The following is a 144,179-nucleotide window of genomic DNA, read 5'->3' as shown; positions in this document are numbered from 1 at the left end:
TTATGATGGGCTGTCAGCTTCAAAGACTCGCAGAGTGATTCAGGTACCGCCATGAAAGAAAGAGAAAATCTCTCTATCATTTAGTTTGCCTGGAAACTAGACCATGAAATGCTGGATTATTAAAAGAAGCCTCTTGAACGTCTTAATCTTTTTTCTTTAAGTCAAAAAACGAAATAATTGTGAGGAGATAAAGTGGCAGACATGAATGGCAGATATTTTACCTTTGTGGTAAAAAATAGACTAGTTCTTATTTTACCAGATGAGTGTGAGCAAATTTAGTTTTTTCTGTAGATTTAAAACCGTGTTTGAATTTATAATGCGTCACTAAAGAGCATCACTGTGGCTCAGTAGTTACAAATGGTGCTTAGAGCAGCAGGGATCCGCACTCATTGGTTTCCTGCAGCTGTCCCAGTTTCCTGCTACAGTTCCCATTCAAGCATGTTATAGGTGGACTGGAGAGTGCAGATTGTCCTTAAATGTGAACGTGAGAGCAAGTGACCGTCTATCTATGCGAGTCCATCTGTGAACTGGCAACTTGTCAAGCGTATTTTCCTTCCTGCCTTCTGCACAATCTATGCTGGGACAGGTTCCAGCACCGTGTGACCCAGAGCAGGATTAAGTGAATAAGACAACAGATGCATGAAGAGACATCAATAAACAATTTGTGTATTTGTCAGAATTACCATCCAAAGCTTTTCATTCGATGTCCAGCGAAAACAATCCAGCAACAGACAGTTGGCTCCTGCAAAAGGTAAATACAGGCTTTGGCTACTTTTCTTTGTCCTGGTCTTGGTCTGTCTCTCTTGCTTTTGCTCTTTCTCATCTCATCTCTTCTCTTCTCTCTCTCTGGCCGGATTTTTATCTTGTGGCAGGTGGCTCGCTCTATGCAAAATCACTAATATTTATTCTGCATCTTTTGTCAAAAGGCACAGTTTCTTTAAACTCCAATAAGTGGCAATACAACAAGATTCATAGGTAAAGTTAAAATAGAAATATGCTTTTTCATTTTCTATTTCTATGCTTTTTCTGTTTATACGTTTTTTGTTTTTTATGTATAGAATCTGCAAGGTGAAAAGGCCTAAAGTCCACAGTGAAAGGAGCTTGTCAACCCCCCCAATATGTATGAGGAATAATTAAAATGATGAACATGAATATGAGATTAATCTGGTTCCTTTCAGTGTTATAGGGAGTTTTATATACTGTCAGATATAGTATAATATTTATTTTCCCCAAGCAACGTTTCTTGATTCACGGACTGCAGTCGAATATCTTGCCTCCTCTCTGCCTTGCGGCTTTTAGGTCATCAGTAGCACTGCATCAAATAAGTATTTACATAGCGTTGAAGTCTATCTCCTTCACTGTTGTAATCTAAAGCATTTACCCTGCATCTGAACTGACTGGGAACAGCAGGTGTGATGGTAAATGGCAGCTTGGAGAAACGTGTCTCCAGCCTGCATGGATATCACTTCCTCCAGACAAAGTAATAACTCTTATTATCGCCCTTTTTAGGGACTCGTTGGGCCTGGAACTAAGTTGTTCTCGAATTGCAGGGGGAAAATGGAAAACACATGGTTAGATAATTGTGGTTAAAGGGATATTGAGCTGTTGCCGAAAAGGTATATAAAGCAAATTGTGATACAGAACGACAAGTTTGATTGTGCAGTGGAATTTTTACTCTGTTAGAAAGTGTCGGATGATAGTTTAGATATGAGAAGCATTGGTACGCTGTTTCTTTATAAAATCCTGCTTGATGCTCTTTCCTCTTACTGCCACCCACTAGCACACAAACAAACACCAAAAAGGATCCAAATTCTTAAGTTTTTATGTGTTTGCTGAATTATGTATTGAGAACACACTCTCGGGGATAGATGTACAGTCTTACTAATGGTATTAGCTTTTGCTGGGTAAAGCATGTTTACACACGCTCAGAAAAGAGAAACGCAAACACATAAACACAGACAGAGACTCAGACACACACACACTCACACACATAGATAAGTGCCTGAGCATGCCCACAGATACACTCCGAGACATCATACACATCCAGAGTAATACAACTTGCCTCCATACTAAAAGATTCAAAAGTTTCTTCCCTTGTGAAAACATTTCGTACTCGGGTAAAGAAAATGTGAAGCTCAAACATGCACTGGCCAGCTAGTTTCAACTCTTACTTTGCTTCAAACAAATACTATTTACTGCCTTTTAAAAGGCATAAACATGCAAATAAATCTCAAAGGTCATCAATATAATGCCTTTGAATAATTATTTATTGATATCTTTAGTCTGCTGGTAAACCCTCAGGCTTCTCTCTGATGATAGCAACATTCAGCGAGATCAGCCTGTTTGAGTGATCACCGAGCATCAAGGATTACGGTCAGGCATCCATCTATTGACCTGTCTGTTCGGGACAACTGAGCCTTCAGCGGGACAACCCAGACAAATTGCTCCTAATGCTATAGCTCGTTTTTCTTTTCAATGGGAAAAAAACATAATCTCCTCAATAACCTCATAATGGAACATAATTTTACAGTAAGCCCCAGACATGGACCCACCAGGGCATAATAATCTGTATTGTAAGGAAGTCGTGAAACTTTAAAATAATCCTCACGGCTCCCTTGCAAGCAGACAATAAGAAACTTGCACAAGACTGGAGTATCACTTCTTCAGTGGTATCTCAGTGGTCTAAGTGTGCTGTGAATGTCGGGGGTCCAAAGAGACTCTTAAAATCCGAATAACACGGGCTGGCTGAAATGTCACCAATATTAAATTGAATTGAATTAATGTAAAAGGATGCATGATAGGGATCATTCTGAATTTAGGTCAGGTTTTGGGCATTAAGCCTCTTTTATTGAGGGGGCAATGAGTGGGGGAGACATGCAGCAAAGTGCCGGGTCGGGGGATCGAACCTGCGGAAGCTCCAGGACGTCTCGGGGGACCTTCCAGGAAAAATATTCACAAACAGCATTTGAAATGTTTGATTTATTTTTCTACTTAGGATCATACTCTGATCAACCACATGATTTAATGTTGTGGCTGATCAGTGTGAGATGACGTCACCCGACCTTTTCCTGGCCTCCTGCCTGTCTTTGAGTTTGTTCTCTAAATCACTCTCCATCTCATCTCAGATTTGCTTTGTTAATGTTCTGCTGTGGTGCTGCTCTCCCCTCTTTGTTTCTCTCTGCACTATCCAGTGACTCACATGTTAGAACAGCAGGATGAGTTTCATTAAGCCTTTTTTCTTTCTGTGTGGCGTTTGCATATTCTCTCCATGTGAATGCACTAATGCATCCTGGGTTTCGCTCCAGCAACACAAACCCTGGACTGTGTAACCTCTTTAGAAAATGGATGGACACAGGATGCCTCTGCTTCTTTCTCTCTGCTCTTTTGGTCTTCTGCAACAACATGCAACACTTCCAGCTCTGCTGAGCCTGGACCCTCATTTGTCTCCTTAATGACCACTGAGGTGCCATGTTGAGTCATAGTGATGACATATTAACGTTTATTCCACTGTCCAATTTAAACCCTGGCGAGAGCATGTGGCCCATAATTTTTTCTTCCATTCAACCACTGCAGGTCGCCTCCTATTCATACTTTCCATACTAAAATACCGTTGAAAGTCAGTCCTGCTCTATATGTGTGCATGCTCTCAAAGAAAAAAACTCTGCACAAACCGCAATTTAATGCCAATATCATTATTTTAAAATTATCATTGGTCTAGAACTGTAACTATAGCAACCAGTTCAGAATCTGAGTAACTGTATTAGTGCTTGTGAAATATATATATATATCTGGAAACCCAGCCAAATCTGTGTCTGAGGAAGGTTTGGAATTGGCCAGATTCTGTATTTTTTCCATTATTCAGGGTACATATTGGTCATATTGTTCCATAATCTATCATTTTACAGACATTGACATATTGTGTCAGTACCCCAAATATATGCCAGCCCAATCAATAGATTCCAAAGATAATGTGCCCTGCTGTAATTAGATTTTTTTTTCTACTTTTTATTTATGTTCGGACCACTTTATCAAATTATGACGATGTCAACTGTCCATAGTTAAAAACATCTGCGAGCAAACTGCCAAATCAATCCCATCTCCTTGTAGGAGGAGATGCTGCAGTAGTTCCAGCTGCTGTGTCATTCTGCCACATGTTGTGTTTATCACCAACCACACTGAGGACGTATATAAAATAAACATCTATCCACTTCATCATGTCACCTCTAGGGAAATTCCACAAATTGCAAACATTCCACAGTTCATGCCATCATTGCTTATCTGGTGTCACCGGTGTTTCTTTTTTCTATTTGATAATTAGCGGGAAGTAAAACTGCACAAGGATTCATTGAAAAAATAAAGGAAGAGGAGAAAGGTTCACTTGAGAAAAATGGAGCATGTGTGTTTTTGTGTTGGTTTGTTAAACTGTTTAATATATTCCTAATCTCCCCCATTAATGCTTCTACGACTTCCTGCTGTATTCAGAAACTATGCTAAGCAGCCAATATTCAATGGAGGAACATTTCAATTCCTAGTGTAACTCCAGCAATGGAGGAGCTCAATCCATTCCCACCAGAGCAGCCAGTTCAGCCTCATCCAATGATTTATTTTTTTGTTTCTATTTTTACAAACCTGCAAATAATAATATAATAATAATATTGAAATATTGTCATGATAAAGAATACATTCTGTGTTTTGTCATCATAATAAGAGGTGATGTGATCGCGGGTTGACTCCTCTGTGTAGCTCTGCAACTTTATACCTGTTAAAAAAATAATAATAATGAAAAATCTTGAAGACGATGTGAGCGTCAAGGTCACAGTCACCCAAACTGTGTAAAAGCACTTTGATTCCTCGGAGCTATAAAAACAAACGGGTGTTATAGACCCCCAAAAAAACAACCAATATCAGTATCAGATTGGATCATGTACTGTATGACAGACTCAAGGGTATGTCCTTTCCCAGATTTGCAATTCTGCAAAACCCCCTTAAATCTCTCAGGGGCTCAGCCAACAAAGTTTGTAAGGTTACAAAGCAGATCTGCCAAGATGGTTGGGAAAGTTCCCCCGTCTCCAGTGGGCTGAGGCTCTTTTCACACAGAAATGTTGACTAGACTCTAAAACATAGATAAGTTGGGCTTTAAGATGAAGATTCACTGGAGTCGGATTTTGAAACATCTTTGAACAGCTGCCGCGGTTGTGTCATTTTGAGCGGGGATGTATTCCCTCATAACACAGCCTCAGTTGTCTTTAGTGCTTCATATGCAGCGCTCGGCATCTCACTCTGTTTATACATAAGAGTGATTTAGAGACACTAGATACACTTAAGCCTATAGTATCATAATAATAATAATAATAATAATAATAATAATAATAATGGATATGATAGTGATAATCATAATAATGATGATGATAAAAATGTTAGTGATAATAATGATGATTATAATAATAATACCTATATTAATAATGAGTAATAGGACAATAATACTAAAAAATTTAAATAATAATAATAATAATCTGTGTAGTTGCCTCTTGAACTGAATGGTTTGTCCAGTTCCAGTTCAGTCGAGTATCAGACACATTCCTACCACTGCAGTGCTTGGAAAACCTGGCAGTTAAATCTTAATTGCCGAGCAGAAGTACAATCTGCAGTCGTGTGCACAGTGCGTGCATCTGTATTGCAACATGAGTGCTCATTTAACAGAAGTTTGGGAAGCCGGGCTCTCATCTGAGTTAGCAAGTACATATGCCTCTGACAGCACCAGTGATTATGACTGCACCAGCTTAATTCACTGAGCATCCAACGAGAAATTACAAGCTTCACCGGGTTATGTAGTGCAAGTGTCTGTGTGTGTTTTTATGTATTGTTTACACATTGCTGAATTTGCGCTACTCGCATCATCTGTCTCGGAGAATTTACGATATGAAAATGTCACATCTGTTTTTAATGGTGCACAGCTGCATGCTCACATATCAGTAATCCGGGGACACGCTGGGATTTGTACTGATAATATATATCTTTGCAAAGATTAAACCGCTACGTGTGCATGTGGCGGTGTGTGTTGTGTGTGTATCCATGTGCGCACACTGGAGTTACTACAGTTCTGAGCCTGTGCCTCCTCTTTGTTTCTGCGGCATAATGGGCTTTGTAAGATAAAACCCAAGAGACATAACAATACTTCTGAGCTCGGGGATTGTGAAGCCGTCCCTTTGGCTCCGAGCTTCAGCTATGATTGGAAAAACCAGCGAAACCTGGATTTACCGGCAAATGATATTAATCGCTGCTGTGGTCCTCTTCACTTCATCATCTCCTCTTCTTTCAATCACTTTGCTCTCAGTTTCTAAGCTTTTTACTCTGTACCTCACAATTCACTCCTGCAATGACACTCAATGTCAAAATAGGTTTGCCCTCTGAAATACTTTTTCTTTATCGGATCAGAAAAAGGGATTTGAACAGAATTCGCCTGTGCACACAAAAAATGCAACAAAAAAAAAATACAAATAATATTTAACAAAGAAATACAATAATAAATACAATTCTCCTGCTCAAATCAAATTATGACTTTTATTAACTGTGATGCAATCGGGCTAAAATAAATGTGGCTTTGTTTAAGTATAATATCTGAGTAAAAAATATATTAATAAATAAAGCACTCTTATATAAATATGCAGAGTTAATAAATTGTTGATAAATTCATGAAACAATTGTTTTTAAATTTGTGAACTTGCTAAAATTACCAGCTAGCATTAGGCTAACTTGTCAGCCATGTCCAAAAAAAATACTTAAAGTAACAGAAATCAGTTTTTGGTTTGAGAGAAACTTCCTCACAGACCGTTTGAAACGCAAAACAAGTTTTTATTTATCAGCTTCGGCTCCTCATGTCTAGAAGCCTGTCGAGTAATCGGCCACCAGCTAGACAGCAGTTGGCTGCAGCCTTCAAGCAGCTGTTAGCTCAGCTCCTTCAAAGATAAATCAAAGACAGCAGCCAGTGCCAACAGGAATAAGAGAGCAGTCGACCACTGCCTACGTTCTTCTCTAACCTAATGCTGTGTTGGTTTGAGTTGTGTCAAAATCACCTTGGTTATATGGTTGATGAAACTAGCTGTTGGTGGGGGATCGTGATGGTGATGGCAGCTGATCATAATTACAACAACACTGCTTGATATGCAATATGTCTCCTCACATATTCTACCATTACTGACAGTTACTCCTCTATTTCAAATGTCATTGCTGCTCCCTTCATCTCTCTCAGATATTTTCTTATGTATAAATACTTTAAACATTGACTTTCTGAACTGACAGGGACTCACTCTAAAAAATGTCGCTTCTAATCAATGTTTGAAATATTGTAATTTAATAATAATCTAGATCTCATGGAGAGAGAGATCCCTCATATGTGGCTCTCTGAGGTGTCTACATCTCTTTTGTGTTGCTGTGTTTGAATTAAACAAAGCTAACTTTACATTACACAATAACATCACGTACAGTGGGGCAAAGAATTGCTGCTATTTCAGGAAAGAAAATTACATTTACTCCACATGACTCTTTATACTCCTATTCATTTTTTTTTGAAAATACATATAAATATATCAAATGAAATCCATCTCAAACTACCAGTGGTATAATTGATGATTTTGACAGTGGCATGTATCAGGCTCTAGGGGTAATTGCTGTGATATGGGAGACGTTGCTCCCTTGAAGACATGGGAATAGATAGCATAATTCTTTTTTTGTGAGGGATGCTCTGTTTATTAGAGATATATCAAGTGAGATGGGGTATTGTACTGAACCTCTGCAGTACCTGCGTTTATTTATTGCCAGAGGTTGATGGCAGTAGAAGGCCTGTAATAGAACTGATAAAGCTGACAATTACGCCCGGAGCTCCTTTAGCCGGTATCGATAAGGACATTTGGCCCCTACAGCATAAACTGTCTGGGCTTCATTTCTCACGACAGGTCATAGTTTAGCAGCGGCCACAATCTCGCGGCAGCTGATTTTACACCTCGCGAGTCACTTTCTCAGTTTGTTTATCCAGCCGGTTGGGATATTGTGGAGGCGGGGACGGGAGGTGAGATTACAATCCAGCCCTCAAGTCCATTAGCTGCCGAGTTTGTGTTTACATCTTTGTGTGTCAAGCCTAATAGGAATTCAGCCGTATACAGGCTGTCCAGCAATCTCCCTCTGAATCCAACGTTCTATCGCCGCTAATTGTTTGGGCATTGTCCGAGTTTTGCTTAGTCACTTCTGTCAAGTTTACAAAGACTGCCATGGCTGCCATTTTCACCCTGTCCATCACACTCTCCCAGTTTACATGTGACGTTGATGTGGAAAGTGATATACTATCTATGAGGCAGTTATTAACAAACCACTGTGAATGGATGCTGCAACCCGCTGATCTGTTTTCATTTCTTCTGTGTTTACAGGAGCAGAGATAAGACGCCGTCCCCTGATGAATCTCCTCATATGCTCCTAAGCTGCTCGAACATCTGATCATGATTCAACCTAGCATTCGACTTTCCATCTGTAAGTACTGTAATCAAAAGCCGAAGAACGCATTAAGTTGTCATATGTGATTGAGGAAATGGTCTCAGATACCAGTTCCTTCATATGTGGTTCTATCATGTGTGATTTTATGTCTTTCATGCTTTTGGCTCCTCTTTGACCGTGTGTGCGCTGTATCACCAGCTATAAAATACTTATAATGGTTGGGAGATGTGAGTTGGGTCTCGATGACATTTTGTCTACCAGGGTTTTTGGCCTCCGAGAAACAACCCAGGCTTTTTGTCTCAACACTCGAAACGTTGAATTAGAAATGATACCCCCTCTTGAGTCTACCGAATACAGAATTGCATTGGCCACCTACTCTGACTCACATTGACTTCAAAGAGCGGATTTGTTTGAATGGTTCCCAAGCTGAAAACTCTCAAGTGAAGAGGCATCATTTTTGCCTATTATCCCCCGTGCTCTTCCATTGCACTGTTACTGGTGGGGATGGGATTTGACAGACAGTTTCCAGCAATATGAGTCTTTGCCCTCCTACCTGCATTCTTATGAGGGATTATGTGGCATTGCAGGCTTTGTATAAAGTCTCAGAAATGGATTCTCGACTCTGTCATGTGTTTGTGCCCGAGATTGTTTATACGTCTGCTTTAGAGGAAAGATGGAAAAAATACAATGAATCACTGTGGACACTGCATGTGTGTGTTTGTGTGTGTGTGTGTGTGCACCTGGGTCTGAGAGGTTTTGGTGTCCACAGTGACTGGGTTGTCAGTGTGAATGAGAACTGTGCATGCACCTGTCACAGCCCTTTGAATATGCTCGCCATCTATAGTTGGACAGAACCCCAGAGTTACTTGGGGTCATTTTGTTTGTCTGTAGTGGAAATTATGGACTGATCCCGCATCAGATGGGCTCTGTTTGTGTGTGTGTGTGTGCGTGTGTGTGTGTGTGTGTGTGTGTGTGTGTGTGTGTGTGTGTGTGTGTGTGTTTGCATTGGACTGTGTATGTTTGAACTTCTATTTCAACAGTGAATGAACTGGAGTCAGGTGCATATCAAAGACAATAACAAGTCACACAGTGGTGGTTAAAATCATCTCACGTATTGACAAATTAGAATTATAGATTTCCGACCCCCTGTTTAGCAGCTATGGGGAAAACGGAAGTTATCAGCAGCTGTGTGATGGAGAAACTGTCCCCGGCTGGTTCGCTCAGGTCGTGGTTCAAGATATAAGAGTTGAAGGCACACAGGGGGGAAAAGGGAGACAGGGAGTTGAAGGTGAAATGACAAAGTGAAGTGTACAGTCACCTGCAGGCTGCTTCAGACGCGGCCGATCAGTTGAAGACAGTTTCAAACCGCCACAGTAAACATCCCTGTCTATGAGAAGATCGATGGTGTTGATTTTGAGGATAATCCGTCGGAGAAGTTTGTATCTTTCTGGAAGTGCTGTAGAGTCATGTCAGTCAATAATAAGTAGGTGGTGCATTTTCCTTGAATGGGTTTCATGAACGATGGAATCTGCCTGATAGTCTTGCATAGCTGTGTCTCTTTTTTATTGTCATCCTAACACAGTGTGCAACGATCTATATAACAAGTTCATATATGTTTTAAACTCCTCTCTTCAATAACAAAATGTTTGCTCCGGGCTGATTTGTTGCACGTACTCCAGATGGCTGCTGTAATAACAACAGTAGCATTGAAATATGCTTTGTTTACTTATTTAATTCTAAGAGGAGATGCAGCATCAGGAAATTACATAGATTTTTTTGTTAGATGTAAAAAGTGCAATCATGTGCACATTGGCAGGTCGGGTAAAGCATGACAAATTCGGAAAGTTTTTACCTATAATTCCGACGTGGATGCATCAGGATGGAGCTGCTTAAGTTGTTTTTCATCACACCTCAGGGAAGGAAGAACAAAAAATAGAAGATGGAAACCTGTTGTGCACAAAAGGACAGAAAGCAGCTGTGATGCTTTCTGTCCCACAGAGGTACCGATGCTCTATATGTGCGGATGAAACTGTCACATCAGCATAAATCCTAACATTTAAACAATACCATGCAAATTCAGCGTCCTGACAAATTTGTTAAGGAAACTGCTAAAACTTTGAGGAACGCAAAAGATTATGTAAACAAGCGGCAAGGACTTTTGAAGCTCCAGGCGGGACTTTGAGTTTCATGACCTGGATAACAGTGAAGCTGGAAGTCTTCAAATCCTTCTTGTAACCACTTTTTTTTTCCAATTGAGTCTACATCAAAAGAGCTTGAAAATCGACTTTGTAAATAAACACACCAGCTGTTCTGGTGGTTATTGTTTGAAGCATGGAATCCAGATGTTTACCAAAAGAGAGAGGGAAAGTTTCTTCTTTGCCTCCTTCAGTGAAGCCTTGTGTCTAAAGGCCTTCACACGGATTCATTATGGAATTTATTTAATAATCACAAACATATATTAAAATGCATATACTAGGACCCATTATCCTCACCCTATTAACAACCTCCCTCTCCCATTTCCTGTTTCTTGTTCCCTGACAGTTAGAGCCTTTATGAATCATTGGTTGTTAATGAGACATTGACTATTCCAGTCACAGCAGGAGTGAGGGGAGGGGGCAGCTGGGAGTCCCAGGGGGACTCAGACCCGTGGCCGATCCATTATTCATGGTTCACCGTGGGCTTGTAGCGAACACTGACACCCGACCTGCCTAAATCAAACAGGGCCAGTGAGTTTAATGCCCCCTGGGAAATGTGAGGCACAGGTAAAGGGGAGGGAGTGGGGAGAGGAGGGGTTATAGTGAGGGTCAGATCAGAAAGGAGCGAGCGAGGGGTGAGAGGAAGAGAGAGAGCGGCCCCTCTTCTTACTCCACTGGCTCTTGCTTGAAAGCTGTCAACACAGTAGCTGCTTTATCAGTCTCCCTTGCTCACACTCTCTGTCTTTCGTTCTGTCTAGCTGTCTCTTTTTCTTTCCTGGTAAGTTCTGAACATGAAGACCACTAATGCAAAACACTCGCGTTTCTTAGTGTATCATATTGCACAACAACCTCTGAAATATTTAATCGGCAGATACAGTACATTCCCATGAACTTGATTTGGATTTAAATTAGCCCTGTGGACCCGTCCTTTCATGTCTGAATCAGAGTTCTCAATGTCAGACCTGGAGAGGAACAGAAGTCTATGAATAATACAAACCAATGAGATGCTCCAAGGCTCAAATACTGGATGAACGCGTAGTTTGGTAAAGAGTTCGCCGTGGCTTCACTGATGGATCAAAAAATCCCAGAGAGTGGATGTTAAGATGCTGTAAGGGAAATCAGGGAACCCTCACTGGTGCCCTCTCTGTGTCATTGCTATGCAGGAGGTTTAGCATTACAGCTCCATTCAGCCTCTGAGCCCAAAGGTGACACTGTATTGGAGCCAAGCACTAAATACCCAACAAGGGACTGATTGCTTTTCACAAACCAACATTAGGGATGAAATAGATACTGTCTTATATCACAGTAAACCTGAGAAAACCTTCACGGCTGTCATGAACAGAACAGAACTCATGTCTAACGTTTTCTGAACCTTAATCTCATGTATTATGAACAGTGAAGGGTTTCCATGGCTTCGGGAAACAAAGCAAACTACCTCATAAGAGGAGCGATCGTCTTTGACTCAATTCCCTGCTCTTCTTGTTACTGAGATGGAAAAAACAACATTGCCAGCAAATGCCTTTAAGATAAATTCTCCCCTGATATCATCTGCCTCAATGTAACAGGTCATTACCAGCATGTTTGTCCATGTCTGCTTTTCCTTGAGTAATTGTATAAAATCAGTGGAAAGCATAACAGTGGCGCAACTGCATTAATATTCCTATATTTATTCTCCTTTTGATATGGAATGTAATGAATGCAGAGACCGATTTGCCGTCTTGGTACATGATGCACAACTCATTTTCCGGAGACAAAGAGCCCCTGAAGTCTCTTGTAATTACCCACAGAGATGCAGAGTTCTTGGGTTGCGTGTTTATCTCCTTCAACTCAACACATCCCATGGGCAGCGCCTTCCCTGTACCCACTGCAAACTCCTCAGCAACAGTGCAGCATTCTCTTTGATCTTGCAACATCGCTAATCTAAGTCAAATTTCCTGAATTTGCTAATGAGATAATCGTTAGCTTGTTTCCACATTAATTGACACGGCAATCAATAGCAAAGACGCATTGGTGCTGCGGATGCAGTGTGTTCGCATGGAGTTAGCAGTTACTTCTGAATTCTGAACAATTTAGCAATTGCTTTTTAGCAGTTTGTCTTTCCTCTTGTGTGTTTTGTAGTTTTTTGTTGTGTACTTGTAGAGTCTACAATGTTTTAAATATAAAAGGCCGCGGGACAGGAGCTTCACTATCCCACAGAAGAACTCTGCTCCTGAAACGGGTAGCCCATACGCGGGCTGATACTTCTGGTTTATCATAACGTTACGATATCCCAGATAGCAATTTTTTCAAAAACCATACCTTGCAGCTCGTTGGTAGGCCCCCTAGAGCCAGGCAAGGCAAAGCGAGAGCAGAGGCCGAAAGTCCTTACATGTTCTGCAAGCTGTTGACCAAACACAACAGAGTGGGCGAGCCGGCGAATCAGAGCATCCCGAGCTTTACCTGGAGGGTGGTCTTAAACAGATGGGCGCTTTTCAGACAGAGGGAGAAAAAGGAGAGTCAACAATGGACAGTGTGAGGAAAGTGATCCTGACCATTAGAGGATACAAAGTCTAACTCTGAACGCCAATAAGTCTTCTTTAAAATGTATTATTATTAGTGCTATCAAACGATTAAAATATTTAATCGCGATTAATCGCATTTATGTCATAGTTAACTCGCGATTAATTGCAATTAATAAAAAATTTGTATCTATTCTAAATGTCCTTTCATTTATATTTTTTCCATCATTTTTTTTTCGATTTAATGCTCTTATCAACATGGAAAAGTGGATTGGCTTGTTTATGCAAATGTTTTATTTTATTGAAAAACAACATTGCCAAACAGGGCGGTACAAAATAAAATAATAAAGTGCACATTTCACGTAAACAAGGACTCAGCCTATAGTGCAGTTAAACCATGGCTTAATATTACATTTTTTTCAAGTTTGCTGTGAACATAGCAGTGAGGCCTCTTATTTCAGAAACAATGAACCATAACAGTTAGGTTACCAATAAAAGGTAAGCGTACTACTTTTTTGCTTTCAGCCAGCATCTCAAACAGACAAGCAACAAAATAACAAACAAACAAAATACACAGGCAAGTGTTGGCCTACTTTGAAATAAATTAAACACAGAACTTTGTAGGGCTATTTGAGTCCTCCCCATATTTGTGGAAAATGTATGAAATAAGAAGTACCCTATTAAAACCATATAGCTGCAGCCTAATAGTGTAACGGACTGGGTTTATGTTTATGTTTTGTTTTGACGTATGTTCAGTAAAACACTGTGTTGAAGGAGCATTCGGATGTCTGAGGGTCAGTGAAGGGGTCGGGGTGGAACATGTGACTGTTTGGACCAATAGGATGGGGTTGTTCGGGGATCAGGGCTAAATGAGGAAGTGAAGTGTTGATGTGAGCGAGTGAGAAGTGCACATCTCCGTGTAGAGGATTATAAAAGCTACTAAACCTCGAAGAAGTTCCGTGTCCTGTGCTACAATAGCTTACAAATATATATTTTAGTTGGCGAAATATTAAAACAAAAAGCGAGAGCAGGTCAGACTGGATCTGAACACAGATACTGAAGCTGCAGCTGCAGCTCTGCTTTAACTCGCGTTAAAAAAATTGACGGCGCTAAAATGGTTTGCGTTAACGCCGTTAATAACGCGTTAAACTGACAGCACTAATTAGTATTAGTTATTAATAAGTCTGGAACAGTTTGTCAATGCTTTGTATTCACCAGGCAGTAAGGACTTGTCCTTTTTTGTTTGTCCTGTCTTGGCAAATGTGTGAGCTTTTTAGCATGCACTCTCCAAGACATTTTCTTGGGAAGATAGCCAGAGGCACTCAATGTTTCATCAATTCTGCAGTGTCACCTCATTGAGCTTGTCACTGCATTAGCTATGTTGCTTCTAATAAATATGCTTTATTGAACATGCTGCAGTTTACAAAGTTTCAACGAGACACAGCCAATTTAAGCCTTTAATTTAAACTTTTCTCTAGGTGTTGACGGGCTCTTTGTGCACGCATGCTGCAGACACTGCAACACAAAAGGCCTGGGCAAAAGGAAATGTAAAAGCAATCAGTGCACCAATCAAGGTTTGAAAGAAACAGGGCTTTTTTTCAAGCAGATCCGGATAATGTTTGATATGGACGCTTCACAATTCCACCTGTGAAATTGCCATGATGAGGGAGGAATTATCTCAGGGAAAACCAGGGAAAGTAATTTCCGAGCAATTTTGTCTTTGTTGTGGAGAGGTCAACGTGCAGACGGACAGAAAAAGGCAGAAAGGATTGGAGTGGTGGTGGCCAGGTGCTCAAATCTCTGCTCTGGCCAAGTATTATCAGTTATAAAGTGTACATGTTATTTTTTATTTAACTTTATCTTTTTTTCCCAGCATGTCTCCTCTACCTCGTTCTCTTCCGTTGCCAAGCTTTAGATCAGTGCATTTGACAAACCACTGAGTATGAGAGGGCATTAATAGCTACTCAAAGCAGAGAGCTATCCCGGGGACCCTTGTGAGAAAATTACGCATCTTCAGACCCTGCAAGGATAACAGAACCCTTCTGCACACTGTTTCCGGAAATCGTTCTTGGCTGAGCCTGAAAAGAAAGATGCGGGAGAGACTTGGACTTGAACCGGCAAGACAAAGCAGGGGAGGCCAAGTGGAGGGGGGGGTCTTATCCCTGAGAGCAAGGGAACAGGCTTCTGTTTCTGAAACAGCTCGTCTGTAAAGGCCTAATGACATGATGATCGAGTTTACAGTGGCAGACTGACAAAAGGAACAGCACTCTAATCCTTTAAAATCACCACGGGTGTGAAATAATTTGCAAACACGCATCTCAGTGTGTTACAGCGTGTTTGTCATCGTGCATAAATGTGCGTTTGCTGTTTTTTTTGCATCCAGCTGACTTCAAGATATAACCACTTGCCTTATTCTCATGTGGTTAATTTGCATAAACTTGATAGGGTTTTTGCCGTTTGATGTTATTCTCCACAATTGCTCTCGACAAATGACCACAAAAACGCTGCAGTGTTTACTGGTGTCTAAATACATAGTGTGTTTTGACAACTGCGTTACCCTCAGTGACCGGTCCTCCAGTGTTTTCAAGTGGCAGACTCAAGGTGAAAAGAACACACAGTTAGTTCCAGCCTGTGAGCAAAAATAACGACCCCAATGATTTAAATAAAAATATTTCCAAATGCGTGACATTTTCAAGGGAATGGTGCGGATACATTTAGCTAATTAACTCTCCCACAGCTAAGAACAAAACAAAACACTGTCCCTCTCCCTTTCCTCTGTAATTTTTTAAAGAGGCTCGTGAGTTTGTCATTTCAAGAGATTATTGCGATTTTACTTGAAATGTGCAGTGACCTTTATAATCATGCAACTGCTTAGATTTTTTATAAATGCCACTCTGATGAATATTGCAGACTCAGCTTCACTGCTTCTTCTGGCAAATACTGGCAACCAATGTTTCCTCCAAAATGCAATTATCAGTTATTTGCACACTTAATATTTACGCAGTTGGATTCCAGAGGATTTAGTGACTCAATCCCAACTGAAATGCTGTTTGTTCCTCTTCATTAGTATTCAAAAATAATCAATGCATTGTCAATACACAGACCATGTTAGTTATGCTGTCAGTATTTAAAGTAGGGATGGGAAACCCGTCCAATCAAAGGCCATTTCAATGTTTCTAACACTTCAAACTACATAATATACAAACATATATATAATAGATCATAATTCGTACACTTTTATGTCCCTGTGATTTTGGCCTATGGTATTTTTTATATTGTTATTTAAAAGGTTATCTTTGTATTAATATAAAGCATTTTGTGATTTCATATTAGTGCAATATGCTCTACAAAAAAACATAACTCATATATTTCTATATATATCGAAGATTTCTTCCGTTGTCCTTCAGTGTTTTTCATGTTCTTGTCCCTTATCCTTATTTTTCTTTAAGACAAACTGACTTTGGAAGAATATGACTTTGTCCAACTTTCTCTGTAGTGGCAACAACAAAATCCTTCAAAAAATCTTGTCCCCCACTAGATTTCATCTTAGCTTAGCTTGTAGCTCGCTCACCACAAAACAGCTCTTTTTCATCTCTCTTTTTTTTGATATTCACTGTGATGCTTCACTCTGATTGTGACCATGCGGCTGAAAGCTCTAGCTCAAGGACATGTTACTCTATTCTCAATTATTTTATGTTATCGCAAAAAAAACCATTTTGCTATCATGATATTTCTTTCACCTCTATTTTAAAACAACAACCCACCACAACACACATTTAACTCTGTTTTACTTTAACCAAGTGCTAACACTTTAAAGTAACTAATCTTGCAAATATTTTACGTTCAGTCTTCAAACAGCACAAACATAGATACATTACTTATATGTTGTTATGTAATAAAGAGGAGTTAAGTGTCAGTCCATTTAGATTCTGCAGAACATCATGTTTGACCAATATCAATGTTCCCTGCCAACACTGGGAGTAGTGTGTCCTTTATGCAGCCAAGAGAGTGTGAAGGTTGATGTAAGCACTGTCAGAATATCTCAGACAAAGCTTTACCAGCCATTTTAGCAGCTTGACCACTCAAACATACTGGAGATGAAATGCACAGATATTTGTTGGCGTTAGACATTCATTTTGTGTTTCTTGTGAAGTTAGGCCTATTACTATTACTCTCAAATAGTGTTTCCATATAGAGGACACGAGGAGGGTTCGTCGCCTACACAACCTTTTGCTGCCTGGACCTCAACGAAGTGGCTATGACACATTAAAATGATTTGGGTCTTTGCTCTTTATGCATTGTCGACCCACAAAATGCCACAGGTTTCATTAAAGGCCCTACTAAGAGCAGCTTGAGTCCAGGCTGAAGAGCTCCATTTCACCATCAGCACAAATAGTAAATGGTAAATGGACTGCATTCATATAGCGTTTTTCTAGTCTTATCGACTCGTCACATTCACCCATTTGGACACGCATTCATATAGTGGATAATATACGCCATGCTTTTGCAGCTATAATTCACATACCCATCAGGGGCAATTATCGGGCTTAGTGCCTATGGACTGGAGGATCCGGGGATTGAACTATCGACCTTCTGGGAGACCGATTCCACCTGAAGCTCACCTGGAACTACTTCCCCAGGTTTCCTGCTGCATCTCAGACTTTTTAATTAGAGCAAACAAGATATCTCACAGATTTAATTCATAATTGGTTGCGTAGTGACAAATAGCATGACCTCCAGTGTTTATCTTATGCTAAACACCATTTAATTATAGCAAAAGAATTCCCATAAATAATGTCTGTCCTAGCATAACCTCAAATAGAGTCCCACTATGATAAATATATAAATTACAGAGATAATTACACTGACCTAAAACGAAAGTGTAAGGGTAAATGGATATATCAGGACATAGGGGAGTTTCTGTTCTTAATGGATCCTCTAAACTGCACCTGGGCTATAACTGTAGTAGATAAAGACCATTTTGTCCCTCATTGAAACTGCTGGACTGTAAATAACATTGAGGTTGATCTATGAACACATGAGCTCTCACACACACACACACACACTCTCAAATACTGTGTATGGAGTGTTTGTGTGTGTGAAAGAGAGAGATAGAGAAGCATATAGAAAGATGACAAATTTGAAGCATCATTTGAATGGCTTTAGGCTGTTGACAAGGGTTTTTCCTTTTGTATGGAAAAAATCCCACGTGTGCACACAAACCCTGACACACACACGAACACACACACACACACATACAAGCAGGCAGTGATCTGACAGGTGAGAATGGCTTACAGCGAGGTTAAAGGGGAAACACACTACATAAGCAGGTCACCTCTCCTGGGACACAGCAATTTTTCAGTGCTGCACTGGAGGGCGAAAAAAAGGAAAAAAACAACAACCATGCAAAACAATGAATGTGTAAAATCTGGTGATCTTTCGCAAAACACTTTTGTTCCCTCTCGTCTTTATTTCCATGCAAGTGACTTCTTCATTAAGTCGAATTCTCCATTTCAAAAAAACAATTCTGACAGCCTTGTGAACAAATTGGCATTTAATAATTCACTGCTTTATATAACTGTAGAAAGTTATATGAATTTTCTTGTTGAACACTTTCTCCTTGCAAATGGTTAATTTCTGAGCGTTTCTCTTAAGTTCTCGCAGCTTGGTGCCGTATGAGGAAAGCACGTCTTGACCTTGACTTTCTCTCTGGTGTGTGTATGTGAAAGAGGAAAAGAGAAAAAGGGATAATTAGAGTCTTTGTATTGCTGCAATTATTGTATCAAACTACCTGTCAAGTAGCAACCAGCCTTCCTGTCAAGTTTTAGGACCATATCGGTTAAAGATAGCAGTTAAAGATGCCTGAAAGGGATAAGGTGAGGGGAGGAGGAGGTTCTAACCCGATTGGACAGTTTGACTTCGTCTGATTTGCGGTTGCTTACTGGTCATCTTGCACGTACAATTAACGTTTTTGAGTCATCCTGTCTCATGTGCAGATAAGAAATGTGTGCGTCCACCCCTCAGTCTTTGTGGAACCCGGCTATTGAAAATATGTATTTTAGACAAACCTTCAACCACAAAAGCTTTTTCACACATGCATGAAATATTTCCTCAGCAGCAATACATTTCTATTTTAATACAAATGTACTTGGTCATATAAGTGAATGCAGCTTTTCAAACGTACACAAAGGCCGATATGTAGAACTCCAAGCCTTGCCGATCACTTACCCTCTTTATGACTGCGTAGTTGTATAGCTTCTTAGGCATGATTGTGTGCACTAAGTGTTGCCACTCCATTAGAACATGGTCAAACTGCCAGGAAAGTCTGAAAGACCTCTTTCAATACATCTATCATCTTCTATATAATGTGCTGGCCTCAGGAGCAGCAGCCACTTGTGGAGCTGTTTTCGCCAAACGGTGATTCCATTTGGACGGGTCGATGAGCGGGAGTAACAGCAAGGTCAGAGTGCCGCTTTTTCTTCCTCTCGAATTGGCTGAAGAATTTGTGGCCTGTGCTTTTAAGAAAAAACAGATTCCCGGGTCTCATCACATTTGAAGATAATAGCCTAGTGACTAAGATTTATTCTAATATCAGGGAGCCTTTTCCGGTGAGGTGACTCTTTGTCACTGAAGCAGCACCTGTGTCTGCTTTCCACTGCTTTCCTTCCACTGTGCTGAAGTATGACTGCAGTGATGGGCAGATTGACTTTTAGATGTTGGCAGGCTGCTATTAGTCAGGCCTGTGCTCAGCATGCCTCTTATTCTCATATAAATTTTTCCATGTGCCAGTTCGGACAAAAGTAATGTGGTAATGAGCACGGTGATAACAGTAAGCGATTGGCATTGTCAGTTGAGAGGGATGGAAATCAAGGCAGCCAACCAAATGCAGAATGTTTTTTTTCATTTTGTCATTATCTAGAAATCTATATTTGTGTCTTCAAGGTGCCAAAATATAATTACAGCAGTATGACAGATTTTAACAACATGACATGAACACCGACATTCTGAATAAACATATTTTATTTTGTTTTTGACATCTTAAGGTTTTTCCTTTTTATTTTCTGCACTATTTTCTTTGCAATAAAGTTTGTATTAAATTGGATCTGAGCAGTACCTGTGATAATATATATTATTAGGCATGGTGTGTGCTTTCTTTTAGCCTTAATGCTGCAAATATGATAATTCAAATAGAAAAATACAGAGAAGTTGGGCTCTGTGGTAAATCATAAATAAAAGTATTTAAATTCAGCCTTAAAATCCAAGCGATTGATCTTTTATCTCTTTTCCCCTTCTTGTAAACATCCTTGTACATCGTGTAATAGCTTCAAATGCACTTGCCACTCAATATTATTTTCTCTAACCCTGGCCAATATTTGTATCTGATTAAAATAGCTATGTTCCTTTTTGCTGCACATAAACATCACCAGCCTTGTTCCTTGTGAATATCCCAGAGTCTTTGACACAAATGCAGTGAAATCCACGGAGACCTCAGGAATACGTTTGACATCTGTGTTTGACCATTTTCCTCTAACTGATGCAGACATGAGCGTCTTCTCTCTGTCCCATATGTCAGTGTAACATTATGGGGAAGACATGCTACCTCGGGTGGATTTAAAGACGGGGGTTGGAGCTAGTGGTGCTGGCTAACAAGTGACATTCTCTCATTAGGCGAGAGACTTGTCTAAGTGGCCAGTTAGGAGAAGGACATTACACAAGGTCATAGCCTCTGGCTGCAATGTAACAATAAGTGAAGTAGAAAAGAGGTTGAGCAGACAGCTAAAAGACGAGATACTTGTTGTGCTGTCTGGTATCTTCCCTTCCTCTCAGCCTGACGGGGGTTTCTTGATGTGAGAGGAGTTTGAAGTTTTCGACTTTTGGTCAGTGTTGAACATGGAGCTATTTTAGTCCTGGGCGTACACGTGTGTGTGTGTGTGTGTGTGTGTACTGCAGCTGGATGTGTGTATGTGTTTAAGCTGACTTGCTGACCATCACCAAGAGGATACTGGAGGGGTGCTAGCAGAATGGGAAATCAATAAAGTCAATAGGAGGAGCATTAGGACGGCCGAGTGGTTTTAACAGCCCCATTGTCATGCCACCATTTTTGCAAAGCAGTGTGTGGGCCATGCTTTCTGCAGTCTTCAATTTTCAGAAAGCTGAGGAAGATAGACAGCCACAGAAAACGACAAAGACGGCAGACAGGCAAGGAGAAGGAGCCCTCAGACAATCAAACTGGAGGCATGTTTCTGACACGTCTTCTGTTCAACAACCATTCACAGGAGCTTTCAAGATGCGATATTTATTTCCACACCATCAGCCGCTGAATTGAACCATAGTTGTTTTCTCATCAGCAGTGAACACACAACACAACTTGCCCTTCACCAAGGAGGCTGGCCCTTTTGATCAGGTCCCCTAATACTACACCGTACAAAAGGTGACCTTGTCTTTCAGAATGTAGTACGTGGCTTACTTTATACGTCCTTCTGAGAAAGACAAAGCAACTATTTTCTTTTGCAGAAAGACATCAAGTTACTCTTACACAAAAAAACATATATAAAAAATACACAATGCAATATATAATACAGTTCAGTGATATTAAGACAAAGACAAATGTAATCTCTTTAAATTCTATTTTCTTTTATTATATGCCCGTGCTGTGTTTTGTTCATTAGCGGAATATGCACCAGTTGCAACAGCCACCTGAACGGCTGTGCCTCGTGCCACTAGCATTCTCAGTAAATGTGCCTAAATATCGAAATAATTATCTGTGTATATCTCTATCATCATTATTATTATTTAAGCTGCTAAGAAAAGAACCAGCTTTGTATAATACCAGGATTTGAGAAGTGATATTTAGGGAAAGATTGCTCAGATGCTTTGAGGTACAAGCACTGACAGTGTCAGGGCCAATAGTAATTACCTTAGTCTTATCAATATTTAGCTGCAGGAAATTCTGAGCCACCCAGCATTTGAGGTTAAATATGCTCTCATTGACTATACTATATAAGAGTCATTTGATTTAAAAGAGAGATATAACTGCACAGGAATGGAATCTCACATTATGCCTGCAGATAACATGCCCCATTGAAATGTAGAGAACCTAAGATCGACCCCTGAGGTACCCCACAGCTCATTCTCATAGAGGGTGACCGTGACTTACACAAGGCTACACAAAGAAATATATCTTGTAAATAAAAATATAACCACTTTGACTAGAGATGCCAACTCAGTGTTGGAGATGTTCCAATAAAAAGAAGGATCAGCAGTGTCAAACACAGCACACAGATCTAATATAACTAAAAGTAAGGATTTTTTCTGTATAAATGGCATCCAGCAGAATATTTATCGTGTTTAGAAATGCTGTCTCTCCTTTGATTTGCCTAACTGGAATCTATCAAAGAGTTTGCTCTTCTGAAAGAAGCAGTACATTTGTTCAGCAGCAACTATTCTCTCAAAAAGGGAAGTTTGGAAATTGGTAAAGAATTGGAAAAGAGTGGGTTGACCATGAAATAACACGAAAAAAAACAACTCAAGCTGAGTAGGGACAGAGTCTTTCAATAGTGACAGGGCTAAAAGATCCATATCCTTCTTTCAGAAATCTCAATGGCAGGACGTCGATAAAACACAATGAAGGCTTAATTTTGTTAATCACCTCAGTGAGAGTGTCTATAGATGTTGTGTCCAAGGCAGTAATTTTAAAAGAAACGGTGGTGTCCAGCGTAGGAGGGGGGAGTGTTCATTCTAATGCTGGAGATCTTGTTGACAAATAGAATTAAAGTCTTGAAAATGTTCATGGGAGGAGTCCATTTTGATATTTGGCAGACCCTCTGTGGCATAGTTATTAACATCAAACAAATTCCCATAATTGTGCATGTTCTGTCCGATAAGGTCTGATAAATACCGTGCTCTGGTTTTTTAAATCTTCTGTTTGCACTCTCAGTTTAGGTGCTTTTCACTTCCACTTTGCCCACAGTAGGTGCCTGTATGCTGTCAGTCATCCATGGCAGGGAATCTTTGCAGGTTTTTTTTCCTGCTTAAATAGAGCAATTTGATCCAAGATTTAGGTGCAAGTGTTAAGTGTGTCAACATCATGAGTCAATGTCAACTAAGGACGATAAAAAGTGACTGTAGAGTTAATTGAAAATGTGAGAGCATCCAGGGCTCCGCTTGTTATTCGATCATTTTGGACCACAGATTCCTACATCATGGATTTTTTGTCAAAGACACCAACATCCTTCAATAGCGTGTTGTCTATAGACACATCATCCGAGAGGAGGGTTATTTCCCCAGATGCCACTGTTGTCATAAAAGCATCACTTTGAGGTGTCATGTCTAAAAGCATCACACAGACCATCCTGTTTTAGGTGTTGTCTCTTCGGACCAATCTGTCTCACAGAGGAAGGTTAATCTGAATTTGAATCTGCATCATGATTTCATCCCTCCTTTCCACATCGCAGTTTGTGCCATTTCTGTTGCACAATTAAATTCAGCAATAAGTTCTGTAGCAGGTCTTCCAAAGGTGACTCTCAAAATGATGGCTCAACATTTCTGTTGCTTGTTTTTCTATGTATACATTGTTTTTTTGTCGAGTTTTTGATTCTGTTATGTTGAAAGGGGAAGTTCTTTCATCATCAAGCCTTGGCAGGACATTAAAGAAGTTTCCTCATGGGCAGGTACACAAGTACAGTAATGTTCAGTGTGTAGCAAAGAGCGATCAGTGGTGATGAAAGTGGAGTGTGGATGACAAGACAAGGTAGTAGCGAACAGCAAAAGATAAAAGGGAAGAATAATAGAGGGTGATGGGGACGTTCAGTGATTCCTTGGTCTCTTTATTCCTTTGCGACACATTGTTTTTACAGAAGAAGTGATTGTAGAAATACTTTGTACTGCCAACTTACTTCACAACACCAGCACTTGTGTCTAGTTCTCAAGAGGAATATCAAGAAAATATTTTTCTTTCGCTGCAGCCGTGATAACTTCCAAACAATATTGTCTAACTTTCTTAAAAAGAGGTTAGAAAGTTTAGCTGTATTGCAAATTCTATTTTCAGATGTTAAACACACGATTCTGTCATAAATATTAAGATATGTGCATCTATGTGTTTAACTTTGAACACATTGTCTGCTCTATTTTTAACACCCATGTGTTAAAAGGCCCCATCATCAATCCCAGGTTATTGTAGACAACAATATGACTGTGAAATTAGGGGGGAAATCCTTTTCAATTACAAAATTATGTAAAGTGACATCTAAATATATTCTTTGAGAAGATCATCTGATGTCTGACTTGTGCAGATATCAAACACAAGTCATACAATTCTTATTACATTTCAGCACTCATTTATTCAAAGGTAACTATTACTGGGGAAGATACAGACTATCATATTTTTTTCTTTATTACACGCTGCCACGAGGCATCTTCAGCCTGAAACATCGTAATGAGGTCTTCTCGGGGAAAGCAGGGAGCTCGCACACAGACTGGAGGATTATGCATTTAAAAAAATAAGAAGAGATAAAGTGTTATATGGTAGATGCCTGCACTGTTAAGGGCTGACTGTACAGTTTACAGCAAATATCTCGACAAACAGTTTCCACCAAAAGTGCTTTAAAGTTTCTCTTAATTATTTTTAAACGAAACACAGTATACTTCAAATTACCTTTCATGAAAATACATTGTGATTGGTAAATTTTATTTCTTTTAATGCAAAGCCTGATAAAAAAATATCTTAGAAATATGTTAACTTGAAAATGTCAGGATAATGTTCATACATCTGTCTGTTACAGCACAGTTAAGATTAGTTACAAATTACCATATACTAGGCTTAAAGGCTAAAACCTACTTGCAAGGACAAAGTGGTATTACTAGTAAAGGTGGTCCATGCAAATATATTACATCCAACAAGTCTGCTCTGTTATCTCATATCACACTTCATGAAGAGAATACACGCATAGCTGCTTTATAAGAAATATTCCATTAAGTTGTATAAGAAGTTGATCAAATGGCTAATACTAATGAAATACTACTAATACTGTGAAAAAGTAAGATCGGAGCAGTTGAGGTTCGTATTTTTTGCCACAAGATTTTCTGAGTTACTGACCAGTATAGTGATAAAGTTGCATTAGGACAACCTCAGAAACCAACAGAATAGAGCAGTATTTTGCCGCCCCGGGCTGCTCTTAGACCCCTCCAAACATTGGATTTTAGTAGTGAAAAACTGTCTGGATACGCTGGAGCCTTTTTAAATAGAAAACCACTGCCCAGGGGCCTCATTTATAAAACAGTGCGTAGGATTCATTCTAAAAGTCTAAGCGGGCACAAAGGCCGAAAAAGGCGATTGCAAAAAGTATTCACATTTGTAAAACCCTGCTCATGCAAACCTGAATAAAATGTAACCTTTATAAATCACTCTTACCCTGAAATGTGGAACTGCCTCATATTCCGCCGTCTACTCAAATTACGCTGTTGGTTTTAATGTTAATGAGGAGGTGGATCAATGTGACTTCAAGTCAACTCCTCACATGTGCCTCTCTAAAATCTTTGTTGCACATTCTCCAGTCAAAGTTTTTGTCATCGCGCAAAGTTGGGTCTGAAAGGTGAGTACACAACGGTTATAAATGAGGCCCCTGGCCAGTGCGCGGTAAACAGTAGTTACACATCTTTTGATATTTTCAATGTAAAAGCATTTCAAATATATCATATATAGTATAAACTTTACTGTTGCGAAGAAAAAAAACAAGAACATTGAAGCGTTCCTTATAAAAACAGCAATCAAAATCTGAGATATAAGCTTAATGTTTTGAAAAAATTAAAGTTGTTTTTCTTTGCTTTTCAAAATTGTCGGGTGTTTGAGTGAATTTCGCAGCTTTATTTTTGAAATATGTAAACATGTTGCGTAACTCACTTCTTTTCACTTCTTTTAGAAGAGTTGTCTCAACCATTCGAGGGTTTTGAAAAAACAAGCATTCAAATATTTCAGTGGTGGGTCTCAGTTTTCGGATGGACCAATTTAGCGGAGCCTCACTTCAGTCTGGCTCCATACACAGATAAGAATAACCCAGAGCAGCTGCGAGAACCTTTTCCTTTCCCAGATCGTGTTATCTTAAAGACGTATTCTCTCACTTCTGCTGCATACTGTCATGTTTCTCAGCCCATGTTTTATTTCACTGCTCTGCACAGGGGAGTAAGAGAAATTGCCCCTTTCTCTCTCTGTCTTTTTGACTCGCTGTTGAGCTCCCCTATTCCTTTTCTCAGTAGTAAATAATGCTTTTTCATTGCACATGTACCCCAGCTCAAGAGTGTGTTGAAAGCGTTTTATGAAAATCAGGATCTGTTTGAAGCCGGAGCTCGTTCGGTACTTAAATCTCTTGGCCTTTTGTACAAAGAGCTTGATTGAATTTATATTACTTTTTTCTCAATCGTCTTCATTTCATCAAATGTAATTTCTGAATTTCTGGAGGTTGATAACTTTCACTGCAGTCACTTACCTTTGAATGTTTTTGGGGAGAAGATTGCAGTAGGATAGAGAAGAAGATAAGGTGGCTGATCGACTTGGATATTTGTTTTGCTTTGTAACTGCTGCTTGAAGTTGCAAACACATGAGGGGGGCATGCTTACCAACCCTTGCTCTGAAATGTCATGTGTCTATTAATTGAGCCTGATATGATCTTCAAAGTTCCTCTTGCCCAATGTACACAGCCCTGTACGCTGATATTCTTTCATACAAGCACACAAAAAGTCACAGGCACACAAGTTAACGCACTTACAATGCACACGATGTTCAGACTTCAACACAAACAATATGCATCACTGAAGGGCTCTGTCAGGCCTGTCAGAGTTGACAGCCTGTCTGTCATTAGCATAGTTTTGACTTGCAAATCAATACATTTCTGGCTGTTTCAATCACTTGTAGAAGTCAGTGTCTTTGAAAGTGTGAACGAGTGGAGTACAAAACTACAATTCCAATGGCGAGATGTTAAAAAAGCTTTTGAGGCTCATGAGTCTGCAGGAATATTTAAATATTGATAAACAGATATACAAACAGTCAACAAAGAGAAACAGACAACTGCACATGCTCTGTCTCACATATCAACACACACACACACACAAAACCATTAACCCTTGCGGGGAGTCACAGGACAATAATACAATTTACATTAACCTAAAACCTGACCTAACCTTACCCTAACCTTGAAGCAAGGACGCTTTTCCAATACATAAGATTGAAAATATCGATATGACCGCTGCCATCTTGCACTTTTGACATCAATTGGAGTCACAGTCTGCACAGCAGTAATCGTGGGTTGGAGCCACGGTATCAAGGTCCTGTTGATACACACGCTCGACCAATCAGGAGTCAGTTTCAGTCATCAACAATAAAGTTTTTTATAGCATCAAATTACTAATGAAAACCAATCTTACCAGAAAAAGAAAAACATTGTAAAATACATAATTGTGAGAAGAGCTACCTAAAATGATAGGTTCCATCTTTTAGAAAAATTAAGTGACGCATACTTTGCCTTTTTGTTTTATACATCTGCTAATGCGGAGAAGGCAGCCTGCTGCCCTATAGAACAGCCAGCCACCAGGGGGCGACCAAGATAATTTGGCTTCACCTTTGCGGGGCTGATGTATCGTTCTTGTCTCCTCTTCATCTTAAAATGCGATGATTTGACTTGAAAATACTTTTTGTCAACATGAGGAAGAAAAGTCCTCAATGTGCAACATTCAGATATAGGTCCCAATAACAGTAGCAAAACCGAGACACACACACACACACATTCACACTGAGTCATAACTTGGTGTGTTTTTAGCTATAGGGAAGTCCTTTATCCACATAACTAGATTAACTTCCAGTGAGCGCTGATCAGCTTAATTTGGATGCAGCCTGCTTACCCCTCCCTGGTCTGCCCGTCAGTCTGCATGTTCATCTGTCAGTCTGGCCTCGTGAAGTCATTTGCCTGTACGTCTCTTCGTGTCACTTTGTTTAACGATCTCACTCCGTCAAGTCTTTAACAAGAATTACCACCAGCAAGTTACTGCATACCTCACCTTTCAGCAACACCCACCCCCCCTCACTTAGTGTGAGCAGATACATAATTATCGCATTTGTAAAAACAAACACACTTGCTTTCTTGTTTACTTTTTCTTGAACTACATGTAATGAACTCATTCTGTCACCATGTCTTGGCAGCGTGTCAATGTAGTTTATTGACTGCAGTGGTGTTTTGGGATTGCAGAATCTTTAGGATGCCCCTTTAGAGACCGAGTGACAATAAAATAACACAGGTAATGTGTTATTCTGTTGTCAGTCAATTGTCAATTTCCTGGATAAATGTTTCATTTCCAGAGAAGGTAACATTTCTACAAATAAAGAATTGAATACAGTTTTCAAATCACTTCCACTTCAGGCAGCTGACAAAAGATAATGTTATTTATCAATTGTATATATGCGCCAAGCATCAAGTCTAGACAGAAGCGTTTTTGGTAAATTTGACTATTTCTATCAAAATTGATGTAATGACACAATTCAAGGCAGCTGTCCTACCCAATTACAAAACCCTCCTCTGTTCGCCATGACAAAACCAAAACCCCTTGTTAACACAGACATGAGTCTGATGTACTGTTCATAAATCTAAATTTATTTCTCTCTCAACATTGGCCCGTCCATTACATTTTTACCACAACTGGCAGGAAAGCCCAACTCAGCGTAACATTGGGATTTAAAGATAATCAACTCATTAATCTAACTTTAGGGTAATTTGCCTATCAAATATGACAAGGATGAAATTTAAACCCCCCCGCGTGCTTAGCACAATGGATTATAGTGGAATACATGTAAAACAGCCAGACATGATGCTGTCATTCGGTTATATCTGTTCATATATAAGAACTAGTGATTAAATATGTGGAATAATGATAGTTTCAACTAATAATCAATAATTATTCGTATTTAAAGTCTCGCATTGGGTATATTTGCAGAAGATGTATAATGATGTATTAACCACTTGGCCACCTCATCGTGTTCTGGCCTGGTCTTCCTCCTGGTCATGGCCTTGTAGCACACATCAGACACGAGGTCCTTGGAAAAACTAATACTCCATCAGGTTTCACTCTGAGGTGACAGCACAGAACCACCCCGCCCACACACACACACACATGCACACCCACTGCACTGCTACCCATACAGATGTTTTTTCCATCATACTTTCACCATTGAGTGATCTGTTCTTAACTATCATTTATTTGGTTGTGAGGTGAAAACAGCTCCAGGGACAGTTAGTTTGTGATTTATTATAATTCTTCAAACTTCATCACCAAACCAATGAGGACACGTTTGTGTTTTGTAAATCCGCAAAAGGAGCTGGGATTGTAAGCTCACGGCGCACGAACCGGTTTCCCAACTAGTCACTTAAGACTTGATGGATGAGGAATCGGGAGAGTTTAGCCTTTCAGTACATGACGACAGTAAGACAAGAAGCCTCCCATTACAAGGCTAAGCGTGTGTTCATTGAACTGAGGTTACAATCCTGCTTACTCTCTCAACGGCCACAAGCCTTGTTCATTACACAAACCTGCAGGAAAAAAACAGCAAGATGAGGGAGAAAGATGGAGAGAGGGACACGAGCTATAGGAGGGGGAGCAGGATTGAGGAGGCTTTGAGAGAAGAAGGGCCGGAGGGAAGGAGGGGACAGAGAGTAGGACAGAAAGCATGAGATGCTGACGGAAAGAAGGGGGATAGAAATAATGAGGGATGGAAGAAAAGTGGGGATAAGGGAGGGATGGAGGAGAGGGAGGGGCCAGCAAAGAGAGAGCTGAGTGGAGCTGAGGAGGCGCCGGGCCTGGGGGATTGCTACGCGTTTATCCTTCTCTGCAGCAGGCTTCTGAAGCACTACCTCAGGAAAAGACTTTAAAGCAGGGTGGCTGCTGCTCTGCACTGATCTGTTAATACCCGCAGATACACAAGGCTTCGCCACAGTCCTCTGGGGGTGGGTTGGGACAGTGTGTCTGAAACTGTATGTGAGTTTGTGTGTATTTTTTGTTATGTGTTCAAGGATCATATCATATCTCTGCAGACAATATCCCTTCATCACCGCTAGCCCGCCTCAACCCACCCGGAGACATGAAGTTACCGGAGCGATTAAAAGATTAGATTGGACTATCATGTGGCTGTGTGTCAGCATTGTCACCTAAAGCTGCTGCTGCTGGAAAGGGGGGGGGGGGGGGGGGTATGACCACCCTGTTTTAGGATCTTGTATAAATAGACCGCCGCCCCCCTCTGGGAATCGGTGTAAAACCTTCCCCCGAGCCCGAGAATGCAGCAAAAAAGCTGGGAGGTGGAGAGGCTGCATTGGATTTATGTTGGCTGCTTCACACTTCCTGAGCTCTCAGGGGGGGCCTATGATTAATGATTAATTCAACAAAAGTAAAGAGCCTCAGGCGGGATAAAGATGTGGAAGATCGGTTTCTTTGTGTGGAGCCGTCACATTTCATATGTGAGGCTTTACTGATAATGTAAACTCACAGTACCCCCTTTTTTTGTATTTTTACAATATGCCTCAATTCTGAAAAAAACTGAGACCATTTATGGGTTAAATTTAAGGTCAATACAAATGTGATTTTTGGGCAAGGCAACTTTATTTGTATAGCACATTTCAACAACGCGCTAAGTCCAAGGTGCTTTGAATGAAATGTGAAAGGCTTTACAACAAAATTGTAAAAGCAACATAGACAAAAATGAAATCAAGGGTTAGACATATAATACGAAAAAAATATTAAAACAATAGATTGAAAATATAAGTGCAATGTAAGATATGAGTAATTATTTCATTTAATAAAAGGCGATTGGCAAACAAGAAAGATTTAGCATTCATGTAAAAGAACTAAGATTTGAAAGCGGAACCACAAATGTGGAGCATAGAAGCTGAACGCTGCATTTCCATGTTTAGTTTCGACTCTGGGGACAGAAAGCAGTGTAGCTGTAAATCAATCTTTATCATCCAGTAACATACATGTACTTGTTTGTGCATGTGTTTGTATTTTAAAGTTTGTTGATTTTCAGAACTGACAGCAGTGCTGGTGATTCTTTGCTGCTGCTGGGTTTAATATGGAGCTTTACAAAATAACACACACATTATGTCTCTATGCAAAACCACTGTGGTTGCACAAAAAACAACAATGTCATTCATCTAGAGCTTCAATAGCTTTCATGCAATGGAATCACTTTCCGTATGACTAGACTCTTTGAAATTGAATCGCTATTGTCGAGGTAGATTCAGGTGTAAGAGACGCTGAAGTGTGGGAATTTCTATTTTTAGCTTCCCCACTGATGTCATTTCTTCACAAGTTTTGTTCACACAGTGTCTTTGTTACAAATTTAAATCTACACATGCACAAACTCAACATTTTTGATGTTGATATATTTTACGGGGTTTACAAATGTACCAAATACACACATTCATAAAATTATTTTTGCAGATTGCTTTGCATGCTCAGAATCTTATCTACCTTAATTCTAGCCGGTGAGGTGTTCTCTGCTGTCCAATCTTTTAACATAGTTCCCTCAGAACATAGAGACATTTTGTGTTTCCCAAATCTATTTCAGGAAATCCTGCAATAAACCTGTAACACTCCAGTATTAACCACAGATCAACCCAGCAACATGTGGAGCGGGTGCCAAAAAAGACTCAATATTAGTGGCTGTCTTTGGGTTCACTATGCACACTGAGATTCTTCTATAAAAATCTGTGTTATTTTATGATTATGTCATTTGCTGATTACAACTACATTTAAGTTTATGCATAAATTGTGTCTTAATGACCATTGTGAATATTGCAAATCGTCCAAAGGCTGGTTTGAGTCAGAATATTCTTGATATTTTTGAATTGAGATCTCAGATTGTGGCTGTTTGTTAAAAGTTTGTGATGTGATGCATTTGGGAGGATCACAAACCTTTACATCACAGTGTCAGGCACAGAGCAATTTGCCGGTGAGGGGACAGGTTAATGGACGTGTTAACGATAAAGTACCGAACAACAAGCTAAGATTTAGAGAGAAAAAGAACGGGGAAGAAGTGAGTGGCAGAAAGAAAAAAAACAATGAAACCATGGCAGGCTCGGTTAAGAATCACCACCATGTCGATGGGTGATCGAGATAATCTCGGAGATTCAGCACTTCCTCGAGGACCCGTGCAGCAGCTCGGCAATAATCTAGATGAGCTTCCTTTTGTTTCCCACCACAAACAGTTTGACCTCATACTCGCATGTCAAAACAAGTCCCAGGGAAGAAGATGATTGATTTTTCGTCTTATCTCCGTTCTTATACTGACTTCACAGCTTGTGATAAAAATCCAAATTCTAAAGTGTAAAAACAATTGCAGCAGGAGAATTATCTTGAGTCACTTACGCACGATTCCCTCAAGGGGTCTTGTCGATGTCACAAATGTGGTGCGTCTCTTCCTTCGGGCCCGTTAGCTGTTTCCTATCCTCGCTGCGCCATTTACCCACTTGATCAGAATCACCTGTACTCTCAGATAACATGACAGGCCATTAGAAGGACGTGGCTAACCAGGCGTGTGATATCGCCCGCAGTCGTCTTTAATGATGGTGTAAACAGCCGTGTTCCTGGGTCAGCGCTCTGTGCCACGTGCACCGAGCCTCTGCTGCTTGTGTGCAAGTGTGAATGATAGAAGTAGAAATATCCACTGCTGTATATTCTCATTACAGAAATACACCAGTTTAAAACATTTTAGATACCAGGGTTCAGGGGGAATCAATGAATCTATGCCCCAACGAAAATTGGAAATTATTCATGAAAGTTAACATTTGTTGTTGCTAGAGTGTTTTGGGTCACGGGAGTTAACCCAACACTGTGTCAGCCTCCTGTGATTGCATTACCATGTAAAGTTATTTAAAGAGATTTAAAGTTCTGTTGTAATTTTTACGAAAAACACTTGCAATACACGACATTTAATTTTCCCGCACAGTTCAGAAACCCTACAGCTCTCGTAAAGGTTAACGAATCATTTAACCGCTTGATAAAAAGATTCAAACACTGGAAGTTAATGCATTTGTAATATCTGACGTCATCAGTCTACCAATCTGGTTTCAGCACTTGTTGTTGTTCCAGTCTCCTCATTTCCAACATGTCCTATGAAAGTGTTTCAGCTGCAACATGCGGTCGACTGCTCAGGCCCACGAGTGGATGTTCAACCTCCTCTGAGGTCCTGGAATTAAATTTGATGTTATGCGCTTGCATTTCACTCAGCCAAACATCTCCCCGGTTCAGATGACCTCCATTCCTGCCAGGCGAGCGAGATTGTAAATAATGTTCCACTGAATTAAGAGCCCTAAATCCTGCAGCTTCATCTCGCTGACAGAGTCTGCAGCTTGTAATCTGGACACACTTACAGGGCAACCGGGTTTCTTGGGATAGCATTTTTGTAATGCCATCGCCAGTACAAAGTTTTGTGTGATTGGATTCCAGTTAGACTTTAATTAACATAGTTAAAGAGCTGCACCACAATCTCCGGGGACCCCTGCGTGTTACACCCAGGGTAAGCGGAGAAGGGGGCATTCTGAGGCATGAGGCAGGTAATTAAATGAAGATTGTAGACTATTGAATGATCTCCTGGGCAAATACAGTGCCCGCTCTTCTTCCTCCCTCCTCTGCCTCCCCCGAACCCTCACTCTCCAGCCTTGCACCTGAGATGACGATGACAGTTAATGATGGTGTTTTTTTTAAAACCACTTAAGCCCCTGCCCTGTAGCTCTCTCTCTCCAGATAGGCCGAGTTGTTTTTTTTTCTTTTCTTCCGGCCTTCTTTCATCGTCTCTCGAGTCCACACCATTTTTCTCGGGGTTCCATTAGCAAATTACCTCCCCGCTCTTTCTCCTGCTCTCCTTGTTTCCACCTCCTCACCTGCTCGCTGACCTTCCCAGAAGAAATTTCACTCTGGGATTGTATTTATAAAAAAAACTCCAATAAAATTCATTTAATTTTTTCAGAAGTTGGAGAGGAGCCACAGAGCGAGAGAGAGCCTCTTCTTGGTCTGCGCTGTGGAGACGACTTGAAGAGCCTGAGAGCCGTCATCGGAGCTGAGTGGCAGCGGGGTCATCTGATTACAGGATGGTGAGTCTGTTATTTGCATATGCCGTCGGCTATGAGGTAATAAGGTCTGCGCAGCCTCTCCATTTAAAAAGTGTTAAGGCAACCATTAGTTATCTACCTCGGCCTGGATAAGATATTCTTAAATTTTTTTTGGGAGGGGAGAATAAAAAGTAAAATACTTGCTTTATAATTTTATCGTCAGTTGATGTCGGTAACAGCCATAAAAAACGTTTGTGGTCGGGTTACATAGAGTAATTGGATGACAAGCCATAAAATGCAGGTCTTGTTTGAGGAATTTTGGGCTAATAAAGACAAATAATTCCACTGTAAAGCACACGAGAGGCGGCGATAACGCTGTCGGCAAATCTCCGCAGCATATAATCACAGAAATATCTCCTGCTGAATAAACACATAAACGTGATCCATTATCGCGAATAAATCTCGTACATTCACCACATTTTTGCAAGCAAAACCCAACATCTGCGTTGCATTTGGGATAATCACCACTTGATTATCCCAATAAAAAAAGAAGTCATTTAGTTAAAGCTGAGTCTTCCAAACAGGGAGATATACGGTGTGTCCAAGTCCACGTGCGATTCACTCTGCTTTCTGTCCACATGCGTGTTTGAGCACAGGGTGTGTGTTCCAACGCTCGGGATTAGCCCACATTTAAAAAAAAGTGCTGAGTCAGCTGGTCGGGAGCCCGTCACACAGGCTGCTCCTCGTCCTAATACGTCTGGTCCTGTGTCAGGTCTTTGGATATCAGGGTTAATATCTAACTGAAGGATCCAATCTTCAAGATTATGTGCGTTTGATTTGGTTTACACCATCTGCCATCAGATGTAATTGAATGTACTGCATGGTATAATCTGATACATCCGGGGGTGATGTTTTTCTGTTGCTGTCATTTTGCGTGTGTAGGTGTGTGTGTCTGTGTTTGTGTGTGTGTTTGTGTGTTTGTGTGTGTGTGTGTGTGTGTGTGTGTGTGTGTGTGTGTGTGTACTACTGTAGCCCATACATGCTTTGGAATAATTCAAAGTAGCCTGGACTTATGAGAGAATAATGCTCTCTGAGCTAAAGTCCTAACTCATTATGAGGAAATTCTCTTTTTAATTTGTGTTGCAACATGCTTCACATCTAATGAAAATATTTTACAAGTTGGAATTCATCAATGTTTCCCAAATGTTTCTTGTCTGACTGTTGCTGTAATTATATCTGTCAAAGGGCAGGAGCTCAGATATAAGAGTTTACCAATATTATTAGATAATCATTAGATTATAAGTCACTCGTCATTTACCACATCCTGAGGTAATTGCACTTGACATTTGGTCCGATGCTGCCATACATGCCACAGTGAGCAGGTACAGTAAAGCGATGAGTGTCTGGCTCAAGGGCACAAGATCACATTTGCTTTCAAGTTGATTAAATCATCGCTATGTTACAACCAAGTGTCTCTAATTGGCTGATAGACCACCATGAGATATTAGCTTCAGTTGGTCATATTGTCTTTGGGTGATTACCGCCACCCACAAGGTCATTGCCCTCGGCCTGTCTGTCTGTCAAAAATGAAAAACCCAAAACTTTTGATCAGATTTCCCTGAAATTTGGCGGAGGGGTGGGGCATGACTCAAAGAAAAACTCATTGCTAACAAAGCAGAACCAGATAAATGGGAGGTTCATTCTTAGAGTGCCCTTCTTTTTTCATGTGAAATCCATCAACAGAGTTATATATTTCTCTCACCTCTGTGATAGGAATAGCTTGACCTTTTAGGAAACATCTTCCACACTTTGCTGGAGAGTTGGATGAAATGCTCATGTCAATGTGATGGATATTTAGATTCAGCCAGGTAATAATGAACCATCTCATCCCTGCAAGCAGAGGGATACAGCGAACCTGTAGGTGAATGATCCACCGACAAGCACATCTGTAGCTTTACACACAAAGGAAACTGTGGCTTTATATTGAAATACCTGCTGAACTTTTTTTCTTTCCTGGGTCATTATAATGTTCAGGTTGCCAGGCAACTAGTGGAACTTAACAAATTAGATGTAGTCGTTTTATCAATTTTTTTTTTACCTCAGGACACAGCAATGCAAGCTGTTTTAATCCCAGAGTCTGTGAGCTGTGCTAATAAATCTGCTACTACAATCTACCATATTCGCTATTATCCATGCATATGCTGCTGAAATGCTCCAAACAGGAGGTAAATGGATTTCATATGTTTCTACTCAGCTTCAGCATTTGTCATCACCAAAAAACAACAGCTACAGTAGACTTCAAAGCTGCTTCTCGAGAAATACATGAAGACGATGTTACGTGCGATTTGTTGTGTTTTTTGTGTTTTCTCCCCCCCCCCCACCGGTGGATCCGCAGTTCAAAGAGGTAGAGGAGTGAAAAGTATGTCACTGGTACCAAGCCAGGATAAGGTATTACTGGCTTTAAATCCTTCAGCACTGATCAAAACCAGACTTACAAACACACAGAAAACTGGGACATCCAACAACACAAGGTCCGGCGTACGCTCACACACAACACACACACACACACACACACACACACACACACACACACACAGAGAAGTCATGCTTTGATGACAATAACTTCAACAATCACACCGACAGCACTAACCTCCACGGACCCGTTCATGAGACCAGGTGCTAGTCAACGATAGATCATGTGACAGGGGGGGAGGTGCTGTACTGTACTCTTTCTGGCTTTTAAGAGACTTTTTATGTTTGTCCATTTTTAACAACTGCTCTATTATCAATAATGCATCAGCACCACAAGGCCAAACATTCTTATTTTTGATCTCGCAGATACGGTTCTTATGCTGTATTGTTCTTGTGTACAATCACTCAGCCCTCAGGCAACTATTACGTGTTGTTTTACGGCACATAATAATCACCAGGGCTGTGAGTGGTGAAACAATAAGTTCAAATTCAGATGGAGTGCTGGGGACTAGTTTAGCTCAGAGGCTCTGGGATGATGGGAGGTGCTCTTTTGAGTGTGTTGCTCCAGCCCCAGAGGTTTAACAACTAAAGATTTGGATTAACTGCCTCAAATGAAAATATGACTGTTAAGTCTGCATGTCTGCGGTGCAGGGCTTTCAGAGGCTTTTCCAAATCTCAAATTCTCACAGTTTAGTCAATTTTGTGACGTGGAAAGCTTTAATAAAAACATGTGGATATTTGCGGTCCATCTGTGTGTGAGGGCGCGCGACTGCATTCGTTTCTGACATCAGTATTTACACATACACGTATGCTGATTTTGTAACTGTGTGTGTGTGTGTGAGTGAGTTCCTGAGTTCGTTTACTCATGCTTGTGTTCTCATGTGCCTCCATATGTCTCATAATCCAGTAGACTGGCACACATCATAGCGTTGGGAGCTGGGGAATTCAGAGCCATTCTGCCACATTCATCAGTCTAAAGACACAGACAGGAAGAACTTATGGGGCTGTGTTTAGCATATTACACAAAATAAAGACAGATTTTGACTGTGAATCCGCGCTGAATGAGGAATTTGCTGTGGAGAATATTCAAAGGGGCAATTTTACACCAGCTTATGTGCGAGTGAGTGAATAGAGGATGCACACCGCCTGGAGACCGCCAGATGTTGCATGAGGGAATCCATCTCCAGCACGATTGACCAAGGGTGGAATGATTCTAAATTGGCTCTGAAAAATTGAGTCCTCACATTGAGGAAGATGAAGGGAACATTTCAGGGACAGAGTGTTTTTAAGAAAATCAGTCGCCATTCAGCTTCTCTCCCAGTAATGTTCACAGACTGGACAACAGATTTTGAACATATTTGGTGAAAGATTTGTTTTTGGTGCAGATCCCAGATTAGATTATTTAATTATCAGTTAAGATTAAAGCCTATTTGAAAGCAACTATTCTTCGATCAACTTCTGCATTTAGGTTAATGCATGTCCTGTTCACTTCCCCTTTTTAAATGTGTTCAAACAAGTGCAGATTAAACTGTGTCAAAATATTTCTGTCATTGAAATACTCTCACAGTACAGAGGAACAGGCAGACTTGACATACTTGAGAATAGCGGTAATAGTATAATAGAGTAATAGTATAATGTACATTGTTATCATTACATTATACAAATCATTAGTTGTTGTTGACAATTTAAGCTACTAGTGAATGGCTTTAAAGGGGAAGAAAATAGTTGTGTAGAAAATATTATACTACACAATACCTGATCAGGGTAGGTGGGTGGAATATTTATTTTGGCAACTGAGAAATGGCGAGAATGGCAACATAGAGTTGTTAAAGAGATGTATATAATATAAAGGTCACATAGTTCAAACCTTAGAGTCATATATCCTACTTGGAAGCCATCTGTTCATTCCATTTGTTGTTGGTATCCAGTAAATCTCCTGGGACCAATGTCACGACGAGACCGAAACCGAATCAAAAATAAAAGACAAAAACAAAAGTGTGTGTATAACATAGTTACCGCCGAAGATCTCATGGTCAACTTTTTCTTGCTAAAACCGAGCGATGAAACTAGATGATTTCAAACTGTTATTCAGAGATCCGAGGGTTGATCTTATAAACCCACTAAAAACACGTCCAAGAACGGGAGCGCTGTGTGTTCAAACCCTGTTATCCTTCTCCAGAGATGCTGTGATTTCATGGCAGATGGGAGAGGTGAGAAGCAACAGCATAGTGCACATTGATCATTACTTTCAGCAAACCGTGTTTGCGTGTGTGTATCCTCGAGATTGAAGCAACCGCTGGTTTAATCATTCGGCGTGTTAGCTATGGCAGCTGGCTGGCAGTCAGGCGTGCTCCATGTTAAATCCAGCTCCTGTTGAGTTTATTGATCTTTTATCTTTTAAGAAGTAACAGACAGGTCTTTTGTTTTTGCATCTGTAAACACCAGTGATGGGTGTGGGCTGGGAGGGTTGATGCAGACATTGATTGTGAGTGAATACAGCAGGGTGTGTAGATGTGTTCGGTGCATACAGATGTGAGGAAGCTTCCTTTAAAGTTGCTGCCCCCCCCCCATGTCCCATATCTTCCTAATCCATACATATGAAAGTCTGTTGGGGCAAATGAGCGGATCCAGACAGTTGACCTCTGTCAACAGTCTGGCTACCTCAAAATAAACAAAGCAGACTATTGTTTTATATTTCCTCCACACATTTCCTCTGTATTACTATATAATATAATTCATGCTCCTACAAGATACCGTAGTGAGGAGAACAGCCAAGTTAAGGCCTCCTCTGTGATTCTTACATTCCACTAATAAGTTCCCATAAGTCTTGTCTCTCGGTTTCAAAAGCTTTCCTCACATTCTGTGAGCTTTCAGTCCTTCTTTGACTTCCTTCTCTATCTTGCACCAGCTGAAAAAGAGAGACAGAGAGAGAGAGAGAGAGAGAGAGAGAGAGAGAGAGAGAGAGAGAGAGAGAGAGAGAGAGAGAGAGAGAGAGAGAGAGAGAGAGAGAGAACCCACAGAGGAATGGAAATTCTGCCAGGCGCTGCCACCTCCTCAGATGCAATAGAGAACTGAGCAAGGGGATCTTTGAGGAAGCAAAGTGACTTTTAATGAACAGGCCCTTTATTGATCTGTGGACAAAACAGTCGTTAATTATGTGCGGGTGGGCATTTAATTGAGGGAGTGAAACAAGGTCCCTGCTTGCTAAGCTAATGCATGGTCAAGAATTAGGAGAATTTGATTGAGCCCTGTGCCTTTGGGGTAAAAGGATAAGACTCAAACGATCACTCAGCCAGCGCCTCTGGATTATTCCTCCTCCCTCTTGTACTTGTGCTTTTTTCTCCCTCTTCGTCTCTTTGTCTTTTTTGCGAGTGCCACTGCCTGTGCCGTTCAAGTCGTCTTTTGTTTCCAAATTAGGAAGAAAATGCCCTCCATCTCCTCATTTTCCACAAATCTTTGTGCTCTTTTGTCATCTGCTCGGCGCAGGCTGACTCGTGCCACTTTGATTTTCTGACACATGAAAATGGCAGCGGGCAGGAAGTGTCTAAAATAATAGGGAATAAGGAAGACGAGCATATTGACTCAACATGCTGTGTGTGTTTGTGTGCTTATTTACACTTGCAGCCATGTTTCTGCGGGAATGTGGACTCGCTTTGATTGGTTCTTGTCTGTCTCATGGCTGTTCTTAGCAGGTCTTATTATGTGCAAGCAAAACTCTTCTACATCTCCGTCAACCGTCTGAAACCGATGCTTATTTAATAGGTTCTCTTCAAAAGTTATGGTCACTGCAGATTAAATTCAACCTTTTTTTTCCCTCGTTAACTCACAAGAACAAAGGAACAAACCAGGGAGGGAGATAAATTAAAAGAAGAAAACATTAATAATGTCTAATTACGAAGCGGATAAATGAGAAGGAGACGAGTTTAACATAGAGAAGTTATGGCACCTGATTAATTACCCTCATTTGTGACCTGTTGTTTCAGGAATATCAACACAGAGCAGCGCACGGGGCGTTTCAGGGAAATTTTGACGTTACCGTATATTAGTGCCTGCAAATACACACACAAACCTGCGGTACCTCATACATGGGGTCATTTGTGGGGGGGAACAGATGGGGGTCGCGTCGTCAGCCCCAGTGTGGTGAACTTCATCAGGACCGTGATAACCTCTTGTCACTTGTTCTACACACAGTGCTGGAGATGAATGGTGATGTTTGCAGAGCTCCACCAGATCTAATCCCTACAGGGAACGGGTTGCATTGCTCGAGCAGGAGTGTACAAGCTCAGCATGACTTCGATTCTCATTAAAAGAAGCTTATTTATCTGTACACCGTCTAAAGAATCAAGGCTGGCGTCTTCAAGCCTTTGGGCTGGCAGCAATTACCATACCTATCAAGTAGCTTTTATAAGGCCTGTTCTGTGTCATAAGAGAGATGTGCCAAGGTATTACTCGAGCTGCTGGCACTTTTTACAAGGTGTATACCCTGAATGTGCTCTCAAAATGGATTTATGTAAAGGGATCAGTTTCTGTGCATGAGGGGGGGAAGAAAACATCTATTTTAGAAGTTAAAAATATAGCTTTGCTTTATTTTCCTGTCGGGAGAAAGGAGGGGTTGTGTTGTCGCTGTAAATTGTTTAAACCTTCTTGTTTTGCTGGATTTTAACTGCAGCTCTTTGTGAGCGAGTTTATAAAATGTACCTTTCAACGTTAATTTAGATTTAATCTGGAATAGGACTGCTTCAGGATTAGAAATTTGTGTTTTTATTTAATTCGCTTCCTATTAACTCTGCCAACAAGGTTATGTTTTCATCGGTTTGTTTCATAGTTAGTCAGGATTACACAAAAAAAACTAGGTGACAGATTATCAAGATACTTGGTAGAAGGTTGGTGTCAGGGAGGAACACACTGAATGTCAGGGGGACGATCCAGGTATTTCTTTTCACTTTCTTTAACGTTGCGAGATCGGAGGCTTTTCGATGTTTCTGTTCATTTCTAAGTGAATTCTTTACGGATCTCGATGAAAAACATCAGCCATGTTAAAGGGACCAATATTTATGAGGGTGTGTAATCATCTCTGTTGTATACTTTGGTTGAAAGAAAAGAAGGAAAAAATAAACGGAATGAAATATTTAACAGAAAACACACAAATCATTAGAGTTTGCAATCGTGCTATAGCGTCAAGTACAGTTCAATCTCAAATAAAATCTAGTCCACACAGAGTGTTTATTGATACATATCTGAGCTGATCTTACTGATCCGAGCTTATGAAAAGATAAATCCATTTATTAGCCCTAGTTGAGCGATACCTCTTTAATAATGCAGACGGCCCCTCCAAGTGTTCAGCCGGTGTCAGGGTCTGGCTGTGGGAAATGTCTCTGCTGATAGTGTTGTGTGACTCGCCATAATATCACACTGCTGTGTGGAGGGCGATTACTGTCACAGAAACCCAACAGGGTGTCATTATACAGCTAGCAGCTGCGGCTATTTGTTTTTTTCCTGTGGTACCACAGTCTCACAGCTGTGTTTGTGTATGTATGAGCACGAGAAGGAATGTATACATGCGTGTGGGTATGTAAGAGTGTGTGTTTATCTCGCGTTTGTGTTTGTGTGTGTGCGCGTGTAATCTACAATGCTCTTTTTCTCCCCGGGTCCATAACCTCCCATTGCTGTATGATAAATGTACGGTACCGCGGTGCATGTGTGGCCTTGAAATGAAATGGCCGGCCGGCCCCTGCGGGAGCAGTGCACACTGTGTTCAGACACATCATTACTGGAATGGATCTATTGATTGTTTGTTGGTGTTTTTTCTTTTCTTTTTTCTTTAGTTGTGCTGTTTTTCTTTTCAATTAGCTGCACTTTCCCACAGATTAGTCCCATGACACGTGCTGAATTATTTGCCCGACTGAGTCGCAGTTCAAGCATTGTAATTTGCGACTGCACCGACCAGAAAACGTAAAGTACAGATTCAGTAGCCGGGGATATCTTGGGAACAAGGTTACGGTGAAGGAATGGACATAGAAAGACTCAGATTGGGGATCGCATCCTGCCTCTGACACAAACTGTGTTGATCTCTTTCTACGCATGAAGTCAATATTTCTTAAATGTTTGCCAAGAAGTTTTATTTTCCCAAAGATACATTTATCATATGAACAGCAGTTCAGAGAACAAATTATTCCATCCAGCCCTCTTTTTCTCTACCGTGTTTCTGTGTCTTAAGATTCACAATCTTCAATCAGTGTATTAGGTGATTTATGGAGAATAAAGTCCTAATTGTCGAGGAGAAATATCAGACGATGGTACGTCTGTGTTAGAATGAGGATCACAAAGTATCTTGTCGGTTAAGTTTTACTCTCGGTTTCACAAATAATGAAAACAGAATCTTTTGGCTCCTGAGCTCCTCACATTATCATAAGTATCAGGACTTTGAAAACATTGTGCAAGAAACTGAATCTGTTACGAAGAAAAGAAACCACACAGACTCTCAGGACATTTTGTGGAGAAAAAGGTTTGATAGTGGTCGACTGTGAGGATATTGTTAATTCTTCATCACATGCCCACAATCTCACTATAATTGAAGTTTCAGAAATGTTGGTGTACTTACCTGAACAACCGTCAATTACCTTTCTTTGTCATCAACATAAATCGATTAGAGGATTTGTGAAGCCTTTACACAATTACCATGACATGAATGTGTGTTTGTGTGTGTGTGTGTGTGTGTGAAACCAGGGATTTATTCGCTTCTATCCACTGATTGTAGTTCTCTGTCAGTCACTCATCACTTTGCCTATTTATCAGATGCAACCTGCTTCAACCCACACACTCGACTCGGCTAACATTTTGACTGAGCACCTTCAAGGCCTGACTCTTATTGTTTGAGTCAGTCATTTTGTTTCTCTCTAGACGGAGGAAGTCACTTCTTCAGCATGGTATTTTGAACAGACAGGACTTTTTGTCCTCGCTTTCAAGGACAGCGCGGATATGAAAGTTTAATTAAAAAGTGTTTGATTAAATGTTATGGACTCAACAGTGTGTGGTAAAAGCACATTTCCCTTTGCTCTGAATAGAAACGTTCTCATCTGAACAAGAAGTCAAAAAGAAAAATCTACTTTCACTTATCACGGCTGTGCAGGAAGTGCACTGCTGATGTGTGATGGAGTTTGAACGTATGTTCGAATGGCAGAACTGGGCTGTGAAGCACTTTGAGTGGTCATCAGGAGCAGGAAAGCTTCATATAAATACAAAGCATTTACCATTTCATCAGAGCTGAAAAGTCCCTGAAACCCTGAAGAGATTTTCAATTTCCAGCAGCGATCTCCGCTAACAATCCTGGCCTACCAGGATATATAAGGCCATTACTATTGAGTGTAACAACAAGAAACAAGGCAGCACAGAGGTCCCATAAGACTAACAACGAATGCATGGTCCTGTCTCCTTGTGTTAAATCAACATCACGCTCTGCTTAAAAATAATTTTTCTTGAAGCTTTGCTCCCACTGTTTGTATCGCGGCTGTCTGTGAAATGTGTTTTCTCTGAAGCAGGATCAGACGAGTCTTAATGCTTTATTTTGGCAAGGCGGCACGGCAGACTTAGAAGACACTGATTGCTTGTGTCCTCCACTCTAATGCTCTTGTTAATTCTCCAATGAAGCTGATTGCCACATTCAGATATGCGGAGGAGGTTCGAGAGGGAAACTGTTAGCGGGGCGGCGATGGGGTCCTGCATCAGCCTGCCATTAATTCAGCTACTGAGTTGTTTCACCTCTTGTCTTCTCCTCGCCCACTTTGCCTCTCGTCCCTCTCTCTCCCTCCCCTTTTCTGTCCCTCAACCGCTTCACATAGCGCTCTCGGAATTAAATTAGAGCTTGCGAAATCTTCAGACATGCTTATTACCGGGCTGGCATTGTTGTAATGTGTCTGACCTTGAACTGTTAAACATTAATCCAGGCAGACAGGGCTGAGCAGGCTCCCCTTCTTATTCCCATGCAGAGCACAGACAACGCTGGTGTTTACCAATCTGAGATAGACGAGGAGAACAAACAAGGAGTACCAGCTCCTCGCATAGGGAGAGCAGTGTGGACTGGACTCAGCGTGTCACGTCCGATGACAGGAGGGATAGGATTGATGTTTGTTGTGTGCACGAATGTGTGTGTGTGCGTGTGTGTGTCACAATACCTTATGCATATGAATAGCTGCAAAGGTTAGAACTGAAAATTACATAGAGTCACTAACGTGTCTGCCAACATTTCCATGATGTCCTCACTCTGGTTACTGGGATTCGGGCTTGGTTTATGGTCTTCGTGTACTGTGTGTCAGCCAAATTATAGTATCCAAAATTATCATTATCAGTATTATCTAGGGATGGGTATCGTTTGGTTTTTATCCGATACCGGTTCCTAACCGATACTTTTAAAACGATACCGGTGCCTAAACGGTGCCTGAACCGATACTTTTTTCAAAAAAGTGCACAAAACGATACTTGACTAAGAAAGGCTTTTTTATTGCCAAATATATTAACTGTATAAAGTAGATTATAAATATAAATAAATACAAAACCCTTTTGAACTTAAAACTATGAATAACATACGAACTGTTAACAAAAGTTTAAACTATACTTAAATAAATAAAAATAAATACAAAACACACACACTCTGACTCGTGACTCTGACTTCGGTGCCTGAGCCAAATGAAGACTGAGGGTCGCTTTTCCATCACTCGGAGACCCCCGTGTCTCCGCGGCTGGGGTTGTCGCAGGCAGGCTTCGGTCCGCCTTCGTCCCCCCCAAAATGCGGTCGCTTTTATGAAACATTTCTCGGCGTGGTCTTCGTTCCTCCCGCCCGAGCCGGTCCCGGAGCACGGTCCCGGAGCCCGGGTCCCGGAGCCCGGGTCCCGGAGCCCGGAGCCCCGCCAAGGAGGAAATGCGCCCGGCGGGGGGGGGGGGCAGCCAGCGCCGGGGAGAGGTCTCACGAGGAGATCCCCCCCCCCCACCTGCACGGGAGCCCTGACGCACGCGGGGCGCGGGGACAAGAGTCTGTCCAACGGCAGCCGCGGCCGACATGCGGGGGCCCGGCGGGAGGCGCCGCTTCCCGTGAAGGAAATAGCGGAAGTGTGAGGAGGCGGGACGAGCGGAGACCTCAGTCTTCGATTGGCTCAGGCACCGAAATGAAGCACCGAAATCTCCGTTGCATTTCGGTCCGGGTAGGTACCGGTTGTATTGGAACCGGTTCCATATTGGAACCGGTTCTCGGTACCCAACCCTAGTATTATCGAAAGTTATTTCACCAAGTTTTATATTGACTGAATAAAAATTATACTAGTATTTTAACTTGTAGCCAACACGGTTTGCTCATGAGGACAAAAATGGCTACAGTTTGAGGACATGTGGTTAAAATGGGTTATATCCCCCCCCCCCCTCCATGTTGGGACTAAGGTGGGCTCTAAAAGCTCTGAATGAGAAAGTCAATTAAGTGTCATTCATGCATTCTTCTTCTTTTCATCCCGGTCAATCCCCTCTCATTATTAAAGACAGGAAGCAAACACGGACTGCATACAGCTCAGCAACAAGAAAGAATGATAACAAATAAGCCGAGAAAGCTAATAATAAATGCAACAAGCTTTTGTAAATGAGTAGCTGCGATGCTGAGTGGGCCCCATAACGATACGCCTCCAATAAAACAAACTATAAGCATTAGAAAAACTCTTCTGAGGACTAATCAAATTCAGCCGAATTTAAGCTTTAGCAAAAAGGCGGTATCTGTAATAACACATTCAGTGGAAGCAAAGATAGAGCGGCCCACCAGATGTAGACGAGGCTTTGCAAATATATAAAAGCAAACTCGAGCCACGGCAACTCTATTTGTACGGAACAATCAAATACACGATAATTCAAAGTTGCTTATAAAGGGACAGAAACAGAATGAAGTGGGAGGAGAAGAGAAACATAAATAGGTGAGACATCAAAAATAAATAATACAGGTTTTATGTGTATTTCAATGGAGCTCAAAGTTTAATCAAAATCAATGACAGGTGAATAATGATAAGATTTCAGCCTTCATTCAAAAGTAGTAATTCTTTCTTTCTTTCTTTCATCATCTCATAGAAGCTCAATGCAGCTTCACATTGATTGGATTTTAGTTTCACCTGCCAGGAGCTAGCGGGCTCATAGTGCGGGAGATCGAATATGCATTTTGATTCTTAAAAACACAACCACAGGCCCCGAAGCCAGAGCAGACAATTAAGAGCTGGAGTGATGTGCTCAGCTTGTTTTGTCTTTGTAAAGATTCGAGCAGCAGCACTCTGACTCAGCTCGCTGTCTGAGGGCTTCTACAGAGATCTGTGAAAAGACCGAGGCTGAAGCGGCGAAGACAAAAGGTACCGACGGGTTTTTTCCTCAATTCTCTTATTCTTTCCACAGTCCGTGCTGGTGGTGATGGTTTGCTTTGCGTCTTGAAATGGCTGCTCACATTATTTCAGCCGAGCTCCTCCACTTTCACTCACAAATTTGGCAACACTAGTCGCTGTTCGGCTTAATCCACTAACTGAACTGCTCTCAGCATAAATGTAATTTTGGTGGTTGGCATCAGTTGAGCAAATAGAAAATAATGTGTACTTTATTTTACAGAGACATAAGCCAGAAAGTGTTTCGAGATTCAGGTCATTGTCAGGGGCTAGGATTTGGGTAATGCACGTAATCAGAGGATGTCTGTGTGAAAAACGCCATTTCACACCTGGAAATACCCCGGTTCCTTGAATGGGTGGAGACTGGTAGCGTTGGAAACGTCAACAACAGGCTGTAAAGAGCAAAGTCCGTTTAATGTCTGGTTCAGTGTACGTTTACAATTACCTCTTCTCTGGGTAATGTGGAGAGAAAAGTTGAGGTCTGCAAATGCATTTGTGAAAGTAGCAGTTTCTTTACTTTGGCTTCTTGTGTCAGAATACTGGTTCTTTCCCAAAGGAGTTGAAAGAGGAGTCTGGATTCCCCTCTTTCAAAGAATCCACGAGCCCTATATAAAATACATGAAAGCATGTGCAGAGACATTTTGAAGGGCTGCTGCTCCAACTTGAGAAAAGGGGGCAACTGCAGCCTACTTGTACCTGAATGGTGTAAAGTTTGGTCCGTACTTTGTGTTACTTCCTCTGAGCTCTCTCTCTCGCTCTCTTCTCAGGAGCCTAATGGTTTGCTCTGAAACTGAATTCTCTTAATCAGAATTAATTAACCATTGTCATTGCTCGGGCAGAACCAGAACTATTATTTAAAATAGCGTGTACCTAATACTTCTGTGGTTGAATGATTCCAATCATTTAAATTCTGAACATCCGACTTGAAGTGTCAACTTTAATCTCTTGCCAGAACAACTAAGTTTCGCCAGCTGAATTTTCATGGATGTGAGGCGGACAGTTGCTGGAAGCATCGACGCTAGCGACTGAGCTTTATCTTACATAAAATATTACAAAAATACAGAAGATATTCAATACATCACATGGAAGTCGGTGAACATTTCTCATCCCCACGCTGTGCAGTGCTCTCTGAACTGGAGATGTTGTGGTTAGTCCCCAGACAAGAAGCACTTTAAAATCATGTTAAAGATTAAACTCATTCTAGTCGCCATAAACAGATATGATATATGGTGCATTTATATATTATAAATATCATCAATTTCTTTTTTAGTTAGTTATAACCGTATACGTCCATCTTTAAAAATACTTCACAGAAGATTAGTTTTGCAGGAAATGGCAGCTTGATATTTTTATCGTGAAGCTTCACCTGCTTCACCCCCCAAGTTGTGCTCCTGTTACCTGCCTCCCTCAGCTCTTTCTTTCTTTACTGCTTCTGAAAAGTGAGCGTCTGTTCAGAGGCACCTGTGAAGATTTGTATTCACAGGGAATCCCTTGGATTTTGACCTTTCGTCATCACTTATTTGCACAACTTAAAAAATACGGACGTCACACTGTGTCAACGATATATGGAAGCTTCACTGTCACATGACAGGGGGTGCAGGGCGTCGCCACCCCATTTTTAATACCTGTCTATCTGTAAATACAGTCACAGCAGCATGTATTAAAACCATTAATAGCATTATTAATAACATTTTGCTTCAGAGAGCTGTTGCTGAGGCAACACGAGTCCTTCATGTTGATCGTCACTATTCTCCTCGTGGTGTCGCGTCCTACCTTCTGCATGAGCTCTCTCCCGACCAACCCTCTCCACTGCCGGCACACAACCACGTTTATTATTAGAAATCAATGCAGTAATGGTTCGTAGTGTTAATCTTCTCGATCAGACTCACTACCTGAGCGCACCGGTGATATGCAAGTGTAGTGTGCAGCATGTGAGCAAATCTAACACAAATTGAGCAGGAGTTAATACTTTAAGTGTTGATACAGTTTTTGCGATAATCATCCATTTGTATTCAGGCCAAAACCAAAAAGAAAGATGTTCACCAGTCTGCATTAATATGTCGCGGGAACAGTTTGGTTGGAGCCACATATTCGGCTCCTGAGCTCAGATTGCACATACCGCACACACTATGTAATTGTAAGCAAGGTCAGGGAGTCTTGTGTAAATGATGAATTCTTTAGTGGCAAGGTGATATAAAAAAAAATAAAAGAAAGGAGTGCATAGTCCTATGTAGGTCATTAGTTTTTAAAATCCTTGGCTCTAAACGGTGCAAATCTGTTCACTAAATGTAGTAATCCTGTTGGCAGCGAGGGCACATTTCCTCTGAGTTTGGCTTCGGCAACACTTCTCAGGATCCTGCAGAAAAACATTTCAGTGGGTTAAGCTAGTTCCAGTGTTTCAAAATGTGGAAATAACTGAAGGAGTTTTGAGATTTTCATAATTTAGACATAGTTGAACAGCTCTTTCACAGTATTTTGTTCTTCTTATGACACCATTTTAAAATGAGATACATAAAGAGGATATCATTTGAATTTGAAACGTTTCTTTGAGAAGCTCCTGCTGTATTTTCACATGATGATGGAGGGGATGTTGATTCAGTTTGAGATTTTGAGGAAACATTTTACAAGCACCTTGAAATCTTAGGTAAAAACACTGGAATTGGATTCAATTAGACTTTAGTATTTGTTAGCACAGATCGCTCTTATTAACACAATGCAGCTTAAACAGCTAACTTTTAAAAGATATTTCCACGTATTGTATTTTTTATGATTCTGTGTATATTGTATGCAACTTTTAATTGCATCCCCATTTTCAAAAGTTTTAATATTCTCTGGTGCTTTGCATATATACATTCAACATGGAAATAAGTGCATTCCTAATTGCTTGGTTCCATATTCTAGCGTCATTACTAAGGGGAAGAATAATAAGCACATTATATACAGTATCTCCTCAAACATATGCAAACATCTGCCATATCTCATGAGGATGAAGAGAAATGTTGATTTGTAAAAAGCAGACTGCAGTGTAGTCTACCTATCATGTCTCCGGTGCTCATAACCCCCCCGAGCGGTCCTAGGTTTCAAGCCTCCATCTTTCTCTCAAACACTCTAATGTCCGTGTTTATCCCGACTCCAATTAGTGTTGAATTTTTTTTGTGTTTCCATCACGCAGAGTCTTATCTTCAGCACAGAAAGATGGAAAATGAAAAATGAAATGGAGTTATCTTCCCCTTCTCGTTGTTTCCATAGCAGACTCTAAACTTGATTCCCTGACCCCTCATTTGGACTCTTGCTTGGCCCTATAGCCCCTATTAGCCCGAAAAGACTCTCGCTTCCCTCCACCTCTAATGCAATAAGGCATCTCTCTTCTCTCCCTCCTTCTGTATCTGCAGTGAGTTATCCTTTCACAGTGTCACAGTTTTGCTGGTTTTCATCCCCACATTTCTGTGTCCCTGTCTTTCTCTCTCTCTCTCTCTCTCTCTCTCTCTCTCTCTCTCTCTCTCTCTCTCTCTCTCTCTCTCTCTCTCTCTCGCTCTCTCTCTCTCTCTCTCTCTCTCTCTCCCTCTCTCTCCCTCCCCTCCACAACCATCTCCTTCCTCTCACCTCGCCTTTGTCTTTATTCCTCTTTTCTCCCTCGGCTATGTTTTGTGATTGGCAGCTGAAGCTTGACTGCAGTAGAGTTAATAGAGAATAGAGAGGAATACCTGGAGGATTTACAGCTGAGTGGAGACGCACAAATAAGATAATGACTTGGGAATAACAATTTTCGCTGCGCCGTTTGGGAAGGCGCTGGAAAGAGAGAGAGAGAGAGAGAGAGAGAGAGAGAGAGAGAGAGAGAGAGAGAGAGAGGGAGAGAGGAGACAAAGGAGGTCTCAAAGACAGAGGGGACGCAGGAAGAGAGGCAGACATAAGTGAACGGATTCCAGGGGGCGGCCGACTTAACAACACGTTTCTAAATTGGAGAAACAGTCTGAATCCCTGTGGGTTTGCAGGAAAGATAAAGGTTTGTATTTTTTCCGACAGGTAGAACTGATGAACTAAAGCAGTTATTTTCCTTCATGTCTGTTGATACGAGTGCAGCTGATTGCTGACCATATCTTTCCGTGCCTAATGTGTGTGTGTGTTCATGCTTGTGTGTGTTTGCCGTGCTGCGTCGCCTCATTTGTCTTATATCTAGCTTTGTTTGTACCGTTTACATTTCTCATCCAAAACAATGGCTTAGTACCAATATAAAGACACTTCCCTCCACAATGGGGAAGGCGCCTGGCGCGGAGAGATAACCCAGTGAAATTCATAATGCCCGAGCATCCCTTTAACTTTGCCAGACAGGAGTGGGTCACCCATCAAAACCATAATCTATAGTCATTTGGTTGTCAGAGTTGTTGGTTGAGTTATGGAGGCTGGCGGCGCTCAGAAGGCCTCTCTTAAGGGACCTAATCGCAGACTAAAGACAAGGGCTCTTGGTGATAACACGTTTTCCCTCCCTTGCTTCACTGCTCTGTCCCTCCATCATCTCTTTGACATCACTCAATGCTCAACAAAGTAGCTAATGAAGCAGAAGAGGGGAGAATATTTGCCTGGTAATTAAGAAAAATGAAAGGAAGAGTTTGAAAGCCGACATGGATGCACACTATAATTGTCCTCTCCTTGACGTGGGAGTGTGGCGCAGGCTCTACTTTGCCAGTACACTCTCCTCAATTCAAGTCTCATTAGCTTTTCGCACTATGCGGCCCTAGGATCTGTCAGTCTCACAGTGGCTCCCTCTGCTCCCTCCCCAGTCGTCAAGTTTCCCATTTATCTATTGCGTTCGTCAATGAGTTGAGGAGCTGAGGTTTAAAATGTAGCTAACACAGAGAGCGTGTGTTGTGTTGAATGTTTTTATCACTGTAGGTTTGTCTTAAAGGTAATTTACATTATTTCAGGTATTTGAGTAAATACCAAACAGGCCACTGGGATTAGAGCTTTTACATCAAATCTTCTCCTTAAACCTGTGGAATATCAGTGATATGCTGCAGAGTTGATCCAGCACTGACTGTAAAGGCTTCAGCTCAGCTGCTCGTGCACGTGCACATACAGCTGCTTGTCCAGAGCACAGCTGGAAGTCTTGAAGAAACACTTCAGAATCGACTTTTACCGAGGGGACCCCACAGGTAACAGGTTTTCACGCCTTCTCCTGACATCGCTGGGCGCCCATTATATGTGGATACGGGCTCGTGCTCCACTTTCGATTGGTCACCAACACGTCTAAATTCAGAGTACGTGCAGAAATAAGAGCTATGAATTGACTGGGATTACGCTTGTTTAACTGCTGGCAATTTTTTATATTTTTTTTTCCTCTGCTCCTAATCGGAAACTTAACATTAGAAGTCCACCAGAGGCTTAGAGAAGCTTGCAAGGGATTTCCTCAGCTTACCTGACCTTCATCAGGAAGAGGGGATGTACCTCCGAGTTCTTCTCATTACCCAGGTCTGCTAACACCAGGGTCAATACATCTGTAATGCCTTATGGTAATTTTTACGTTTCAAGCATTTAACAATTTTAGAGTTTGTCCTTGAAAATGTGGATTTGTATTGAGATGCCCTATTAACTGGGTTTGTTTGAATCGACAGACAGTTGATGCTTATTCTCTGGAGCCATCAAGAGTGAACAGCTCCACATTTATGAAGATGTCTTGATTACTTTTCGACTTGAAAATACAGACATTTAAATTCAGTTGTGACTAATAAAATGTGCATTATAACTATAGTCTATTAGACACAGATTACCCTAATAACCAGATTACAGTAATGGTGACTGTTTGCTCGTTAATATGTTGTATTTCTACATTTGCGAGGATTTAAAAGGAAGTGGGTTACAGAGCAATAGACCAATTAATATTTAATTCATCATGAACACATTATTATATCCCAGGGGGGGATCTTTATTTTAAATTGTTCTTTATGTATTTAAAAGTGATTTTACACAATGACTAATTCAATGGGATGTGTAGAACTTGACCTCAAGTTTTAACGCTGATTAACAATATTTTTACATCTTAATTTTGTCGCAGTTTATTAATATCTGGGTATTAGTGTGCAATTTTGCCGGATTTGTTTCCATTTGCAAGCTCAATATTTAATCAGACAAATAATTTCAACAATTTTTCATTCTCTGCTCCTTAATAGTCTTCATCGTCTTCATCTGTCACACATCCACTCCTCTTTATCTCCGCTTCATCCTCGACGGCAGCCTGTTCCCTGTACAACTGAAGCAAAAGCTCTTTCAATCGATGGCAGTCCAGTAGTTCTCTCTTTTAAAGGCTGCAGAACAATATGAGGGAAATCTTTAGAGGCATACCCAGTTTTACACAAGAGTGCAAATGTAATATCTTTACTCTACGATGAAGTCCATAAAGCCATCTTGACTGAATTTAACCCTGACGCCCCAACTAACACAGGCACCCTCCTGCTGCCTGTCCACCCGGGGCCACACGCTGCGATTCTGATTGACTCCTGATGGACATTATTATCTTCCCGTTGGTAATAATAACCTCAATGTTTTCCTAATGACAGTGATAATGCTGGGAACTCACTCTCCCGATAGCGTGTTGATAGCCATGCGGCAACCTCAGCAGGGAGTGAGGGAGCTGACTTCAAAGGTGTGATTTACCTCCCAGTGGAGTCCGGAGCATTGCAGCGCGTGGAGGCGTCTGTCATCTACTCGCTGAACTTCCTCCTGTTTGATCCTGCGGCTCAGTACTGGAGCTGCTCACCTACTCGGCCCCTTGAAGACCAAGAGAAAGACTGCGGTGGTCTCAGGTCACGAGTAGACTTGACTCCCACCTTCATATAGTACGTATTTCTATTGATAGTCGATCTAGTTAGAAGCAGCAACCGATCACGGCCGTGCACTGCGGTGCCAGGCAGAGAAGGAAAGTTACACAGATCTCGCCTTGACATCGAATTGATCAGCTCGCCAGTAAATGCCACTTCGTTGCTCGGCCGCAAATTGAAGCGCGACACTCATCCATTCCCCCGACTCCGCAGTGCAATCCCTCCTGCACATTTTCATGCAAAAGATTGCCTCTTTTTCTGTCTCGAGGAAAATACAATGAATAGATTGATTAGGCAATATCGTAATGGGGATGGGGTAATGAGCCTGTCAGTCATACAGTGGTCAGAGTCTGACAGAGAAAATACACCCAGGGCAGGAGAATTACTTTGCTAGTAGATAGTAGGCATAATGTGTTTGGTTGTGTGTGTGTCTGTGCGAGTGTGTGTGTGTGTGTATGAAATATCATTATATACCGGCAATAAACCGAAAGGTAGGAAAAGTACAATCAGTGGATTTGCACACATCATTATAAGTCAGTCTGTGCAGTAGATCTCTGTCCGTTTGTGTCTGGGGTGTGAACTCATCCAAAGGTCAAGGGTCACATAGCAATGGCCTTTCCCAGGTGATATCAAACATCAATTTTAAGAAGGGTAAATTACCACACGTGCAGCTCACACCTGCGACGGCTTGAAATGCCAGCGTGAACGAGTGCGTTAGAAACTAAAGAGGAAAAGAAACCTCCTTGTTTGTTTGGAGAACAAACTGCATCAGAAGCCGAGCAATTAGTTTTATTTGACTTCTTGCCCCATAAACTGTCAACTTCGGTTCCCGCCTCCTAACCCAGAAGAGAAAACAAATGGGCTGCGTTCTGACCTTCTCCGGCAGAGTTTTTTTTTTTTGGGGGGGGGTGTGGATCTCCGCATTTATCTGAGAACGTTCTCTCTGTTTATCTCCAACCAGGTGGAGAACTAGTAAGTTTCCTCACTGTTTGTCCTCATATCTTTTCATGGATCTCATCACTTCCTTAGAGAGTTGTTAGAAATTCGGGGGAACAACTTGAAATATTTATAGGTCGTCAGAAAAGCTGCTATAAAATTCAGGACACTTTTAAAGGTGTTTTTTCAGATAATGGTGCTATTCTTCCTTTGTGTGTGTGTACGTTTGTGTCTGTGGATGCTGCAGAGGGAGGGAGGCAGGCATTTGTTTTTGTATGTGTGTGTAACTATGAAGAAGTGAATGTTCAGCCAACTATTGATTTTGGAGAAGGCTCTCACTGAGATGATGAGGAGGTGTGTCCTGTGAAGTGGCTATCATGTGAAATCAGTTGCTGTTGGCTGATTCTTTGCGCTTTATATTCATTGCTTCTATTTCTCCCAAACAGCTTAGGCTGAATCCCTTTAGGATGCAGCCCGTTTCATTCAGATTCTCACGTTCTGGAGAACACAGCGACGCCTAAACATGGTGTGCAGGTGCATGCACCGTAATGCTTCCAGTTCTAAGCAGAATTAATCAACTGCCTTTCCTCTCTTAGCCCTTTGGAAGATTTTAAGTTCATATATATTGAAATCCGACAACTCCATGAAGTTGAATTCTTTAAAGAAAGTTTGTGTGCTAATATAGAACAGCTGCTGCCTTCAAGTACCGAGTAGGAGGAAGTTTGTCTTTCTCCGATTATGATTTAGAGTATTGCATTCTGCATTTTAAACTCGAGCTGATCAGATAAAAACATAATAACTGGTATTGGAAGTAATGTGCTATGGTAAATTTGTTTTCCCAGTAACACATTTTGTCTTGATTTTCTTCCGTGGTTTTATTACATTCATTGGCATGATGAAACACGTTTCACTGCATTATGAATAAAATCTCGACAGAAAGATCAATTCAAATCACATTGTATGTATAGCTCATATTCACAAATCACAATTTGCCGATGGTTCCTAACAAGGTGCGACATCCTCTAACCCTCAACAGGAGAAAAAACTACAGAGAAAAACATAGACACATACATATTTTTGAAAAAGACTGGTTTGGGTTTAAGAAAGTGAATAAAGTAACAAACTGAGTTATCAATAATCACTTATTTTTCTCAAATGACTTCCTCCGAACTGACATTTGCAAATCAGATGGGGAGGGGAACAGCGTATGTCCTGCCTGACATTTGACATCTTCCCTGATTTGTGAGCAGCCACATGATAATTACTGCAGTTATACAACCCTGTCCCCGGGCTCAGAGGCCTGACCTTTCAGCAAATAACACGTTCATTTCGTTTAATGTGAAAACAGGGATCATTTCCTATCGTGTTTTGCCGATGCAAAAACCCAGATGTTCTCTTTACATGAAATGCACGGTGTGTGTGGTTTGGAAACTCTTTTCCAAAAATACAAATACTTATATAGTTCTTTATACTTCTTATGCATTGTTTCTTTTTCCTTTCACAGTCTATAATGATGATTTAGCCTTGAGTATTGCAGTGGCTACACGAGACTCGGAAAGAGACATTTGTGCACGTCTTCACGAGCAGTTTCACAAACACTCGCCCGGCACAGAGTGTGGAGAGAGAGGTTCGGTCCTTTCTGACCACAATCTGGCCTAATGGGAATCTTATGGCTGAGTGCACCACACGGGCAGACGCAGTGAGGATGTATTGCCACCCAGCTGAAAGCATTCCAGCCGGAGAGATGAACTACGCTGAGGAGAGGAGGAGAGCTATATTATCGGGGGGGAGATGGAGATGGGGAGATACAGCATCGGGGTTGGCGATAAAGAGGTTAACAACATCGTCTCTTTCGTCTCTTTATGAGATCACGTCGTTTATTTCATTTTTTTTACAGTTGCTGACAATAATTGTCTGTAATAGACTGACTTCTGCACATGCATCCAGTGCACATGATTCATTCTCTGGCAGAGGAAGCCTCGGTACATAACAGAGGCGAAGCCGCTCACAGTGTTTTTACTTTGTACATATTTGCTCTTCTCTTTGAGGTGGGAGATTGGCTGTTGTCACAACATATGGCGTCGCCGGATTCACACGGCGATAAGGAGGAAAGTTAAATAAACATGTCGCAGCCTCGGAAGCCGCGTGGAAATGTTTACTCCTCTGATATTAAAGGATTAGAGATCGTATGTAACATGATTACGAACAAAGCAGCTGAAGTGCGATCAAAGGGAGGGGGGGGGAGTAAACACACACACTTACACTCGCAGACACATACACCGGAGACGGATAAGGTGAGGGATAAACCGAAATTATGAGCTGGATTAAGAGATTACTGCAGAATGAGATTTTTTTTTTAATTAATGAAAAGAAAACAGGAGCAATGCACTTTGCAATCGAAGACACATTGAGAAAAAACGTTGACACTTTTTTTATATTTTGCTTGTGAGTTTTATGAGACCTTTACTTAATTAACATCCATAGGGATCGTGAAGAGACGTGTTTCCTCCTACGGGCTCAAAGCATGATTCGCTTGGTCAACTATAATAAAGAGCCTTGTTTTTCTTTTATTAGTATTTGTCTCCCCTTTAAGAATTTAGGGTTAGACAGGCGGTAAATCATCTAGTGAGATTAGGTTCAAATGTCAATGAAATGTAGTGACAACATCTGAGCTCAAGTGCCCAAACAAACACGTTTTACTGGTAGGTTGTCTTCCTACGGTTCTGCAGATTTCAGGAGGTGTAGTCGTCCATTTTTTATTGGGTTTTAATTAGTGACTTGTTGTGAGTATCAGGGATTCAACTTCAGCGTTATGATGGATTTATGTCAGCTGGATTCCAGAGGTCACGTACATGTATGAGATCAGTGTCGATCTGAAGGGAACTTTAATCGGAGTCGGTTCTCAAGGGGACATAGCGATTGAACTAGTACCATGTGATTGAAGATAGCGATAGCGTGGACGTGCTTTTTACTGGAGGAAGACTCGGATGTATCACAGATGGATGAAAGTGTCAAAAATAAAGAGATGGAGATGGGCTAGGTTTGTGAAAGAGGAGAGAACGAAAAACCTTCGGTGCAAAAAAATCAAACAGTATGGTGTTTGTTTTTGCATTATATGATTATAAGTTACACCGACATGTCTGACTCTCCAGGGAACTGTGATTACTCCAGACACGAGGTTGAGTACATCCAGTTCGGTTATATTTAGCAAATTAGAGTGTGCAACACAGACTTAACCCTACATGTCAAAGTTAACCTATCTAAGATACTTGCTTGACAGTTTTTTTTGCATACTTGTTGTTCAGTATAACAGCCACACACCAGAGGAGGCTGCACAGGCTCACCATATTCATAAACACAAGGACACCCTGCCAAGTGAACCAAAGGCCTGTTTGTAATATTATGATTACATTGCTCTAAAATGCTCAATGTATGAGGCAAAACCATCTGTTCGAGACCCCTCCACCGATCCATGATGCATTGAGCCTCCTTTCACGTGAAACAGCAGAGAAACCTGTCATACTTGCTGTGGGAGATATTTAACTTGTTGACAGGGTGGAGGTCCATCCAGCACTCCAGGTTTTTGCATTTGCATCGGCTCAGAGCAACTGTGAAAGACACCAGTGGTCTCCGGTTGTCCTAAGTATAGTCGGCCTGAAGCGGGCTACTAAAGGGGCAGAGTCAGAGCCGTGTGTTGACAGACACCAGTGCTCTTCTCCCATCCTGGCCCCATGTGTGCTGACAGCTGTCAACTACCTTGGCCATCACCTGTCTTGCAGAGAGACACACACATGCCTACATGCATGGACACACGCACTGACTCGCATAGTATTGCCTTCGCACACATGTAAGCAGACACACACAGAGTCACAGGGGAGCAAGCGCTTGGCTCGGGCGCTTAGTCCGGTCCACCCTTTAGATCCCGCTGGCCTTTCCTTTTAGTTGGAGCCATTCACATGCTACATCTCTCTCTCCCTCTCCGTTCTCTCTCTTTCGCTGCCAAAGCCGCGGATACAGAGTGCCAACCACCCGTGAGATGAGCGATTTAGTGAATGTGTAGCTGGCAGCCCCGGCAAGGGGACTCTGTGGCATGTATGGGTGCTGAGACTAGTCCAATGGGGAGAGAAGAGAGGACGAGACAGGAAAAAAGGGACAGAGAGACGCAGGGTATTGGAATGAAATTGGGGTAGTTCTTGAAAAAAGGGTTGTAAGAAAAATAAATGGATGTTAACTGAGTAAGAGAGAAGAGAGAGAGAGGTGTGGGGGGGTGCTCGCACATCTTTGTATGTGGGAGGAAGCTTTGGAGTCTTGAGTAGCAGCAGCATTGGCATGAGAGCGAGGGAACAAGGAAGGATGTGAAGAAGGGAAGGGCAGCGATTCGAAGAGAACGGGAGGGAGAGCAGGGCGGGGGTGGAAAAGCAGCAATTAGTGTAATTAGGAGACCAGCTTTAGCAAGGCACTGACAATATGTCACCTCTCATTATAACCCATAAGCAAACACAGCAGCCTAATGCAAGGCAGCACCCATTCTCCAGACAGTTCCCTGTGTCAATGCAGATTCTGTTCTCCCCAGTCATGCTCGGCTGCATATCATTGACTTGCCAATACAACACGGGCTTTTGGATTCAGAATATAGAGTTCAGTCAGGGGAGGGGAGAGAGGGGCCAGAACAATGGGCAAGGTCCAACTAGCATGCTGCTGGAGTACAGGATGTTTGGCAGCCAATCAGAGTCCGCATCCATGTTAAACTACAGTGGGATTGATTATTTCAAAAGAGACGAAATGTGTTAGATGTCTGGCTGCTTTGTAAGGAGGATTATATTTTTGTGGTCCGTTGAAAATTATGCTTTTTGACAATTATGGGCTGTGAACTGAGTTGTGCTTTGAAGCTGTAGGTGATTTGCTTCAACGTGTCATCAGACACATTTATAGACTCTGTTGTATGATTGCACGTTGAACTTACCACGACTTTTTCAGCAGTTTTTTTTCCCGTCAGTGTTTACAGTACGATACAATATGAAACTTTGAAGTTGAATTTAATAGGAAAGAAACACCATGCTGGTTCAGTCTGTGAATCGCTTTGGACGACTACGCACCAAATGCACATATCTGTCATTATTGAAAGCTTGCCCGAGTAGCAGCCTCATCATTTCTGCCCATTTCTGTATATTTCCAAAACTTCTAGGAGCTGCTATACTTTTTTTTTCATGGCAACCCAAAGCAAATGGCCCATTAAAACTTTAGCATTGCAACATAAACACTTTACAGAAAGAGACATGTTTTCTGTTGTGCCTCCGTTTTTTTTTTTCCACCCCTTTTTGACATGGCACAGGGCCGCTGAGCCAAGTGACTGTGACAAATTGGGATTGGAAATGACAAAATAGACTATTTAATAAGCATGGCGGAGGGGATTGGACTCTGGTGTCGGGTTCACTCAAATACGCAGACTGTCTGAACTCCTCCTGGGCCCGGCTTTGATGGCAGCTTTCATCCATCTGATGGGGAGATTCTGGCAATGGAAGATGGAGCTGGGTAGGTTTCGCTATCTACAGTGTGTCCGCGCGTGTGTGTGTTAAGCTGTGCATGCTCATTTCTGTGTGCACAGGACTGGTTTGAGTAAATCCAAAATCAGTGCACACATCAAGCCGAGGCAGAGATATACTGCGGCGAGGGGGGAGTAAATGTGGCCATGTGTTAACCTCAGGCTATTAACTTCCAAATATAAACTCCAACTCTTGCCTCAGATTGTAATCACTTGTGCCATTTTTGTCACGGTGGACCCTGGAATGAGAAGTTGTTATTACAGGGAGCGAGAGACACAGCGATTTCCTCTAATGATACCAGGTTTAACTAAGTTTCCCCACTGCACGTTAGAGTCTGTGTGGGTGCAGATTGTTGGTTTGTGCGTCTGCATATGAGCAAGAGTTTGGAGAAACACATGAGAGGATGTGAATGAAAAAGTGGAGAAATTGTGTTTTGAAGTAATCAAGCATTGAATTGGGAGCGAATGAAAGAAGATAAAAACAGAAAAACTGCAAACCTGCAGAGGGAGCGATGCTCGGACTGTTAAACAGACCACGGGAGGGAGGGAAAAGGCAATAAAAGAACAAATAAAAGTGATGGTGGAGTGCAAAGAAGGAATGAGTGAGAAAGATGGTGCGGATGAGCAGACGGCGCAAGGGAAGAGAGGAAAGGTGTGAAGGCAGAGTGATGGAGGACAAAAACGGTGAGTAAAAGCCCAAATCTCAAAAAAAGGACAACAAAACAAAGTGACACGGAGAAAGATGAGAGGAAGGAAGGCAGAGAAGCAATAGATTTTAGGAAGTTAGACGCAAAGACAAAGACAGCAGCGAGATGCATGGAATATAGAATAAGTGAGGAAGAGAATGAATAGGATTAGTGATGGAGGGAGAGAGAGAATGTGTGTTGTGTTTGCATAAATGGGTACGTTTGCGTACATTCTCTGTTTATATTTGTTAAAGTATGTGTCTGTGCATGGGCAGTGAGTGAGTGAGTGTGTATATTTGTGTGTCTCTCTCTCCATGCGTCACATTTTCGATCGTACCAACCTCCCGGGAAAGAAAATAAGTTTCCCCCCCTGCAGGAGACAACTACATTTTTGACCAGCTCCTCTGAAACACACACACACACACACACACACACACACACACACACACACACACACACTCACACACACACATACACACACACACACACACACACATTGATGTCGACATGAATTATTAATTAAAGCATGCCATTTTCCCCTAATTTGCCAATTCCATGCCATGAGGATTTTTTAATTCTGCCGCCACAAAACACAGCATTTTCTTCTCGGCTGTAATTCACAGCTGCGTTTCCACTCTTCGACCAAACCAGCTGAGCTAGTGGTGACTGTCATGGTAGAACTCAGTCCTCCTCCTCCTTTCTTCTGATGGACAGAGCATCCGACGGACCCTTTGCTTTTGTTGCCGCACTTGTGATTCAGGGAATTGTTACAACTCCAGATGGGTTTGCTTTGCAGTGGCAGAATCACTTATTCACAGCTTTACAGCACGGAGACCTTGAGCCACACTTCACCTTCAGCACATAAGCTATGGTTTCATTTGACATAAATGGATTGTCTGGACTTAATAACCTTTTTTTTTTTCCTTGTGTGAATCTTGGCAAGTTCATGTTGTGATGCCCTTTATTCCCCATTGTGACGGTGTGTCTGTTTGTGGCGGCCCCTTTCTGTGCAAAGTACGAGGCCACCGAGATCATTGGATCATAACCTAAAATGTGGCAGCATTTCCCACAGAAAGAATTAGGTCTGTGACGGGGGTGCGCAGGAACGCTCGTGATTCAGACAGGGAGACAGACGGGAGAGTGACAGACAAGGTCTCCTGCAGGGACAGAGAGAACTGCATCACAGCCCATTTACGGGAACGTTCATATGGCGAGACGTCACAGTTTAAGCCGGTATGGGGCGTTGGGCTACATGCTGATAACTTGATGACATGCTTTCATTGATGATACTAACATACGGGTGTTTAGCACGTATTTTATTTACCTTTGTCTTGATATTGTTTATTAACAGGCCAACAGAAAGTAAAACTGCCAGTGATTGGTTTGTTGTTGGGTTGTAGACAAATTAAAATAAAGAAATTTCATGGCAAACCATTTGTAATGTATCACACAGAGCATTAATATTTCAAGATAAAAACAGAAATGTCATATTGTATAATACAACAGTATATGAACAGCTGCATGTCAAATGTAGAAGTCTAATCTCTGCTGAATAAAAAAAGTTTGGATATTTAAAGTTAGTTGCACTGAAAACTTACTTCGACTTTGCTCCATTGTCATTGCGCAGTTTTAATTAAGCAAATTCGAAAAAACTTTTCTCCAGAATAAATTTATCTTACGTCCTCAAACTCAGATAGAAAAGTCCCATATGCTTAAGCTGAGTGTTTCCACCATAGTGCTGTGGGCTTCCTTATGCTTCTGCACTTTTGGGCCAATGAGGCTTTGCTCCAAAGTCCTTTTCCAGTCAATCCAAGTGAGAGCTGCTCATCTGAGACAATAGCTGCTCACCGGAGACTTCCACAGACCCACTTCCTGATGGCCACCCGCACACACCAATGGGAGGAAATAATACAATCATATGGCTCTTTTAGACCCTCCAAATGTTACTGGACTGAAAAGGTCATATTCTGATTATGAAAAGAGTCGTTCTGCAAAATATATACACTCCTCTTCCAGTGATTGTGTACGGTGGCTCCGAGAGGCTTGCACGGATTGAAACTTACTGCGTATTTGAGCAACAGTTTTCAATTTGGACTTGAGAACCCTGAACTGAACATATAATAGGGAAAGTTTAGGAAATTTGCACAACTTGAAAGTGGCTATTTAGAATTTCACAAAGTGAAAGTCAGACCAGTTAAATTCAGAAATATTCTTTTCAAAGTTAAATACTCGGATAAATTATTCAAAGCATTGTGGCAGTGATTAAACTGGCAGCGCTAGATGAGAAATTTAACAGGAAATGTCACGGCCGTTAGTTCGAAAGCTTTTTGAGATGTCTCGCACAAAACCAAACATGTCAACCTAATAATGTTTTTTTTATTCTTCTTGGAATCGCCGAGGTCAGAGGGCTTCAGGATAATGGACGCCTTTAAACATCACCATCAGTTTTGATCAGATTGGTTGCTTTAGAGTTATTCCCTTTAACATGCTGCTTGATTTACTTTTTAAATCTATAAATAACATCAGCAACACGAGGAATAAATAACAAAATGTATGATGCTGTAAGAGGCTCTCTACTTATCTGCCGGTCCATTAAGGAATCGGATGAGATGTCACGCTACCTGCTTTGCCGGCTGTTGCAGCAGCGCGTGTTTGCAGTAAATTGTGGCACCTTAAAAGACAAGCCTACTCCTTTGCTTCGCTCTGACATCACTGACAAATTGCACAAATCGTTACGGAGACTGAATCATCATTTTCAACCGTGGTTAAAAAGTATTTCTGTTGGAGGGAGAAAAAAAACAAGCAGAAAAGAAAAAGCCTTGTATTTTTGTGCTCGTTAATTCACAGTACTCATGCACTCGATACAACTCTGTGAAGTGGCATCTAATCAGGAAAGGCACAATAAAAGAGGAGAGCAGAGAGAGGAAGAGATAACAAGACTATCACAGCGGGGGGGGGGGAGAATATATGTGAGCAAGAACTTGTTTTGCAGACAAATCCGAATATACTGACCAATCGGCTGACATGTCAACATCCTCATGACACATTTCAGCAAATGATCCTCAATGCTGGAACATCGGATAGCTGCAGGACAACTAGAGCTGTGAACTCTGTGAACCTTCCTCCGCAGAGTTCCCATACCGTGCACCGTGTTGCGTTCTGTAATTAAAAACCACATTTATTTATAAATTTATAGAAGCTTCATTTGTGAAACTGCATTAACCTTAAACCCTCACCACAGTCGGCAATTACGGCTAAATGAAATCAACAGTTAGCCCATTAGTGTGAGAGAAGTATAAGCTGGAAGATACAGCATCTATTGTAATGTGAAGAAAGTCATAAACGTCTGTAGACAATGACAATTTCATGACGTCTGTATGGGTTTGAAACACACTGGCAACACGCACTCTGTTAATTAAGAACAGTAACAAACTAGAACCGGAATTGCTGCTAATTCCTCAATAAAAAAGTCAAGTATTTTCTGTATTTATATAACGCTTTTGTCGCGATGACTCATTCCATTAAGACACATTCATACAGTGAACATTCAACAGCACGTCACTCACACACCAGAGGCGCGGCCATCAGGGTCTCTTGCCCAAGAACACTCGGGCACGTGCTGGGATGAAGGAGACTGGGGTCAAACCACTGACCCTCTGGTTAGTGGACGACCCGCTCTCCCTCCTGAGTCACAGCCGCCCCAAATTAAGTTATACAAGAGTTATGGAGGACAAGTAACTTTTCATGGTGGTACACTGTGACAGTGATTTCATTGGTTGTTATATGACAGCCGTATTTATAATAATAATGGTATCATATTCAACTAGTAATAACAATCTGTATTTTCAAAGTAAGTAATTTTTGTAATTTTTATTTAAACATTTTAACCTCTTTTTATTTAGGATATTCCTGCTAATTTATGTATCTATATATTTTATTTGTGTATTGTTTTATTCAAACGAGGGCAAAAGGCCAATGGTTTGAGCCTCTATACGGTTCCCCTGCATTTCTCTGCTGGAATGCATTGCTAAACAAACACACATGCGCTGCCACATTACAAGGCTGTTTGTCACCCATTGGCCCGGCGCCTATCAGTTTGCAGTGATCAGTCTTGCCTGGCTGTCGTCTGTCGGCTGCCAGCTGTCAAAGGGCCTGCTCCGGGCATGCCCACTGATGAGAGGCTGCAGCCATGCTCTAGAATCAATCCAGCACTCTAATAGGTCACGAACGGCTGCACAGTGCTTGCCAATAGCTTAGGATTGGAGAATGAGAAGAGGAGGGGGTGGACAGAGACAGAGGAAAGAGAGAGATAAGGGACAGGGAGAGATATATCAGCTATATTTTTTTACCATCATCAACGCGTTTTGCGAGCGGCTGTTAAAAAAAAAAAAAAAAAAAGACAGCGGGTGACATGTCGCTAATTTGTGGCCTTGAGCGACGGCTCCGGACTTGACTGTCGTGATCGGCAACTTGGAGTAAAAATAAAACGCACTGTCATAAACCCCTCCACTGTCTTTCCGCCTCCCTCTCTAACTGATTAGAGTTTCCTAGTTTTAGACCTAATTATGAGTAAATGTGTACACACTTAATGGAATTCTCTAAGTGGGGAGGCAGAACAGAAGGAGAGGGAGATTCATCGGAGGAGTGTGGATTTTGTTTTTAGATCCCGAGCAGTTGGTGCCTCGATAAATGTTTCAGTTTGAAAAGCAAATCCTGTGCGGTTAAAAGAAAAAGACTTGATACAAATGCTTTCTAATTAAACTCATGCAAACCGCCTGCCGCACTGGTAAGTCATCTACTGTAAGGAAACAGGGAAAGTGGAGATAGGCGAAAATGAATTAATTCTTTCCACCCGATGCTGTTTGCCTTTGAGGCACAGAGAGATACACTGTATATTAGTATTGTATTGTATAAGGGCAACAACAGATTCACTCATTTGTTATCTCATTAAAAGTATTGTACATGTGTAAGTTTTTCAAAAACATGAACTTTTATTTTGACCTGTGTTGTAGTTGACTACTTCTGAACCTGTGTGTACTAAACAGGGAATACAAAGACACTTGTTCTAGCTGTTCTGTTTTTAAAATATAGACAGTAAATATTTTATTTACAGAAATAAAAGCAATAAACAATCACCATCCACAGCGATGTGCAAGCACCAGGCAGATCACTAGGCTCCTGTTTGTTTATTGCCGGTTCAAACCTTGAAAAAGCAGCTTGGGCATGTTGCTACAGAGAGCACCGAGGAAATAAAATAAGACGCAGGAAGTCTCATGGCAGCAGTGGTTTTACTGATCCCTTTTAATGATTGCAAGGGGGAAAGTAGAACTGGCACCATTCACACCAAAGCTTACTTGTAATCCGCATGCATTTGATTGGTACATGCAGGATGCCACCTGATGATGCTGCATTGCATTGAGAAATATAGGTCCTCTGATTTTAGTTCAAGAGTGTGGTGCCATCAGAAGCTGCTCCGCCACAGATGAGCTGCTCCTCTTCTGCTCCAGATACCATCATGGAATCGTTCAGACGAAGAATTGTCATCATCCAAAAGTGATTGTAAATCATCCCCAAATGAAAAAATATCGTTTCTTTACTTTGTCAGTATCATCTATAGGTCATGCCTTAACAAAAAGCACTGGTAGAATGTTGAGAAATCATTTAAAATAAAAGGTAAACTGTAAAACACGTTTCCATGGTGAGCTGTGCCTTTTGCTTTTACATATTTATTCACTTTTTTCTGCAGATGCCATGCAGTATTACTTGGCTCTGCTTATGTCATGCTGTCTTAATGTGTGCTTTGGCTAATATACTTAAACACAAAGAAGGTAGCGCCGGTAAAGTCGGTTCGCGAGGAACATTAGCGAGCAGCTGGGGACAGCTTCAAACCTAAGGTGTAATAAAAAATACATCCATTTAAATTTGTCCTCGGGTTCCCTCAGACTCCTCAAGTTCGGGGGGGTCTGCTTCATGATGCTGATGCAGTCGCCCCCTCGGTGATCGCTCTGAGTTTTGTTTACCCAGCACCACATATTTTCGAGGTCCTGACCAAGTGGCTGGATGGACCAGAGTTTTGTACCTGAACATACCAGGTCTCACGCTGAGCCGCTGTAACTATAGTAACAGAGGCGCTGTGCTTTGTTGTAAATGGTTTTGTATTTATATAGCGCTTTCCTAGTCTTGATGACCACTCGAAGCTCTTTACAGTACAGTTTTTACATTCACCAATTCACACACACATTCATACAGTGCATCTATTAGCAGCACTTTGTTGTTCTATGGGGGGGGGGGGGCAGTTGGGGGTTCAGCATCGTGCCCAAGGACACTTTGGCATGCAGATGGGGAAGACTGGGGATCGAACTGCCGACCTTCAGGATGGAGGATGACCGCTCTACCCCACAACCGCCCCTGTTGTAGTCATGGTTAATTCAGTGATCGATAGTTTTGATAAATAAATAGATGCAATTACAGTAAACTAATCCCGGAGGCATTCCAGGGAAGATCTTTGTGTGTCCAAAACACGTTTCCTCTTCCGCCCTCTTCCTGTACCTGAGCAGATGGTGGAGGAGCAGGACATTGTTCATAACCGTGAGAGATCACTTTGTATCTCAGGTGGAGGCTGAGCAGCAGCCAGGCAATAGTCTGGGTGTCTTTTGCTATCTGCCACAACCTTACAGCGAGTTTGGAACTGGAAATAAAAAAAACTAAATGTTGCTCTTTTAATAACACAGCGGCGTTTGGTTGGACAGCAGCACAGCTCCTGCCTGGGCAGACGGTGATAATAGTGTGTCATCCCGGTGCCAGGCAGCGCGGACCGGCCAACAGCCTCTGCGGGGGCAAGTGGAGGATCTAACAGAGGGGCACAGGGCAGAGTCAGAAGACACTGCTGTCAGAGAAATATCCTTTCGGAGGAGAGCACTCCTGCTGTTAGTGAGCGCAGGCGGCAGAATGCTCACCCAGGGCACCACTGATGTCCGTCTGGACAAACTGTCCAGGGCACGCTGAGAGACAAATTTACCTGGACGCTGAGTTGAGTCCTGAAGAGAAGAGTGTGAGTTCCTGGGTCTGAGTGGGTTCGAGCATAGATATATATAAAGACTAGATGTCTCGTCTGCGTTGCTGGCCAACGGAGTCGAACGTCCGCACATGGCGGCCATCTTGCTACAGGCAGCTCGCTCACCCATGACATTGTGTTGGTAGTGGTAAATAACCATAATTTGCTCAATTTTCAACCGATTTTTAAAGGCTTTGATTTGTTATTAACGTCAGAGATGTAGATATGACACTGCATACTTATGAATAATTATGTTATTTTCTAAAAAATTTAATAATTTATGCAGTGTCATAACTACATCTCTGATGTTTATAACAAACCATACCGTTTCAAAATCGGTTGAAAATTGAGCAAGTTATGGTTATTTAAAAAGTAAGTACCACTACAACACAATGTTATGGGTGAGCGAGCTGAGTGTAGCAAGATGGCCGCCATGTGCGGACCGCCAGCTTCATCGATCGAGACATCTAGTCTTTATATATATATCTATGGGTTCGAGTGTTGCCGGCAGGCTTTTTTTGGGGGGGGATTAGATATCATTGACCTACTTGTGGGCAGATGTGAAAATGAGACCGTTATGGGGTCTAGCAGATTGAGTAATTCCGCGCAAGATTCAATCAGTGATTAGTTCTGCAGCAGTCCACCAAGACATTTGTTTTCTTGGGGGAGTCGCCTGGTTTGTGAAGACAGTCGCTGCTTTGCCTTTTTAAAGGGAACGCCTGCGATGCACTGGAGACGTGACATTTCAAAGATGCTGCCTAATTAAAATAGTTTTTTGGTGTGGTTGGTGCTTGACCTATATTAAAATCTCAAAATCAAGATCTCAACTTAGGCAAAAGTTCTTCTTTCAGACACCCACCTCCCTGTGGGTCTGCAGGCCCAACACCTAGGTCCAGACTGAAATATCAGTGTGGGATAAAACTATTCAATGAACTGTCATTTAATCCATTAAATTCCCAGGAGTTTAAATCTCTCAACTGGGGTGATAATAATATTTTTTACCAGAGCTTCACCGTTATGTTGACCCATACAACAACCCATATATAGATCTTCAGACCGTTAACAACCAAGTAAATGAAGAGCTCTTAGCTGTTTAAGTTGTTGTTGAAGTGTTTGCTCTGGAGATTGGACCGCCCCCCCCCCCCCCCCCCCCCCGGAGCAGTTGGTTTCCAATACCACGGACATTGCCTTGACCAACAGCCTGAGAAGGAATTATTTCCGGAAGCTCCAAGCTCGCCACCGGGCAGCAGGCGAGTGAGATTAGAAGCCGACTCCCAGCCGGCAGAAAGGCAATAGTTGAAACCACCTGCAGGCCCGAGGAGTTTTTCTTCAACTGGTGTTGTAGCCTGTCCTGGGTTGTAAGGCCACAGACATACTCAAAACTAAATGATATGATTTCTCCTTCTTTTGGTCATACGAATTGCGTTTGGAATGTTTCAAGGACGCTGTTAATCAGACCTACAGCAAAGCAAAACTTCTTCCTCATTCCCTCTTTTAGTCTTTCACTCATTATTTAATTTTTCCCGTTCTTTCCTTTTTTTGTCTGGCTCTTTATCTTTTTGCCGCCTCCCTTTTCCTCCTTCCTTCCTCTCTGTCTCTGCATCGTCACTTCTGTCTTTCTCTCTCGCCTCCTTGCATGTTTCACGGCAGCCAAGGACCGTGTCTGCCCCCCCCGCCATCTACTTCCCAATGTTTGTCTGAAGTATTAGGGTGTTGCTGCCTCATTGGATAGAATTAATTAATGAATACTTTTATCCAATTAGTGCTCCCTCATGCAATTAATCAGCTGACTGAGGTTAGGGCCGCTCCATCAGTCGGACGAAAGGTAGACAGATGCTTTGGGTCTGGTGTGTGATGAACAATGACCTCTCTCTTCTCCCTCTGTCTCTCTCTCCCTCTGTCTCTCTCCTTCCTATTTTCCGCACACCTGGTTTCTTGTCCTCTTTTCACTGTTTTTCCATTGCTCTCCAGCTCACAGCACAATATTAGAATCTTGCTGAACACAAGAATCACTGGTGGAAAACAGTTTCCTCCGGTTAATCCTAACGGAACAAACACATTATGGATTTTGTGTCTCTGGGCACACAAAGGTGAAAGGCAGGCTAAGATGAACGGAAAGTTGACAGAGGATTTCTGTTCTTCATTTGTTAATTGCAACAAATTCATTCATTATGTCAGGAATTTTTTTTAAGAGCTTAAAGAAAGTAATAGCTTCAAGTAAAAGTGGTGTCTTTGCAAAGCCGGTGTCTTTGATTTCGATGCTCAAATGACCTTTGAAGTATCAAGTAGAAAACACTTCCAGTCCAAATTGCAATTATGATAACAGCAATTTTCTTTTCTGCATTACAGGTTTGTCCTTTCCCTGCCTTTGAATCCCTGATGAAGCTGTCACGATGGTCGAAGAAACACCGTGGAACCTTTGAAGAATGAACTTTCCAAACCGCTGGTTTGTTCTGGAGGGAAAAGCCATTGAAGATCAAACAATCTCACCAGCAGTAAAATCTGCTGGCCTTTTCTCAGTTCAAGGATTCTGCTTCAGGAGGCAAAACCAGTCATGACTTCTCTGGGAAGTGGACTACAGAAGATTCTTCTTTGCAAAAACAGTTCCACAGAGTAACTTTTGGACAACTTATTATTTAAAAGGTGGAACGGCCATTTGAAGAGATCTCTCCCGAAGTGAGATGGGAAGCTCTGCCAGCAAGCAGCAGAGGGATCAATGAACAGAAAACAACCCTCTTCAGAGGCGTGCTCCTCGATGCCAGTGTGTCCCCGTTTCCCCCCAGCCCCCCCACTGATGGCTGTTCCAATCTTCTAAAATCAGTTTTTTCCTCTAAAGCAAAAGTGAGCTTGCAGGGGGTTGTTTGCCTGTTACTGTAGGTCGGCCTTAATATCAGAAACTCCATAGGGTGGGGCAGGAACTATACAAGAGTCAGAATGACTGACTGTGTTACAATACACACAGGTACTCTGCAGGTGGTACAAATCCAATATGCTCTATGACCCGCCTTGTATTCAGCAGATAACTTCAGATTGATACATGATCCCATGGATTAACTTTCAAGATCTCACACAAAGACCTTTTAAGTTTGCCCTGATGGAGTTTTATTTGGTGTAAAACTACAACTGAAAAACTCTATCTGTCTTCATGTATCTTTTATATTACATGTAGACCCAGGTTGGATATCTTTCTCTTTTTTTCCTCCTATTTTTTGCGATGAAAATGGCTCCTTCTGGGACAACTGGACCTCGGGCGCTGTTGGCAGCTTTGGGTCTTCTCAGCTGCTGTAGCTTGGGCTCGTGTGAGGCCTCAAGGACTAGTGGTTCAACACCAGCAGGGAATAGACAGGAGATAGATCCCTCGTTACCGGAGCGAGTCAAAAGGGGATGGGTGTGGAACCAGTTCTTCGTGGTGGAGGAGTACACCGGCACTGAGCCACTATACGTTGGCAAGGTAAGACTGAAATGCAAAATCTTTGTGAATAATGGATCCGCTATTCAATTGAAAAGTAATAATTCTTTTTTGTTTTGAACTGAAGATCTTGTTTTGCAAACACGTAGGAGAAAAGACGGCCAATATCTAATTCCTTCATCTATTTCATTGACCCCAAAACGTTAGCCCTCTCCAGCTAAAGTCCAAGGTCAGTTGTTTCTGATCACCAAGGAACTATTGAGGCAGACTTTACAGGCCTCTGGTCTCGTACTACAACAACAGGTTCCAACTAAACTAGACATAACTAGCCCTAAACCCTTAGATCACAACTATATCTGAGCTAAGTGCTTGGCAGCTTTTATGTTTTCTTCCTCTGAAAGTCCTTTCATCTCTTTGTATCGAGGCATTAAATGAAGCCTGTTTTTTTATGTTTGAAAACTGTGTGTGTTATTTCAAATATTCCTCACAGTTCTTAAGATGCAAGACACACAATCTGAACTAGTGACCCCTCGTTACAAGTTTAGCCTCCGTAGTTTCTGGCACTATTTGGTACTAAAGCGACATTAATCAGTGATGACAACATATGCCCTTCTCTTTAATGTCTAGGACAACGTCCTGGCACCAGAAAGGCGCTGATTGAATTGTATTTTTCTAACGTAATGATCGACGATGAATATGTGTCAAATCAAATCTGTTTGCAAATCATCTCTGCGCGGCACGTGGTCGGGGGAGAGCCCCCCCTTCTCCTCGTTCTCATCCTATTCGTCAGCTGCTTCTCAGACCAAACCTCAGTGAGCTGATGAGAGTGGACAGCATGTACGATTTGATTGCCTCACATAGGACATGATATGAAAAGATGGAATAATGCAGACGGCATCAGACTCCGTGATGAGTCACGCACATCAATCATGTGATCCCCTTGTTTCTAATCATTTAGACGTTGTAATTGACCAGCTCTTGCATCTGCAGGTGTTGATGTCTCTATTCTCACAAATTAAAGAAATATATGGATGTTCTCCACAGCAGCGCCGGGTGCTGGAGAATCATTTTCTTTTGGCTGTTACTTTTCCGCCATCATGATTTTGCTGCATTCCTGCCGGCGAGACTGACAACAAAGCCGACAGGCGGAGCTGTCTGTCTACTGCGAGACAGAGAGACAGACGCAGAGACACCCAGGGATACAAGAGGAAAGGAAAGAAGGAAGAGGGAGGAGTGCAACGGGAGCCTGTAGGAAGCGAGAGGCTTCATGCGCTGACTTGTGATTCATTACAGGACAGGGGGCCAAGGAGCCAGTGAACTGATATAAAAGGGTTGAGGGGAGCTCGAGGGAGCGACACAGCAGGAGGGAGAAGAGAGATGGTTTTATTAATACAAAAGTAAAGTTATTGCACTTCATAGGGCACTGCCCAGTGCTATCAGTTCTATTAATGGTGTGTGAGTGTCCATCTGTGTGTGTGAATATGCATGAGTGTGTGTGTGCAGATAGACTCAGCTGGATTTCTGGTATCAACACTTTAATTTGAGCAGTGGAGGATTAAAGCCAAGCAGCATGCTTCAGTACCGGACAATTGCTACAAGCTTTTTTAATTTTTTTCATGTTACTTTAACCCAACTCAGCAAACTAGCCACGCTCGCTCAGTCTCCCTCTGTGGCTGCCACTACTCTGCTAATGAAATCAGATTTACCTATAAAGTGGTCCCTCGCATGACATTAAACTGGCAGCTCTGGTCAGAACATTTAGGCAATGAATCCTTGTGGACTTCAATGATCTGACAACTATATCATGTTTTCTTGCCAACTGCTTTTCAAAGCGGTGTTGTAATGGAAGGCTGGGTATTGGGAACACACTGGAAGTGGAGGCCCCCCCCCCCCCCCCCCCCCCCCGATTGTACAAGATGGAGCTGCTGCTGAGCACAGATAATCCTAAATGGCTGTTGTTGAAATAAGTGACGGAGGGAAAAAATAAATGACACATTCGTCTTTTCTTGTGCCATGTTTTCCACGCCTCTAGTTTGACAAAAGGTTTCAGAAATAAGCCCATTGTGTGTGTGTGTTGTGTGAGTTGTGTATAATGTGCACAGGTTTTTTTGTATCTCCGTTCAACCAAACGAGTGCAGTTCAAGGGGTTTTGTGAGCATTTTCTCAGAGCTTTTGTAAATGTTCAACTCCAGCTGATTTTTATGGATGAATCTGGCATTGGCCTTCCTCATATACCGCCTCGGCATAAACAGGGAACAGTCCACTTCCAAGACACTTCTCTGTCCTTTTATACATCTCTGCATTCGACTTGAAGCCAAACTGAACAGATGGCCTCATCCTTTCTGCTCACCAAAATGTCTGCATTTTTCAGAAGAATATCCGTTAGATTTATGGCGTTTCTCTGAATTCGGCTGCGGCTTGTTTGCTGTGCGGTTGAACGATTCTCATTGAATTGTGAAGTAAGGTAATAAGGTAGTTTAGGATTGGCTGTGTTGTTTTGTGAAGTTTTAATAGGGAAAAAAACAAAGTTGTTAAATAAATAAAAGGTAGAATTTGGAGAAAATGGTACAGTAATGTTGGGTGGCATTATGTTAATGTGGTGTGTGTGTGTGTGTGTGTGTGTGTGTGTGTGTGTGTGTGTGTGTGTCTGTGTGTTTATGAATGAGCAGGAAAAAAGTGTTTCGCCACAGACACAGTCGATCAAACGACAAAAAATATGCACAGTATGCCTGTTACAGCAATTCTCCTTGTTGTAATGATCCGAGCTATAATTAGTCAGATCTAGGTCCAATTGTAATGACATCACACGGCTGTCATTAAAGAGGAAGCGAACAGCTTAAGATCGGAGGGATGGAATAAAAACAAGCACTGCGGAGCTCTTGGACACGTTGTCTTTGGATGAGGATGCCTTTTGTGTATTCTGCTTTTTTTCAGCTGTTGGATGGATGGATGGAGAATGGATGGATGTCATCTGTCTGAGCTTATGCAAATTTGCGTCTCGTCCCGCCGCATCCCAGCTCCAACACCCACCTATTTTAATTCCTCTTGTCCGTCCCACTCTCGTCTTGTTTCCCCCCCTTCGCTGAGTATCTCCCCTTTCCTCTCTGAATCAGTCTCCTATAGTCCGTACCCTTCCTTTCCCCCGGAGCTGTCTCCACCTAGGCTGTCTCTGATACAGTCACCTTGTTAACACTTTGAAGCTGTTAAGATCAGAGAGCTTGACAAGCTGCAGTGAAATGTGTCAGGCCTTCTCCTGATTACACAGACTTAAATATAAGACAGCCAATTTGCTCCTGCTTTGAAACCCCTCAATAAACCGAGGAGTCAGTGCCGAGCGCAGCCCACGTTCTGCCATCTCCACCGCGAACGTAAAAACCCTGCTCCTCGAATGCCTCGCTCTCCCATTCTCATTAGCTCGTCCTTTAACTAGGAGCAGCGTACTGCTTTTTCAAGTGTTAAGAATCTCTCAAGGTCTGTACTCCTAACACCGCGTTATCCAAAACCATTAGGTCTGTGCTTTGACTCACTTTTAGTGTAAACGCTCAAAAAGAGCTGACTGCCAAATCAGAAGGAAACTTCCCATCATTGCATCTGAGTCATATGTCGTCCCCTTCAGCGAGTTGGGCTACAGTGACAGCCTGACACTTTGTTATGACCCTGAGGTGAACCTGACAGGGCATCAACAATCCCGCTCTCCCCTGAGTCACCCCACAGCCCTGCACTGTAACCCCTGAGGCCTTTTTAACTGCTACTAGCTCCAAGTTGAACTCAAGCCCGACACTGAATCACATCAACTGCAAAGTTATTGCGACAAATTCACATTTTTAGCAATGTAAGGCGAGTCTAAGACTAGTATCGAATCACTCATTTAACACTATCCCATGTTCCAGATTGTTCTTATAAATGTTTTAGTGGTAAGAAAACCCACATTTTCGATTTGTGCAAAAATGCCAAAGTTCAGCTTCAACAGTTTGAGCTGAATAACAAAAACAAGTACTGTGTTAACTATTTTATACTAAACATTTAAAATAAAAAACAATTAAAACTGTATGATGGCAGCATTACAGTATATGATCAAACATGAACTGTAATGTCTTGTTAAAATAAGCTAAATTCAGTATGCAGTTGTGGTTTTAAATGTATTAATTTATATACGGTATAAATCTGGAGCTGGACAAGCCAAGTGCTGACTGTGTTGATCAATGGGACGAATCAACGGGCCAAACAACAATAAATAACTTCCTATTGTTTTATAACACCAGTATGCAACTGTCCCTTTCACCTTGTGCAGTATCTCACCTCCCGTCTCTCCCCCTGGGGAGGCAGTGCTAGAGTGTAGCTGCTTTCAGACATGTGTTCAAATCTGTATGTGGCTGTATGTGAGAATGTTGGAGTCAGAAACATCTACTGCAGACCCCATATTAAAAATGTCCAGAAAACGGAAAGCAGGAAAATGTCTGGAAAAGATTTATATCGAACAACAGACTCAAAAATGAATAAATACTAAACAAATATCTCAGGATTAGACAGCGGTGACACACGTAGAAGATGAAGATGTCAACTTGGAAGGACATCGAGATTCGAGAGGTTTTTGTGACAGGGGTCATCACGGGTGTCGACGTGTTGTAAACAAAACCGTTTGATTTTGTCAGTGGAATTTATTCATCATGTTCTGTGTCCTGTGTGCGCTCTTCCCAGACGCCACTCCTCACTCGGGATTGTTGTGAACACATCTGACTCAACAATCTAGTGCTGCGTTATTCACATGTGAAAGACAAACGACAGTTAATGTCCAATGACTCAATTTTCTAGACATTTCTTTGTGGAGTTAATATCTGGAAACGGCTTTTTGGGTGAATAACTAAATAACTTAATAATACATGTCAAACGTGTTGGTTAATGTTAAACAGTTTGTTTGGTTAATATTACAATTCTAATGAATAAAGTATCACAATTTTGCTCCAGTATAATGCAAATCTCTGCAGCTGCAGTCTACCCCCCCCCCCACCCCCCACCCCACCCACACACAGATGGTTGTGCTAGCTTTGTTCTCACTGATGGAAGTGAATGGGGCTTCCAGAGTGGTCTCCTGTGGTCCTGTGTGTGCTTTATGTGTCCACTGGAATCTGTTGGTGTCTGTACTTGAGCTAAACGAAGCTGCTGCTACCCGTCAGTGGGAAAAACTTTTTACGATCCTCTTTCCAGGGACTGTTTGAACATCAAAAGATAGATTTGTGGAGTGTCTATTAAATATTAACGGTGTTTTTGTAGGTGCACGTATATATTGGTGGCGGTTATACCCCTCTGTCATTAGTACTGATATATGTATCTCGGCTAAATCCAAAAGGGGGATATACAATATATAACCATCATCATATTATTGTATTGATCTAATGACGCAGCTGCATAATGGGGCACAGAGCTCAGAACGAGGCTTCAGGGATTCGACCGATGGAGCAGCAGTGATTCTTGGCTCTGCTCATCAGAGGGTTTGAGTTTTCTCCGTCTTCTCATCTTCTAAATTTCTACGACACATTTTGACTCCTGGTTACTTTTTCCTGCTTCACAAGAGGAGACTTGGCTTTGACCTTTAGTTTGCAGGCAAACATCTTAACTAAGCAGAGTCTGTGTATTTTTCAAGCTGCCAACTTGAATCAATCCAGTGAGGATAGACTGACGGATGGGTATATCCAGCCTAAGGGGGGGGATAGCATCATCCCAGCAGAATGATGAACTCACTCTCTACGCTTGTATTTGTGTGTTTGCATCTGTGTGTCTGTGTGCGTGTGTGTATATCCAAACACGCACATAAGGCAGATGTGTGTGGCCATGTGCACATGTACTGCAGGTATGAACTCACATGCATTTGTGGAATTTAATCAACGCACGGCGACTCACACACGTGCTCGTCTGCAGAATCGGATTTAGTAAATCCAGAGGAGCGGTTGAGAGAAGGGAATCATATCTAGTGCCGCATGAGTGTGCACTTTTATTGGATAACTCTCACAGTCTCAGACCGATGAAACTTTTTTTATTATAACTGAAATATTGATATCGCCAAAGCATCCGGCAGTATATTTTCTCCGACTCTTCGTGTATTTGTCTTCAGGATGATTCAGAATGGCAAGAAGAGGCAAAAGCAGATAGATAAAGAGGGAGGGGAAAATGGATGAGGGAAGCAATATCAAGGCACTGGCTTGCATTATTCCACAGTTTTACGACAAATACTTAATGAAAACCCCCGTGAGGGTGATAGGAGCCTGTATTTAATTAAGCTTTAATAAAATATTAACCAGGGAGGCCAGGGCGATTTCCCCTCTCCCCTGGTCTGCTCAGTAGATTGAACCACACTTACACAGCATAGACAGCTCTGAATTATAATTTCAGATGGAAGGTGTGTGAACGAGAGAGAGAGAGAGAGAGAGAGAGAGAGAGAGAGAGAGAGAGAGAGAGAGAGAGAGCAGGTCTAGTGCCCACTAAAGAGCCAAAGGCCAGCCGCGCCACCTCGGTGTCTCTACCTTTAACAATCTTTGAAATGACTTTGATCTCCTAATTTGGGCGTCATCCTGTGAAGGGCACAATGTGCAGAAAAGGTGTAAATCATCACTGGAAGTGTGGCATTTTTTTTTTTTTTCACGACAATGGTGATGGCTGGTCTGCAGGGAGCTAATGAGGGTCTGAGCTGCGTCAGCTATTTGGCGAATCAGATAAGGGGAATGGATGGAGGAAATTTAACTAAATTATATTTGGACACGGCTGGCTACGAAATGTCATTTTCTGTCAACTATCAATCTAAAAAAACATCGGTATTCGTAGAGGTTAAATCTAAAAAGAACCTCACGTGGAAAATGTGTGACTAATAACCTCGACTCGAAGGTCCATTCACTAGACATCGGCAAATGGAGCAGGCTAAGGTCTCATCAAGTGTGGCTATGGGTCAGGTGACAACAAGTGGTTGTATATAATGGGAAGATCATCACCTCTGTCATGGTTCAATGATAGCCTTTGGCAGCAGATGTGAAAGGAGTTGATCTTTTTCCAGCCGCCCTCTGACTCCTGGTCAATTACCTCTTCCCAAGTGGCCAGTTCTGGTCCGCTGAAGTCCTCTGCACCTTTATAGTCCCGTGTTTTGTTCTAGTCTTCAAATGGATATACACTAAAGACCATTTTGGCCTGAATATAAAACGATAATGAATATACGAAGCATAACTCCTGGTGGGAGAGTTTCCCAAAAGAGACAGTTCAAACTTAAGAAACAGTTTATCTTGCAAAATGTGAAACATGGAATGAAAAAGTGTAAATCCTGCCGTCGTGCTCACACATTGTCTGGTCAGGCTCTCAAAGCAAATAGGAAGATTTTTTTTGGCTGGCTGTAATTTGTCAAGCTGTCTTTATGAGCATCTCATTGTGACTTCATGTGACAGCCAAATTCTTGGCTGGTTGACAAATGACTGTCCCGGGGTCAGTGTATGCAGTAAAACATTGTAATGCTTTCACCTAATATTCTGTCATCAGAAATCTGTTTCCTGAATGGCTACAAAAATGAATGCAGAAAAGCATCCAGGAGATTAAATGGGTCATCGTACACACGTTTTGGAACAAGAGTTCACATAAAAAACAAGAGTTTTCAATAGTGTCAAGGCCATAAACAACTCACTATGACATTAAAATGTATTCTCAGGATGACCTGAAGTCAAACTGGTGATTTTTTCCTTTCAAAAAGTATTGTTATAAATATCTCAATATGTTGCTTACTCCATATCATGTATGTACGTTTTTAATGTATTATCCAGAGAAAAATCTATTCTTAGTCCAAAGACAGTTTTGCTTTTAACTATGTGGAAGCAAATGGCTGCCTCACTTATACTGCATACTTTCTGTTTGGTGTTTGAGTTTTGCACTTTCTCAGAAATTAATGCTATACATCTCGAGGTAACTATAAACAAACTCTTCCAGGGGTGCCATGTTTTTTTTTATCTACAAACTTCAGATCTGGATGAGCATGTGGTGTGCCCTCTAGTGGAATATTCGAGTAACACAAGTAATACATGGAATGCTAACAATTACGCTGTGATCTCTCTGACCTTGTACTGACTCCAATACAGTGGTGTAATCAGTTTTTTCTTTATTTTAAATAACCTACTGCAAAAATATTACCTTTAAAAAAGCGAAAATGTAACCCTTATTTTGTTTCACTTTACAGATCCATACAGACTCAGATGACGGTGACGGAAACATCAAGTACACCATCTCTGGAGAAGGGGCAGGCACCATCTTCATCATCGACGAGCAAACAGGAGACATCCATGCCACCGAGAGGCTGGACCGCGAGGAGAAGGCTTTCTACACGCTCAGGGCTCAGGCCCGGGACGAGCTCTCCAGCGACCCTCTGGAACCTGAGTCAGAGTTTGTCATCAAGGTCCAGGACATAAACGACAGTGAGCCCAAGTTCACGGAGGGTCCCTACATCGGCAGCGTGGCGGAGCTGTCACCCATAGGTAAGAGGAGAAAACGTATAGTGCAACCTGACAGGAGCCAACTGGCTTTGAGGCTTTGAACTCGGGATGACCGAGAGCTGCACTGTCGGGAGTTACCAGTTATATTAGAGCCATTTCCATGATGCATAAGTAGGGTCTATAACATAATGGTTTGTCGGGGGCTCAGGGGAGAGAAAAGAATGTGCCAGAAAGAGCAATATGCTGGAATTCTCCCCCCATTGCGGAGATGGAGATAGGAAAAGCAGACAGGAGGTGGAAGATGGAAATAGATGTGGAGTCAGTAAATTCACTGCAGATGAGAAGTAAGTAGAGCGGTGACATGGACGTTTGAGGAGGATCCCCACATGGACGGTGTCAGAGCCATTATCCATAGGAAGCAGTGAGATGGGAAAGGAAGGCAACTGTGTAGGCATATATAGAAAGGAGAGGCAGACGGATTGCATTTCTCCCAGATGAGCTTTGTGGCTGTGTTCTGACACATTGTTATGAGGCAAATGATAAAAGGGGGAATAAGGGAGGAAGGAGGAGAGGAGCAGAGGAGCGGCTCTTCAGAGGAGTAGATAATAGCGAGACACTTTTGCCCAGGCTTTTGACATTGAAAACCACAACTCTTTTAATCTTGACAAACATGTTTTCATTGTGAGCATTAGCATGATCGCTTGAAATCCTCAGTGAAATGGAAAAGGCAGGTGAATGAGGGTGTCAGGGGCTTCATTAGCATGGGATCAATGTCAAAGACGCAGCTGATGTTTCATAAACACGATTCTGTGTTGCTACCAAAGCGATATCACAATACCCTGTGTGTTCAGACTCTCGGGGTTGATACCGTATGTGCATTTGCGTGTGTGTGTGTGTGTGTGTGGATGACTCTGCACAGGCAGTAGAGGTGGGACTACCTGCTTGTTTGAGGGTCTCCAGGAGGGCTGAAGAGTGGAATAGCTCTTTCCTGTTCTAGCATGATTAGAATTAATTCCCGCTTCCTCAGCCTCATCCAAACCGCGGGCATCTGTGCCTACAGTGCCCTCAGGACCTGAAACGAAGCGTGTGTGCATGTGTGGGTGAGAGCGTCACAGCGGGAGTTATGGGACAGAGCGATTCAAGATGAAGAAAAGAGAAATAATGCAGATTTTTAGAAATAAGAAAATGCAAAACCTTGGGAAGAAGAGGAGGTCTTTTATCTCCTGAACAGAAAGAGCAATGGAGCCATAAAACCGAGCTTGGTTAAAGTCAGTTAATTTAATCCATACGATCAACACCCTTCCACACTGAATGCTGCCCTCCCTGGTTTGACCCTGTTGCACCTCAGTCACATTACGCACTAGATGAGTGTGCGGTTCATGTTTTAAACATAGTCGTGGAACACTGGCCCTAATGAGGTAACAGCCACAGCTTAGTCAAACATGTTTCTTTCTCTTTCAGCCGTTCTCCTGTGGAACATCAGCTAAGCCAAGCAGTATTTTTTGACATGTCAGTGATAAGGTCACAAGAACAATGACAATACCTAGGGGGGTGAGAAAAAAAGAGGTGGTAGACAGACCAGCTCTCATTGCTTCACGTCTCTCACCAGATCGTGGGTTGGTGCTGCTCTTTGCTCTCCTGCTATCTGTGTGAAGATTGGCTCAGATAGGTGGAGAATATCACAAGTCAAGTTGAATTTGTTATCAGAGCATACGGCTTGTCATATTCCGTGTTTTTCTTATTGCAAACAAACCTACGAGAATTGACTGTACCAACAAACACTGCATGTGTCAACAAAGCCTGATAACTGAATCATCTTTACTGTCGTTACTAACCTGTCATAAACACACCAAAGAGCTGCACAGTCTTGCATGGGTCCATTAGGCAAACCTGCACCCACCAAGTCTAATAAGAACCTGCATAGACAAGAGATTAAGATTTGTGCAAAAACCCGATCCATCATCTTTGATTAAACACACATGCTACAAACACGATCACTTGCATTAAAAGGGTTACGGCCCCCTCGTCTTCTTGTCTTGTATTCTTGGAAAAGTATCTCTCGTTTGTCGTCGGACGTGTGCTCTTGCGGTTTCCAGTGCATCTCCTCGCCTGGCTTGCAGCTATTAAAAGCTAATACTTGTGTCACTTTTTACATGCAGCAAGGCCACATGTTCACCACTAGCTATAGTTGTATCTCTATGTGACCCATTTTGATGTACTAGCTAGTCCGGTGTCGGTATAGAGACAGATGTTTGAGCCTGATTCACAATAAAACAAGTCCTTGTGGCTGACTTGCCTTCGTTTAATATGAATTGGATGTTAAAAACTCTGCTTTAATTGTGGATTTTCCCAGGAACACAAAATTTAACAGACCTCGATTCTGATACAATTTTTTTGGGGTTCCTCATGGATACTGACTCTGTGTAGGAGTCTCCACCGGGATGTCATGTTTCTTAATCATAATTATAATACCATGGGAGCTGTATCCTGCTGGTTGCTGTAGATGTTCATGTGTATTCATCCACAGCTAAAAATAATCCATTGCACTGTTAAAATCTGTTGAAATGGCCAGGTTATTTACGTCATCGCTGGGAACAAATGGGTTTGGGCTCAGTTCTCTGGACGGAGCAGGAAAGTCAGTCGTATGGAGTCCTGGATTATTGTTGGTATCAGACTGTCGTTGGATTCAATTTATTAGGGAAGCTATAGAAGCACCAGCCTTACTTGTAAAGACAAATGTTTCTCCAAAGGTTTAATATGTCATTTCTTCATTTGTTTGCTTTACCGGTGTGTCCCTAGCTGTTTTATCACCAGCGACAATTTGTTTTAATTTGTTCCTGCAGTGAGAGGCTCCTCTGTTTCTCCTGTACTTTGTGGTGTTGGTTAACACAGCAAAAATGATTGTGATTACATAAGCCTGTTGACATATTTAATACTATGTGCTTAATTGTGTCACTTCTCCTTTCCGGTGGCACTATATACTCAAAGCCTGGTTAGGAACAGTACGTTTTATGTCGTTTGGACACAGAAGGCTGGGATCTAAACCATGGTTGTGTTTTATGCTGTGATGGAAGCAGGTTGCGAGCATTAGCCACACCATTGGTATGCTCGCTGTGCTGTTTTATGGCCAACCATATAGCAAACTGCCTGGGAAAACGTGAGGCCATAATAGTAAGAAAGTAATCAGTAGTCGGCTGCCGGAGGCATATTCATTTTTTACTTATCACTCCTGTCAAGTCGCCCAGTCCACATCTTTGCCATAGCTTTACAGCCTCCACCCCTGCCTCCTCCTTCTTTCTGCAGAGACTCCCTGACTGTCTGTCCTCAGTCTGTCTGTCTCTCTGCCTGCTTGCTATTTGCTGCCAAAAATAACCCTCTTGTACATCGTCTGTTTGTTTTTTCAGGGTTGGTTGACTCTAGAAAGGAGAAGAGAGGTCAAATATAAGAGCAGTCCCAAAAAGACAATGATGAAGTGTGAGGGCCTGAGCTCTGTCTCTACATCCCCTCTAATAGGTTGTACTTTTAAAACACATTGCCCTTGCTACAGTTTCTACAACACGAGAAGACCACCTTTAACACCGACATGCACATGGCCCATGCACGTGAATCGTATGTGATATGCGTTTGCAGGAGATTTAGCATACACCTTATTATTTCTGACACAAAGCTAAAGCAGTTGTCTGGATGGGGATCCTTTTTTCTTTTTTTAATGCAGGTTTAAATTGAAAACGTATATTAGCGTGGCCGCAGCCTGTGTTGTCCTATGGAAAGTGTGGGTGACTAATGAATTGAATTCTTAAATCAAATCTGTAGTGCAGTGGAAGTGAGAAGCCTGCGTGTCTTTATGCTGATACAGAGGAGGGAACATGGATGGAGTCGCCCTGCTGAACGCCCGCAGTGGCCTCTGATGATAAAGACTGTGAAAGTGAAGGATGGCCCCATGAATCTCAGTCTGATGGTTTCTTGCATCGACAAGAAAGGGCTTAATAGAAAGAACAACTTCTCATCTACATAAATGCAGATTTTACATTGAGCGTTAGGTGGTCGTGGATAACTTACAAGTCCATATAACGTGTATTACCCACAGTAAAAGGGATTAATGATCGCTTGTGATGATTAATAGATGCCATGGCTGACAGAGTCTTGTCTTGTCTTTTGAACTTGTTTAAAGCAGAAACGCAAGTTAGGAAATGTGTGTAGGAATCAGCGGGGAAGTGGTTGTAAGCTAAATGTTCTATACAGCTAAAATTTCAAGCAGTGATGTGTTGCAGCAGGTAAACAGAGTCAATTTGAGTTGTGCTTTGTTCAATTTAAGGACAAGTAATTCCTTTGAACATCTTACATAGTTTCCATGGAGACTGTGCATATTTTAATGCTGATATTTTCACTACAAAACCAAAACAAATATTACTAGTATTCTTTTCAGTTTTGTTACTGTTTAAAAAAAGATCTGATCTGTTAGTCCGTCCGGAATTGCGTTTTCATATTTCTTTCATTAAGATGACAAATATTTTGTGTGTCTCTTGGGTCATTCTGTGTTTTCTCTGTTGCTTAACCTCCCCTGTTGTTTTCTGATTATTTAGTTTTATATTACCAATTAACTTTTTAGTTCCATGTGATAATCAAATATTATATTATTTTTCCCAGGAGTGCTGCTTTGCCCAAACTAATATTGGAGAATAGCACATTTCAATATTTAAACATATGCTGCAAAGATTAGAGCTTTTCGAGAAGTTGATGATACGGGTAATGGTGATGTGAAAGTCACCTTAAATGGATCAGAACAATTTAGCGTTCAGTTTGACTAAATATTTACGGCAATGATCGCGAGCTTCTCGTAGCATTAAGAGATGTCAACAAGAATCCAGGAACTGATTTCTCCCTTTTATAAAGCAGAAGAGATTTACCATTGCATATTTATACCAGGTGGCTGGCACAGGATGACATGTTGTGCTAATGTATATGTTTTGGAAAGCCTCATCATTAATATTTGAATTGGATCCATCCCTTTTTTCCTGTGGTTTTCCCCGACCATATCCAGTGCTTAAATATTTATGTGGCTTTGAGCTACGCTTCAAAAGGTTTAAAAAAGCCAGAGGCTAAAGTAATGTCAAACTGCTGTGGCATCTTCTCCGGTTAAGCATTGGATGGACCGAGGTTGTAGACTCGATATCTAGCACACATAGTGCAGACATTATTGGCAACAGCACAGCACGACCCCGAGCTAATGCTTATGCTCCACAGGCCCAGTTAATATTGAAGTAATAAAGACAGGCCTTTTCCAATTTGAAATCCGTATTACACCGCGTTACAACATGCATACTAAGACATCTGTCACTCTTTTTTTCCAGCTCAGTCTTCATGCAAGCTGACTGACAAAGTAGCACAGTTTGTCGAGTTCGAAAACCATTTAGTCACTGAGGCGGACATCCTCCCCTACCACTCATAGGTCGAGTGACAGCAAGCAAGTCTGCTGGAAATGTGGCTAGGAGGGAGAGCTCTTGGTGGCAGAGTCACAGCAGGGGTGAAACGCTTCCACAGCGTTAATCCTGTGATTGATGTGGTTCCATTAGAGCGAACCTCGGGACCTACGAGCGGCAGAGATGTGGCACGACACAACGGCCGCGCCGCAGATTTTAAACCTCAGGTAGCACTGACTGAAAAGTCCCAGCGTCCCAGAGAACAGCGATCACTAGGACTGATAATGGACATTAAGCCGAGCGCCATCCTCAGCTTTTATCCCCTAATGACACAAGCTGATGTCGTGTAGAATCAGCAAACACAGGAGGCAACAACCAAAGTTCAATGAAGCACAGGAGTAACTTTAAACTGACATTTACCATTTCTGTATCAAAGAGGCAATCTGATGGTTAAAGTCAGGTCGGAAAAATCGACAAACCACAAATCGCCAACATTCTTCCCTGCATTTCTGACACCTCAGTCACATTATCTCCGTCTCTACAACATTGTACATTTTCATTTAGTTTTGTTGTTGTAGAAAAAGAAATGGTAATTTCACGGTATGTGTGGTTTTAGGAATACTGAGATTCAATACATCATAATTATAGCAGTTACTAACAATTAAAATACAATGTTGGGTAGAGCCGGACAGTTTTTATTTGGGACAATGCCACTTCCAAATTTGGGAATAAAACATCTGATATCCTTATTGGCTGATAATATTTATATACATGATTGTATAAATACACATAAATGTATATACAGCAGAGGGAATTGGGGGAATTGTTTGTTTGCACAACAATGAAATTCACAAACTACTTGACAAAATAACAACAAAACTCAGATTGGGAAAAAAATAAAAACTATTTCACAAATTTACAAATGTTTTGATTTACCCCTGGTGCTTTTATTGCATTATATTCTGCAAAATGTAATACAATAAAAAGACATAGCTGCATATCGAACAACATACATGCTGATACTGATTTATTTGTGATGGGATAGTATTAGCCCACAAAAAAACGGCTGATCAATGCATGACTCTGTCTCTTTTGTGGAGGATAATATGGAAAGGTCAGCTTCTCCCATAGATACATTATCTACGAGGGATGTAGCAACTTCATAATAACCTGAAGTCATGCAAAGAGGGTTAGAGGAATGAAAACCTAGAGAGAAGAGAAAAGCATTGTAGAATGTGTTTTTAGTCGAAGGTCGCTGCCTTACATCACTGCATACAAAAGTATAACTCTGAAGTCAAACAAAGTAACTGGTATTTGATGGGTATGTTTGGTGACGGAAACAGAAAAGCACCAGGCGGAATAAAGCAGCAACAACAAACCTGGTCGATAAACTTTTCTTTTGACCTACATTCTTTAATCTGTTTGGTAAATAGCAAAATAATTTGTCCCCGTTGTCAACAAGAATTTTTACCGACTGGGAAAACAGAGATTTAAACAGAGACGTAAAATGGCTTTTAGAGGGATTAAGTTATACCGCAACAAAATAAACCATTGAGGTTTCTTTGTGGAGAAGTTGTTCAAAACTTCGGATCACATTTCCTTTGGTTCTCTCCTCTTATACATTTGATCTCTCTCTCTCCCTGCCTCTCACACACACACACTTCACGCCGTCAAGATAAATCCCCGGCTCCTTTTGTACGTAATGTGAGAACTCCACGAGGGGATTAAAGTAATAATCACCCTCCCCGCTGCTTTGGTCCAGAGAGGTTGCCCAGGAGGCTGCAAATTGCTGCAGTCACCATTAGGACAGCTGGGACCTGTCATGCTAACAGTAGATGAGGCATTCGGAGCGGAGAGATCACAGGAGAGAGCGATGCAACAAGGCAGGGGCAACATGCAATCAATATTCTCTGCCAGCCACCTTTATGTATACGACCAGTAACATCCACCATTATGCTCTCAGCCACGGTGCCTGACATAATTGATTTTGGCTGATCTGTGTGTGTGTGTGGTCATGTGTATGAATCAGTGTCTATGCGTGGGAGGAGGGTGGACGGAGAGAGGGAGAGAGAGAGTGTGTGAAGGGGCATGGAAGATGCTTGTGACAATAGCAGCCCCATTTAGTCACAATTGTGAAATTGATTAAGGCTCCATTTTGTCATTATTGTAGACAATCTGAATCAGGCAGAGAAGCATGGGCGCTGAAGATAAGAGGGGGGTGGGCGAGGGGTATATAAATGTTATAATTTGTCTACTAATGTGGCTCAATAAACGTGATGGATGTCTTTTTTTTCTCTCATTTATTTTACAGTACTTCAAAAGAATTCTGCAACAAAAATTTCTGTGCCTAATATTTCTTTAAGCTGAAATCAGCTTTTCACATTCTACAAAATACTAGTGCACTGGCAATTCTACACCTGCCTGGTTGAAATGGCCTGTTTATCTTGGCCTGTGTTGAAGCTCTGGAGCTACTTCAGAACTATTTATTGTCCTCAAACAGTTCTACAAGATGCCGTCATATGTTTATTGTTTGAATGCTGGACATTGTGTGCAAGCTTTTAATAAGAGTCTATGGGACAGAGTGAAGTTCAAACAAGTTTCATCCTACCAGGTGTATCTCCATTACAAGCCCTTGTGCATCAATCAGATTCATTTTTTCCCCATCAACTTTACAGTCAATGTTTTTCATAAAATTAAACAGAATTAGCTTTGTTACTGTTCACATACATGGCATATATGCATTTGATTGATTTACGTAACAGCTCTTATTTGTTCATATCATATATACACAGTCTTCAGACCAATGCTTCATACCCAAGTCACACCTTTTCAAAATAAAAGCTCTGTAATTTGGTTGGATATACACAAGTCCAAATTATAATAATATGAAAATCTAGTGGCCTACCTATACACATGCCAAGAGTGAAGCCGATAAGATGATTGGTTCTCAAGACGTGCCTTATTACAGACAGACAGATGGACAGACATTCCTGGAATTAGTAGATATTGACATTAAGTTCTGGTAATGAAATGCACACAGAGGGGATGTCAGGGTGTCTGGGGTGAGAGGAGACGACGTGACGAAGAGATGACTCTTACGTTTTTGAAGGGACGTCCCTGCTCTGATCGCCCATGTAACTATTTGACTGGAGAATGCATGAAAGTGATGAGAGGTTGAGAACTGACACGTCTTCAAAACAAATAATGATCCGATCTATTAATAAAAACGTGCTGGTACAACGTCTCATAAAGTTTCGATTTATGATCTTTCTCAGGAGCGATGCGAGACATTCCTAAATCCTTGTCGGAAATCTTGAGGAGGATCAATGGAATCACACCGTTGGCTTTTATGACACGGCAGATTTTTCTTCCCTCTATACTCCTTTCTTTCTCACCCTCCTTTCTCTCCATCACTCTCTCCACCCCTCTCTCTCCCAAGGCATTTATGTGGATGAGAGGGGAATGAATCACAGTGGAAGTAGTGAAGAAATAACTTTTCATGTGAAAACACCTCAGCTTTTATGGCTTTACTAAATGATCCATAATGCGGGCAGGGAGCACTCAGTCCTGCAGATTAAGGCGGGTCTGAGCGGGAGGGGGGGCTCTGTGCTGCCACCGTTAGACCCCTCCACTGAAGCTCTCCACAGTAAGGCACCAGCTGAGATGGGCACAAATCTCTTTTACGAGACTGCCTCTTAAATAGCTGTCAGTCTAGTGTCTCACACGTGGCACCCTCCTCCAGCTCCCCTCGCAGTAATTGAACCATCTCTCCCAGAGTGCTGAAGTGGTGTGGGAAGCCATTCCAACAGCCTGTGTTGATACCATTAAACCAAACTCATGCATAAATCTAACTATATAGCCATCGTCACCCTCCCTCGCCTGAATCCTCTACCCCCCCCAAAAAACATTCCTCCTCCGTACTCCATTTCACCGGGTTTAGTTTTTGTCCGGTTGAGTGTTATTTACATTCTCCTTCAAGGGATATTGTGCACAAGCTTATATGACATGTAATTATTATCTTGGAATGACTTTTGCATGTCCGTCCTACCATGACAATGTTATAACAACAATACAGCACGAGAAGCAAATCATAATTTCAAAGTTGCTGCCATTTAATAAATATATTTATAATTATAAATAATAAATTAAAGGCAAGTCATATAGCCCCCAATATTGTGTATACAGTGTAAGTGTCTTGTGGAGGAGTTTCCACATTATAGCAATAAAAGTTATACTGATAAAAAGCTATTACTGAAAAGATGGAAATGTGTAATAAACAATTATTTGCTCCGTCAGAAGATTAACGTCTCTGGGACAAACATTGCTAAACAGAGTTGATCTCATGAATGATGAGAAAACAGCTCAGTATAATTTGCCGTTGCATCATCTAATTATTATACTGAAGGTCGGAATATGAAAATCAGCATGATGCATTATTTTTTTTGTCTCTTTTAATATTGTTTTAATACTGCGACCCACAATGTAAATATCTTCGGGCTGAATACATTAGTTTCACTCTAAGTAGAGCCACTGAAAGCATGAGCAGGCAGCTTGACTAAATATCTAGTTGTTGAAAAAGTGTCAGAACTTGGCGAAGACTAATGGCAAAATTAAGATCAAAAGTAATTTTAGAATAACTCCGAAAAGTATTGTTTCACTAATTTCTGACCGGTTTTGGCAGGAATCATGTTGGCTCTGTTGAACCTGTAATCACACCGAACACTGAAGTTTCTATGGAAACAATATACCTCGCTGCATTTTTGGAACAAGAAACAACTTTAGATACTGGGTGTCAGCAAAATATATAATTTATTCATGTGTCTGTGACCAGGAGGTATCGCTCGATTTAATTTTGTCTTTTGACTGCAAAGATATGTGAGAAACATATGATGTTGGGCGCACACACCTGGTTCCTCTACTCTCTCACTCTGTTTCCTGTCTGCCATACACTGTGCTATCAGACACAGACATACAAATATAAAAAAAAATGTATGTAGTACAAAATTACCTTTGAGAGGGAATCAAGACAAACAAAACTGCTCATTAAAAATATCGTTGCAACAGGACGTCTTTGGCCTCGTTGTAGAAATGTGGAAGTCAGATTGGAACTCTCGGGAAATTGAAAATCTGGTACTTCTCCTATTACTGTAATATGCATTACATTCCAATCTGCAAAAGTCAATGATTTTTTTTATTGAATTCCCAAAAGTCCATCAACAGTAGAATCTGCTTAAGTGAGACGCTGGCCAGGCCAACAGATAATGTAAGTAATGACTTCTCCCACAGAAAACACGGATGCAAGCCAGAGCTTTAATAAGAACCCAAGTGCCAAACTGACTGCCTCACTTCTCCTTTTAATATAAACACAATAAAGAAGCATTTGCATTTATATAGTTCTTCCAAGCCATCTGACATTGCTGCCAGCCAGTCGCCCAAAAACAGCTGAGCGTCGGACTGATTGTTACCTGGGGAAAATTAAGATAAGGGAATAATCCCGCGGACGAAAATGGCTTCGTTAGGCCCACAGCAGCACAGCCGACCAGGTAGGCAGAATTAACGAACCCCAGCATATAGCCGGGAATGAAAATGCATAACCTCCACACTGCCTAAAGTTTTTAATACATTGATAATGATATCTCACTCAACTGGGATGTTGCATGTCCCGATCAGCCAAGGATCAGCCCGGTGTGTACTTCTGCATATTGGTTTGAGTTAATGACTGTGTATAAATTAAAAGCTCATTCCGTCCTCGTTAGTATGCAGTGCTTTGAATCCACTGGGAGCCGCAATATATCAGGATTTAACTGAGAACCGCGCAAGGTTAGAGACGGTACCAGAATTGATGATCCGATGGTGTTGCACACGTGGGAGGAACACCGGTCCGTCCATTTATCCGTCCATTATGTGCTTTGTTTCTTAGGATAATTCACTGCTGCGCTAATTAATCACGGAGAGACGTCCTTCAGAATTGCTGCAGAGTAGCGAACCTTCATTTGTTCCATTTGTATCATGGACCAGGTAGAGCTGGGCATCAGACCGGCCCCCAGCCACATATATGAAGAACAAAGGGGGGAAGCTATAAGGTGACGTTCGCGGGGGAGTGATCTGAGCCGTCTGATTTAATGGCCTGGTGACTTTAATGATAATCCACTGGCTTCTCCCTCCCTCCCTCCCTCTCCCCCCCTCAGGAGCCCTGTTGGATGACAGGAAACAAACAGTGCTCTGACACTTCCCGCTAATTAGCATCATTAGCATACGGCCATTATGTGGCTGGACAGTAGCATGACAGGGCTCGGAGAAAGGCTACGGCGGTGACCTTTGGTGGACAACACCAGCTGTCACTAATTACCCATAGCATTGGCCAGAGGGACGAGGACAAAGACTGACTCCTTGTCCTTGACAACCTATGGCACCGGGAAACGTCTCCCTTTTAATCTCCCTTTGGCCCGCAAGCGCAATTATTTATAGAAAGAAATGTGCTCACCTGCAAGTATGCGGTTTTTAACCTTACAAATGAAAAAGCGTCAAGTTTCATCGGCTCCAGGCAGAGCTTTAACTAAAACCTGTGACTAAAAGGAGAGATGCGACTGTGTTTTTGCCGCCAGAGGCTCGTGTGTGTGTGCGCACGGTTGACAAATATACAACGCAGGGTGGGAAATAATGACTTAAACACCGTGGCTCCTTCAATCTCACATTTAGGGTTTCATGTGGAAGTGACTCCATTCTCTGCGTAAGTGCCCGTAATCATGAGTAATTGTTTGCTGTCGATTTTTTTTGGACCCGCCAACGGTCTTTGAAGATGTAACGTTGACTTTGCGACTGCTCGCTCCCTTTCATCTCCGAGCACAACTCCTCTGCCAATGGGAGGCAAAGCAGCTCTGAGGATTGGTGTGGTGAGGAGGTAATTGGAAACATCAAAAAAAATTTGCTTGGAAAATGATGTGCTTGGAGATGAAATGTTACCTGGCGCAGTGTTACCCCAATTGCATTAACCCTCCTCTCTCAAGTGTAGTCAGAGGAGTACGCTTGAACGCACACGCCCAGGTGTCTGCACAAACTCACAGACAGATTGCTGTTGCTATACTTGCGAGTCCCTGTTGCATTTTCCAAGCTCAAAACCACAACCATTGCAAAGAACCTTACTCAAAACCAAAATATTCTTTGAAACATAACAAATAGGCTTCAAACTGCTCTGTGAAAGACAGTATGTCAGACGTTAGTACAAATGTCCTCACTGTCAAGGTCTTAAAAACTCACACCGGACAAATATAGATGCAACAGCGTTTCACACACACTGATAAAGAAACCAAACAGGAACACATCTGCCCTTTCTTGTACAAAGTGCAATAACTTTCCTCTCTGAGTCTGATTTAAACTCACATTTTCAGATTCCAACACTTCCCCAGTGACCCCCCGGGGCCTGAACATGTTCATTCTCTTTCTTGACATTTTGTTGTCTCTCTTCCACAGGAACATCTGTTATGAAGGTCACTGCATCGGATGCCGACGACCCTGCATACGGGAGCAGTGCCAGGGTGGTGTACAGCGTGCTGGATGGAGAGAAGTTCTTCTCTGTTGATAGACAAACGGGTAAGAACCATAAATAACCCCATGTTCGGTATTCAACGCACTTGCCATTTTTTCCCCTCACAAGACTGTGTTGGTGCTCCTTCAGTAATCTCAAGCTCAGAGACCATAACTCCCGTATCAATCAACATTTTCTTGCCAGAAAACATAAAATCAATCGGCCAAAAAGAAGAAACTTTATAATAGTTTTTGCCAATAACTGCAGGCTGATCTTAGCAAGTGCTCAAATACCATATGGCACAAATTGCTCCGTGTTTAGAGCCACCTTCAAGCCAATCTGTGAAGAAGTAGCAACAAGCAAAAATAAGTGAAGACAGCTTATATGGCCTGGATATTCAATTCATAAAGTACATGTTTTTTTGGCTTTTATTAATACCACCTGTTTGATGGACTCGGCTGGTATCTATCGCACCAAATCCACATTAAAATATAGCATAAAAGTTGAATGATTTTGCCCCACTAACGCTTAGGGTCTAAGAATAATCCATTTTTATAAGTCATCTCCAACCGTTAAATATTGAGAATCCTTGGGTCACTTTTGCAGCACATCAAGATTTGCACTATGAAGAATTTTCCCCAGCTTTATGATGGAAAACTCCCTATTTCCCCCCCGCTGTGGAGCCTATAGAAGTGATATGGCCTGACCCACAGTCCTTCAGGAGTAGCTTAGCATCACTGTTGCCTTCAGAGGCCCCCCCGAGGGAAAAGCACTAAAGTTTTAATGATTCCTTTTTTGGTGTGCACCACTTTGATTCGGTCAGCCTCGGTGCCTGGATGATAAATGGCTCTGCCTTGGTGGGACCAGCGAGGAGACTGGATGGTTCATTCCAGCTTCTGTCTCACGACCCCCATTCCACCCGCTCCGCCCCCCCCCCTCCCCAGTTTGTAGGCGGACGGGCCGGCCTAATAGGTGCGAGTCAAGAAGGTCAGCGATGAAGAGGAGATAAGGCAGCTGTGAAATCTGCGTCATTAATATCACTCTCTCTCACCCTGACAACAATCTGAACAGCAAGACTACGCTTTTATTTTTTATATTTGTTGGTGTCACCATGTTAGAATTACCTCTGCATGTTTTTGAGTATCTGAGTCAAAAGGGTGAAACATATAATGCACATAGGGTTGTATAATATAACTATAGTTTATACAACTTTAAAATTTGATTTCCACGTTTTTTCAATATAAAGTAGATCATAATATTGTAAAATAAAAATCTATGAAGTAGTAATTAGATCACATTTTAAAAGCAATACGAGAACACATTCCCATTGGTACTTTGCTGTTCCACTAATTATAATTATATTATTCTCTAACTGTTATTACTTGAAAATAGACTTTGTATACACTTATCCGTCATTTAGGAGTAATACAAAATATATTAAATAATTTTTTTATGTAACAATGATGTTTATTCAAGCTTTCATTTTGCCTCTAAGTTTGTTTTTAATTAGCCATTTTTTGCCATAAAACATCATGAACTACAGCCGGATGGTCGAGCCCGTGTATCAGTCACTGTTGTGCAAAGTGATTTCAAGAACCCCAGGATGGCTGCAGCCATACCTGGGATTATTTTAGCTTCATTTCTGCACAACAGGAAGAAGTGGAGAAGCATCATCCATCTTCATGAACAGTCTATGGTGCTAACACAGAACCACCTTCTTCCTCCTCCGCCTCCTTCCAAAACAAACAGGGAAAATGGAAGCTTCCATATCTTTGTGGCCAATGGAGTAAAACAAGTTCAGATGTGTGTGCAATGTCAAAGTGCAGTGGGTGCAACTATGAAAAGTGAGTGCAGCAGTATATGTGCAGATCATCTGTTGCTGACATGCAATGTAAACTGTAACGGCCACAAAAGGCAAACTAACCCCACGGCTCTGCAAAACTACCTCTATGTCATTTTTACCATGGTCCCGTTGAAGGAGAGATCATAAGAGATGGATTTTTATTGCCCAGTCAGATGAACTGATGCAAGGGATATGAGCAACATTGTGAAAACATGTTTATTTATATTATATTTATATAATGAATCATATTGAGGCAATACTTCACAGTTGGTGTACACAGCCTACCTGGTTAGATCTTAAAAAACGATGTGAAATGCATTGAAAAATGCTCGGCCCAGGCTTATCTTACTCCATTCATACAGATTCCTCTACATACATGCACGTTCCAGAGCCACGGTGCCGTGCTAGCTGCAGATTGGAGCTTCACTCTTCCTAATTTAGATCCATCCCTTCTGGTGTTCGGTGGATGAAAGAGGAGCATGTCATCTGCCTCGCTCCTTAACTCCCCTTGCTGAATGTACTGTATTCTGGCGACTCACAGAACCGGCCCTGGGCTAAATGTGACTGGAATCAGTGAGTTGTGTACCCAACGCAGAGCAAACCTTTGGGAGCGAGACAGCGCGCCGAGCCCAGGAAATGCATCAATAGATTCTGATGTGTAAAATCCCGAGGGGTAAAGTGGAATTATATTACTACTGCACAGCAAACCAGCCAGCGCCTGATGCCACTGCTGCTGGGCCAATAAGGGGAATGTCTCTTTTACACCGAGGAGGACCATGTGCTAGACTCAGAGACATATATAGAATAAAAAGAGAGGGCAACTCAATACAGCTTTATTTAACCTTCACAGAGAGAATGTCATATATTCATATCCCAACAACGACATGACATTGGAGCCAAGAAATAACACATAACATATGAATGGTCAGGTTGTCTGTGTTTGGACAAAGTGGAATGAGCAGATTTGTTTCCAAAAATGTTCACTAGGTTGAATAAATGTTTTTTCAGTTATTTATTGGTCTGCCTCAAAGTCAAAGAAATGGATTTCATTTAATAGTTTGTTCTATTAAAATACTTATATTTATTTATGTCGACTGTGGAGTAAAATGAAGTCCTCTTCCTACCTTTCTCTCTCTCTCTCTCTCTCTCTCTCTCTCTCTCTCGCTCTCTCTCTCTCTCTCTCTCTCTCTCTCTCTCTCTCTCTCTCTCTCTCTCTCTCCCTCCCTCTCCCTCCCAACGTAATATCACTCTCTGTGTCACTCGCTTTCTCTTTGGAAAGCCACTTCTCAGGCTTGAGTGCAGCTTGATCCACCATGGAGGAGTTGTAATGCTGTGCAGGCCGGCTGAGGCATGCCTTCATTCTGCCCCTATATATTATTCATTTTAATACAGCTGAGCCATAAAATGGTGTATGGGCAGAGGTGCAGTGTGCCACAATCTCTTCCATCCGGCCTGTCTGAGGAGATGAAATAGAATGTGCCGCAGTTGTGCGTCCGTAATACAGTGCTTAGCAGAAGTTGATAGGGGGAGTGTAGTTATCGTTTAAGTGCTAACCACTAATGCAACCTTTCCACTGGCCTCACTTACTAGTTCCACTCTCACGCACTGCCTCTGTCTCTCTCCTCCATCCCTCCATCATTAGGGCTCATCATGACAGCGGTGGCAGATTTGGATCGTGAGACGCAGGATCGTTATGAGCTGGTCGTCAAGGCAACAGACATGGCCGGACAAATGGGCGGACTCTCCGGCTCCACCACAGTGACCATAGTGATCACAGATGTTAATGACAACCCGCCGCGCTTCCCGCAGAGTGAGTGTGTCCAACACGTTTGCTTTCTCTTAGACGGACGGAGTGAGACGGTGAGAAACAACAGGGAAGAACGGGAGAGAAAAAGATTTGATAGTGTAAAGAAAAGAGCGAGAATTGGAGAATAGCGAGGAAAGCGAAAGCCAGGACATGGAAACATGACAAAAGACACACATTATAATTTGCGACCTGCAGGCCGCCGACACCAGTAAGCGATGGCAGCGTCAGTGGCCGTACTGAATGGGCTGCATGTAGTCGGAGAAAATCACCTAACTTAAATTTATGGGCCAGTCAGACCCGCCGCGCCGAGCGCTGTAGTAGTCCATCAACTGCGGGGAACTGATGCTTGCTCTTTTTATGCGCGACTCAAGAAGGGATTGAATCACTGTTGCTGATTGTTCCCTCGTTGTAATGTTAAGGATTTATGATGGTCAGGTGCTTTCAGGTCCTAATGGCGTTCATGTGGCTTTCAGTGCACAAAGGCCCAACAAGTAGGATTGGAACATTGCATTCAAAATCGAGTACGTCTCACATCACCATGGTGAATTGAAGCTTTCTTTAAAGCAAGCAGCAAATGTCTGGTTCATTTTTGACTCACAACACCACATAATAAAAGTAAGGGTACTTAGTATTCTTTCCTCTTTTTAACGTAAACTATTAAAGCCACATAATCATGTTAGTAGCTGAATAATCATTTATTTGTATCTTGCTCTTTATTATAAATGTTTATTCGGTGTACCTTTTTTTCCAGAGTCAAACTATTAGTTTGTGTTACAGCGGGAGGAACAGCATCTGACAGTGTGTTTGATTGTGTTCGATATGTTTCCTCACCGTTATCTTATTCGTGTATGAATCCCTTTTTCATGTCAGTAAATCATATTTACCCAGTCAGAGGGATAAACTCGGCAGGATTATAGCATCTCCACTGAATGCTACTGGGGATAGATACACTTTGGAAGGCAGACTCATAAATATGATGCAAAAGAAGATGGCACTCTGTATATGTAAAGAGTTTTTTTCATATAATTTGCCTCTGGGGGAGAATAAAGTTTTACAGTATCGTCTTACTTTTTCTTCATGATGAACTCGAGCAGACGTTTACCCCCGGCCCTTTTATGTCAATTGAAATGTGACTTCACATTCAGGTTCTAGGATAAGTAAAAGTTAACATTAATATGTTCATGCTCGTGCACACCACATGGCTTCACTTTAACCCATGCATTGCATAGACCCATCACAATTAATAACTACAATTTGAAATGTAATCTGAATTGAATTGACATTTAATTTATTTAAATGTTTTACATTTTATAATCACATTAATCAAATAACATCTTAACAAGAGTGCACTGTTATTGAATGTAATGTGACTCTGAATAGGTCGGTGAGAGATAAGACTGGTGTCGTGGGTTATAGCACATGACGACAAAACGTGATATACGATATCTTTAGATTGTAGAAAATTGTTGAAATGATAATGTGAGTCAGTAAATGTATGTCTATGTAAATGTAATGATCCGACTCTCAGTGGATTCCTGGAGTCTACCTCCCATCCCAACCTCCTTTTTTCCATTACCTGTCCCCTTCTCTCTTTATGTCTTTATTTCTCTGTCCCGATCTCATTCCCTTCCTCATCCCACGTTTCTGTTTCTAGTCCCTATCAATCTCCTCTACCAATATCCTCGCCTCCCATTCTCCCTTTTCTACCTACGGCCAAGCATCTATCTTTCTTCCTCCTCCCTCCACTGGTGTTTTTCCTACTTTCTCCATGTAACCTATGTCTCTCATTCTTCTTCTGCTGTGGTGTTTTTCTGCACATAAACGTACACAGTTTTTTTTTCCCCACCTCATTCTACTGAGGCTTCGGCAAATCTTACTGTTATTGATTTGTTTTGTTTCTGTCACTGTGTTTTCCACATGTGGCCACTTCCTCCCTACACCAGAGATGTACCAGTTTTCTGTGTCGGAGGGGGCGGCTCTGGGGACACCGGTTGGACGCGTCATCGCCACGGATGCGGACATGGGAGATAACACAGACATGAGCTACCTGATCAAAGAGGGAGGCGATCTCTTCAAGGTCACCACTGATGTGGAGACCCAGGAAGCTGTTGTCTCCATTAAGAAGGTAGAGTTCATTTACAGGAAGACTGCACTGTTATTGCTTTAAGCTACTGTTTGTTTTTAGCACCACAGAGGCTAAGTCAATGGACACCAACAGAATATTGACAAAATGAATAAGACTCAGAGGAGCATACCTTTGCCAATGCACAAAGGTACTATTAGATACTGCATGGTCATTTAGACATAGTTCTATAACTGTTGAACATTGGAATCCACGTGATCTTGGCTTTGAACTTTGCGATTAAACAACATTTAAATGTGTTAGATCTCCAGATGTTTTATTTGGATCACTACCAAATTGCACACACTCCTATAGATCAGTCACCTAAATATGCCTGATCAAGATCCATGAAAGGAAATTGGTGACCATCGCCCTGAACCGCACCAAAATTAGTAGGTTCTGTGTAAACCTGCTGACAAACAAACAAACTAACCACCCAACAAACAAACAGGGTTGAAAATGTGATCTCAATGGTGGAGGACAAAAACTCCTATTCCAAATTCAATCATCACTCAACGCAAACATGATGCTAGATGATTCTGTCGTTTTATTTCAGCACTGCATGCAATTACATCTTAACATAAAAGCAGAATGAAGAAATGGCTACTTAGTTATGGAAAATGGCCTCCAACAAATCAGCCACTATACCATTTCCAGCCGTTCTACACACATTTCATTTTACATTTCCATTGTGTGTAAAAATGAAATAATTGGTTCAGTTGCAGCAAATGCTAATCTAAACCATCGAAGCCAACAGCAGTGATGACTTTAAAGGTTTTACTTCTCTTTCTGGCATCATGATAACTTGAGGAGAACAATCAACTTGATTATGGGATGTTTGTTCTCACTGGAGTCTGTACTGCAACAATTGCATTCTTTAGTATTATTCTAGTTATACCCTCTGGCCATCCGTCTTATCTTCCAGCATCTGGACTTTGAGAGCAAGCGCACGCACAATGTGGTGGTGGAGGCAGTAAATAAGCACGTTGACCCCCGCTTCGTGGACCTGGGCTCCTTCCGGGACCAGACCATCGTGCGGGTCAGTGTGTCGGACATCGATGAGCCGCCCATCTTTCAACCTGCAGAGGGCACTATCATGGAAGTGCAGGAGGATGCGAAAGTAGGCGCTCTGGTTGGCGTCGTCACTGCCAGAGATCCAGATGTGAAGGATATACCTGTCAGGTAAGATGATGGATGTGAGGCTCTGAAAAAAGAAAATGTCATCATGGTATAATGTCAAATCGAATCAGACTTAGGGCAGTTAACATTAAATTGATGTAAACTGTCCATGCTGATAACACTGGACAATGGCAAGATTATGACTCACATTGGGATTTAAACCACTACCAATTAAAATGGAATAGATAAAGACTCAATGACCCAATAGAACTGACTTTGTACTTCTAATTCAAATTGATATAAAATAGTCAAAAACAATAATTAGATAATTTCGGTACACACCTGCTTTTTACACCAGCAGCTAACCTGATAAAACAAAATATCAGCCAAAACACTGGTGACCGATATAAACAGATATTTAATGAAATTAAATTTGTACTACAAAGTTTTTTGTTAAAATTCGAATTGAGTAACTGCAAGTAATAAGGTGGCTGATAATTTTAAGTGCAAGATCTTTTTTAAACAAAAGCTTGGTGTAGTGAAAGCCCAAGAGAACAGAGAACAGTGGGACTGGCACAATGAATGAAATCGTACAGTACGTCTCTTTTTTCTCTCAGATCACTGTGTGTGATAAAAACAGTATCATCTGATAATCTTCTGTACCAAGGTCTGCGGGTTTATACGTCTTCAGAAGAGCTATTGCGGTGTGAGAGGGGAATACAGATAAGGCCCGAGACAGTCTATCTGACTGAGCACACGCCGACACACGCAGGGCCTGTGCAAATTACCTTGATTAAAAATGCATGAGGCTCAGAGATCCAGGTGTAATAAAGTACAACACAGTGGCAGCGCTGTTGTTCATCTAAGTCTTGGCAGCCCAGAGCTGGAAGAGTGTGCGATATGTGCGTCCGCATATATGACTGAGAGTGTGTATGCGTTTGAGTAGGTGAACGTGTGAATGAGGGAAAGAGAGGGAGGGTGAGCGGTTGGCGAGGAGCCACCTACAGAGCGAAATCAGCCAGCTCATGACTTCTGACAATACATAGCACTGTAAAGTCCACATAATTAAGCCTGCTGCGGGGTAAGAATATTGTGCGAAATATGTGTAATGATATGTAATGTGTGCAATATGGATCTGATCTCCAATATCACTTTGTTCTACAGCTTAAGCAAACTGAAAATAGAACTTGTCATGAAATTCACACCAAAACTCAAACAGGACAAGAATTCAACCGAGCTTTCATTAGGAAGCACTTGTCAAAATATGCTGTTAAATACAGAACAGGAGATTATTGTCAGTTTTAAAGAAAACACACTCAATTCTGTTTTGCCTTTATTATGTCAATGTGGCAAAGGCATGTGTGAAGCAGCCAAGTTTGTATTTCTGTGCCACAGATAGAACTGGTTTGATTCTGACGGTGCAAGATTTTTTGTGTTAACCAGAGAAAGAACTAGAAAAAGACTGAAACCACGGGGATGATGCCAACCTCCACTCCCAGTCTATAAAACCTGACATGTACTGTACTGGAAAGCGATGGTTTATTTTTGTCTTTTATTTATTATTTATTGTGGCTGTACTCTTAATCCAATATCTAGGAAAGAAGGAGAGACAGCACAAGAAGCTGTACAGCACAATTTCAGGTTTGGTACAGGGAAGATACATTTTATTTTCAGCTAATATATTCAAAATAAGTTTAAGTGACAGGTGTAGATATGATCCAGTCAAATCCAGTAACTGCCCTAAATGGTATCATGTAAAACGCAGACAAGGAACTTTAATTTGGTTATGAAACAGTCTGATTTTAATATTGCTGCCTCTTTATGAGATACAACAGCAATTGAGACAATCAAGGCTTCTTTTTCTATAAGCTATTCTTAATGTCTGTGGTTGGGATGTAATACCTGCGAGGAATGAGCAACGCTTTTCGTCAGTCAGGCTGGAAAAGCCAATAAATAGGATGACTGTCCAGTTTCCATACTTTGGTCCACAGAGGCGAAAATCAACGAAAACAAATAGTTCCTTGTAGGAAGAGGGATACATTTATTGCACTTAGGTATATGTTACATGGTGGCATCATGTCTGTCCATGTGGAAGTGTGTTACCTCACGTCAGGGTCTTAGACACAGCAGGGATTGTTGGATCCTTTGATTCTCATGCAAACAGGCAGAAATTAGTTTCAAACCCAGATTATCTTCAGGGCAATTCGTCCAAAATCGAGTCACTCAACGACATATAAACAGGACAAGAGGTTATTCATAAACAGACTGAATTATTTAGATTCATAAATAAATAAAACACAAATGTAAACACAAATTTATGAAGAAACCAGCCATGTAGTGCTTTCTGTAACCCACCAGTTTAGCATATGGTTCACCTAACGTTACCTTTTATATCTACATCGTGTGACCAGCAGTCTCATGAGACCGGGGAGAACGCCGGCTGGCACGTTTGTCAGAGAGGCTGATAATGCCCATGGTCTTTTTTTTTTATCTCTTTACAGTCATGTGTGCATGAATAAGCCAGCTGCGCGTGTGATGAGGAACTAAGAACAAAGAAACCTCTCAGCAGATTTTTGTTGACTCACCAATCTTTTGAGAGCACCAAGTACCCGAAAGAAGGAATGCTGCTTTTGTAGGTTTCTCTCTAAAGTACACAATGAAAATTTAATGTTTGTTTTCCTACCCTGAATAGGCAAAGAAAGACTCAGTATGCAGCTACTTGCAGTTAAGGGACTCGGCGCTAATAAGTCACCGAACCTGTGACAAGTCTCCTTTAAATGCCTTTAAAACATAATTACTTTAGCCAGGTCCCTTCTGTATAGGTTGTCGGTCTTTAGTGCAGCCCATAGTTGAATTAGTTAAAGTCCTTGCGAAAGCCCCATGAAAAAAGAAACTCAATTTACGTCAAAATTGAAATTCCTCTACACTCTCTCACCTGCCTGTCACTTACTACTTCTCCCTCTCAACATCTATAGTACGTCTCACTTTTTCTTGTCTGTTGTAATAGGTTCTCCATCGATCGGACCACAGACCAAGAGATGATCTTCCATATTGATCCAGACTCGGGGGCCCTCACACTGGGCAAGATCCTGGACAGAGAGACTGCAGGCTGGCACAATATCACTGTGAAGGCTGTGGAAGCAGGTGAGTCACCCCCCCTCTCGTTTCATATTGAGCTCATCACGCTGGTTTCCACATCTTCACACTGCCGAGTATGAGTGTGAGATAAATTACCCTACTGTGACATTTTTTTTATTACCTCAATGGCATTTCTGACCGTAGCTGAAAATATGTTGGTTCTTCAATTTGATTAAATCTGAAACTAAATGTGTCTCACAGTTTTGTTTTTGAAATTTTCACTGTACGCGAGAAGTCAAAACAAACCCTCGCAGAAATACACTATAATGTTTACACCAATATAAAAGCAATAGAATAACAACATAATTGATATTTATTTTGATTATGTACAATAACAGTTTATGTACCAGCCATTTGCCAAAGAACACAACAAACAAACCTCGATAATTACAAATGAAATTGTTCAAATTGAAACTATTTGCATTTGTATGAACTCTTTACAGCCCAGCGTTCAGAACAGCAACGTTACAATGGCTCTGACGACTGTTGCACTTTGTCACTGGGGATGATGAGATGTGGCAGACAAACCTAAACTGCTGTGATCTTTAGGCACTGAAGCTTTTCACACATTTTCCAGCAGCGGAGTGTTGTGGCTTTTAGCTTTTAGAAAGACAGAGACGAGGAAAGTAACGCTAATAATAGAAAAAGGTCTTTTGTCGGTAGCTGCAACTGAGACCAAGATACAGGAAGAGGCATGGGGTGAAAACTGATTAAACTAACTAAAGAGTAGGTTCATTGTAAAATATTCTTTATTGCACTGAAATGTACTCAAGGTATTGTTTTTATCAGCATGTACTGATGCCTTTTTGTCTGTGAACCAACCATTGAAAATACTTCCAACTTTGCTTATATCTATATATGCAGAACTTTTACATGATCTGAAAATGTAGATGACTTGTTGTTCTTCAAATTGCTTCACCTCTTCTCAAATCTCTATCTATCAACACGCAAAATAGCTTGTCTGTGGAAAATCTGATCACTGAGCCGGTTTTTAATATTCTGTCAACCCATCACGTCTTGAGTAGTAGCCGTCAATGCTCTTGATTTTTCATTTTCCCGATACCAGGTGGGGAAATACTATCCGAATACAATTTTATCACCAATCGTGTTAAAAGTGGGTGAGCACACAAACACATAACTGAGAATGAAGGAAGAGTTTACAGAGCTTATATCTTTTCTATCTCTTTGGCTCCTGTTGTCATAGGAAAAGAACATGAAGAATGTAATAACTTGGGGAAACTGGGGGGGAAGTTATTACAATATCATTAGAAGTAAACTTGAGAAGGGAGGATGCCTATTGCACACTTTTTCAATCTTACACAGATGAAGTGGTTGTGGGATTGCAGTGAAAGCAGGGGAGATTGCATTCTGCATCTAACTGGTATCCACCATCGCACATGAGACGGAAGCAGAAAACAAAGCCGATTTTAAAATGTCTTCATATTTGTTTGCCTCTCATAAAGCCACAGACTGTGATTACTGCAATAATCAATATGGCCTAAACTGAATAGTAAGCAGTCTCACCCAACACAAACATCAAGACAAAATTAGACTTTCGGAGTCTTTCTCTTTTTTTTCCTTCAAGCTGTAATTCCCAGAGCAATTTGGGCGCTTTTGTGCTCGCCGTCTTTGTGCTTGGCATTATGTCATAGGCACATTTTAATGTTAATTGAACATTTAAAGCGTCCCTACTCCCCCGCCCCCCCTTCCAATATCAGACATAAACACATGCCTGGACTTGACAGATAAAGTCTCTCACATTGCCTCCCAGTTAAAACATCCGCACCGACAGAGTCCGTGGTCAGCACCGTCAGGATTCCCGTCCGCGGTGGTTCTTTATCACCTGGTAGCTCCCGGAGTCCCGAGAGCTGCAGATGCACAGACAGGAGACGGAGATAGAAAATAAAAGAGAAAAACAGGGCCACAAGAGAGGTGGGAGTGGGATTGCGGTTAGGATGCATATTGTGAAGAAGCTTGCTGGAGTAATTTAAGAAAGAACCTCATTTTCTCCACAATGGTTTGGATTTTATTTATTTTTTTGTTGGGTCTCTCTGCTCATTAAGGCTGGAGAGCCACAAGGTCAACTTGTCTGAGCGCATTGTTAAAACCAGAGTTTTGCAGCACAAACCTTAATCATTCCCCGAGTCCATTACCGACCTCTGAACTGTTGCGTTGCCGCCGCATCAGCAGCGGACAAGTGACAACAGCTTCCCCGACAGCTCTTCATGTCCGCGCCCTGGGATTAACCGCAGACACACAACTGCAAGAAACACACAATACGTTCAGCTCGTGTGTCTGTGTGCTACGCGCAGAGGCTTTATTTCGAATGCAAGTACGAGCAAACTCCAATTCTTCCTGCAGACATTGTCGGTGCACAAGAGGACACGAGTAGTATTCGTCATCTTTCCAGAGAACACATGAGCTCCATAGTACAGGAGAAGTCTTTAACTGCCCCCTCACTAGCCAGGGTACTTCCTGACAAGCTTCTCCATAGAAACATATCAGGATTAGTCGAGTGACACATCATTTTCGAGAACTGATAGCAAGTATGATATCACCTCGCAAAACTGTTTTTTTTGGGGGGGGGGGTGAACACATCACCCTGAGGGCAAAAAGATACCGAAGAAGCTGGAAAAGTCTTTATCTCTTGCACTGTTGCGGGGAAGACATTTTCCACAGAATAAGTTTTCTAACTTTTCTATGACAAATAAATGCACACCAAAGAGCAGAAGGGAAAAAGCCAGACCCATTTGTGGAGTAGAAGATGTGTGGTATTAAGCTAGAAGTCGAGATGGGAGGACATTTGCTAACAAAATCTAGATGAGAGGATGTTATTATTATTTTTCTCAAATCCTGCTCCACAGAGGGTTGACAGTGCTCTGCTCAGAAGAATAATTTAGATGCAAGCGCAGTGCAAATGTCAATGAGGCCAGGGAAACATAATAATGTGTAATCATGGAGCAGAGGTTGCGACCTGGCTGACATTTTTCTGTTTTTCTGAATCTCTCACCAGTGAACATAGAGCTCTACTGCGTATTTGTAGAAGTAGAAATCCAGTTTGCCTACTGAACAGAGATTTTGATTATCGGCTACAGCAGTGCAACTATCCAAGGTAGACTAACCATAAGTAGGGACATTGTGAAACAGTGTCTTATTCATCTGTAGAAGCCACAAGACCGTACGAAAAACGTGTTTTATTTGCGATGCCAAGGAGAAGAACTACATTACCCACAATCCTCATGTGTCGAGCCAATGTCTTTGACTAGGGGAGCTCGCGGTTACCATGATAATGTTTACCACAACTATGAACATCACGTTGGCTATGACCGTCTACAAACTGGACATGATCGCCACGTGTTACTAGTACTATAGGTGACGATACTACGAAATGCCATAAACATACATACGAGACACAAACTATTGCAACACAATATTAATACCCAATAGTATTTCAGAAGAGGCGCGGAAAGGTATAATTTGTGCCTTTTTTCAGTGTTTTTGTTCCAAATCAACATTTTATTGTCACGATTCGTCTAGTTGCTGGTCGGTCGGCTTCCAGGCTTCAAACTCTCTTTCTTAAGATCTTCTGAAACAGCAAAAGGGAAAATAAACAGGACATTTACTTCAGGGAACCAGAGCCATTCTAAAAAGTGTGCGGCCACTGTTACACTCGGTTGTCTCTGTAGTTGTCGAGCAGGAGGAGATCCTGAACAGTGATGTGTTCTCCTACACTCGCTAAGTTTATAACTAATCTGTCAAATAGCAGTCGTGCATCGTGTTTGGTACTAAGTGCTTGTGGGAAATTCCTGGCACTCAAAGCCATGGAGTTATTAAGTTGTTGTATTGCTCCCAAATTATTGTATAAATGGATCCTTAGACACACCGCTGTCATCGGGGTTATTTAAACTTTTTTTTGTGTATTTTTTTATTGATGTTTTTTATAGATTCGTAGCCTCCGCTGGGATAGATATAAAGTCTACTTTTTGGTCGCTTGCTTCATTATCTGTTCATTGATGATTCGTACCCCACTCGGTGAATTTGAATGAAACACAGACTTGACACATCCGCACTGCAGTGCAGCATCTTCATGATCACACCGATTACCCTCAATACTCATTTGACAAATCTATGTCGCTCCAACGTGTCGGCACACAGAGACTCTCCCTGGCAGGTTAAGAGGATTGCTCGTAGCTAACGGGGGAGACAAAGACATACTTAAATCTTCAGAAATAACATCTCTTGATTACATTGATGATAGGAATGAATCAAATTTACCCTTGACATAATTGGAAGTGGCTCTAATTCCTCACTCGACTTGTTTCCAAAAACACTTGAGAACTAAAAAAAAAAGCAGCAGTGAAGAATGAAAAAACATTTTTGAGGAGCTCAGATTCATTTTTTTGAGTTTTTCTCAGAGAACTCCTCCACCGGCAGTCAGGCAAGTCGTCCTCCAGTTAGAAAAGAAGTGGAGTCAGCAGGAATTCAAAACAGAGTCTGATTCTAGAGGTTTGGGAAATGTATTCATGGGAAAGTGTAACCGTGACACATTTCTCAGTTTTCAAACAAATACGTTGTTAATATCCTCTCTGGAGAGGACGGCTCTGACAGAATCAAACACGTTTTTACAGGAGTGAAGTTGACAAAAAACAGACTCTTTTTACGAGATACGATTACAGTGAACAAAACAAAGCCTCACTCGTGACTTATCGAGACTGTGTGGATATCATAGGGGAGCAGATAGATTAATGCAGTTTACAGACCTGCGCTTGACTCAAGAATTAAATTTTTCCTAGTGAGCCCATGTAAGAATATGGCGCGATAATTTCTGCAGAATTCCCTGCGAGTGAGTTGGGGGTGTTGATCACTTTTCTTACACACGATGGGCAAGAAACTGAAAAACAGAATAATAGAAATATCTCAGGATGAAAGAAGAAGGCCGTCCACGCAGAGGACACTGGTTAAGATGTCGGAGACAATGAGATTTGAGAGCTTTATGATAATTGATGTTCTGTAAATAAAAGCGTGTGACTTCTACAGCCGACTTTTTAACGTTATGTCCAATCCAATCCTCACCTGCCAGAATCATCAAAACTTGCAAGTTTGTACCTGAACTGTCCCTGAAGCTAATGCGGAAGGTTTTTCTTTAAGGACTAAAGAAATGACCCAAAACTAAATTGTGTCAAACACTGAAGACTATGTCACACAATTTCACAACTTAATATGCATTCGGATGAGGTCGAATGAGAATTCATAAATAATTTCTCTGCAAAAGTGTTATCACAGAGCAAACATCACTTATCTGCCTTGATGGTTTTGTCAAGATTGTTTGCATCGGTTTTATCCTACAAGGTTGTTGTTTTTGTCATGGAAATAAATGTAAAGCAGCTGACACAGAGAATCCGTTTTGAAGCGTATTTCGATTATATTATCCTCGGTTTATCAGATATGTGTGTATTCCCAGATGCTAAGCTTGTTTAATCTTTATAGTGGTGAATATTATTTTTTGTTATATTTGCTGGCTGACTATTGTCATGAAAATGAGTGGCTCTCATTGTGCATGAAAGCCAGGGGACTGAGCTCTTTTCTCCTCTGTTACCTTGTGTGAGGGCAGCCACAGATAAGAGCATAAATCAGCAGCAGCTCATTTGAGCTATTGTTGGCATTTTTTGTCTTCGATAAAAGGGTAATTGTTGAAATGTATTAAGGTTATTTTTTCATAAAGCACGCACCATATGATTTGCCCAATTTCCAGAATGTTACATTAACAATTCAGAGTGAAAACACTTGAAACATGCTGTGCTTATCGTTTACAGCCATTGCTTCTTAAACACACAAAGTACAATGAAAGTCATTTTGGTCAGACGCTGGTAAATCTGTGTAATTTTGGAACAATATGCAGTTGAAGACAAACGAGCGTAACACTTCGGAGCCCCTGCGACTTCATGGCTGGGCCTCAGGCTCAGGAAAGAGGCCAGAAGCAGACACTGTTGACTACAGCTGCGTTTCCATTTCCCCCCCTCCTGCCAAAAGTGACATTTTAAACCAAACTCTTTCCTCCGGCGAAGGAGGATGAGCCATTCGGTCACAAGCAGCATGACACCCCCGACACAAACCGACACGCACATGGATGCATGCAAAGACATGCGCGCACACTCTCTCTGTGTCTTCCCTGAAGTTATGTCAGTGTAATTCAGTGCCTGAAAGATCTACTCTAGTCATTCTGAAGGATTTGCAACAGCTGGTGTGCGCCTCACAGATGCAGAGCGTGCCAATAATCTGTTGAAATCCTTTTATTCTCCTTCTCTATCTGAAGACAGATTTAGAGCAGCGCCACTTGGTCCAGATGATTGAACCTGTCTCACTGAATAACTCCTTTTTTCCCCATGGAGAGAGTTTTTCAATGGGTAGGAAGGGTGGGTGAGAGGGGGGGCGGGCATCCTCACATTGTTTCATCTGTTTTCAATTCTGGGATTTGAAATGTAAAATGTGCAGCATTCTCGTGATTGCTGGTTCTCATTCTGGCACAGCGGGCACGGCGGCATAATGTGAAGACGAAATTAGAAGAAGAAGAGAGATATCTGGCGCTGTGAAGCTCTCTGTACATTTATGTTCTTGCTGCTCCAGCAGAAAGCAGTCAATTAAAACCCAGCATTGATGTGAGGATTATGCTATTAGTTGAGACCAGCATTCTCATTAGCTGCTGTGCCACTGTTGGACGGAGCTGTGTGGTGAGTGAGGGAGAGAGCTCCTCCGCCATAGTCTGATGATCATTGCCTTGAATTGCTCTCTCTGGTAAACTTCCTCTTCTTCTTCTCTCCCGCCTGTGGCCCACCTCTGTCAGCTGTCGACATCTGCCGTCAGTTCTGCTCATAAAGGGAAGAAAATCATAGAAATGGTCCCTTAAAGGCATGAATGAGTGTGCAGCGGGAAGTCAATCAATTCAAGCCAACACATCACCTCCTCGGGTCTTGATATCTACGGTATAGGACAGAAATATTAAAAAAGAAAAATGCTGTGAGGACAAATAAGAGGAAAAGTAATTATTGATACACATTTGTGACATTGGTGAGCAAAAAAATTCAGAACTCATGAGGGACCAGTCTCCAGGAACATTACAAGACCCATGTAAAGTATCAGGTGGGAGTTTTGTGACTTCTTACAATGACACAGCTGATTTTCTGAAGGTTGCTGGTTGATTTAAAATTTGCTGTCCAAACAAGTCATTAGTTGTGTTGTTCAACAATGAAGGGGCTCCCTTCCCAATGTTAACTGTAATAATAATGTTTCTCTAAAATAACCAGTTAGTTGTATTGCAGTTGCCTACATGTATTCAAACCTTTGTAACAGGGATCGCCCACATCCAGTCGTTTTTTTTATGATTTGTATTAACTTGTTGTTTGGGTATTTAGCTCAGACGTACCTTGGTTATTTTGGCTTTTAACCTTTGGGTTCAGAGGATATATTGTAGCTACCCTCAGTCACAGGCGTCAAACGGTTTCGCCGACTCTTCTCTTTTAGCTGATGCCAAAACACCAAATCCTGCCTGGTTACAGTGTGAACTCCGTGCTAACATCCAGCTGCAGGGTAACATCTGCTCACGAACCAGCAGGGACATTAACAACTGTCCTTGATTCTGCCCATCACTGTTATGCTGACTCACACAAATCATTGTCATAGGTCGCTGAGACAACTGACAGGGTTCTACCACGTTTACTGACCTCCTAGTGAACTCAGTAACTTCAATAACAGTTTAACATTGACACTAGAACCCAACATTGATCATGTTACCCAGTCCATTAAAGTATGTTTTCAAAGGTCTGTAGATTTAATAGATTCAAGGCTTTTCCAGGTCACCACCACATTTATCCACTGGCAACAGCTTATCCACAATTCATTAAGATTGCAAATTCTAACCTGGCATCGCTTAACATCTCGATTGTTTAATATGTAGTGACCGTGTGTCAGTGAATGTGAAGGTGCTCATTCTGAAGAGTGATTTAACTTAGCTGTCCGCTATATTTACATAATTACAACAATTTCAATCCTTCAGTGGAGTTCTTTTTAACTGCGAGGATTTATGTGTGTTTTTTCCATCGTCGGTGGGTAATTGCGAGCGGCTGCATGTTGCTGCCTGTTCTGTGGGGTGCCACTCCGATGTGTAAACTGGGTGGTGACAGATGCGAGTACTCATTTATTCATAAGCTGTGTACTCTAATTAACCAGGATATCCAGACCAACACTTGAAGCAACCACATCACTCATTTAACACTGTGATAATGCTCTCTCTCTCTCTTTTCTATCCCTCTCCAACTCACATTCGTGCAGACACATATAAAGATACACTTGGGGCCTCGGGCTCCCGTCTGCTCTGTACATAGTGTTTTATGAGTAAAATGGAAAGTAAGTCAGACATTATCAAACGATTAAGAATGTCGGATTAAGATTCAAGAAGTCAAGTTAAAGTGGTTTCTCATTGTACTAATTGTATAATCTTTTCCACTCCCACGTTTACATTCTGGCACATTAAAAAAAATGTCTTGAGAGTGCATCCTCCTGTTTTATCCATTTAGAAACGGCGTGAGACGTAAAATTACAGCACTGCATTTGCAATTTTGTCAAAAGCAGTTATTTGTGATTATCGCCCTGCTGAGGTGCGCCTCTTGCTCTCCGACTATTAAACAGTCATACACTGTAGTGTCATTATCGGATTGTGAGAACCCAGAGACAGAAATGGATTCCTCGCTGCCATTTCCACGTCACCCACTGCTGCCAGAAAGTGTTATTCAGGTAATTGGCGCAATTTTGAGGAGACATTACATTAAAACCCGTCAGCGGGTTTTGGAAAAACGGCATCCATCAGAGTTTCGCCCCTCACTCATGAAGAAGGCAGAGGATGACGCCTCTTACGCCTCGTGTAAGCCCCGGCCGCTAATGGCAAAACCAGCAGGTCAGCGGCCGGCGAGCAGCAGCTGCCGTGCACGTCCACACCTGATCCACTCGGCTCTCCGACTGCTGGGCGGTCATTTGCATCTTGGCAGAGCTCAAAGCTTATTACACGATCCCTGTTGTTACATACATACAGTTAATCTGCAGAAAATTGGCTGGAAATTTAAAAAGTCCACATGGGCAGTCGTGTGTGTAAATAACGAATGAAGCACGGGTCGTTTTTAAGCCTGTGTAGAAAGTTGTACAGAGTGAAGTAAATATATATAACTGTACTGTTCGATGCAGGTGGACGGCTGAACAAGTCTTGAGTGTGTACAGGCTGTGACTTCAGAACCCTCAGTCATTTCAGGTGTCAAGCACTAGTGTGTATGTGTCGTACCCCTACTTTATCTAACCACTATACTCCAGATAAACTATACTCTGATTTTCTTCATTCCACCTTGTCAGAAACTCACTGGGTTTGACGCACAACATCCAGCCTCCGAAAACATCCGCTGTGCATCTGCCACAGTTCCTTAGACTTAATTGAATTAAAGACAAATTGTAAGTGTTTTTTTTTATTGTGTCCCTCCTGCAGATAACCACACCATGGCCTCCCACTCAGCAGTGAGCATTCGGATCCTGGACGTCAACGACAATCCTCCCGAACTGGCCACACCATACGAAGCCTCGATATGTGAGGACGCGAAACCAGGACAGGTAATGTTTTCTATGTGATATGTACATACATGAAGTCAAACTTGAAATTACAAATCTGTTGATCAACAAAGGTAAAGATAAAAGGGGTGATCAAGTTCCTGTAGCTGCCTGTATTGTTGTCATGAATACAGAAGTCACGGCACTTGAAAACACTGTTGTACCAGACGACACATTTAGATCTTACACAACATGTTTTTTGGACATAATGAAAAAATTACCGATTGGATACGATGCTGAAAAACACATATTACTTCTGTTTCAAAGGCCAGTACCGAAAACAGCACACAGCCCACACAGCACTGAGCACAGCACATTTAGAAATACATTTTAAAAAACTATGCTTATTATGGATATGAAGTGAGCTGAAATCTATTCAGCGGTGGATTTTATATTAGAACATCGATAATTTTGTCTTTGAGTTGTACACATTAATCACAGCAGGAGATTAACACGCAGTTAATGCACTTTACACGTTAAATCATTATCACAAACAAGGCATTTGCAAATCTATTTACACATTGTCTGAAGTATCCACACATTCAAAAGTACACAGAGAGGAATGTAAATATATTTGAAGCTTTTATTGTGCCTCCAACTGAAAGAGTAAAATTACTGTTTATAAAAGCAACACTCAGGTAACTTAAAGTACATCACAGTTCTTCCTCCCTATAATAATTTCTCCTGGGCATAAAAATATCTACTAATGCACTTCACAGCCTGATGTAAGGGGTGGGAGGTTTATATGAGAAATCAACATCAACAATGTGACCCTATATATTCTATAAAAATAGTGAATCTTCAGTGAGTCACTCAATCAAGGAGCAAACTTCCATCTCCTCAAGTATGTCGTCTGTCGTCACTGGAAATATTATTTGGCAAACGTTGAGATCAAAGTTAATCAGAAACTGGGCACAGTGTCCTTTCTTCTGTGACCACATGTGACTAAGACTCACAAGTCCCAGTTAACAGCATGTGTTCAGTCCTTTCTTTAAATGAGTAGCACTTATCGCTTTATTTATAACTTGCATGGATATTATACAAGTTGAATGACGTTGACTGTTCAGTTTCTTCCTTTCTTCTGCATTAACTTTCATGAAATCAACTTCACCCTGCGATACATTCTGCATTAAGAATCATGAGAGTAAAACTAAAACTGGAAGAGGTAAATCTACAATATCATAAAAAGGACTGAGGAGTAAAGTACCAAACATAAGCAGGGTTATTATGAGACAGATTTCAACACTTTTCAGAGAAATTAAGTTCTATGTCAGGTAGTTTTGTACCTTTTCAACAATGGCACACAAAAATAACTTATATTCTTTTTGTATACAATATCTCCCTAAAAATACAGTCTAATCTGCATATATATTGACATGTCTATATCAATATCTTCTTATACCATATATTACCTTATACAAATACAGTTTTACATAAAAGTGCCGTCATCCTGTGCCACTATCAATAACATGTCTCTTCAACCAATACTCTTTTAGTGAAAGGCTTATATTATGTGCATATTTTGTATTTTTATATCTATTCATTTTTATTCTAATGCCTTTTTTATAATTTGCATTCTCTTGTGGACTTCATTCTGCTGTAACGTGTGAATTTCCCCAGAGTGTGGATCAATAAAGTCTCATGTTGTATTATCTTATCTTATCAGAAAGTCAATCAGCGGTTGCAACAGAGTGTCATAGATTAAATTAATTAATCAACATTAAATCGTCCATCAATAGTCCGTACCAAATAAACAATGGGCTTTATGTGTTTAATCAATTTCTGGACAAAAGACGGCAGGAGTCCACCGCTCACCATTAAAAATGGGGCAAAGTCATTTGGGTGTTTTATTCTACTTACATATTCAGCCGGCCCTGAGCGAAGTTAGAGCCAATTATCATGTGCAAAGCAAAGGAATTATTAGAAAAAGTGAGGCTTTAAAGTGGGGCCTCCATGCTGGAAGCTGCATTTACATGTGTAATGAGCCCCCCCCTCCTGATCGACAGACTCTTAACCACTTATTGCCCCCCTGTGCCTCTCCAACGCCGCCCACCGGTGCCTTCTCCAGCATTGTCTGCTCTTATCTCTCTCACTTCATTCCCTCGCCCATCTGCAAGAGCTCACATTAACCTTCAGCTCCTAATCACACGGCGATGATTAGTCTCCCAGCAAAAAGATCACTGCTGACTCGCGGCAATGTAACAGAAGAGTTTTTTTCATAACGCTCTCATTAGCCGTGAAATATTACAGACTTCAGTTACAAAACCAAAGGAAGACATTTCTAAATACCTTCATGACAATATAAGGGTTTTGCTGTTTGTCTGTCCGTCTTTATCCATTCCTGTGTTCTGTTTTCATGAGCGGGGGTCAACAGAAGAAAGGAACATCGCTACAAAATCGTTTCATTTTCATTCTTTCTCTTTCTATCTCGACTGCTCTTGAATTTTGGAGCTCAAGTCTCGTCTCTTCTCTATCGACTCTCCTTTTTTGTATGTTGTTGGTCGGAGCGCTGTCTGAGACGCCTGCTGAGATTGAAGGAAAGCGTGTTAGCCCTGGGTCAAAGGCTTTCTAACGCTCATTTTCAGCCTGCAGGGGTAACCACTGGAGGGTATGAAGGGAAACATATTTCTCCTCCATGTTGTTTTCAGAATAACATTTTATAAACTGGTTTCTACTTGTTGTCAGTCACGGCCTCTTTACTTTGAAAAATGTGAGTGTGAGGTATTTAGACAGTGTTTGGAATCGGAGGATTCAGTGTGTCGTGCTGGTATTTGTAGCATTTCTCCACTGATTAACAGCAACGGGCCTTTCATTCAGACCTTGGCCTTCCATGTGCATCGATTGACTTATGATATACGTGTATATGATATATGTTATTCTCCATTGCAGAGAGACCTATAAACATTTAAACGGTGACAACTTTCGCTGCACTGGACCAAAAAATTGCTTTGCAATCAGAAGAAAGTGTAATGCCGCTGAATCGCTCCCTGTCAATAACTGAGATTTTGATTCACCATACAAAATCAGAGGTGCAGGCACTCAGCACTCGTCTAAAACCCCAGGTCTCTTGAGGGGTAATTGAGTTGCCTGGCAACTACCCAATCAGAGCAATTTGGCCACATCAGATATTCACCCGAGCGTTTGGCCTGTTTCTTTGTCTTGAAAACAGAAGCACACAATTCTTTTTGGAAAGACATGCGTTGGAGGAAGGTGACAATGTCATTGATACATCAACAGAGAGATTTGAACATTTTCTACAAGTTGATCTCTGTAACTTTAGTCATACTCACACACACACTCACACACACACAAACACACACACACACACACTCACACACACACATACACACACACCAGCAAGCACGTCCTTCATACTCACACACAGATCTACATTCAGGCTCCATGTAGCCAACGTGTGCATGTTTACTATGAAAGTAATATAAAGTTATGTGCAGACATATTTGTTTGAAGGTTTGTTTTTAGATTTCTCATGAGACCGATCCCGAGCTACAGGCTTATCACACATTACTTGTTTATAACCAACAATATATTTGTTTGGTTGCAATAAACAGTGCAATTTGTAAATGCATCAGACAGTGAAAAACAATCTGAAATCAGGGTAAAGCAGAAGATAAAGCCAACGTCAGATCACATTGAAAGAATATCTTCAACGAATAAATACTGGTGCAACCAATTATTGTATTTAATCTGCTTAAACTGTTCTTTTTCACGAGCTGCCTGCTCGGAAGGGAAGTGAAAATAGTCTTAAAGCAGCAAAGACTAAACTGAAATGATCTGTTTTGTAACAATGTACCTGTCAGACATAAAAATAAATACAGAGGGGCTTCCAATTAAATGTAAAGTTATGAATGGGGCTCTTTTAGTTTACAATATAAAGGCAGAAGTCAAAAGTAGTGGGATCTGTTGAAGCAGAGGAACGTTGCCTGACAAGTTAAAGCACTTTGATGTCTTCTGCTTCCCAGGATGCACTTATTTATTCAGTAAAATAAGCTGCCAAAGGAGTAAACCAGAGGCATGAGCATCATCCGACAGATGTTTGCGTGTAAAATGAGTTTCAATTTTGTTTCAATTTAGTCTCCCCAGAATGTTTTTCATCAATTTGGAAACTTGGATACAGGGCAACGGCTCTCGGAAAAAGGTATAATTAAGTCTGTTTCGCTTTCACCTGCAATAGACGTCAAGCACTGGTGGGATTGCCCTCCTTTGCGCGTGTGTGTGTTTGTGTTCATGTGTGTGTGTGTGTGTGTGTGTGCGTGTGTGCGAGCCTCTGGACCATGGAACTAGCACTTTGCTCACTTTATCTTGTTGTTGCTGAACGGAAATCTGAAGTTAGAAATTTTGTATTGCTGCTACGTTAAGTGTCTGTTTCAAATCTATCTATCCATCTATCCATCAATGTGTAATCTATCCATTCATCCTTAGGTCTGTCCGTCCATTTATCCATCCATATATCTGTGGATCAACCCATTTGTCCACCCGTCCATCCATCCATCTGTCCGTCCAACTATCATTCCATCTATCCATCTATCCATCTATCCATCTATCCGTCTATCCATCTATCCATCTATCCATCTATCCATCTATCCTTCTAAAATACAGATACATTATGCATTTGCTTTCCCTGTTCAGATCATATCATAAACACAGCCGTGCATCGCTGTTCTCACAGTCGCTACAATGAAACGAAGACATGCATGCACCTCCCACACACATGCTGCTCACGCGTAGCCTTCACTGACACGCTCTTAATATGTCAGATCAACCCCCGGTTTACAGAGTTAATGAGGAGCGCTCCATTGTCTCCGGTTGTGCGCCGTGTTATCACCCAGTCTCTTTTATGGAGTGTCAGCTCCCTGGCTCGGGTCTGGCTTTCCATGGAACCACAGAGAAAATCAGATTAACCTAAGCCTTTTAACCGCGGTTGGGTTTGATCGCATTTGAGAGTTGGCAACACAACCTTATTTTGTTTGTGTTTAGAGGGAGAATGCATGTGGAGGGAGGAGGGAGGGTTGGCTGAGAAGTAAATAAGAAAAATGGCTAAGCAGCTTTTTGCCTGAGGACACAGTTCAAGGCAGGGCCATGACACAAAGTGTTAAATAGCTTGTCACCTTCTAACCACAGGGCCGGGGTGTTATGCAGGTCGATGTCCTGATGGAAAGAGATAGCAAAAGAAGAAGCTTTACAGTAAGCAGGAATAAGAGGGAATGGAAGGCATGATTAATCCATTTCTAGCACATCCCTTTCTGGTTCTTCTGCACAGTAAACATGTCTCTATTTATCTATTTGATGTAAAGTTTTTTCTTTTTTTTGCATTGCATGTCCTTAAGCTAGAATGGCTGGCACCCCGCTGTCTATAATAATAATGTTTTTTCAAGCGAGCAATGATGTTTCTTTCGCTTCTTCCTCTGTGAATGCTGCATTGTTTCTGTTTTGCCGGCAGTTATTTTATTCTGCTTTAAAGACCCCAACACTAAATAGGGCAACACAGCTATTGCATTATGGGGTTTTGTGTAAGAGGAGACACACTTTTAGTAAATTGTCGGGAAGCAACAATGACATGTTGTGAGAGCTTTAGAGAAAACTGATCTGTGCAAAATCTTGTTGAGAAAGTTGAGAAAAAGTGTTATTTGTCCTCAAAAGTTTCAGGTTTGGCAAATTCAGATTAAGTCTTGACTTCCCATTAGAGATTGAATTGAACTATTTGAATGTTAGTAAGTTAAAAAAGTATTTTCAATTCCAAAAATGTTTTCTTGTTTCTTCAATTCAGAAGCTTCACAACAGCTGTTTTGTATAACTTGGTCTTTAGGAAAAAATAATTCTCTCAGTATAGAGAGAGTGCATTAGTTCATTTTGTTATCAATATAGTTGTATAAAATATTATGCATGCGATGATAAATAATACAATCCAAAACAAGTTATGAATATATTTCACTCCATGATGCTTCTTTAAGTCAGTTCAGCAGATATTTGTATTTCTTTAACTGTATTTAGGGTTTGACTTGAAGCGAGTTCTTGTCTCATTAGCTGGGAATGTGTAAAAACAGGACAAAGAGGGATGTCCTAGTGGTTTCTGCCCTCGGACTCAAACACTCTGTTTCCCTCCCTCCCTCCCTCCCTCCCTCCCTCCTTCCCTCACACACATTCATACACAGACAGACACACACACACACAAACTTTAACTTCTATTCACATTTATATTCATACAAATTATGTTCTGCTGTTTTGGTTAATTGCAAGTTACTCTGGATAATGGTGGTATGTAAATCCATAGAATGCAAATGTAAATCCTTTTTCTCATATTATCTCATTGCTTGTAAATTTATATAAACAAAGCCAGCAGTGGAGCAAAAAATAATTGCCGTGGTGATCGCTATGCTGAATATTCCTAATTTCTTTTTTTACATAATTTATTTTCTGCCTCAATTATTTCTTTCCTAGAAGGATAGGAAATGCAGGAGAGGATTGGGGGGGGGGGGGGGGGGGGTTGATGTGCAGATAGAGTCTGGGTCTGATCTTTGGGGTCAGGACTCAGAACCTGCAGTCTGAATTGAGCCTCTATCAGGGAAACGGTTTCTTTTAAGATTTTAAGATTTTGAGCCATGTCTTGTATCAGACAAAATAATAGAAATCTTAGCTTTGTGATGTTATTGTTATTATTCTTCCATTTTTACCATCTTGCATCCATGTCTCCAATCTGCTGCACCGTGCCGAAACGACACGTGAACACAATCTGCGGCTCTCAGGCCGTCCCTCGCCCACCTCATGGTATTTATCTGATAAATGCGGAGGGACAGATATCATATTGTTGCCACGTGTGTAGGAGAAAAAAGGAAGGGTAGGAAGCCAAATACTAAGTATGGCCCGGGGTGAGGCAGGCCTGTCAGCTCTGCCTCGCTGTCTCACAGCCGGCTGAGTGGGTCAGTGCGACAGATCACCTCCGTTCGGCCACGGCGCCGCCAACCTCCAGAGCCTGGGAGAGTCGGTTTGAAAATGTTAAGCCCGTCTGAAACACACACTCTCCCTTCACACACACACACACAGGAGCCTTACTCACTCCATGCACATTAGAGAAATGGTGCAAAAAAAGGAAAACACAACAGAAGTGAATAGAAGATAAATCCCAGACCGATGGTTTTGACAGAGAAGACATCGTGAGTCATTTATTCTTCTCTACCTGATGCCTTTCTCCTTCTGTCGTTTAATTATTAATGTTGTCTTGAACGAAGCATCAGACCAGACAGGCGGGGATATTCAGTATCCATCAGGAGTCTTTATCATTCCAATGTGTACAGCAGAATGGTCTAGGTGCTTTCAAGGTCTGATACGTGTTCTGCAGTTCTTCTGGTGCTTCGGTGGCTCTCTTAAATAATGTTTGTTGGTGAAATCTAAAATGTCCCCAGGATGGATTTCCTGGTCCTAATTAAAAAATTCTGATTAAAAAACAAGTCTGGTGGTTGAGTATCCGTAAATAAAAGTTATTGTCAAGGTTGAGAAAACATTGATTGTTGCTTTTCAGTAAAACTACTCCAAACTCTTTTGGCACTATACAAACACCCGGCTGCTGGTGCTTTATATTATATGGGTTTTAACCAATCACCATTTCTGTAATTTTCGTGGAGAGCACGATTTTTATTGGAATGACGAGAAGATGGCGGCTCATTGTAAAGTTACTCTAGTGTGGATCTCAGACTTTCAGTGTGAACGATGGCTGCCAACAACAGATTACTGGCAATATATGACACTTAAATGTTTAACTGGTGTCGATCCAATGAACAATCCAGCTCGACGACCTTTGCACACACAAGTTAATATATATCTGCCACATATTTACACATTGGAGAATATCTGCAGCTAATGTGAACATACCAATTAAGATGATCATTGAAAATAAACATGTTGGTGTTTAATCTGACTCTACCCCTGAAATAATAGCAGTAGCCATGCAAGTTTAATCCAGTTCAGGGAAATCAATACTTCTCCACATGGGGTGTCTGCTTTGAAATAACTTTAGATGTGACTTTTGCTCGGCTTTTTTGAAGCTGTTGTGTATTTTTCTTATTTATCCATGACCTCCTCGATGCCATCTAGAAACTTCAGATTTCTGCGGGGAACGAGAAAGCCGTCTCCCTCTCGCGACCTTGACCTTGCCGGCTCCTCGAGCGTGGATGGGCTGTACTTTTGGGAAAGCACCCCCCTCCCCCCTCTTACTAGATGCAAGAGATTTAAGGGGGTCAAGAAAGGCGACTGCTTGATAGAAATCTAATTAGGTGATTGTGCTTCAGGGAGCTTCGCGCCCATAGCTGCTCAATAAACTCCCACTTGCTCGCTCTCCTCCTCTCCCATTTCCCCCTCTCTCTCTCTCTCTCTCTCTCTCTCCCACAGCAGTTTGCGTTCACTTCAAGACGCGGCCGCCTGAGAGTCCCCCTGCTGAGGGCAAAGTTGCAGAACGCGGATCACGGCTCACTTATTACATCTTCACCGCTGTTCATATTTCTTCAAAGAAATGGGCTGATAATAGAGCTTTTGCTTATGGCTTCATCTCTTTGCTCGTTATTCTCTCACCTTCAGACATACATCTGAGAGGGAGAGAGTGATGAGAGGATAAGACCAGGCCTGGGTTTGGTGTACAGCTCACATGTTTCACGAATCACTCAGGACTGAGCGCTCTCCTGCTTCATCTCAGTGGGTCTGCGCTTATGGCTGATGCAATGGAAAATAGCTCACAGTAGAACAAAGGACTTCTACATGTCTGGGAATTAAAAGGTTGTTAGCCCCATTAAGACACATCTAGATAAACCATTTCACAATGCAGACCCTCTGTTAATGAGGAGTACTGTCCTGTGAGAATTAATAGATAGATAGATAGATAGATAGATAGATAGATATATAGATAGATAGATAGATAGATAGATAGATAGATTATTGTATGGCAGTGGTCTCCCATGCAGACATGTCTCAAAAGCCTAAAATAAATGTAACACTAATCTAGGGTTAACTGTAAAAACAATAATAAAATAAAACTACTCCCTGACCTTGTAAAACCTTTTTCGGTTTCTTTACATCGACTATAAATTCAACTTTAACTTAAAATCCCATTGCAGTAAAGCGTTCCTCCTGTTGTGCAATGAGTAATATGAGGTACAAACAGTAGTGTGGCAGGTTCGGACTCCTCATTACAGGTTAAACTCTGATCCAATGCAAAAAAAGTACATGATATAACCCAAACTATGATGAGCAGACCACACACCAACCACATCCTTTGACCCCAATTGCACAGACTGGCAGTCACATTCAGATCAGGTTTATTATTCTTCCCAAACAAATGTGATGAATTTGCTTCTTTTTTTTGGAGCCTGCAAACATGACGCTGGTTCATTCCGAGCCATTCAATCCGATTCAATTTTGTTTCTTCGCCGCCAAATCACAGCAGGCATTATCTCAAGGCACTTCTCAGAGTAGGTCAAGACCTTTCAATATTATAGAGAGCAGAGCCCAGCGGTTCCCACGATGAGTGAGCAGGAGGCGAAAGAGTAGAGAGAAAAATAAACAACCTTTTTAACTGTAAGAATTCCCCAGCAGAAAGAAAGAAAGAGAGAGAGAGAGAGAGAGAGAGAGAGAGAGAGAGAGAGAGAGAGAGAGAGAGAGAGAGAGAGAACTGTTGTATTTAAGCACTGGTTGTTATAATGACAATAATAATCACATTAAGGTATCAATAATAACAGCAGTAATATCAATAAGAGGGTAATATTATATTAATAACAGTTGGGATGGAGAGTCAGAGATACCTGCATAATTAACATAGACAGGGAAGGATCAATCGTCAGGAGGGAGAAGATACAAAGTTAATATCTCGTTGGATATAAATACGTTCAAAGAGAGAAAGAGAAGAGGGGCCCAGTGCATCATGGGAGTCCCCCCAGCAGTCTAAGGCTTAGTCCACGTGAGCCGACCCCAAATATAATCTTTGTATAAGAGGAAAGTTTAATGCGAATGTCAACAAAACAATTGTTTGATGCAGTTATACAGAGCTGGTTTGTCAGTGCTTAAAAGTTTCTATAACTTTAAATATAAGGCAGTTCAATCCGTTTTTAGTTGTCAAACATAAATATTGTAAAGTAGCTGATACTAACAATAGGTCTTCTTTGTTAATCGAAGTGCATTTCATTTCAGTGAATTTATTTATTGCACTATAATGGCCTTCATGGGGTCATCTTGGCATTTTCAATTTATTAATTTGTAAGAATTTAGATCTCAAGCTAAGGTTTGTGAGGTCACGTATTGATTTTGAGGAACAGAGGCTGCAGCTCCTCACGTCCGTTTCCATGTTCTTGTGTCTTTCTTTTGTGCGGATTTCGCAGCCTGCTGAGGAAGAAGCGTGTGATTTACCCTGAAATCATGCAACAGCGTTTTGTAATTACAAAGTAAGCCATATTATCCCAAACAGGCTGCCTGGCCCTCTGAGCTGAGGGTATGACTAAGCCTGTTCCATGTCTGTGAAGTGGTTTATTGTGAAGGTGCACCGGGCCCGGAAGTGCGCTCGGCAGTTTCTTAGTCACAGTAACGCACAGAGACACGGCTCAGACTCACAATTCAGAGTTTCGTGTAAAGGTGAACGAGGCCGACACGCACCAAGACAGGAAAGATAAACTAACAAAATAAAGCAGATGAAAGGTGAGAGGTGTACCTACACTGTTGTTGCTTGAATCATCAGTTTGCGGTCGAATGATGAATGAGCGACACATTTTTCTGGAAAGGAGAAGACGGGTACAGAGGAGGAGATAAATGCTGAGCAGGAGGAAAATCTCAGTGATAAACAGAGGGAGCAGATTGAAGAGGCGTCGAGCTGGAGGAGAATAGATCGACGGAGGAGCTCAGTCCAGCGAACGAAGCTGCGTTTAAAACTCTGCTAAAGAGGAGACTGCTGGTGTAACACCTGAGTATTAGCTCAGTGAACTTCCCTCAATCTTATCTAATATGGAGAGCGTTTGTGGGACCCGACAAAAGGAATTACAGCCTCCAACATCTCGATTTAATCGCTCTCAGAAATGCCTTCGCTAGAACCGGTTCTGGATACTGCAACCAAAAGAGGAAAACAATGGCATAGTCCTATGTTACTACAACAAATACTAAAAATGCAGATGTTATTTCCACAGTGCTGTAGGGAACCAGTCAGCTCTCACAGCAGTAGCCAGTAGCTGGTAGTAGAAAAACAACTAGACAAAAGGAGTGGAAATGTTATTTAAACAAAGAATATTTTACTTTGGCCACTAGGGGTTTCTGGATCAAAACAATAACAAAAGACCTAATTATAGGACGTACTGAAGAAGCGTGGGATCATGGGAGTGGCTGATGAAAATTCAGGTGCAAATCATTTTCACGGATGAGGTTGGGTATTAATGTTTTATTCACAAAACGTTGTAACCGGCCAAGAATAATCATGATCCATTACAAGTGATCTATGAAAACAGCTAACTTGCATACTGGCTAGCCTTAAAGTCATAAGTTGTACATGAAACTTCTCGTTACCTTGAATAAAATTGGGGATTTTCTCTGGGTTTGAACATTGTTGAAAACATTCTAGATTTTGTACGTACACAAGTCAACAAATCATATACTTCTAGTGATTTTTAGACACTTAAATGAAGAGTTGCTATACATAATAAATGCATTTAAATAGTGCAAATATATGGAACCTCCCTGTGAAAAACTCATTTTTTACACATAGAAATACAATAGTTTTCCTCAGCTCCGAGCAAACAAGCATTATCCAAATGACTGTCTTCCTCATCAGACTGATTTGAGAGTAGTAAAGATTTTGCAACAACATGCCGTATTTTTTGGGGGGGAAATTGACTTACAATTAAAGATATTATTGGGTTTCTCTTCCGAGGTTCACACACACTTTACAAGATTAAACTTTTAAGACGCTGTGATAAAATGTAACCGAACAGCACAGAGGGGGGGGGGGGGGTTTCTGCTTCCTGCTGTTACAGCCCATCACCTACCTCATCATTGTTGTGTCCGCTGTCTCAGCTAATGCAGGAATCGGTGAGTCAGCCATAGTGACGTCGCCGCCTGAAGCCTCTGTGCCAGAAGTGTTGTGGCCTCGTTGGGAAATGTGTCTCTGCAGCCAGGCAGCTCTGGGTCACAGGATCCTCTCAGCGCAGGGCTGCATTTAGAGATATATTCTGTATCTTTGAGGAAACTGTTCTATACATTTTAAGCTTAAACAAGATAAACGTCATGTTGTTTGTCTCCAGTGATTCTTTTCTCCGGCAAGTTGAAGCTCTAGCGTCCCTCGTTGGCCGAAGCAAATAGTGAACCTGCACATTTGTCTATATGCTTTAGAATTATTCAAGATATTTACTCCGTCTGGCATTTAAAAAAAGTTTTGAGTTGAAAAGTGTCTTATTCTGACTACATTTTGATATTGAAATAGCTTTTATCTTTCCTAAATAAGTGTTGTAGCAAATGGTTTTTTTGAAAATGTCCAACTAGAGCCAATTACATACAAGCGTCTCAGAACACAATGTTTCACATCTGTTCATCAGTAAATCGGACACCAAATCAATAATTACATTGTCATGATAATTACTAGTTTTCTGTATATAACGAATAATATATGTTATTAGTATTTCTCCTTGTTGAGATCTGGTTTCTTTTTGCTTATTTCCTGACCATAATTTTCTCCTTAAATGTCTCTCTTAGTGTATCTTTGTGTGTATGCGTATACAATTCAAATACATCAAAAAGTTAAAAAAATATACACCCAAGCTTTAAGTTACTTCAAAATACAAATTTAAAAAATCTTGTATTTTTCCTGCACTGTTTATTTTCTACAACTTGTTTATCCAGAGTCAATTTTTGCTTCTTTTTTATGAGCGTGTGCAGTAAACGAAGGTGAGGAAAAATCTAAATAATAAAAAAAATGTGGACTCGTACACTGTGTGCCAGCAGAGGAAACACGGACGAAGGCTGTGGAGTGAAAATATCATTTATCAGTCGGTGGTTTGATGCCGGCTGCGCAGTAATGGGATGAGAGGAGGATGAATCCTCACTGAGAGGCCTATGTTTGGGTGAAAGAATCTCCGGGGACTGTTAGAAGCTGTTCAGCTCACTCTGAATCCTATCTCCCCTTATTGTGTCCACACAAAGTTCTGGAAATTGGATCTTATTTGAGTTTTATCTGTGAATGTGGATTACTACTATTGCATTAGATAGGAGGACGACACCCTCTCGCCGAGTGCCGGTGTCTTCTGTTCCCCTGAACATTAGCATTTTCACTTTGCTCCCTCGCAGAGCAAAACGTTGCAGCCTCACACACTATCTCTGTCCTTCTCGCTTCAAAAAGAGGCTTTTCAGGAAGGTACTTTATAGCGGTTTTGTATTTCTTACATCAAGACATTTTTGTATTACTGTGTCAACTTCCTGGACAAAACCTTTCTTCTTTGAGACTGTGCCACCCTTTGAACTGCACTTTCATGGGAAACCTTCTGTGTCTTCTGCATCCAAGCACATTCACTCCACCTCACTCCCTCCCTCACGAAGGAGGCATTTGAAATGTAAAGTTAGAGTGCTTTTCATATTCATTTCCTTGTTCCCGTTAAGTGGATCTGATAGAAAATCTAACCTGTGTTTTTCTTCTTCCTCTTGTTCTTGTCCTTCTCTGTCCTTTTCCACTCTGTCTTTAGCTCATTCACACCATCAGTGTGACGGATAGAGACGAGCCACAAGCCGGACATCGCTTCTTCTTCACCCTGGCGCCCGAGGCTTCCAGCAATCGACACTTCACCCTGTGGGATGTTAAAGGTGAGAGGTCATATCTGGGGAAAGGAGCATATTTGAGTAGCTTGTGGCGTTATCGGCACAATGTAACGTTTAATAATAACATGTATAAATGGAATTTCCAGCCCAGTGTGGAACAGTGGGCGTCAAGTCCGTCCCAGCCTTTTTGGATTATTCATTCGGTCTCAGATTCATCTCCTTGTCCGGTCCCATTCTCACGTTTTCATTAGTACACAAGTGAATGCAAATTTTAAAATGTGCATTACAGCAACACTTTTCCCCTGACTCAACTGTTGGAGATCACGATAAAGCTAAGACAGAAGAGTTTAAAGTGATTTCTGCATTCCCCACAGTGATTGGCAGTCTGACAGTCTGGCGAAGTGCTTAAGGGGGTTCTGTCAATGTAGACCTTAAGGCAGTTTTGAGTTAGTTTAAAAGACTGCTGCTCCCAAGACTTCAAAAACACATTGTCTGAATACTCGCTGGTAATTTCGACGTCTCAGTTTCCTCACTCAGGTGCCAGCTGGTTGACATTTTAACACGACACACATCATAGAGAACGCTGTGGGAAGCTTTTTTGAAAATTTCAGGAGAGTTTTCAGAGTCTGCGATTTAGAGGTCACCTCATTATCAGGCAGAGTTTTTAAATTATTTTATTTCATACAAAACACCACCTGTTCTGGTGCTGCAAGCAGACTGACACTACTTCATCTGATCACACGTGCGACACTCTGTACTTGCAGACGAGACAATTTTTGACAGATATTCTTGTTTAAAGTTTGGTATTCGGTATTTGAGGTTAAACGCTTTGCGGAGCATTGTTTCCACTCAGTACGGGGATTTGATCTGAAAGTCATTATCCTTGAAATAAATTACTGAACACTACACAGAAGTTTCTCTCGATTCCTCTTAACCACGATGTCAACAGCTTATGTAATTTTCTGAAGTGTCATCAAATTGTTATTCGGTGAAAACACACACAGTTTTCTGTCAGTGTCTGCACAGCGTAGGCAAACATTAAAAGCACTTTTCCCCTGTGATGACTCGGCTTTGTCAGGAAGAGGTTGTTTTTTTTCACGCTCGTCTGTTTTTTCCAAACATGCTTGCAGATCCCACGTTTAGCAGTGTGTACCTAAGTGAATGTTACATCTGGTTAAATCAAGATTGATCTGACACCAGGAAAATGTCAGGGGAGCAGCCTGAGCTTGGGAAATATCACAGTGCGGAGGCTGCAGCGTTTTCTCCTGAAGTCGTGACGCTCACATGCACGTGAAAGCATAAACGAACAACCCAAGCCTTGTATAACAGATAAACACTGTTCTATTTAAAGTAAACACGCGGCTCATTCTTTCTTTTTCTCCTTCACACAAAGTATATAATATGCACATGCACAAACAGCATTATCTTTTTCCACTTCAGCCTGAGATGTGACGTGTGTAGATGTGCGTCTACATGCAAGAGTGCATAGTGTTTATGTTGAGGAGACTCTATGACATAGTGCCTAACCTAAAATAGAGAAATATGAACATTAAAACCAAGTCTTAAACATCAAATGGATTGATTTTGCATGTAATGACCTAAATGTCCTCAGATACTCATACACACACAGTCGTAAAAACAAAATATATATTCTTTAATATACCTTATATACCAAGACAAGCACTATTGCTGATCCTGTTTATAGATTTATTTTGAAAGACACCAAACCCCACACGGACTTTTCATCCTCTCGCCCTCTTTTTTCCACTCCGGTGTCTCTTTTCATGGACACATTTGTCAACCCGTCACTTTCAATCTGTCACTTCTTCTTTTCCTTATCATGGCCTCACATCGTGTTCTGTCTCTAAGCCTTGACAGACGAGAATGAACAGCCATTCTTTTTTCCCCCCATGTTTTCAAAACGCTACCTGTGCTCATGTCCGTGAAGTCCCTGCTTTAAAAAAGCAATGTAATGTGATATGAGGCTGGTGAAAAAAAGATATTTTCTTTACATATCTTGTGAAATATGGCTATTGAAGGTTTTGATTAGAAACTGCACCAGATGCCACCGTCTGTGTGTATTCAGCCCTGGAAGAGAACGCTGTGTAAAAGTCAAAATGACAAAGTCAGCGGTGTAACGTTCCCGTACATAAACGGTAATATGAAGATTGTTCTACATGTGCCAGAGGAGCTGCGGGCCGACATGGATAATGGTGATATATGTTCTGGAGATGGATTGCTCGGTATCCTCGATGCAAGTCTACCCACAAAGCGGCTCCCACTCTATTTGTCAAAGCCTCCTCCTGGATTCCATGTAACATTTATCTATGTCTCTGGCAGAGAAGTTTAATTTCAAACAGTGGCTCCCTCACTCATTTTCTCTCCCGTTTATTTTTTTATTTTTATGGTTGCTAGATAAAAATGAACCGCACGGATGCTGCTCACAGTGAAGTCATTTAACCCCGGGTTGACACGACCGCCCTTCTTTTGGAGTCCGTGAACTGTGGCTGTTTGAAAAATGATTTAGTCAGTGTTTATTATTTTATTCACGGCTCTGGCACTCGAGAAGTTGTTTTCATTGTTGCTCTTGCATCATATGTCAAACATCTTACATTTCTGAAAAGTATGATTGGCCTTGATATCTTAGTAACGATCAACTGTTTCTTTTTTTTAAATCTCCTCGATCACTAAGTACAGTCTTGAGTTGAGGGGAGTGAAAAACAACCAGGGTCATAAAAGCACTTACTGGATTGAGATCATAAATTTTAAAGCAGCGAGGTCAAAGAAAAAAAAAAACAACACATCAGTGAGCAGACGAAAAGGTTTTGTTCTTCAAACATTGAATCACTGATGTGCAATCCTCTGCTGTCCCTTGTCTCTGATCCTTCCCCCGACCCCAATGCACTCCCACCCCCCCCCCAGACAACACGGCCGGCATCCGGACCCAGCGGTCGGGCTTCAACCGCCACGAGCAGAATGTGTACTTCCTGCCCATCCTGGTGGTGGACAGCGGGCCTCCCTCCCTGAGCTCCACAGGCACCCTGACCATCCACGTCTGCGGCTGCGACTCTGGTGAGAACTCGACTGCGGGAGCTGCACCATTACTAACATTATCGTCACTGTCACCTTTCTGCAGCAGCAGCAGCACAGCGGAAAAAAGGTCATCTACATGACATTGTTTTGGTCAGCAAACAGTTCTTATCAGCTCATGTTTGCGGAAAATAAAATATCACACGGCCATAAATCTGCAGGCAAATGGCCCTTGAGTGAAATTCGTCTGGATGGAGATATAGTGCATGCATGATCACACGCAGTTTCTTTCCTTTCTCTTGATAAAACAGTGATTAATCCTTGTCCAGTAATCAGATTCATAACCTGTGTTGAATATGTTCAGAAAAATACTGTGTTTTTTTTCCTGTCAACACAGAGGGAGCCATCCAGTCCTGCAATGCCACAGCCTATGTAATGAGTGCTGCTCTCAGCCCTGGGGCACTTATAGCACTGCTGGTCTGCATGCTCATCCTCATAGGTAAGCACACGGATGTCCTCACATATAGTACATATGGATGGATGGATGAGGTATATATGGATGGATGGATGGATGGATGGATAAGAATTGCTTTTCTGGGGTCAACTACTCGAGCAGGTCCAGCAGGAGCATGAGGTTCACTAGTGAGAGGTTCCCTTAAAAGAGGCAAGTCTGAGAGAGGAGACTGTATGTGACTTCATGTCTTCTGCTCATAAATTCATGCAGGAGAACATGTGTCTTTTAATGGATTGACCAGATTTAGAAGCTATCTATATTTCATGAATGAAATTTGCGCGTGCAGTGGCAGAAAAAAACAAACTAAGACGAATGACATAAATAAAAAACAATCAATTTTTCATCTCTCTTTCACGAGTGGCTCCTCCGTTTGATATTTTGTGTGCTTCAGTTATGAGAAGAACGCTTTTGTTTGAGGAGCCGGGCAAACATGATGTCTGAGGGTATGAATGATACCGAGGCGACTTTGATCCTCCGAACACAGATGGAATGAATGGGAGTAAAGTGGAGGGGCGGAGGGGGGGTTTGGCAGAGCAAACAGGCGAAAGAGCTGCCTCAGCAGTTGTATCCCCCTGGAACAGTAGGGCTTTAAGTAAAAAAAGCTTTCCAGACATTCTTTGATACATTTTTATATATTTATATATATATATATAGTCAGACACGCACACACACATGCACATAACACACACACGCACGCACATGCTCACCCTCTCAGGGACTGAAGAGGTTTGGTATTGTCATATTTGAAAATTTTATGAGTTGGCTTCTCCCTCTCTCCCGCTCCTGCACATCTCTGCATCCCACTCCTCGGTGACAGCGAGGAACGACATCGCTGTCATGTTGTTTTGTCTCCCCCCCGCTCCTGCCTCTACACATTTTACACCGCGCAGCCAGCGGATGATGGACGATGTGACAGGAGGCAGCAGCTACCGAGGCTTGACTTTGCTTTGTGTTTTGTTTAAAGAGCTCCGCTAATGAGGGGCTGTTAAAACTCTGTCTCCATTGACCAAGCCATCCACTGTAGTGAACTTCAAAAGCCGGGCATAATTTATTTATCGTGGCTTTTAGAGCCTCAACAAAAATCTTATGTTCAAATCTGAGGCAACCTCTGCTGGCTATAAAAAAGAAAAACTGGGTTTGCCGTGTGCGGTGGTTTTGGTATCCTGGGACAGATGACATCCTCTCCAAGGCCTGAGTAAAAAACTGTTATTTGAACTTTAAAAGCTCAACCCTGTGCAGGGACGTGCATGGGACAATTTATTTTTCTAAACAGGAGAAGCAGAAGTATCACACTTATGGCAAACACTTTAAAAATGTTGGTATCGTTTCATGAGCCATTTTGTTTCCATTAATGAAACTAGTGCAGTGCCTGTTCTAAACCGGCCTGTGTTAATGCTCTTTTCCCCTAATTCAGAATTAGTTCTGTAATATGCTGTCACTTTCTTATTGTTTGCATGGAGGTTGTTGTCTGCAGAGCTTTTTAGGAACAGTCTAGATTGAGGTTAGAAAACATTATGTTCATCCTACCTGGTTTATCTGCATGAAAGGTTTTATAGTCAATGTTTTTCTGTGAAGACAAAAATGCCAAACAGGAAGTAATTTGTTAAGTGTTGTTGTTGTTGACAGATATCAGCTCCTGTGCCGTATGTCTCGGTCCAATGTGATGAAATGAAAATAATCAAATTATCAAAATGATCTGGTGGCAATTTTGAGCCACGGTTAGATTCCACTGCTGCAGTTTATCCAAGGACCTAGAACAGGGGTGCCCACACTTTATAGGCTTGTGAGCTACTCTTGAAATGACCAGCTCAACAAGATCTACCCCCCCACCCCGGCGCACGTAGCCCCTCTTTTGTCGCGCCAGGAAACACACTGAAAAATGATTTTAAACGATATTGATAACATATTTTATATTTTATATGAAATAAATTATTAAATATGCATCCTATAGTTTGTATTCCCCTTCTGTTGTCCTGGAGATTTAATTTTACCAATTTTACCAATCACATTATTAAATGTCCCCCTCTGCCCAGCCACAAGCAGTCATATAGATAAAAAGAGAGGGGGGGGGGCTACATATTCTCCACATAGGTTTGAGTGGAGAATACATAATTTACCCTCCACACCCGACATAACAAACAGATGAGAAGTTCTTGAAGATGGATGATATTAAATTAATAATTTAAGTGGAGAAGTACAGTGAGCTGTATGATCCTCAGCACATATGAGACAAAGAAGACACATGTTGGGCTGTGTTGCAGTTAATGTTGGAGCAACAAGTAAGTATATGTTTGAAAATAATGATTAAAGGCCGTTTTTACAGCAGGCTGATAACAGCAAAAGTATGTGATATTATTAGCGCGGCGCTTCAGCGTCCGCTGTGAAGAGCCAAGCGCCGGCGCTCTAGGGATTAGCGCGGCGCGGCGTTTCGGCGGCGCTTCCGCATCCGGTTTGAACCCGGCGTGACGAGCAGTCCGCCCCGCTTGACGTTCGCAACATCGTCCAGGGCGGGGGGCGTGGCGGCGGCGGCGACGGCAAAAAAAAAAAAAAAGTGGGTTCGTGCTCCGGAGCGTCCACGTGACTGCCTCTTGTCCAGTTGCGCGATGGACCCACACTGCCTTCGCGATCGACCGGTCGATCGCGATCGACGTATTGGGCACCCCTGACCTAGAAGAAGACATTTTATTTTTTGTATACAAGCTGCCCGGCCCTACTGACGCAACACAGAGCTGTTATTACAATTTTCATTGATATTGAATATATTGCAGGTCCGAATTGCACCGAACTTGGCACCGAACACTTTCTTCCTGGTGAAGCTGATAAGATGGTTCCTGATAGATGCATTCCACATACAGACAGACAGACCCACATTTGGTCCACGGTGCCATGTTGATTCCAACAGTCAGGGACTCTAATCGGTGCTAAGCCCATGCCACTCTCAGTGACTGATTGGTTAGAAATGGACCGAACGCGCCTCATCAACACTCTGAGGTACGGGCTAAATCCGAGCACTTGGCTTCTGCCAGTCATCAGGTTGATTGTAGGATCTCAGGTCTGCAGGCGTCAGCCGGGTCGAGCTGTGTGTTCACGACTGTCGCCTGGTGTGAAACAATCTCATCATTCCGATCGCACGTTGCCCAATACTTTCCTGTCCCTCCCTTTCCTAACCCTGCACACACACACACACACACACACACACACACACACACACACACACACACACACACACACACAAACACACAAACACATTTAGTACGTGTCCACTCACGAATGCTAAGCACACATCCACACACTAAATCAGTCTTCACCTATTCACTGCAATGTAATCCATTCTCTCTTAGCACCATTACTGCCTGCACCTCGTCTCCTCACACACACACACACACACACACACACACACACACACACACACACACACACAGACACACACACACCTCACGCGGCGACTGCCTAACCAGCCAGCCAGCACTGCCTCTCTCGTGAGACTGGACCACCTCTATTACATCAATTGTTGGATGATGAGAAAAATGAAAACAAATTTCTGCCTAATTACCTTACAAACAAACAGTCCCTCCATCAGCTCATTTATAGGCCTGATGTGATGAATCCATTCCACCGCGCCGCAGCATCTGCATGCATCCATTCCAATTACCTCCCATCTGCTTGCAATGAACTCCTGGGTGGGGGCAACCAGCGCAGCCCAAGGGTAAATTAACCGTCTTGTCAGGAACACTCCCCGCAAACATCTGTACACAAGGGGACCGGCTTTGTACGTATAGGAGGCAGCTAAACACACATGCCTACACGTGCTTCCTACAAAGGTAAGATCTGTACGCAGCGTTGTATTAAGATTGCCTGAGGTGGGCTAATCTCCAAGTTTAATAGCTTTTTCAGTGGCTTACAGTTCAAGCAGCCGTACACAGAGCAGGTAGCCGCATGTTATCAGTGAGGAAGTGAGGTTATCTGATCGTTTTTTGCGTCCCACAGATCTACCACTGACTCCTTTCAACAGCGATTACTGCAGAAACAGCTGATCTGCACGTATGAGGGAGATCATAACATCAAGTTTTCTCCCTCCTCTTACCCTCCTCATTAGGCTGAATTAAGAGTGATTGTCTTAGCACTCGTTTAGTATGCACGGCAGCGCGTGCCGCAATTCACCACAAACCAGGACTGTTTCCTCCGACCCAGTGGCAATTACTTCACCCCATTCACGGCGGAGAAGAATAAGCACAATAGTTACAGACACCTCTCTCCCGACGGAGCCTAGGCTAACAATGAAAGAGAAGAACGCCTGTACGTTATCAGGGCGGAGATCCTGCATGGAGTCCCCATTCAGGATCAGCACGGCTCATTATACGGGCGCTGCTTTCTGGGAGAGCAACACACGGGGCGTTTTCACGATGCAAGTTATTTTTCACACCAGTTACAAGATAATTTGTGAACATCTTATGCTTGAAACTGTTGGTTTTTTTCTCCGGATAAGGAAAAGAGCAGGAAAAAGGAAAGCGGAGGTGAAATATGGTGTTTTACTGTCACATCCTGACTTTGAAGGTCACTTTGTAAGATCACATTTGTCCACGGGCCTTTTTTCATGCATATTAATACACGTGCTTAAACGTGTACATTTCCTATGTGAGGTCCTGACATTGATGTAGTTTGACTTTACCGGTGGGATTCGGAGCATCAAACAACGGCTGTATAATTGATGGTCTTTATATCTCTGTGGGCCTGTAGGCATTTGTTTTAGGCAACAGGCTATCTGTTCCAGAAGATGCATGGTGCCTACCGGTTAATGATCTATATGAATGTCCCCTCACTGGCATTCCTTTCAGGGGAGTAGCTGGAGAAAGAAAGAGGGATTCTGTCTGTGGATACACAGTCCACAGCTGACTGGCCACAAGAAACACATCCTGCTGCCAGTTCAAGCCGAGCAACTCCGGGCAAATATTTCACCTCTTCACGTGGCCTCTATCCTTCTTTATTCCATCGCTGAAATTCCTGCATAACAAGCACGACGAGCCGGCATTTCCCTGCATGTAGAGCGATTCCTTACAATCGGTTTAAAAAAGCACATATCAATTAACGCCGCTAATTGACGTGATTGTAAAGTGGGAGGACATTAACATCTTCTGGAAACGATCACATTCATTCTGATCAGTTCTCCATTATAGAGACGTAAACAAATGAATGGGGCCCGTTTCACCAGCTGCAGCAGTCAACACGAGATAATAAATAATCATCTATGTAAAAATTGGTCCCTGCGCGATTTTAAACGACAGTATCATGCTGGTAATTTATTGGTAGGATTATTACAGTTATTCTCTCTAATCAGGATGCATGGTTGTATTTGTGAGAATTCACCATGTTATGTAAATCAACCCCATGCCCAGTTTTTTCTTTGAGAATGACTTCCTTGTTCAAAAAAGAGAAGATCGCTCCTTATCTATAAAACCAAACATGTTCATTGGCATTTTTCTCTGGTGTGCATAATTCATCCATATGTATTTTTTCAACGGCCTCTGAAATGACATTGGGTGACATTGAAAAAGCTCCACCAGGATTCATTCTGAGGTTTTCAGCCCCGATGAGAGATGAAGAAGCTATAAGTCTATAAGTGAGAGTTCTCTTATCAGACACGTGGGCAGTAATTAAAATAACAAAGCTGAAATCAAACTCCTATTGATTCCTCCATGCGTAAGGCCTTTGTTTTCCTCTCATTAATCCACGTCAGTGATCCATCTCCATTGTTTTCCTCTTCTGAGGTAATTTCTTTACTTTTTTTGGAGGTGGTTCTCTCTTCTCTGCTTTAACTCAGGTGATGGAATCACAGAGAATACGTTTCATTCAACTGGGATGAGTATTGATGAACAGATTGGCCTCCATTAGGCCATTTGAATCATATTTCTGAGAAATGCAATCAGTGTTGTGAAAAAAAATCAATGTCCATGCATTTGTAATGTAAAACTTAATAATATATTATCTTCCCCTGCTGTGCCTTTGCCCTGAGAGGGGCAAACCAAGTTACAATGACATTTGGTTTTATTTAATTTTTTTTAAATGGAATATTACTTGCAAATCCATCATGCACAGTGCATGTTTCATTTTCAACACTGTGTGTGCCCATTTAGTACAATTATTTTCTTTTAGTAAAGTTGGTAGTTCTGAATCCCCTGAATCTGGATTGTTATATTATTATGTCTAGCAGCATAAAGAGGGGTAGCATTTTGCATGGAAGCTCTTTAAACTCAGCCTGACAGATCTTAATCCATGTCGACTGTGCAGAGAGTTAAAGCTGCAGATTTCAAATGACTTGCTGTAATGACAGTTTATAAAATCCTTTAAATAGGAACCTGTCTCTCTTGCTGGCTTTATCTCATCCTCCTGTTCGGCTTCATCTGACAAATCCCAAAAGTGTTGTTTTGTGAAAAAAACATTAAGGTGCAACATGTCCCGACACTGGAGAAAAGCAATGTTTTCTGTATGAACTTGTACATGTTTAGTATTAATGTGGAATGCAGCTTGGTCTTCATCTCTTTCCGAATCTTATTCTGTGTCCTTTTCCATCAGTTCTGGTCTTGCTGATCCTGACCCTGAAACGCCACAGGAAGGGCCAGAGGATGGCAGAGGACGAGGAGGACATGAGGGATAACGTCATCAAGTACAATGACGAGGGCGGAGGGGAGCAGGACACTCAGGCGTACGACATGAGCGCCCTGAGGAACCTCTACGACTTCCCAGAGGCCAAGAGCTGTGACTCTGGCCCGGACATTCGCTCACTGCCTCAGTGGATACAGGCGAGCCGAGCGACCAGGGGTGCAGAGGGAACCGCGGCGGCGGCGGCTGCGGCGTCAGCAGACTTCTCCCTATTCAAAGGCTACATCCGGAAGAAGGTGGAGCAGGCAGACGCCGACCTGTCGGTCCCGCCGTACGACTCCTTCCAGACGTACGCCTTCGAGGGCTCCAGCTCACCAGCGCTGTCGCTCAGCTCCATCCACACGCTGTCCACCACCTCGGAACAGGATTTCTCCTACCTCAGCGACTGGGGGCCGCGTTTCAGGCAGCTGGCAGGCTACTACGCTCCGGGAAACCCAGAGGAGGAAGGATCCTAGCACAGCTCCTCCTCTGCAGAGAGACCATTTAAACTCCCTCTCCTCGTCCTTCTTCCTCCTTCTTCTCTGCCTCCTCTTCTCACCCTCTGGCCCTCTTTGGAGATCATCAGAGCCAGCACTGTGTACTCCTTAAAACAGAGCACAGCTTCTTTATCTCTTTGAAAGAAATTTCCCGGCGTCAAAGTTTGAACTGGAGATTTTTTACTTCTGATCTGTTTTTTTGTGAGATTTCAGACGTCAATATGAAAGCTCTGGCGATGTTTGGAGAAAGAGGAACAAAAGAGAGACATCCACGTTTAGTCACGTGTGAAGGGACGACTTATTTCCTCTCCCTAACCGTAAACGAAAATCCTTATTTTAAGCTATGAGACTGTTTTGAGAATTCAGAGAGAAAAAGAAAAAAAAACACGTCAAAGCAAACTGTCTGAGAAACAAGTATTTATTTAAGGAGGAAATATTTATGTATTTATTTGTTTGTATGTATTTATTTATTTATTTTACACCATTATTACCATTGTGAAAAACTGCGACAGTGAACTCTGCTGAAGTGCTGAAGAAAACCGGGGAAACAAGGAGGACTCGACACAATGCTGGTGCAGAGACGGTGACTTGGTCATATAAAAATTACAGTCTGGAAAATATTTGTATTTATTTTCTATGACCGCTTTTGTAAAATAACCAATTTAAAAGAGAAAAATAAATGGCCAACGGAAAGAAGGAACAGACGCATTGAAAGGAAACTCCGAGAGCTGCTAGTTCAGTCTGAATGCCTGACATACTTTTTTGCCATATTTTAGTGATTTGTTCTGGGGGTTGTCTTTTGTTTGAAGGTCACGAAACTGAGGACAATTGTGTGTCGACAATTTCTTTTCTTATCCCGTCCACAGCCATTTGTAAGGCAATAAGGCACAAACCGCAGCAGTGATTTAAGACGAATCAAAATGACTGTTTCATGGAATTGGCTGGTGGCTGCCTTCGTCCCACACGGAGCCAATCTTCATTCCAGAGTTGTGTGTGAATGTGTTCAATATGTTCTGTTAATTTTATATCCTGAGACGTTTTATTATGCTTTTGATATTTTGTTTCTTTTTTTGTGGGGAGGGGGGGGCACCGGTGACAACACATCGGTCGTGTCTTATTAAAAAAGGAGAGGTTCAAGGCTGATACCGTGATGATCAATGGACTGGTCCACATCCACCTGTTATCCACAACCTATTCAATGTCGACCTTAACTTGCAAAATGTATCGGAAATTAAAGAAAAGATTCCAACGAATAAATATTTAATTTTTTTGCCACAAACTAACATCTCATTGTGTGTGAAATACGCCCGGGTGAAGTAAGTAGAGCATCCATCTGCCCGGCCATTGTTTGCCACTTGTTTGCTGAAGATTGTCCCCTGAATTATGAATAATCCTGGAGCTGGTTTGTGTTTACACCGGGGGTAGATTCAGAGAACAGTCCTGGATGGAAGCAAACAGACCATATGACAGGCCGGAGCCAAACAAAGGCTCGGCGCTCAGTGCTCGGCTCCCTCCTGTCTCCCTCCTGCCAAACGACTGTAATTGTCGTAGTCACCGGAGGACGCCGAGGCATATGAAGCTGCTTTCATCTTTATGATCTGCTGCGGAAATGGCCAGTCAGACGGTGTCTGGCATTCACATTCAATTGCTTTCATAACTCGGGCTTCAGAGGAAATGTCAGCTCTTTTTGTTGTCACCAGTAGGTCTGCTGTGTCCACTAATTGTTTGCTGAGAGTTGACATTGAACTGTGTTTCAAACGATGATCATCTATCACTGCTGAGCAAAAAGAAACCGATTCCAGACTTTGGGCTTCGTCAGATTGAGCTGAAGTGGCAGCGAGTTGAAAAAATTTGAAAAGTATTGCAGATAATTTTTTCTGGAGTGTTGCAAGAATTATCAGATCAGCAGCAGAGCTGGACTTCACGGTGTTGCTGCGTTTCAGGCTCTTACTTATTATCATTAATTATGTAAATGACCGTTTTAAAAGTGTAATTGCCTAAAGATGAATATCCCGGGAAAATGTGGAGAGTAATTTAACAAGGTCAAAGTTTAAACTTAAATTGATTTCATAATTTGAATCCCAGTCTGCAGCAAACTTACTGTACTCAGCCATGTACTGCTGCCGTGTATATATTTATTTACGTAACTCTACGATGAAGGCATCTATTATTAATCACTGCCTTTAGCCCGACAGCATTTACAAATTGAAATACAAATGTCTGTGTTAGTGGAGGATGTACACAAATAGGTCAGCACAAGCTGTACAGCCGCATCGGGAGGGGTGAGTACGTGTCCACCTCGGAAGAAACTCCGAACAAGTCAATGTCACCGTGACGACCACAGCTCATGTGACTAATGCCGTGAAAAGCTGAGGTTAAATGAGGAAGCACATGTTCGGGGGGGAGGGGGGGGAAGCTCCTCGGGTCACCCCCTCTTATCTTCCATCTTCGTCAGAGTAAATGCTGTTCGTTAGTGGTGACCTGCACACGGGAGCATATACATTAAAGTGAATCAGACCCCCCCCCCCCCGAAAAACTCCAAGGGCAACACGAGAGTCATCATTATTTATGCGGATGGATGTTTTGTGATTGTCACTTCTCCAGGGGAATCGGTGTGTTAGTGCACATTAAATATCCTCATCTCTTCTCTCTGGCCCCGGCTGGGTAATGACAATTGATTAAACATTGGAGGGGAAATATGAATTTGCGCTTCAGAAAATATCAATCATATATATGTATATAAAGCCTCATAGCTGAAAATCAGTCGTTATTTAGTTTCCCAGAAGCACTCAAAATAAAAACTTTCACCTTCACCAGTAACAACAAATCCATTTAGCTGAAACACGCCACAAAAATGAATCCGGCTCTGCCACAACAAATGCAAATGCAGCACTCGGCAGAAATCTGAATTAATTAAGTGGGATCACTGTTGTGGTTTAGATGGCCATTGACTTATTTTACAAAAACTGCACTTAGGTAGAGAACAGTGTTGCTGTTTTATTCTCAAAGTGTCATTCACCCCCAGACACGCACTTCACTCAAAGCTTGTATAATGATGATGAAGATAATGTTTCTTTTGAAAGTGTAACTACTCAGGCGTGTGACAATCGTTCAATTTATTTCATACACAAATTTCATACAAAAATACATCAAAAACAATGGAAGCATTTATTTCTTGAGTCTGTTAATCAATCAGGACAAAAAAAACTTGTGGGGTATAAGACTGTTTTAAAGTTGGACAACATGTCTCCAAATTCTTGAAGCTAAAATTTTCCAGATAAATGTTCTTCCATCTTATACTGTACATGTCATTTAGACCCCGAGTACGTCTCTCAAACGGATAAATGAGCCATCAGTGTCATAAGAATATTTAAAATGACAGAAACCATCTTTCTCTTTCATTTGTATCATGTTTACTTTGACTTTTATAGTTTGGCTCATGTCCCATCTACTCACATGGAGCAGACGGGGTGTATGACCTATAGTGCAGCCAGCCACCAGGGGGCCATCAAGACGATTTGGGGTTGATTGTTGAGGGAGCGTTCATGTTGTCTTATGAATAATAAGGGCAGTGGGAAAAAGAGCACAAACACATCAAATACCCACATGCATCCATTATCTGAAGCGTTTATCCTGTCACAGCAGGACAGGAGAGTTTCCCAGCATGCATTGGAAAAGAGGCAGGCCACTCTCACCCGTCTATCACGGGACTAACACACACAGACCCATGGGCAATTAGCAGCTCAACCAAGGCTGAGGCCTGTGGGAGGAACCCGACACCGGAACAGGGAGGGAAATGGGACTTTTTGGGCTTTGAGGGGACAGTGGCAGCATCAAATATCAACACCTCTTCAAAAAACAAGTGTTTATGACGTTAAGATGATATTGATCCAGTTATTGCCTCCTCGGGAAGGTTGTTCAAAGTTACAGAAGCCCTGATGTAGAAGGGGCGGCCGCTCTTTTCTTTAATTCTAAATGTTGGATGTGGGTGGAGGTTGAGACGCTGCAAGGACAAAATCTGTGCAGGGGCAGACGTAACCAGACTATAATAGCGAGAAGTAAGGAAAGATGATTTTGATTTATCTTTTAAATAGAAATCTAAGAAAGGAGTCTGAAGGATGATAAATGCGTTGAAATAAAAGTCCATCAAGCTTTATTCTTAGAAATCACGAGGAGTTTCAAGTTCTGCTGATTCCACTTGAAAGCAAAAGCCCTTTGCAGGTTTCATCTGGTGGCTGGTTTCCTCTTTTGGTCGGCGTGGACTTCTGAAATCCCTCCGGCTATTACGACTCTCCCATATAACACCTCGCCACTCAATCACTTTCAGTCCAGAAGTTCCCCAAACTACTCAAAAATGGCAGCGAGCCAAAGTAGCAGTGGCCTGGACGGAGTTTAAAAAAAGCCCCAGATATTCTCTGCAGGTGTGGGATTAACCACCGGTGGAACCGAGGGACTCCTGCAGGGATGTGTTACCTGTTTCTGCCGGACGTGGATAAACTGTCAATGTGGGGAAAGTTATTAAGATGAACGCAGAGGCTTATTTAAATTCTTCTATTTTAAAAAAGAGTCCTCTCGCACAGTCCTCTGTGTTTTTTTCCGAGTCAGTGACAAATTGCTGGTCTGACAGAGGAATGTGCCTGAAAACCAACATCTGTAGCGGTCCTGTGTTATGTAATGGGTTGGAGCGCCCTGCAGAGGAATCAGATGAGGACATTGTGCCTGAACGCTCGACCTTGCTGTTTTGTCATTGTCCTTGATGTCTGGTTCAGCTGATCCTCGTGCCGCTGTCAGAGCGTTCCTCATTGTGTCGTCGTGCACAAATTCATGTCCATCATTCATTCTCATGCACATGTTACTGCTGTGCATGAGATTGAATGGAGCGGCGGAGTGACGCATGTGTGATGACGCGAAACCACCACCAACCTCTTTTCCTGCAGCTATGAGCTTTATTTATGTAATTAAATTGCTTTATTAAATTAGTTTGAATTTAAGGAAAGGAGCTGTAATCACCCCTCATGTTCGTGGTATAATATATGTCTATATATATATATTTATCCTATTGTGATACTTTGGTGCAGTTATATGTTTTATTTCTTAATCACCTCGTCCAAAGTCCTTAGTGTTTTCAGCCCTGACTGTTTGTTCGTTATTTGGCTTGTGTGTAAGAATGAATCCATAAAAACAACTGAACAGATCTCCATGAAACTCGTGGGTCGGGAAACAACTCATTCAGTTTGGGTCTGGATCCGCATCAGGGGCCGGATCCATTTATCACTTTTCTTTGACACCGTTTTTCAATATACTTTTTCCCCGGAAATCCATGAATAAAAACCAGGCATGTTAAGTAGACTGATATCAATGAGTCTGTGTAATTAGGCGCCACTTGAGTGTGGATTTTGACTTTTCTTTAAACTTATTTAACAGTGTGAGATAATTTCTTAGGTAGTAATTTCTAGATCTTGGTGAAAAGATTTTTGGGGGGCATATTAAGGGGACTGATAGTAATGATTTTATAATGTAAGTAATTTTTTAAATCTGGTGAAGATACAAAAGAATTCAACCAGGATCCATCTGATTTAGATGTTTGTTCATGAGGGAACTGTCTCGGTGGACGAAGGTGTGGACGGATGATCAACAGGTCCGAGCCCAGTGAACTTATGTCCATTCTAGATGTAATGCTGGAGTGTAACTGCGCATTTACTCATAACCTCTATAAAGAGTTTAATGTAGTCGACTGCTTTAGCTGTTTGTTTGGTCTCGCCCTTGCTGGTATCCAGGTGGTTTTATCCGGGGGGTATTAAAATCTGCTATTTCCCAATTCGAGGAATTTGTCTCCGGGCTAAGACTACCCTATCTGTCCCTGTGTGTCCCTGTGTGTCCCTGTGTGAGTCTTTCTTTGTTCTGTTGTAACTTTGCAGAGACGAGGAAGAAGAATGACTCACCAGACTTTTATGTGTCTGGATTGTTGGTCTTAGTTTTGATTTTTCAAAGCTCCGGGACGTGCAGCTCATGAGAAAAAGAAAAAACAACACAGTATCACAGGAACCTTAGCACATTAAAGGTTTGTTCATTACATCGATAAAACACCTCACTTTAGGGTTTACTGGGATTAAACCTGTCACCCTCATGGTGTTTTGTCGATCCCATCAACCACCAACAGGCCTTAAAGATATTTTAGGAACTACACACGTGTAAGACATAAAATGATACGGTTCAGATAAAAGCAGCACCTGCTCGTCGGTGTGCTGCAGTCAATTGAAAGCGTGTGCACCTGATTTAGAGGTCAGCAGTGACTCCTCTGTAACTCAGTGCACATTGCCAGTGTAGCAGACAATTGATTTGACGCTGTCTGTGTTACTGCTGTGGAGTCTGCCGCTGCAGCATCTCTGTCACTTTAAATAAAGGAGGACATCTCACTGAGGCCCGGCTACACCAACTGAAGAACATCATTGTGCTGCGTAGCCTCCTGACTCGCAGCCTGTGTGGGGGTGCAGTGTAGTGATATCTTTCACAGCCTCGGATGCATGAGGGACGACGTGTTTTATTTAATTTTTTTTACATATGGTTAACATGGAAATCTATGAGGCTGAAGAGCTTCAGTGTCGCTCACCGATAAAATAATAATGGCTAGGATAGAGATGTGTAGATAACTTGATTTATATATGGCTTTAAGCAGTAGCCAGTGTAGCTATCCATCCTATATCTATATGTTCTATGTTTTCATGAGTTCTAGTTAGAAGCTGGTTTTTGTTCTGTAGTTTCTAAGCATAAACCTCCTGTATAGTTTATACTGATTTCATTGGATTATATTACATCTTCCTTATTGTTGATTTTCAGAATACAATTTGGAATGGATGCCTCTGCCCGAGAATAGTAAACCCCCATATTAACGCTGGTATTTTGGTGTGTAAGAAACCCTTCATTTCACTTCCTCTCGGTGAACCAGCAAAAACCCTTTCCTGCGTGAGGAGAAATGTTGATAAAGTGGATTGATTCCCTCTCATATCTCCTCGGAGACACTCTCACGGACCCTACTCCTGTGGCCTTGAACGCCTCCGAGATGATGCCTCCCTCCTCCAGTTG

The 144,179-nt window shown here is 41.8% G+C and overlaps 1 protein-coding gene across 1 annotated transcript; it reads left to right on the top strand.

The window, feature by feature from the left end:
- Positions 1 to 71,373: 71,373 nt before the first annotated feature.
- Positions 71,374 to 137,075, top strand: LOC133000036 (cadherin-22). Its single transcript, XM_061069892.1, has 12 exons — positions 71,374 to 71,604; positions 79,766 to 80,060; positions 92,909 to 93,028; positions 96,449 to 96,616; positions 98,557 to 98,738; positions 99,661 to 99,917; positions 102,862 to 102,998; positions 112,516 to 112,637; positions 126,347 to 126,464; positions 129,342 to 129,491; positions 129,847 to 129,948; positions 136,534 to 137,075. Exons 1-12 carry the CDS (start codon positions 71,374 to 71,376, stop codon positions 137,073 to 137,075), a joined length of 2,424 nt encoding a protein of 807 aa, XP_060925875.1.
- Positions 137,076 to 144,179: the final 7,104 nt, after the last annotated feature.

Source organism: Limanda limanda, chromosome 4 (assembly GCF_963576545.1).
Source record: "Limanda limanda chromosome 4, fLimLim1.1, whole genome shotgun sequence".
Taxonomy (NCBI): domain Eukaryota; kingdom Metazoa; phylum Chordata; class Actinopteri; order Pleuronectiformes; family Pleuronectidae; genus Limanda; species Limanda limanda.
The sequence above is the reverse complement of the archived record's forward strand: the minus strand, read 5'-3'. Positions and strand labels throughout refer to the sequence as shown.

Bases quoted from the DNA above. Each gene is read 5' to 3' on its own strand.
- LOC133000036 (XM_061069892.1), top strand. From the start codon at position 71,374: ATGGCTCCTTCTGGGACAACTGGACCTCGGGCGCTGTTGGCAGCTTTG. The intron at 80,061-92,908 runs GTAAGAGGAGAA...TCTCTTCCACAG, and splicing joins GGCGGAGCTGTCACCCATAG to GAACATCTGTTATGAAGGTC. The intron at 129,949-136,533 runs GTAAGCACACGG...CTTTTCCATCAG, and splicing joins CTGCATGCTCATCCTCATAG to TTCTGGTCTTGCTGATCCTG.